Genomic DNA, 104,410 nt, shown 5'->3' with positions numbered 1-104,410 from the left:
TTTCATCCTTTCTCAATCTTTGCAGTTAAAAGTTCTAAACTTAATCTGGTTTGAAAGTCTGGATATTCTTATGGCACCAAGCTCCTCCAAAATGCTTTTGTCAAATGAGTGCCTTGTATATAGAAACTGAATTCACTGGCTACCTTCTAAGAAGCTGTTGTGGTCAAATCTCTATTCTAAAAAAGTCTTTTAGGATGAGGAAAATGCTGCTCTCTTTATGTCCATCTCTTTTTGTTGTCAAAGAAGCCTTGCTAAAATGCCAAGGATTGTGTTAACATGGTAGTCAGAGCTTGTAACACTCTCCCCATCCTTTAAATGCATGAAGCTGAGCTGTTCTGAGAAATCAGGAATCTTGGTCTAAGATTCAGAATCTCCAAAGTGACTGACTCAGGGAAATGTGTATTGTTTTATTGTGCACTGTGTGCACAAACCCACTGCAGGGAATTTATTACAAACTCCTAGGTACTGCACTAAGTACCAAAAGTGTCAAATTGAACTATGTTCTTAAAAAGGCATTTGTGGGACCCTGAAAAACTAGTGAAGCCACCTCTGTGAACACTATGAATGAATAATTATTGAGGCAGCAGGAATGCCCCCTGCAGTAGCACAATTCAGCCTTTACTGTGTTACTATCAAATGGACTTGACAAGTTTGTAAACTTGGTTATCCTTTCTATAGGTACCTAAATGGGGACTTGGCTTCCCTAAATTATCTTTATGTGTTAGAATATTGTGCCCTAAGTGACTTTATTGCTGAATTGCTGTCCAGGGACTGTGTGGAACAAAACACTTGTCAGTGCTTACAGGTCCTGAACTGCACCTGATGAATCCTATCTTGGAGAAATGCTATTTGGTTTGGTGTCAGTGCTTCTCCTTCTGCAGGAGCAGCTGAAAATTGCATTTGGAGCACAGAATTTTGGGAACTGGGAGCTAATTTCTACTGCCTAGGAGCTAAAATGTGCTATTTGAATGCAACACACTGGGAGTATCAGGATACACAAGTTTGTCCTTGTTTCATGGGGGAATCTAAGCCATCACCCTCTTGTTCCTCATACTGGCTGAGAAGAGACTCCTGACACCATCTGTGTGCAGCAGGGAGCCCACACTGGGAGCAGATGGCAGACACAGACTGCAGAGGACACACATCATGCAGAGAGTGTCAGCAGAATTGTTTTCAATTCTGCTCTATCCAAAACGTTCTTGATACATCAGCTCAGTTTAAAAAATTGCAGAGTAACAAAAATCAGTCTTTTCTAAAAAGTAAAATGACAATAAAACAAAACCAGTCTAATGCCTGCCCTAATAATGTGTGGGTTACCCCCCTTCCCCACACACAGTGCCTGATGTTTCAGTTCAGGTCTGATATTTTAGGCAGCTGTTCATGAGAAGGGTTTCCTACCTCCTGGCCATCTCTGCAATCTGGAACTACTTGCATGTACCTGCAGGAAAACTGGAATTTCCTTGAAAGCATATTTCAATTATTTTCTTTTCAAACTGAAGAACAACTCCAACACAACTACTTAATTTTTCATGGAAAAGGTCAGTCTTTATTATATTGCTTTCACATCTGTACATAGGAACGTGAGCTTAAACAATCTGCAAAGTATCCTGTGTTAAATAATGAATCCACCTGACTTATATAAAATTCACTCTCTGATCTATTTCAAAACTCTCTTTTTAAATAAAATATCTTACTAGCACAGTTTTTGCCATTATACTCCCTGAACAGAACCTCCTTCAGTCACTCCTGCATATTTTCCCCTGAGAAAGCATTGCTTTTGAACTACTGGCTGGTAGAATTTTCAACATGTGATTGTAAAACTGGCTTAAGCTATATGTAGAGTGTGTCCATTTGGGTGACATGGTATTCATTCAAAAGTTTATCAAATCTGGGTAACATCTTGATTTTCTGTTACAATGGAACATAGTTTATCTTATTTTTTCATACAGTCCATCCCAAAATTACCCATGGAAGCCCAGTATGGTGCATGAATCACTGCACTAAGTGCACACACAAGAGGCAAAGACCATGAAGAGAAGTCACAATTGACAAGGTCTGATGACAACTCCTCTTCTGGTTCTCTTGTCCTTATTTTCATCTTTACATTTCAGAGTACAGTTTCTTTCCAGGACTTGATCCATTGGCCTGGCCATAATCCATTTCAGGTGTTTAATGAATCTGTTTAAAAGAAAACACATAAATACAGAGTAACCCTCCATACCTAAAATGAACAGAAAAGTTACTGAGTATGTGACATACAGCACCATGTTGTTGACTTATTAGAAAAAAAATTAAAAGTCAAACCCTTTTGTGACTCTAGGTAATAATTCTTTGAGAAGTAAAGACCTGCACAACCTTTCAGAAAAATCAATGTCACAGTTTCTGTTCATGTCAGAGCCCACCAGGCCTTAGGAATTTTAACAGAGCCATGAAGATACCAGTGTGAGGGGTGTAAGAACCACAGTGCATCACATCAATTACTAGGGGAAGTTCTTAAGAGTAAAAACAGCTGTGACACACAGTGGGGTAACCTATTTTATCCAGATTTGATATCATTAGCCCTACTAATTAAAACAGATGTTTGAACTGGCTACATTATCTTGACTAGGTACTGTTCATTAGAGTGTTTTTATTGTTTGGATCATCATGTTAATTAAGTATTGCCTACATTTGATGTAGTCTCTGATTTTGGTCACTTTCTCTTCTACTTCAGAGTTGCATTGTTCCAACTATTTTGGATCCACTGGTAAGTAGTTACAGAGCTCAAGAACATTTTGGTGTTACTTCTTGGTCTTATTGCCAAGAATAAATTAGTGTTATATTGCTTTATCCCAGTTTATCTAATTTGCCTTGACTGACTCAAATATCCCACTGCTATTAGGAGGTGATTGTTTACAATCATCAGGGGTAAATACAAAGCTGAGAAGATTCCTTTAAGTAGAATCAGAGCTGTGGATTACAAAGGTGCTGGGCACTAGTGACAGCATTCATCTGGTCTTGTGATTTACAGAAAGCTAATTAGTGTAGTGCAGAATGGTGCAGCTCTGAGAGGGGGCTGGCATGAGTGTGTGCTGAGGAGGAGCTGAGGTACAGACCATGAGCAGGTCCCCTGGCTGCCTGCAGCTCAGGACGTCCCCGTGTTGTGTGCAGCAATCTCTGAATGGACAGCTCCTCCCTCCCTCCCTCCCTCCTCTTTCTGGGCCTGAATGAAGAATGGAATCAGATGTCACAGATCTGCATGGGCTTGGACAGACACAGCAACAGTGTCATTAACACAGGCGTTACAGGAGGCCAAAAGCAAACAGGTTGATACAGGACTGGGGAAAAAGTTCTTTTATGGATTGAAAGAAGATTAAAAGATTGGAAGCAAAGAATACAACTTGGTAGGAAAGAACTCAGTAGCAGAGTATACCAGGGGCCAATTTTTATTCATCACCATTACTGACTCAAAGAAGAGGATGAATAGAGAAATCTTCCAGACGGCAGAAAATAAGCTCTTTCAAGTATTCAGATCATGTACTGATGGGAAGGAAATCCAGAGGGATTTCATAACACAGAGTGGGCAATGGGTGATGGGTTTGGAAAACATTTGCTAAAGGGCTGGGCAGCAATGCGCCATCCAACATCCTGCATTCTGCCTTGGAAAGAACAGAGCAGCCTGCAGATTTTGGTCAGGGACAGGAGCTCTCCCAGAGGTGGAACACAGGGCTGTGAGATCGTGGTCTGACTCATCACAACACTTCCATGCTCCTGTGTGCCACTTACTGCAGATACTGGGTCAAAATAAGAGGCACTTTTGTGTCCAGTGAGGCATTTCTGTCAAATGTCTGTCAGCAGAACACACTGCTCAAAATCCTTTCTCTCAAAATGAGGACATGAAAAGGGGGAACAGCAGCTCTACCAGGTTACTCATTTCGTGTTTATCTGATTGCTTTCCAAGTGGAACTAAAAACTGATCTAGAGCAGACAGTTCAGTGTGGTTGTTAGTATTCTGCACTGTAGATCGGATTCTAGGCTGACTTAAAAACAGCACAGCAAAATGTACTGGGCTCCAAAGCAAAGGGTAAAGCTGTCCAATGGTAGTTCCAAACACTGCTGTAGGGCTGCTACTCCAAGACTGTAATTTGTTGTGGCAGATATTAAATGGGGTGTAAATTATACAATTGGCCAGGATATTCAATCCTGCCTTTCTTATTTTCAGATTAGAAATCTGTTCCTCAAATTTCATGAGAACCTATTTTTTAACAGAAAACGTCAAAAATTTCAGAAAACTGGAAAATGAAGAGATAGAAAATATTTTAAAATATTTTTTACATCTCAGAACTAGAACTTTGAACAGCCTAGAACATACCTGCAAGCCCTGAACAGTATGGCTGTAGGATGACTGTAGCATTAACAGCTCAGTCATGGTATCTTTGTTAATTCTGCCTTTGAAGTTACTGTTCCTCACAATGCAGGCTGGAGCTAAGGGCACATGGTGTGACTGTTTCACACCCTGACACTGTCTGCGTTGTTTCCTCACTTTCTGCAGTAGTGTTTCAGCTCTTGTGGCCTATTTAGGCTCCACTGCCTGAGCAATCCTTGGGTCTTTCTTTCTGGCCCTACAGTTGTGAACTTACCTGGAGGTTCCCCAGCAATCCCTCACTCAGGGCACATCATCATTTTCCATTATACCATTATTTCCCATACATGGCTTCTATTTGTCTTTGCCCTTTTCATCACATATATTAGACACATGCTTGTGTCTTCAGAGAGCATCATTCAAACTATTCAGCTATTTTTTCTTTCCTAATCTGTAGCCAAAGTAATAAAATTCAACTCTGAAAAGAAAGACAGTAAGACAGTTTCCCTGAGCAACTGGAAAGATTTAGCAACTTGTGCATATTTGATCCTTTGGGATAGCTGTACTCCTTATAAGCTAGGATCATTATGAGGGGCAAATGCAATGAGTTAGAGACTAAATGTCTCTAAACAAATTATTCTTTTCTTCTATTTTAGGATTTATAGTTATTAGCTGAACTATAGTGTCACTTTGTCTCTCCTCCAGAGAAAACAAACATGAAGAATTAAATTGGATTTGTTTCTTAATTCCTTTGACAGCTTAAAAGTAGTAATTGGCTATTGCCACCTATTGAAGCAAGTTTATTACAGAAAGCTTGACTTTTATAGGAAAGAACCACAGACTGTTAAAAAATTATTCTTTAAAGTTACTTGTGGCCGAGGCTCTTAACACATTTAATACTCAGGCCCAAACTATGTCTATCAAAAATTGAACATATCTCTAATTTCTGTGCCTCATTTTAATTCACATTATTTACAGCACCATTTGGAAACAAAAAATCTGCTTACTCTCTTGACATTATATAAATAAATGCATTTGGTAGAAAACTGTCCATGGCTGTGGTTATTGAGTCTGCATGGACAGCTGAACAATTAACCTTGATTTTGTCTTCCTTCCATCTAGAATGGAACTCCTGTTGAGTACACATTTCTTTAAAGCAGAACTGTCAGGTGAGTTTGAACACTGGACTTCTTTTAATTTTAGTAACAGCTAAAAATTCAAAACATGGTTCTAAAAATCAGAGCAATTGTTCTTAATCCTGTTGCTACTGTAACTCATAAAACAGCCAACTGAGCTGTATCATGGAGTCAACAAATCACCTTGGTGATCTCTACCAAAAGAGGAAAAATTGTGAAAAATGGCAAGGTAAAATAAGTAACAAACCACTCTGTTCAGTATTTTTAATATTTAAAGTTTGAAAAGACAGAAGTCAGGAAGTAGATTCTGATACATTTAAATGTATCCTGACAGTGTTAGTGACATCATTCTTCTGATCTGTCCTTTGCAGGACATCTCTGCTTCAGAGCACAGGCACAGGGGGAGGCTGTCCCACAGACACTGAGCTGCAGTTCTAATTGGCACTATATTGATGAGCTGGAGAGTTAAGCTATGTTGGGGTTTTTTGATTCAGAATTTAGATACTGGCATTCATTGGAAGTGCTGAGTCACAGGTTTTGAGAGCTGGATTCTGCTCACTGAAGATATTCATCATAATTCATCTTATGAAAAAATACAGGTAAAGCATGTACTGCAAGATTAGATCAATTCAGTCTTCTTATTCAGTTCTCATTATTGATTACTTTTGCCCATTTTCTTTCTGATAGGAGTACTTTGTGATGAGTCACATCTGATTTTATGAAAGTATGAGAATATGACCTTATTCCAGGGGTCTTCAAATATATCGTAAATAACCTGAATCACTCACACAAAAACAGCAGATGACACAAACAAGCTCAATTCTGTTCAGGTTACACAGATTTAATTTCTTCATTTGAATAAGCCAGGAAACATTTTTCAGCTGCTTACTTATCTGTCTGCCTTCAATCTCTGCCACCAGTTTTGCTCAGGAACTTGAACATCATTTTGCTTCTACTGAGTTTATTCAAGTGAGGGGTTTGCTGCCAGAGAGCACAGGGCTGTTCTGATCCATGAGTTCTTTTATTTTTACATCTAAATCAGCCTTTCCTCACACTGCAGAAGGGCCTCCTGGGATTTGCCCCCTCTGTTTTCCCGTCACACGTCACTCACGCAGGGTGCGAGGCACAGAGGACGCTGCAAGGTTTCAGCTCAGGATAATCACAGCTCTCTGCCTGCTCTCAGAAATCACTGGTGAGTCACATGAAGAACCCTGCTCTTTAATGCAAAGAGTAGGCCTGCATATTCTTCATCACTGCTGGCAAAACAGACCCATTCTTCCTGCAGTGTCTTGTGAATCCTCAGCACTTCTGGGTGCAAGGGAAACCTCCCCAGGCCAGGAGGGCAGGGGTTAACACTCACACAGCACTGGGTCACTGCAGGCAAGGCACCACAAGAATCTAAATCTTCCCTTCCAGGGCCTTAGTGCTGCTCCCAAAGCAGAAAGCACAGCTCCAAATTAGGGCCCTCTTCTGCCTGCTTTGCTGCTACAGAACTGCTGAGGAGGAATGGCACAGAACAGTGAAGAAACCTGTAAGAGGATATGAACTCAAATCCCTCATCATGGTGGTAACACTGTGGCTTTGCCTGGTAGCTAAATAATTATGCCATTTGTAGCCTGGTTGCTATGTCTGTAAGTATAATTAAATATATAAATAGACAAAACACAATGATTTTTTTGCTGCCTAAGAATTGATCAAACTTTTGGGATTTGTAATTTGATTCTCAATGGAAACCACCATCTACCTTGACAGCTTCCAAAAGATGAAAGGTCAAGGGTGGAGCTGGTACCTGTGCAGAGCTCCATGAGCTCTTGGTGGGTAAAAATGGAGCCTTACTTCTGAGCTTTGAGAAAACCTCTGCATTTTGGTTTCTGCGTATGGAGGGGTTTATAGTTGGAATATCAAGAAGTTTCCAGAGCTGCTTATCTTATTAATAAGAAAGAAAATTTTAAGAAGCCAAATAATCTACATGGAACTGAATGTGCTCATAACAAATGATATTTGTATAGTAGGAAATTTTTTTTTCCCACTGAGGAAAATTGTGTCTGATGCTCTCCTTAGGTCTTCCTGAAAACTAGACACAACTCATCAAAACAAATTCTAGACAGAAAAAAAAAGTTATTTAAAAAAAGTATTTTTAATCCCTCTACTAAATAGCATTGGAGCAGTAAGATTTGGAGTTTAGGGAAAGGTATTTTGAGGAAGAAAATGGATGCAGTTTTTAGCACCAAAGATTTTACTTGAATTACCATCAATTTTTAGGAAATTCTTTCCTGGAATGCAGATCATGTGTATGTTATTTGTCCAGCTGAAGAAGGAGACAACCACAAAAGTAGTCAATGGTGTTTTGTAGGGAGGATTGTGCTGCTCCACACCTTCTATTCTAGCAGAAGGGACTCTCATCCAGTTGCTTGGGATGGACCACCAGATGTAGGCATAGACACTTCCATTTGCAGTGACTATATGCAGTGAGATTTCTTCAGTAGCAACAAAATCTGTTCACTCCCTTGTTAGGCTCCCACATGCCTTGGGCCAAGCCTTGTTCAGCTGTGTTTGTGCAATCAATGTTACTCCAACACCAAAAATGTCCAATTTTTCCTTCTAAATTACTGACCAAAATCAGCTAATTCTCTAAAAATAATCTGACTAGAAATATTCAGGAGATAATTTTAACCTATATGAAGGACAGAACTACAGGAAAGGTTTGTTTGGGTTTGTTAAATTAGAAGACTGGTTAAAATAGTTTGATATTACTGGTATTTGTGTAGTGTGGTCACTGAATTCATACTTGTAACCCTATAACTGAATTTCCTATTTCCATCATTTCAAACAGAAAAATAAAGATATCCTGAACTGGTTTTCAGATTTACAGACAATATTTTGCTAAAAAAATCTGCTGGCAGATTTGCTAACACATTTTAATTTAAACTGTGAATGTTTTCATTAACATACATTTGGCACAGAAAGTCCTAGCTAGAAATAGTGATTTTTCTTCCCAAATGCATTTCAGTGTTTTAAAATGCTAAATCCTTACATTTCCAGACTTTTAGAATCACTCAAAGCTACCAAAAAAAAACCTGATCAAGCAAAACCCTCGTGCTACAATTAAAATGGTGAGCTGGGTAGTTTGTCACTATCCAAGAGAGTGGTTTTAAAGGGCAGCAAATTAACATGTACTTCTGGCTCGAGGAAGGTCTCCGAATTGTAATAAATGTTAACCGGGATGCTCGTTTCGATTCAGGGCTGCTCTCAGGACCGGATCAGCAAAGTTGCTGCCCGGCAGCCCCCCATGCAGAGCTGCAGTGGCTCGGGGATCAGTCCCGGAGGACTGATCAGGGTCGCTGTCCCCGCTGTCCCCGGGCGCTGCGGGGCAGGGAAAGCGGCGGGGGCGGCCCCGGCCCTTTGCCCGCAGCGCTCGCCCGTGCCGGAGCTGCGGCGGAGCGTGTCCCGGCGCCGTGCCCGCTGTGCCCGGCCGGACACTGAGGAATTACTTACTTCACTGGCGAGCCCTCTGCCTCTCCGCGGGCCTGCCCGGCGGCAGCGGGTCCCGGCCGCCCCTCCGGCCCCTGCACCGGCGGGGCGGGTGCCATTTGGAAGGGAAGATGTTGCGCAGAAGGAGCCGCGACGGGGTCGCGCAGCGGAGCCGCGGCGGTCCCCGAGCTGCGGCCATGCGGGCACGCCGGGCCCCTGCCCCGGGCCAGGCGGCGGCGGAGCTCAGTCGCTTTGGAGCGCCCTGGGGCGTCACTCCAAGTACCCGTCAAACACATCCAGCTCGCTGTCCGTCTCGTAGAGCACGGAGCCAGGGTCGGAAAGCATCCCCAGATCCACCAGAGCCTGGTCCATATCCTCGGGCAGGAAAACGATGCCCACATTGAGGACGATGTACTCCATCAGGAAGGCATAGTACAGGATCAGCACATTGACAAAGAACAAGCCCACGTAAAACATATAGGGCAGCACCAGCAGCGCATGGAAGGCCCAGGACTCCACCGAATCCAGACGTGCGGAGACCGCGGCGGTCATGCAGCCGTGGGGGCTGCGGGGGCAGCGGGCACCGACCCGCCCGGCCGGCGCGGGGGGGCGGACGGCAGCGGCGGAGCTGGGAGCGGGGCAGGACTGTACGCCGCAGCCCCGGTGGTAGCAAAGGGCAGAATCTCTGAGGAGCCGGATCCGGACTCCGGGAAGAGGCGAGCCCCGCAGGGGCGCGGAGCGGCCGGCTCGGTCCCTTCAGTCCCCGGAGGAAGAGGCGCCCGGCGGACGGGCGAGCGGCCAGCGCGGGTTCAGCGGCGCTGCCGCAGCCCCGCTGCTGGCAGGAGGGTGCTGAGCGGCATGTCCGGCCCGGCTACTGCAGTCCCGCCGCGGCTCCCTCCTCCTCCTCCTCCTGCCGCCCGCAAACTTTGCGGAAGGAGCCCGCAGGCGCGTTGGGAGGTGGGCTCGGAGCACCTGCCAGCGAGCCCGGCCTGCGTGGCAGGACCGTGCTGCCCGCCCGCCCCTCGCTCCCCGCCCCGCGCCTGCCCTGCCGCACGCCGCCGTTGTTTACCAGCGCCGCGCTGCTGCTGGCGCGGGGCGGCCGTGACGGGCGCCGTGGCCTCCGCCGCGTTGGCGGCACTGGGGTCCCGCTGAGGCTGCACGGGGGCTGCAGGAGACAGGGGCCGCTTGCGCGACCCTCGGCTGCGCGCTCCTGCCTGCCGAGCTCTGCCGCAGCCCGCAGCCTGCGGACCGGGGCAGCGCGGGCAGATTGGGGCTGTGCCTTCGCCCCTGGAAGTTGTTTCACGACCTCTGCTGTGACCGAGGCCCTCCTGAAGCGGCACTGCGGGCCCGACCCGTCTCGGCTGCGGTGCAGGTGCTTCTTTACCTATACCAAAATATAACCGAAGGCGGGATTTTAAACTCGGTCCATTTTTGACACTGCCTGACAAACTCTTCAGCTTTTACATAGATTTAGTTTATTTCTCTGGCTAAAGCAAAAAAAAAATTAAAAAAAATTTCAAAACTAGGTCAAGACAGTCAAGAGTCCTCTTCTCTTTGTTCTTCCTCAATATTTAGGCCGATTTAAAATCCTTACTGGAAGAACCTCAGCAAGGGAAATTCCAGCAGCTGAATTTCTGACGCTGCGTCTTGCAGCACAGGAGTGACCCCACAGACCAGCTTCGTTTGGGCTATGGAAGCCGAACAAGGAATGTCAGGCAGGGGCCAAATTTTACCTCAAATTACAACACATTTAGGACCTACTCGTAAGACGCTTAATGTGTTTTGGGTTTTTTTCTGGTTCGGGTGCCTTTTACTCTCTTATGTCGTTCTAAGCAAGCCGGCCCCAGAGCGCGCCCGTCTCAGGCCCCGCCCCGCCCCGCCCGTGTGAGGGCTTGGCCCCGCCCCCCGCGGTGCTCCCTGGGACTCGCAGTCCGCGGGCCGGGGGCGGGGCCGAGCCGGCGATTTCCGGCGTGCCCTGGCCGCGCATGCGCTTTGCGCGCCGGTTCCGCCGCCGAGGCTCCGGGCCGGTCCCCGCCCGCCGGTCGCCCGCTCGCCCCGCGGGGCTATGAGGCCGTAGGGCCCGCGGGCCGGAGCAGCCTTCCACCGCCAGCATGTTCGGCCGCTCCCGCAGCTGGGTGGGCGGCGGGCACGGGAAGGCCTCCCGCAGCATCCACTCCTTGGACCACCTCAAGTGAGCGAGGGGCGGCCGCGGGCTCGGGGCGGCGGTGGGGGCGGAGGGTGGCGGGGCCGGGAGGGGGCTCGGAGGGGGGCGGTTGTGGCCGGGCTCCGTCCGCAGAGCTGCTCGGGGCAGGTTTCCCTCGGAGCCGGCTGCGGGGCCGGGAGAGGAGAGGGCGGCTCGGCGGACGGCGCTCCCCCGGTGCTCGCTGCCCTCGCCGGGGCGTTTTGCCGCAGCTCTCCTGAGGGGAACGCGCCCGGAGCAGTCCCCTGTGGCGGAGGCTCTGAGGTCTGGTGTCCGCCTCACGGAAACCGGCCTCTCCGTCCCAGAAAGTCCTCAGGGCAGACGTAGTTCGTCATGTAATGTCACACTCCGGCTGCCATACGTGTTTGTTTTGTTTTTAGCAGTGCCACAGAGTCTGCGGGGGGGTAGAGTGCAAGGCTTGATAAATACAAGAAATACCGCATTCCTCGTGAGGGAGAACTTTGTTTGTTTCCTGCTGGCGGCTGAGGCGAGGGGCTGGAGCCGGGGTGTGGGCAGTGCGGCTCCGGTGTGAGGGGAGGTCCGTGGCAGCCGTGAGTCACGGCGGGCCGGGGTGTGCCCTGCGCTGCGGGACGCGGCAGCTGCTGCAGAAGGAAAGCGCTGAGCTTGAGAGCTGTAATGTGTTCTGCAGCCCCACAGCCGCGTGTTACTGCTGCCCGCTGAAGGTGGAATAGTTTTTTCCCAGCTCTGCCGCTGGAGAGTTGGAAGGGTGGCAAGGGATAAAAAATTTAATTTCTCTGTTCCATTTTAAGTGTTCCGCTCTTGCAAGAAAAATGAGAACCACCTTGATAGCTTCTCTTTGTACTGAACGAGAAAAGGAGGTCATTGAGATATGAAGCATTTTCTAAATGAAATCACTGTGACTATGTAGCTCATTGAGAAAAAGTGCTTTGTAGTTTTCAGTCATCTTGCAAGGAGGACATGAATGGGTTCTGACAGTAACGAGCAGGATGCCCTGTACGGGATTTGGATCTTGCAGTTGTTTTATCAAGATGATTTATGGATTCTGGTCCTTGTCTCTAAACCGGAGAAATGTTCAAAATGAGCAAGACTATCTGAAATGCAATGTTTTTTACCAAAGACACGGAACTCAAGCCCATGAATACAAAACTAATGAGGCAATGGCATTGCAGAAATAATTTTGAAAGTATTGTAGGTCAGACTAGCATGCCAGTGTAGTCTGGTTTTACAGGGAAAAGGGGGAAAAGTCGTGGTCAGATGTAAACATAGGAATGTTCTGCTGAACATCCAAGGAGTAGTTTTTGTGTACTGCTCAGCATTAGTGGAGCTTTAGCTCTTCCTGACTTTGATGTTTGATGTGAAGATAGAGCAAGAATGCTGGTGCGTGATGAAATTTGAAAAAACTGAATTTAAGTTTAGGAAAAAAAGAGCGAGACTTGAGACTTAGTTTCACATGTCAGAAAAATGTGTCCATATGATCTGTTGGGGCCACAGAGAATAGAAAAATAGCACCCTACCTCATTTGTAGCAATGGGGAATTGGGCTGTAAGTGTTGTGGCTTGTTATCAGAGAGTTGGAGTATGTATTTATCTACTGAAGTACAAGCTTTGGTCTGTTTGCTTTTTTGCATGTGATTTCTATAATTATGAATCTGAAATGGTCATATGTGAAGGACAGATAATACTTTGATCTGTTTATACTATGTATATTTTAAGTGTTTGTTTATCCAAGCTGTGTGAATTTCAGCTTCTAGCTGGATGCCAACAGGAAAGGTGAAATTGAAGTCTTTTCCAAGTGTTGAAGTGGGTAAAGTAACAGAAGGAAAAAGGTGAGAGAGCCTTTGCTTTGGGGTCAAGAAAGAAAGACAGTCTCAGCAAGCACACTTGATAAGCTGTTTATCTTCTCATCTTTTCAACTCGTCAAAGCCCCATTTTGTGTTCCATATGAAGGAGCTGAGTACAACACACCTGCCTTGCCATTGCAGGTTAGCTCAGCCTGCAAAAGGTACATTGTGCTGTGTTACAGGGGTGAAATCAGTCTGGGCTAGCCTTGTGGGAACATTTTTCATTTTTAACATGCATAAGGCAGAGTTTAGTCTAAATTGTAAACAATCCACGTGCTTAGTGATACCAGCAGCATTATTGCTTTTGGTCACTGAGTGCTGGATCTTTCCCATCAGCTTTAATGCAGTTTGTTTGAGGTTTGCTTTTGAAATTTTTCTATTCAGTCTTCCTGCAAACACACCAGAGAGTGGATTGGCTGAAGGAAAATTGTGACACACTTTGCATTGGGTGTTTTTATACAGTCTCTTGATCTAGGGAAAACAGTTAAAATTTAATCTAACTTCTGAAATGCCATCTAGAGGAGGATGGCACAGTGCTACTCACTGCCTGGGTACTTCTCAGAGAACTTGATCTGTTTGTGTGTCTTTGTTTCTAAGTCAGACTTTCCCCCTACTTTTCTGTGGTATTTTACACAGCCCTGTTGCTGCTGTCAAGTGCATTTCCCATGGCTGCTTCTGCACTTGGTATTTTAATTGCATTGTGACTGCACAAAGGTTCCATGCTACTAAAATTGGGTGCTGAGCATTTCCCATGCCTTGGTCAGATGCAGTGTCCATAAAGGTGTGCTTGAAGTCCTTTTCCATGGGTGATTCATTTCCTGAGGCACTGTCTGTGCCATGCATCAGGTGTCCTGTGTGAGAACAGTGTGCAATTACCTGGTCACAGGCAGTGAAGGAGCAAGCCTGCTATGGGCAGGTCTGGGCTTTTAAAATTTGAGTGCTTGACTTCTTAAACTCTTACCTGTTCTAGTGTATTTTGTAAGTATTGAGTAGGAAAGTCATTAATATGCACTTACAATATTCACAAGTTACTATGTTGCCCCTTTGAGCATGAGTTCTAACCAGAAAAATGTTCAGAATTTTATTGGGTTTGTTGAGTTGCTGGCAACTTCTCCCACTGATTCTGGTGGTATTGAGTGCTTTGGCACTTCCTGCATGATGTATTTTTGTTTAAACCCAGTCTTCAGATACAGAGAAGACAAAAGTCTCCTCTTTAAAAGTTTTGTGTTTTGAAGCACAAACCTGATCCCTCTGTAATCAGCATTTAGAGACAGCCTTTAAAGACTTACCTAAATACAAAGATACTGGGTTTGTGTGATGCTTCATGTTCTCATAATATGGTATTTCATATGTCTGTAAAGAGAAGCAAGTATGTGTATGTTTCCTTGTACATTTTCAAGCAAACAGGATAAATAAAAAATGAAATAAAAAGGAATAGCTTGAAGGTGAAGCCCAAGTTTCCTCTAAGTGCATCAGTACCTTAGCAGAATAAGGAATTTGCAGTAATGCTTCTACTAAATAAATAAATTTTGAGGTAATGTATTCCTGATTATTAAATGCTTCTTGCTTTTTGTGTTTGTAATGCTTTATATTCCATAGGCTCCCAATGAGCCTATGGAATAAATGGAGTATAAAATGAAATCATAGCTTGTCATTCTTCCCACTGCATCCCATACCCAAAATCCTACTGCTGGAGTAAACTTTAATCCCAAATTTGTATAATATAACTTGTTAATGAGAAATACATGTTCACAGATGCAGTGATTTCTATGTGACTTCAAATTAATAGTCTAAAATACGTGAAGTAATATAGTATTAATTACTAACTGTTTCAGGAAGTTGTTAAAATGATTGTGGAATGAAGTGATCTAATTGCCATCTATTCTCTGTTCCATTAACTGCTGCATCCTCAGAGCAGGGACTGAATTTGTGCGTTGTCTTTTGATTCACTGTCCTGATGATGCACCAAGTGCCCTAATGGGAAGCTTTTCCAGGCCTTGTGTGCTTTGTGCTGATTTAGAAACCCCAGGAATTCTCACATCTTCACTGTGAGCCGTCCCACTGTCAGTGTGCACAGAAGGAATCTTGAGCTGTGATCTCAGATTAGTGGAAGAGGATTTCCAGGTGCTCTCTTTGCTGTTTAATGACTATTCTGGTACAGCATGTGACCAGGCAGTTGTGACTGTAGGACACAGCTGAGAATCAACTTTTCCTAGAGTGGTTTCAATGTGCTCAGTGATTGTTTTGAGTTTGAAAATGAGTGTTGATTTAGGAGGGGGGAAAGAAAACACTATGAAGAGGGAGAGAATTTTTTTTTTACTGAAGAGAAAGATAAAGTAAAGACAATTCCCCCTCCACCTCTCCCCCCTCTGCCACTTATTCCCTTTTTCCTCCTTTTTGCTGGCTGGTGATATATATAATGTGGTAATGGCTTTGGGAGTGTAGTGCAGGCTTTGCTGATTAGGGGAGTGAGGGAGGGCAGCATGTGTTTTCAGGTTTGTGAAAGCTGTGGACTCCTGAGGGCTGTTTACCTCCTGTGTCCTTGTGCAGTACTCAACACAGCAGAACTGTTGGTTGAGGGTGAAGTAATAAAAAGAGCAGTGAGCACACAGTGTTTTACCCTCAGCTTCTCTGAAACAGCACCTGTTCCCTGCATGGCTTGTGAGGACAGACTTCCTTGCTGCAAGTCCTGTGAAACTCTGCCCAACTTTGGCAGCTCAGTGGTTGAAGAAGGCTCCCAAAACCAAATTTGACAGATTTTGAATAAATTGTAAATATGATCAAAGTTCTTCTGTGTTTGTGAGAGATTTCTTGAGTTCAAGCAAAAGGTTCTGAAACTGGGTAATATCTTGTCTTGTCTTTGGAAGTCTGATAAATATTTGGAGCAGCCTCACATGAGTATTCAGTTAAATGGCAGTTTAGTCTCTGGCTGCGTGCTTGCCCAGTGCAATGATTCAGTTTTTTAGTGTTGATAAAATTGATGGGAATCTTGGTTTTTGGAACATAATTTCAAGTCTGTTTTTTGATCTAAACATCTTACTTTAAGCCATAAACCAGATACCCCAACATTTATTTTTAGAAATGCACTGTGTTTTTTGGAACATTACAAAAGCTTGGCAAAATTCTACTAATGAGATTCCTAAAATTTTAGTCTGAATCACTGAACAAACTCTCATGGAATCCAGAACAATAATGAAGGCTGCCCCAGGGTCAGGACACAGGCTATTTTCACAGAACTAGATCCTGGAAGTTTGATTAACTCCATATTCATGGCAAGATTAATAATATGGGAAATCTGTCATCCTTTCCAAACACTTGTGAGTATTTGCACAGAAATGCTGAGGTGTTACTCCTGGTTTTCAGTACAATCATAACATAATAATATAGGAACTGTGTTTAGGAATCCAAACTTGTGCAGTTCAAAAATGACATGAAATTTCCCTCATGTTTTTTAATTTATTTTCAAAACTGTGCACCTTTCTTATATTTACCCTTTTTTTAATCACTATATAAAAGAAAAAAAGGGGGGAGAAAAGCAGTGGTGATTTTTGTGCTTTTATTAGAATTTGATGTAACAACTTACTTGGGCAAAAAAAGTGCTTCCTTGAAGAGTAACATTCTGAGACTTAAATTGTCCATAGCTTCCTGTCACCTGTGGTATAGACATACCATTTTTTAAGCTTCACTAGACAGTCTTAAACTCTTGCCTTTTGAAATTATAAAGCTGGACTTTACCCCCTTTCCAATCAGTGTTTCTGGGCAATACTGATTTCTGGGAGTGCTCAGAGGACCAGAGACCTGATGAAGTTTTGCCACGGTGAATGAATTGTCTCTGAGGGTCCTGATACTGAACATCAGAATAGACATGAGTCAGTGAGGGGCTCTGCAGGCAGGAGAAGGGATTGAACTCATGTGGCACTCAAGAGAAGGGTTAGACCTCACTGCCACTTTTCCATAGCAGCTACTGCGTGCTTACCTGCTTCTTCTATTTCTATTTCTGTTGTTCATCACTCCATTGACTTCAACATATTCCAAAGAAATTCACAGAAGAAGCACCTTGGGACCAGTTGCACAGTTTCTAGTTCTGTGTTAACATCTACATAAGCACCCATAACTCATATGGCTGGGGGATATTTGTTCCCTTTGTCACTCTGTTTAACAATTACTTTTCTCTCTGCATCAGTATTAGAAGGAAATTTTAGGGGTTTAAAATTGTCCAACTGTTAGACTTGGTGTGTGCATATGTGTGTGTCTGTGTTGGTGCAGTGGTGAAAGACAAATCTGGTGCATGTGGGAGTGGCAGGATAGCTCATCACTTGTTCTTCTTTTCCCTTTTAGGTACATGTATCACATTCTGAGTAAAAACACAATCGTGACAGATCACAACCGCAACCTGCTGGTGGAGACCATTCGTTCCATAACGGAGATCCTGATCTGGGGGGATCAGAATGACAGCTCAGTGTTTGAGTGAGTATCCCCAGCCACTTCTCTCTGGGACTCTGCTTTTGTGCTTGAAGAATGCTTGGAGTTGTACAGTTCTGTTTACTCCCCCAAGGAGTTCTGTTCCTGTTACTGTGAACTCCTCCAAGACTGCATTTCATGACTATATGTAAAAAGATGTGTCCTGTAGTAGGTGCGTGAGCAGGTTCATATTCATGTCATGCAGGAATTTGCTGCTTCTAAAAAGTGTTTGGATTGCAGAGCCCCTTTCAAGTCCTGCTTTTGTTTGACTCTCCATTCTTTTGATATAAATATGAACTCTAACATATTTTAGGGCCCAGATTTACTCAGTACATCCAATATCGCATTGCTTCAATTTACCTAAGATATCACAAATTCTAGCTGTGGTATTTAGAGCTGCCTGATAAACTGAATGTACTAAAAATACAGTAAGAAAGGCCCTGAATACTTGATACCTTTTTTTCTGCATAATTTCAAGCCCTCTTGTTTAGTATTTAAGGTTTTTGAAAGATATTCTTTTGTTATGCACATGCAACTTTGCAAAGTAATTCTTCATAAAAGCAAAACATGCTGTTTGTCAAAGTTGCCTTGAATTATCCCTGCTCCTAGCCAAATTATGTTCCTGTTACTCACAACATGTGACTTAATGACATCTTTGTTTTCTTTCAGCTTTTTCTTGGAGAAGAATATGTTTGAGTTCTTCCTGAACATCCTGCGTCAGAAGTCAGGTCGTTATGTGTGTGTGCAGCTGCTGCAGACTCTGAACATCCTTTTTGAGAACATCAGCCATGAAACATCCCTGTGTAAGGACACACTTCCAAACTGCTTAGGATGAAGTGATCTAGATTTGATTGGATTCCCTTTCAGTCAATGAAATTTAGTCCTAGTACCCCTGCACAGAACTATGAATTACTGACAGTCTTTTAAATTGAACACTACCAAAAATGTGGTGTAAACTGATTCCACAATACCTTTGAATGTAAATTTTCCGTGGTGCAAAAGTAGTTTTTTGGTACAACAAGCATTTAGCACATTTCAAGGGATTCCTTAAGTCAAATTAGTTGTGATCTGAAATGTTCACTTGCTGCCACAGGTCATGTGGTGAGACTCTGGTGTGTAATTTGTACTGTAACTGTTCTGACATCATTGGTGCTGGCAGTCAGCCACAGGAGGTTCCTTCAAAGTTTTTGGCAAAATACATAGAGGATAGAAAATTAATAATTTGAAGTATTCCACCACTGTTATGAAAGTCATCATCAAGCCTTTGCCAGTTGGGACTTGGGGAGGAAAAGAGTTAAGTGTCATTAGCTGCAGAGCTTACCTGAATTGAGGAAGATGAAGTATATTCTCAGTTGTCTTGTTCTTGGGAGCAAAGACCTTTGTGGGGAGCAGATCCTTTATATTAATGGTCAAAGGCATCACTTGTTTGGCTCAAAATTGTGATCTTCAAGCATCAGGTTGTTACTTTCTAGCTGGCACTTTAAATACAGCCTGTTACCTCAGTCATTTTTTTTTTGTTAACCTGTGTAAATACTTTTTTTTTCAGACTACCTGCTCTCTAATAACCATGTGAATTCTATTATTGTCCACAAATTTGACTTTTCTGATGAAGAGATCATGGCATATTACATATCATTTTTGAAAACTCTTTCCCTGAAACTCAATAATCATACTGTACATTTCTTTTATAATGAGGTAAGTAAAGAAAGTTGCAGTATAATGATAAGAGGACTTGAATTAGAAATTGATAGGAGTGTGGCACATACTCTGTTTAGTCTCTTGTCTCATAATGTCTTGCATTTATTTTTTAAATGGCCATGACAGTGGTTGTGAATTTGTTTGTGAGAATCTCTGCACAAGCATGGCTTTGTCCTCTTACAACTATAATAAACTAAAAATCTGGAAGTTAGTGTTATATTGGCTCATTTCAGTAGTTTTGAAGTCTGCTTCCTTGAGAATTCAACTTGCTTATGCTTTCTTTTCTTGTGCTTTCATAAACAGGATCTTTTCTATTGCATCACTTGGTTCTAAGAGGTTTAGTCAAAGTCCAAAAAGCTGATTCAAAGGGCAAAGTTGAGCTGGGTTTTTCCTCTCTGCACTCTGCTTTCTGCCAGAAGAGGGCATGAAAGCACTGGCAATGTGTGCTGTGTGCAGTTATTCTGGGAAGCTCTGGTGCTTAGAGCAGCTCGTTTTAATGCCGAGCTACACGTGCAGCTGAATGTGCATTGTAAAATCATTTTGATTACTTAAGTAGAAGGTAAAGATACCAAGTTAATATAGGGAAAACATAATTTATACAGAATCCCAAGCCATATTCTGTACATATTTAATGAATAAATATTTTCTTTCCTCTTGTTGCAGCACACTAATGACTTTGCTTTGTACACCGAAGCTATTAAATTTTTTAACCACCCCGAAAGCATGGTCAGGATTGCTGTTAGGACTATAACCTTAAATGTCTACAAAGGTATGCTTTTTATACATTAAAAAAGGTATGTGTGCAAATCTGCTTTCATTGTAGTTTAATTTTCACTTATTTGTGAAGGTTTTCTGTCTGTTTTGTGAGACTGAAAAGCTTAGCATGTTGACAAGTTTCAGATACACATTTTTTACTTTTGTGACAACTATCCCAAACCTGCAGTATGTACTTGTAAATAGTATTATTTTCTCACCAATGAAACTGGTTTAAAAAAAAAACCCAAAAGTGTCAGGCATACACAAGGAACTTTAGCTTCCTTTCCAAGAGAGGTCAGAATGTGACCATATTTAAAAAGTAAACAAACAAAGCCCCAAAACCAGTATGTTTTAAGAATACAAATTATCTTTTACTCATGAAATTGAGCTTTCTGGTGTATGAAGCAGTAACCCCCTTCACTCCCTTTTGGACTGGAAGTGCATTAAAATGACTGTAGAACTGGTAGGTGCTGCAGTCACTCCAGTCTCAAGAGGAGCTGGACCATTCCCAGAGGTGCTCAGTGAAGGCCAGGAGGCTACAGCCTCAAACTCCTCTGCTGGGCATTCCAGTAGGATGTGAGGAAAAAACCTAAAGCTTCACTGTGAGAGTAGTTGGGCCCTGCAATGATTTTTCCAGAGAAACTGAGGCATCTCTATTGTTGGAGGTCTTCAAAACTCAGCAGGAACATCAGAAACCTGGCTGAACTTTGAAGTTAGCATTGCTTTGAGAATGTGTTCTCTAAAACCCAATGTCCAAAAGTCACTTCCCCCTAAATTTTTCTTGGGATATTTAAGATTTTTAATGAACTGTTCACAGTGTTCTCTTTAAAAAAATTGTTTATTCTGAACTTCTACCTCTGAAATCAGCATGCTATAAGGTAATATGTATTATGCAATATGTTCATGCAGGATTTCTTGTTCTTTAGTCCATTTTAAGTTAAATTACATGTTGAATTTACAAAACTTTCTGGCAGTTAAGAGAAGAAGTGATTTGACAGTCTTCACAGAGGCATATGAGGTCTTTTGTAAAACAATGAGCTGTTTGCTTTGCAAATGACTGGATAGCCTGCATAGCAAATAGGATCTTTACAGTGTTGGCTGCAACACTTTTTCTTGTATAGGAAATGAGCACTTGGTACTTCTACTTGAAGGAACTGTTTAAGGGTAAATATGAGCTCAAAAAAAAAAGAGTAGATTATAGGCTTCATATCCTATTTGTGATATATTTTTGCGACTAAGTATTTTTATTTTAAAAATTACTTTTCTAGAATTTTCATTGAATGTTGTAGTGATATAATGGTTAGAGTTTACAGGCAGAGCTCAGATGTTCAGGTTTGATAATTTTCTGACTACCTGTTTGCATATATTCTGCTCTAACTGCTACCCCATATGTTTTAGTTTAGATGCTTTGTGCTTTAGCATTTTAAACCCTTTTAGAGGATGTCACTATCCCAGTTCCTAATCCTGTTAACTGTTGTCTGTTTCTTTTGCCCTTCCTTCACTGATGATTCCTGTGTTCCTTAATGCAGTGTCATGTAAGTCTAACTAGCTTGACTCTCAGCATTACTGCTTTATTCTTGCGCTTCTCTCTTCTTTTTAATAAACAATATGCTAAAAGAACCTTTCTGAATTCCACTAGATTTGTTTCTTTTCAGACATCTGTAAATATATCAACATTAGGCTCATTCAAGCCAGATAAGAATTGATGTGGCATTTTTGTAGATTTCCATTTCATGCCTAAGATTGTGTCAGGTGTATACTCATATGGAAAACTAGCATGTAATCAAATTCAAAAGATATTTTATTATATTTCTTAAAAAGCAATAAAAAATATTGGCAACTGATTTTTCTTTGTAATGATTTCTCTTCAGTGGACAACCAGCCTATGCTGCATTACATTCGGGATAAAACTGCAGTTCCTTATTTCTCCAACCTCGTCTGGTTTATTGGCAGCCACGTGATAGAGCTGGATAACTGTGTGCAGACTGATGAAGAGTAAGCTTTTACAATGCTGCTTCTTGAAAGCAAATGCTTTTCCCAGATGTCAATGGTGTGCTCATTTTGTCTATAGTAGTCCAGTTAAGTTAGTTTCTAGATATCTTCCCATGTAGGCAGTTCAGACTTTTCACTCTTTAAGGTTTTTAGTGATTCTTCAAGGAAACAGTGCTGTGTGCCTGATCTGTGCTGCTATCCCTACAAGTAAATTAGTGTTTGCACCGAGCCTTTTCTTTGTCTTTGTTTTCTTCTGCTAAAAATAGCAGATATCCAGAAGACACAACAGACATTTTGTGCTTCTCAATCTTATAAACTTTGTCTTTCTAACATCCTTTTTTCTTTGTGTCATCTCATTAGAAGAGCTTTCTGAAAAGATTCTAGGAAAAAGATTTAAACTAGAAATATGAACTTGATTGTGAGCTGTCAGACCTGACATGACAGTGTAATATTCCCCTGTCAGCTACAGAAATACTTTGTTGGTTCAAGTTGTTCTTGGTTTGTCTTGCCATCCCCACCTTAGAGTGGCCATGTGTTTCTTGCTTTCCTAAAGTGAAGAGGTAGGTGTTAAATACAACACCTAATTCTTCTTTCATTTTTGGGAAAGAAATCTTCTCATTTTTGTAGTTGGCTTATGAAAACACTGGCAATGGAAGCAAAGCTTTGTAAAAACGAAGTTTTCTTGTGAAAAGTTGGGGCAAAAACTTGATGTGTGCATCCTAAAGAAAATACAGGCAGCTGTTTAACAGCTGCATTAGTTGGCTTCACTGAAACATCTTCTTTGGGCAGTCTACCTGAGCCAGCTGATCTGTGGCAGGGATGTGTGTTATTTTTTCCTATCACAATTGATCATGTGTAATTTTTTATTTCTGCTCTCTTTTCAGGCACAGAAATAGGGGCAAACTGAGTGACCTGGTAGCAGAACATCTTGATCATTTGCATTACCTTAATGATATCCTTATCATTAACTGTGAATTTTTAAATGATGTGCTGACAGACCACCTACTTAATAGGCTCTTTCTTCCCCTCTACGTGTATTCCTTAGTAAATCAAGACAAGGTAAGCTAATACCTGCAAACAGTGAATTCCCAAAGGTGCTGCTTGCTTTCAGTGTGCAGAGTGATTTGGGCAGTTGGGTATATGATGTGTGGTTTACATGAAATAGCTTAAAGAGGGTGGCTGTAGAGGAAATAGCCTGAAATGCAATTCAAGAGCACACCAAAGAAATGCTGCTTTGGGTGACATGGTGGTTAAAAGCTCACAGTGTTGGAGACCAAGAAGAACTGCAAATTTGGAACAGGGTTTGAATTTCTGTGACACTGGGAGATGTGTGATTTCCTTTTCTGATAAGCTAACTTGTCTTCTGGCAAAAACAGAAAAAGCAAATTTGCCATGGTCTAAAAATCTATCCATGTAGAAAATACAGACTCCTGGGTTTGATACTCATTTCTTCTATTTGTAGAGAAGCTGTGTTTTAGTGTGATGAAGCTGAATTTATGTTTAAAGCATAGCCTTTAAATTAAGTGGTGGTTTCACTAAAACTGGGTTTTGTGAAATAGAAAGTATTTTTTAAACCTGCACAGGTTCCTGCATTCATTTGTCTGTTGTGGGTAATATTTCATGCTATCTGAATAGCTAATTAGCAGTCTTTAATGAATGTTAACTGAAAAGTTTTTGAACTGGTAGCATAGTGAAAACCAGTGTACTTCTCAGATGCTCACCTGTTTAAATTACTGAAGTGACCACGAGAGACAGTAATTAATTGCAATTTTTTAATCAAGGAAGAGTGAGAGGTATGATTATTCAGAGAGTCTCCATTTCAAATAGTTTACAAGTAGTGAATGTTAAAGAACTTGATGCTTTCTGAATATTTTGTAGCAGGATGTGGAACAACACAAGTTTGATTTTAAATAAAACATTAAGCCATATAAATTCTTTGTACAAATAAGCACTTTCATAACTTTTTCTGTAGGGTGGAGAGCGTCCAAAAATAAGTCTCCAGGTTTCTCTTTATCTTCTTTCTCAAGTAAGTATTTTAATATTTGTCCTGTTTCAGAACAAATTCTGCAGTACTCTTGTAATTATAAAATAGTGTGTTTTCATCATATTGGCAAAACCATAAAAGAAAATTCATCAAAGCAAATTTCTAACCTTTCAGTTTTCATTAAGAAAAAGAAAGTAAAACATTTTTGGCAGACAATTTGAGTTAATGTCATTTTTCTGTGAATCCCATTCCCCAGGGTAACTTTCAGAGCATTTCAAATTGTGTACACGCCCTGACCAATAAAGTGGAATAGATGTGCAGCATGCTGGGTCAGAGCTTGGTGCCATGGCAGATGAAATTTACCCAGATGCTGTTATTGCATTCTGAATCTGCTTCAGGTGTGGAAAATCTCGGGTTTGAATTTTCCTCTTTGAAAACCCAAACCCCAAAAACCACCACTACCAAAATCTCACTTTCTCACAATTCACAATATGAATGTCGTTATGCCTATAGCTTAAATCTGTAATTAAGTACTTATTTCTTACTCATATCAGTTCCACCTCTTTTTCCTTCTGGAATTAATTTTCAAATTAAGAATTCTACAGTAGATTTTTTTTGTTTTGTAGAGAAAATTCATCTGTTGTCCCTGTAGTCTTCAGTGCATTACTGTGAGATTGATTTACCTATATTACATTGTCTGAAAATAGTTTTGACTTAGGTTCATAGAATTTGTACTACTTTTTCTTTGATCTTAGAATTTTTTTTAGTACTCATTTCATTGTGGTCTGGCCCATAATTTCATCTTTTTGCTAGAAGCATGGGGTTGGAGTTTTTTTCCTAGGAAAATATTTGATGCTCCTTAATTTAAGTCTAAAATATTGTGGTGGTGTGAGGGTTATTTACCACAGATAAAACTGTGGGAGCAGCAGCTGCTTGTAAGCAAAGGGATCTGCATCATGCAGTTGTGATCTCTTTTAAAGTCTTCGTTTTCAGTGGAAGTATGGACAAGGTATCACTTCAGGATTTGTATCTATGTTCTTCATTCTCTTTAAAGAAGAAAATGGAAGTAGTCATAAAGAACAGAGAACAAATTTTGTGTATCAGAATGGGATGTGATATAGAAAATGAAGTTACTGTTGCTGTGACTGGCAGAAAAACATCTTCTCCCACCTCTTTTAACCTGGCGTTTGTCTGGGGTGGGATGAGATCTGCCAGACCCTGCTGACTGTTTCTGTTCCTGACACCTGGCATATGCTCTAGGCACTACTCTTGTATTAGACACAAGTGCTTGAGAGACTGATGCCAGCACCTGGAAATGCACTGCTGGGATTTCTCAGCCACTGGGACAAAGGGATTTTGTGCTGTTCTTGAACCAGAGCAGGCCTGCGGACGGTCAAGCAACACTTGCTGAATTGGCAGAAGCTCGAGTGTTTTGGAGGTTGTTCAAAGCACTTTTGAAATGTGTTGTGACTTTAAAGTTTTATGTAGATCTCCACTACATGCTAATAATCACTTGCCTTTTGGAGGTCTGGAATGCTTCTGACTTTAATCAGAAAACCTGTTGAGAACATTTAGCTAAATATTTTCAAAGCAGTGATTAGGTTTAATGAGTTAGGAATTATTTGGGAATTTTTCAGCTAGAACCACTGATAAGGGATCCAGCCTTGATATTCCTGTGAAGAGAATGGATATAAGCTGACAGAAAGCTATTGCAGCTGAACCTGAGCTGGTTCTGTCCAGGAGCCAGTTGTTGGCTGGCCCAGACTTGTAAGCCTTGGCTCAAAATGGAGTAGTCAGTGTAAACACAGAACTCTGGTAAAGCACCAAAGCTTGTGGTTAAATGCTTCAGTGCTCCAGGGATTATGGTCTTTACTCCTGTGTTCTGCAGCCATTGTGTAGCTGACACTGATTTGCTGCAATTTCAGAGCCAGAAAAGCTTCTTCTGATCCAGCTCAGCCTAGTGCATGGCCTTTAGTCATGAATCACTGCACAGTGATTGTGTGCACAGAACTTTCTGGAGTCTGGCCACTTGTTGGCACACAGGAAGGTCTGGGGATGCTGTGCACCATAATCAGTTTGTTGTTTCTAAAAGAAAAATAAATTTCTGGAATGGTTTTAATGAGCTCCTTGCTGGAATATCACACAACTTCCCTTTCAAAGGTGTTGAAGAGAGAGAATTTACACTTCTCAGAAGGAGGAAAGAATATGAAGCATTAGTAAAACTAGGTAGCTTCAAAGGTAGAGGCAGGTCAGATACCCTTGTCTCCTTTGTTTTAAATTGATTTAATGAACTCTCTGTTACCAGTTGCACTTATGTGTAAACTAAAGACAGCACTTAGCAAGGTCTAAAGTATGTTCAACTAGTGAAATTGTGAAACTGTATTGTATAAATATGTCTGATGTTTTTTCTGCTCTTCTTTCAATAGGTTTTTCTGATTATACATTATGCTCCTTTGGTGAACTCCTTGGCTGAGGTTATACTCAATGGGGACCTCTCAGTGTTTTCTTCTAAGGTTGAGCAAGATATACAGAAAAACTCCGTAAGTGGCCAACTTTGTAATTTTTTTTTTTAAGGCAAAGAAAATTTTTAAAAATCAAAGGCAGGTATCTGGAAACTGGTAAACCAAGGTGTTTATGTTTAGGAGATGAGAGCAGTAGCAGACTTTTTGTTGTTGGACTATCATTTTGATGGGACACTTCTGTAATGCAGTCTTCTGTGTTCAGTTTTTATCTGTGCTTTGGTAGTGAAATAAAAATTATTCACCACACCTTTCCTGTGTAATTTCAATGTGCAACTTGTAGTAGAAATGAGAGACCTAAAAAAATACCAGGTTTAGGATTTTCATCTGAATATTCCCAGTGTTTTAGCAGTAAAACTGATCATCTCTGGAAGCTGTGCATCAGTGAGCATGTGAGAAGGGAGTGTTACTCTGTCATTGGCCTTCTACCTTCACATTTAACCATGGGAGATGTTGCTAGATGCTGATGCTGTTACTGGTTTTCTATGTGTCATGTTTTTAATATTTTCCCTTTTGTTGTGGCTTTCACAGTTTGTGTAATGCTTGTTACCTTTTAGAGGCCTATTTTGGGCATGGTAACGAGTAGGGGGGCATGACCTTACTGTAACAGGCACCTGACTGTAGTTCTGTCCAAAAATTGAATGTGTCCTCTACTAACTGACTGGCCAGCAGTTACTGACTGAATGTTTAATTTACAACAAGCAATAGATTGGTTCTTACTCACCTCCTTCCTAGCACTGGCTGTATCTCTGGGAGTTTCAAGGAGGGAGATATGTTTCAACTCCTCCAAGATACATCAACTTTTCCAGATTTCTTCCCACTGGGCATTGGAAACTGTGTGGAATGATCTTAGCTGGTAGCTTTTGGGTTCTGGTGTTTTGTTCTGTTGATCATGATATTTAGAATCTAACCTTTTTTAGAAAAAACTACGTTAGAATGATAGAGTTGGCTGATTACTTTAAGATAAAGCAATCACTTATGTTAGGAAATGTCTGACATTCTGCTAAGTGCATACTGAGTGTTGTGTGTCACTTGTGCAGAAGAAGCTTTGTTGCTAGGAAATCTGTGGCAAGAGGGTGGAGTACCAGTTGTTACAGAAGTGAGATTTTCTTTTCCTGTCATGGTTACTGTACAGAGTTACCAAATACCTATAGCCTGTCTTTGTGTGCTTGCACTTATGTCAGGAATATTAGGGGTTTCCTATAGAATGCTGTTCATCTCTTAATTTTGTAATGCTACTAAGGTTGCTGCTCCTTACTGGTCTTAAAGATGTGTCCTCTTGACATGTAAACTGGGGGTTCTGTTATACCTGAACAGGTACTGAACAGGAAGGGTGCTGGCCTTCTGGAATAGACCCTTGGAGAAGCTGCCAGAGGTGGAGCTGTGTTCCAGGGAGTGCAGAGCAGTGGGTAAAGGGAAAAACTTCCATGGGAGAAACCTTAATTTGTAGTAACTTCAACCATATTGTTTAGTGAGAACATGGAGAGGAAAGCCCAGACTGCCCACTGGGGGAGTTGGTTATGTGCAGGAGTGGGGTGCAGTGTCCAGCAGAAGAGCTCCATGGCTTCTGTGGCTGCCAGGGAGGGGAGCCATGGGGGGAGCTGCTCTGCAGGGCTGTGTGGGAACTGCTGCTTGGGCTTCCCTGCTGATACAGCTCAGTGCAGGGGGGCTCAGGTCAGCTGTGCAAATGAAGGCACATCAGGATCCTTGCAGGGTTATTGCTGTGGTATTTTCTGTTACAAAGAAATTGCCAACTTCTATTGAATACTGAAAGTTACTTCAGAAGTTAGTTTAGAATTGTTAAATAGAAGTGATGAGCAATTTTTAAAATTTATTTTTAGTCTGAATGTAGAATTTTTTTAATTAAATCAGACCCAGATTTATCATTTACTACTTCCTTTGTGTTCTAATTCATCTTGATAACTGTTCTGATACTGTCCTAAGCTTGTTGTTGTGGGGAATCTGTGCATTGTGGTGAACTGCAGCTTTTTCTAAACCCTCGCTCTGTACCTATCACTGCTCATCTGTTGTAACTGAGATGTCTTGATATGTTTAAGTTGAAATGTAACTGTCAGTTTCTAACTAGCACATAGTTTGTAAACCCAGATGTAGAACCTCATATCTCTGTTCATCTTTCTAATAAGATAAATTAAAGTGGAATGAGATAAGGAGTAAGGACTGAGTTCATTACACACAGAGTCCTCTTGCTGGGACACTGAGTAAAGAACACTTCACAAAAATAAAAGCTGAGAAACATCACAGTTGCTGTGTATAAATGCAAAATACCCTGAGTTATTTAGGGCAAAGAGCAGTGGTAGTTCTCACAAGAGGAACAAGTGATACTGTTTACTGTAAATCAATTTATGGAAAAAATGGCCAGCAGTTGTAACTGGTGATATCTTACAAATTGGCAATAACCTACCCATGGAGATCTGCTGAACATCACTGGGCAGTAGTGATTGCCTAGGCTCCATTAAACAAGTTCTCCACATCATTCCATATTTTTTCCCTGTATTTTTCCCTGGTTTTGGGCATAATCAGAAGAAATACTCTGATGTCACAATGAGAGCTGAATATGTATAGACAGCAGAATGTATTTAAAGTTGTTAGATATCACACTAAGGTTTACCTTACTTCCTGTGAGATCTGTTTTCCTGCATCATTCACGTGTGGGCCACTTCTACCTAGTGCATGTTTCTTCTTTAACCTACTTTCTCCTTCCCGTAAAAGGTGTTACTGCTATTGCCTTATTTTACCATCACACATTGCACAAGATAAACCATTATTGAAAATGTGGTTAAAAGACATTTTAAAGATATAAACCAGCAGTACCTCAACCTGTATGATCAACTTATAAACCAAATGCTATCTAAAATAATTTTAAATCTAATTTTAGAACGTTTTAATGATACAGCCTTGTTGCCTTTAGCAGAACAGAATATTTGTGTAGGGTTTTTTCTACAGCATTCCTTCTTGGAGCAAACTCTGGCTCAATATTTACAAGCACATCACTGTCTGCTGGTGTCTTGTGGTACTTTGCTCTTGAGCACATGAGAAATGCAAGGTTGTTAAGTACATGCTTTCTCCATAAAGAAGTAGCTACAAGATTCTAGGAAGCAATGCAGAAGTAAGAAGTGAATGCAGAAAGGGGAAAATGTGTTATGCAAGTTGCATGCTACTTTTCTGTTTTTCCCCTAAATAATAGGACTTCAGGTGCTCTTCCCTTTTCTTATCACTTTTCTGGCCAGAAGCCATCAATAAAGGTAGCCTGCTCATTTTATAACCTTCCTGTGTTGCAGTTGGATCACACAAAAAATGCATCCAAGAGGTTATCGGGGGATATAAGTGTAGTGAATTTTGTATTTATGGGGATTTTTTGGTATTGTAAAATAGTCTTCCCACTATGTGGTTTGTTTCAGTGCCAAGTGTAAATTCACTTACGCAAGATTTCTATAAAGCATTTGCAAAATGCCAGATTCAGAGAATCATTCTGGCCTTTTAACTTGTAGACAGCTTTTTCCCTGATATTTTCCTAATCTCTTATGCAAAGATGTTCCTCACTAAGTGAAGGGAAGGATTTTTTCAAACTTTTTCCCCAGAGTTTGTTTGATGCAGTCATCTTGAGTGCTTGTTGTACTGAGTCACCTAAGGCAAAGACTGTAATCAGTTTGGTATTTACTCTAGTCTTACTTCTTTCTCTTGCTTGCCCTTAAGTTTTTAACCCTTTAGGCAGTGTGAGCTGCATCTGTTTGAGGTTTTGAGCTCTGGAAGTTAATGGGGTTTCTGTAACTGTCCTGTTTGGGTCAAACCTGGCAGAAAGCTCCAAACCATGTGTTTCACTTCTCAGTAACAGTGAGGTTTGGCTGATTAGTGTTTATTTTGTACTCTGGTGATTAGCTGGCAGGCAGAGGGGAGCTCAAACAGCACAGCTCAGAAACAACCTGCAGAATTGTTAAAAACCAAATTTGTTACTCCTTTTATTTGCAGAGCTTCTTGTAGCATCTTGGTCACTTTCTATAAGAATCCATTGCTCTGTGTTGTTAGGACAAATTATTGGAAATACTTCATTTCATCTGGGAGAAATTTATCTAAATTTATTTACTTGTTCTGAAATTTAATTAATACTTAAGAAAATGAGGTGTTGGTTTGCCATCTTATCCTGTGATAACTTTGTGTAAAACACAAGTAAATTAAGTCTAATAAATGAAGTTGTGTTTTCCAGACTTGATAAGTCATGTCTGGAGGCCCAAAAAAGGTTAATGACTGTCATTTCTTGCTGGTTGATACAGGAATTAGTTTGATATTGAGGGAAGCATGCGACTCCAAAAATGGAACCAACCCAAAAATCTCACAGCATAGAGCATTGGATTTTGTCCTTGCTGCTTTAAAAAAGTCCTTGCACCTTTAAAAGGGGTGTATTTATATTAATAGCTGCTGTCAACATACATGTAGGATTTTGCTGCCTTTATCCTTTTTACAAAAGGTGTCTGAATTTTATGTGTAATATGTCTCACACCTTCAATTTAAAACTTGTGGTGATGAACTAGGTAGTTCTGCATTGTCCTGTCTCAAGAAGGCCTACTTTTTAATGATAGATATTTGGGGTAGTTACTTTGGGGAAAGTTGTGCTACTGATGATTTGGTATTAACTTTCTGTATTTTAAAATGGATTTGAGATTTGTGGATAGTGTGCTGATTTACATTTTATATGAATTGAAGTTTCTTTATCAATTTCAATTAAAAATTCTGTGCTGAAACTCAGTGTACACTGTTCAAATTTACAGGCAAAGTCAAGTATCAGATGTTTCATAAAACCCACAGAAACACTTGAGAGGTCTCTTGAAATTAACAAACAGAAAGGGAAGAAGAGGATGCAGAAAAGACCCAACTATAAAAATGTTGGTGAGGAAGATGAAGAGGAGAGAGGATCTGAAGATAACCAAGATGACCTTGATAAAAGTAGAGGTACAGAAGCAAGTTCAAAGGGTGTAAGGACAAACACTGAAAATGAAGGTGAGTATTCCAGCAAGAAAAGGGTGCTTACAATTTAGGTACTTTTGTTTACTGATGGAGCTGGTTGTGATTAGTTGCATGATTTGTTCTCTTGCTGCACTAGGTGAGCACGGGACTATGACATTTGTTTAAGGCTTTGCTGGATTTTTTCTCATGTTAAGTCAAGCTGTGAGAACATGTACTTCTAATCTCATTAAAGCTGTGGAAGTGTGTTCATATCTGCCTGTAGGCCTTGGCCCTTATCACAATGCATGCCTTGCACCTCAGTGTGCATGGCTTGATAAGCAAGCTTGACAGCTTTGTAACTTGTCCTTTTGTGGTAAGGGAGAGCTGTAGCCACTTCACCTTTGCAAGATAATCAGCAGTATTTTATCTGTGTTTCAATGATAAAATTTAACTGGTGTGCTAGAAGTGACAGTACATGATGGAAGATGATACTAAATAGTTCATAATTGAAAATATCTTTGACTCCTAGATTTTTTTTACTTGGACTTTTTCTGCATTTTTGTTGTAGCCCAAACTTAAGAACTGCTTTTATAGGATGAGTGGTCTTATAGCATATTATAACTGTTTATTTTATGGTTATTAACTTTTAGAAGGGTAGTAAGTCCTAGTACTTACATTAAACGTAAATTGAGAATTAAACATAAAATGAGAAAAATGTGGCAGGATTGCCTGCAAGCAATTGAAAGAAAGGGTGTCATTCTTTGACAGTCCTGTCCAAACGTGACTGAGTTTAGATTTAGGTAAACAGTGTTTTTGAGAAGGCTTTCCTTAAATGGTGCCAAATAACTGATAGTATATTTTCCTCCATGCTTTGAAGAAAATATGAAATAATCTACTATTTAAACTGATGCATTTAGTTGTAATCTTTGTTCAGCTTCCTAAGGGAAGGCTAGATTTGTTTGTTCTGCTGAAGCTCAGTGGGTGAGAAGCACTGGGGACCAGGTGTCCTGTTTGCTGCAGTTGTGGAGGCTGTTGCACCCTCAGTGAAACTTGATGTCCACCCATGCCCCAGCCTCACCAGCCTTTTCACAAATCTTTTTTTTTTTTTTCAGAAAGAGGTTCTATGGCTTTTCTTCCTGTGGTTTGCGTGGGAAGGGAGCTGACTGTGGCTTATTTGCCAAAATGATATGTGTATTTTCTTTACATATTTTATGTATATGTATACATTTTTTATAGTGTTACACTCCTTAAAGAAATGTAAGCCAGATTCTTGGCTTTACTGGGAAGAAAATTTGCCCCACATCTCTCATTCACCTTTCTGAAGTAATAGTTACACCTCTTACCTATAGATGCATGAAATGCTTTTAATACCAAACAGAAAATACAGATGAGCTTGTGATAATCTTGTTGAAAATAGCAAATGTTGGTGGTATGTTCTGGTTTTTTTAGAAATAGAGATGGTAATTATGGAGAGGTGTAAGCTGTCAGAGCTGTCCATCTCTGCTGTGACAGAACAGAATACAACAGATGAAGAAAAGAGTGCAGCTGCTTCTGGGAGTGACATGACAAACTGGAACAGGTATAAAGGAACTGGAAAAGATGTTGCTGAATTGTTTCCTTACCTATCCTCCCCTTAAATCTTTTGCTTTTCTTAAAGGGATGTTTCAAATCTGCTTCAAGTTAAAATTACAGGTTTTTTTCTGGATCACAAGTGAGTGAATCAATACAAAAGTGGAGTGTAGTCTCTCTACTGTTTGGTTTTGGAAGTGATCCTGTTACATTTTAGTTTGTGCTTTCCTTTAGGCAGTTGTGTTGCATTAAGTTGGTAAAGTTAAATTACAGAATATTAACATGACAAAAATAGAATACAAATCTTTGCATTTTGTAATTTTCTAAACCTCTAAATTAAGATGGAAGTTTTATTTATTATATTTATAGTTGCATTTGTCCATTTTTGTCTGCACCTATAAGGAAAAAACAAGGAAATTTCGTCAGTTCAGAGATGAGTTGGGCAGAATTTTAGTAACAGTAGTTATAGGCAAACCCTTGTAACCTTTTACTGTTTCCAGGGTCCATTACTATGTTTTAGGGTTATTGGAAACTTCTACTGGAAATACAGTTTATAAGTGTTTCTGGGAGCAGAAATTGCCCTGACTTCAAAATTTAAGCTTGGATGTAATGAATACCCCTAACACAACTTCTCACTAGGGATTTTGCATTCCTGTTAATAGAATGTTAAGAAACCAAATGTGCCTGACACAAAAATAATTGTAAATGTGTCCACTGGGGAAATGCACGTGTTTGATAGGATTTAAAATTTATTTTTAAACTTGGGAAATGCTGCCTGGTATTCCCAGAATTTCGTTCTGTCTTCATTATAGCTTTGTAGTTTAGATTACATTCATTAATAAAGATAACATTTAATTTCATTGTAAAAGTGAAATTGAACCTTGACTTGAACTGGCTTTAAAACACACTGTTCTATATTATTGATAATTTGACTAAAATATGTGCCAAATGGCTTTTAGAAAGAAATTGGCAGTGAGTGCATGGAATACTAAAGTGACTGGGATGCTCAGGTCTTGAAAAGAGCAGAATTCAAGTGAGCTGCCAGTGCATTTGGCAAATGCCTGCAGTTCAGGCCTCTCTTGATCTGCAGATGTGGTCTCGCAGAATTCTGCATCTTTTCTAAAAATAAGCAACATCAAAGAATGTGCAGAGCTAAAAATCGTTTTAAAATAAGGATATACCTTGTATAGGGCAATTCTGGCATTTGTTTTATATGTAATTTTTTTTTGAAATGTCAGTGGATTAGCTGCTGTAGCTTAAGATGTATTATTATGCCAAGTATAGTATTTGAAGCAGCAGCTAAATTTCTCAAGAGACTTGCCTCAGTATGTGTAGTTTCTGTCCTACACTGGTTGGAATCACTGAGCCTTGTGGATAAGGCACCATGTGGGAGTGGAAAATGCAGGGACCTCTGTGCCATACTGGAACTGAAGCTTCCACACCTGCAGTAGTCATTAATGCCTGTGGTGACAGTGGTTCCTAGTGGGTTGCAGTTTTCAGTTGTGGACATACTCCACAAGAATAAATAATCTGAGGAACACTTGTATGGCATTTGATTTGCTGCTTCTATCAAGCCCTTAGTAGAAGAATTAAAGGAAGCAAAGCCTTACAGAGTTAAGAAATACATTTGAAAATACTTACCATATAGTCTTTACTGTGAAAACTGTTTGGTTCTTTTTAAAACAGTCCAATACTTGTTGAAAAATAAATGGAAAACAGCACAGTTGGCAGTTTAAAATCTGCAGCTGTAAAAGCTAAGTCAAGCTTTTAATTTCCCTTAGCCCTTTTCCTACTGTGAAAAACAAAAGAAAAAGCTTAAGTATTTTAGGTGTTATTTTATTTTGATAGGCCTCACTACTGGAAAGTTTAAGCTTAAAGACATGTTTTAAATTAGCTTCACTTTATGTAATGCTGCACAGCAAAGCTTTTTTCCAAAGCATGTCAAATCCTCATGCTATGTTGTGGCTTCTGTTGCTATTTTCTTAGGCTGAAGTTTTCTGGGTCTGTTGTGTATTTAATCTAAATGAGGAACATTGGTGAGGGGGATTCTTGGAAGCTGTTTCAGCCTCAGATTATTGTGGCTGAGACAGACAATGCTGATAAGATGCTTTGAAGAAGCATCTGGAATGAAAATGGTATCTCTCGCTGCTCTGTAATGATTTTTTTTCAAGTTTCATAATTTCATTAATCTAATTACTATGTGGGGGAAAACAATGAAAAATGCATTAGGCATCAGAGAAGTAATTTAATACTGTGTAATATTGGTGTTAATGCAATAACTACTGATACCTCAGCAGCTTCCACCTGGTAGAACTTTGGTTTTAATGAAATTATATTAAATAGTACTTTTACAGTTTAGGGTTTAGGTTGTTTACTGTTCTTTTAATGTATTTTTTAAATATAATTTAGATAATGTAAGGATATTTTTCCTTTCACTGTTAAAGTATAGTTTAGCAGATAGGAATAAACCCTTTCCACTCGGGCTTCCACACACAGTGTCATCTCCTGATGACTGTGACACTACCCTGACATCATTTGTTTAGCTGGGCCAGTTGTGAAAATATATTTCATTTTTGAATGTGCTCTGAACTTGAACTACTGACTGGATGCAAGCCATCCTAGGACCAGAAGTGAAGCTGCCTTGCCATCAGGCCTGTGCTAATATCAGGTTAATCTCAGCAGCATCTGATCTGCCCAAATGCCTTCTGGATTACACTGACTTTTGTTGTCTTTCCAAGGTACAGGTAAAGAAAAGGTGAACTTGGCACTGTTTGTAACTTTCTGTATATGTGTCATAGGTCATAAGTGTTTAAACTCAGGAAAACAAAACCCATCTACAATCCAAACCTTTTTTTTTCTCTTCAGATATTCCCTTCTAGTTAATATTTCTTTCCTATAACTGTTGGACAGTGAAACTCTTGTTTTAGAAAAACCTGGCTTCCTCCAAACTTCTGGTAAAAATGCTTACTTGTAATAGTAAGAGCTTTTCAATTGTGTTTAGCACATGAGTTTTAAAGGAGTCTGTTTTATACAACAGTGATAGCAGCTCCTTGAGTTTACTTAGGTATGCACTTAAAGCAAACTCTGCAATGATTCTGTGTACTTACTAAACAGGCTACAAACAACCCAGTAACTGTTTGAACAAGCAGTTCTTGGGAAAGTATTATGTAATGAATCTGGTTAAAACTCAGAATTATTGTCAGTATGTAAATATAAAGCACGGCTGTAATCTGAGTACTCTGCAACAGAAACTCTGTAACAGAACTCTTTTGTTATAATGGCTGAAAATGTGCATTACTGTGAATTTGCCTCTTCCATTAGCTACGTGTACAATAAAATGGTTACCCATTTTTCTATAGATTTTTAAAATTGTTTCTAAATTACTCCTTTCCACAGGCCTTTCCTTGATATGGTCTACAATGCACTGGACTGTCCTGAAGATGATTACTACGCCCTCTTTGTTCTCTGTCTTTTATATGCAATGTCACACAACAAAGGTAAATGCAGTTATGTGGAGTTAACTGCAAGGCCAGGATTGGAAGAACATCAGTAGAGTCATCTTCTGCTTTATGGGGTTGTTTATTGCTGTTCTTTAGAATGGGACAGGAAGATCCCCACAATCCATAATTGTTTATTGTTCTAAGAGGTTTCCCAGCAAACCAGCCTTTCCTGAGAAAGAACTTTGATATTTTAGAGGAATATATTAAAGAAAGATGGGATTAGTTTCCTTATATAACAAGTCACTGAAAATTTTATTTGTGTTTGGGAGCATACTAAATAGGACTACTATAAAATAAAATTCCTATTTAGTTTAAACATATATGAACAGATTACTTAACTATGAAAGCAGAATTTAAAATCAGACTTTGATCTTCTCCCCTTTAGCCATTATGCTCTCCAGATGTATGGCTTGACTTTGATTTGATTTAGATGCAAACAAATAATCTGAGAATTTCAGAAACAGCAAAATCATTTGTATTTCACCAACAACTTTGAGATTTGAGTGTTGCCACTCAGTAGGCCCCTTTTAAGGCTGAGAATTTTCAGGGATTCATCAATGTGTTTGGTCTTTGTTGTTCCTCCTTTTCCTTGTCATACAAAGTCAAAACTATCTTGCTTAGTTTCCTATTGCTGATTGTTCTCTTCTGAGAAAACTGCTGTGGTCTATTAAATGCTTGCCTCAGAGCACACTCCTGTTTTCTAATTTGCATTTTTTTCCTTCACTCTCATGAAAGGACTTGACTCAGTCAAGTTGGAGAGAATTCAACTTCCAGCTCAAAATGTTGAAGAGAGAAATTCCTATAATCATGTCCTTGCAGAAGGGCTCATCAGGATAATGAATTATGCTGCACAACCAGGTATTGCTTTTCCAGGGTTTGTTTTTCCTTCCGAGGTGAAATTTTTGAAGATAGAAGCTACTTAGCCTCTTGTCTTTGAGGAGAAAGTGATTGTTCAGCTGCTCTTTGATGAGCAGTATGTAGATATGGTTTGTGAAAGACAACTATTGACTTTTTCTTGGTTGGTGAGGAATCAGAAATTCTGGTTTTGTGCTGAGTAGTTGTTTTTATACTCAGAACTATACAAATCTGTTGTCTAAATTCCTACTTTGTGCACTTCTGAATAAACAAAAATTGAGATTTTGAGGGGTTTTACATTTATTGATTTCATCCTGAAAATATGATCTGTCTCACCTTTGCTTGTAGAAATAATTTCATTTGAGAAATAATCTTGAAAACTATGGTGTGCTTTGCTTATAGCAGTCCTTTATCTGTCATCTCTAGGTGGTAGCAAATTTTCTCCTTTTTTTTTTTGTTTCAGGTTGTATTTTCTGTTCTGCAGAAAATGTTGGGGGTTTTCTTCCCTTTTTTTTTTTGTGAAACGAGGGTTAGTGTTCCATGACCTATTCCATGAAAATGATCTTTGTTCAAGCCACACCTCTCCTCCTTGCCTTTGCCCCCTTAAAACTGTAAATGGGTAGAGTTGGATTTCCCCAGAAACTGACACCCTATCAAATTTTTGAATGTCTGTAGAATAAAAATCTGTTTGTTTGACTTGCAAAACTGCTCTACAGCATGTTAGCTTGTGCTGAAGTGTCAGAGATGAAAAACATGTTTATATATGAAGAGTTTGTACCTGCAGCAGCAGGAAGGAGTGCAAGTGAGGATATGTATTTATTTAAATAAAGGCATGTCTGGGGAGGGAGGTGCTGGAGAAGGATGGAAATGGGGTATGTTTTATTCAACTTGCTGCATGCTGTGTAGAACATCTCCTTTTCTCCCTTCAAGGGAAAGCTGTGCCTTATTAGTGTACTATATACAAAGCTTCCTTTCACCTTGTAACTTCATCCATCCCAAATGTCTGGGATCCTTGTATAATTTTAGAGTAATTCAACCCGTGCTGCAGATTGATAAAGGCAGCAAAACCCAATGTTGGGCTCACTGTTTAATAGTAATAATCTTTCCCTTCTTACTGAATGGCTCTGCTTTAAATTTTCTTCTGCTTTAAAATACTCTTCCAGTTTTTTCTTTATAGCCATCAGCATAGTAAGGCAGCACCAGCACTCAAAGGAGCAAAGTTTGACAATTGCAGGAAGAGTAGAAATATTTAAGGACATGGAATGATCACAAGAGCTGTAACAAAACTGCTACTATTTTGTATGTTGAAATTTTCTTTTCACAGATGGAAAGATTCGTTTGGCAACTTTAGAACTTGGCTGCCTATTGCTGAAGCAGCTTGTGTTTTCCAAAAATGGCAGGATCATAAAAAGTGTACACCTTGATTGTCTGGAGGTGAGTATTTTCTTTCAAATTCTCAGTCACTGCATTACTGGTGTCTCAGTCTTGGAGTGTAGTTGAATCAATTTGTTTCATTTCTGGTTGCAATCAGCCTTGATGTGAAATTTGAGCTTCTAGAACATCTTTGCATTGGTAGCTCTGTGCTGTGAATGTCATAACCTATGCTCTGTTCTCATCTCTGCTATTTTAACTTGTAACTTCTCCAGCAGTTTTGTGTTTCATTGTCTCTCTGAAACTTGTATGTTATCCATCTCTATAATGTAAAGAAAAGTGCTTTTGAAATAATAAATAATAAACTCAAATAAGCTGCATTTTCACAGGTGCAAGAACTGTATTCTATCAAATTCTAGGATTAAGACCATGAATTATTACACAGTCTGTTCTGTATGAGTGTTTGAGTGGGTTTTTTAATGTGACTAATAAGTGAGTGTATTCCCTGAAATGCACTTTCTCTTTCCTAGGGTGCAAGGGAGGAAAGTGTTCATCTCCTTCGCCGTTTCTATAAGGTAAATATGCAGAATGCTGTAAGAAAAAAGTCCTTTACATATGGGGAATGTCTGCAGGCCAGTCTTTACATAGTGACCAAAGAAACACCTTTTTTAAGATGGGACCTCCAAATTTGTGATAGGGAAGGAAGTGTTTTCTTGGAGAATTCCTCTCCTTTCCATCCTTCCCATACCACCCTGACCTATGTCACAAGGGGCTGTTGGAATACTCCCAGGGTTTGTACTGGAGATCAAGTTTATCATTGGCACTAATGTGGAATGTGTTTGATTTTGACAATGCTCTTTGTTTGTGTCATAGCTGAAATGATCATCTAAAGTTTTGTCTAATTTTTTTTCCTTATTGGAAACCTTGGCAGCTTTTTACTTTTACATGTGTTGTAAACAATGAAAGAAATTAAATTTTTTAGCCCCAGGCATTAACTTTTATATAAGGAGCAGTAAATCCGTGACAGATTTCAAGTGGCTGAAATATCTTCCTGTTTTTCTTAGAATTCTCTTGAAGGATGTTTGCTCAATGTGGCTTACAAAAAATAAGTAACTTGTGGTGGGTTGACCTTGGCTGCCTTCTGAAGGTCCACTCAGCTGCTCTCTCACTGCCCTTCCTCAACAGGATGGAGGGAGAATAGAATATCATGTCAAGATAAAGAAAGGGAGGTCACTTGCCAATTACAGTCTTGGGCAAAACAGTCTCATCTTCACAGAAATTAATTTATTACCAAGAAAAATAAATTTAGATCATGAGAAACAAAGACAAATTAAAACTGTCCCCCAGCTCTCCCTTTTCCCAGGCTCAGCTTCATTCCTGGCTCTTCAACCTTCTACTCCTGTGAGTGGTGCAGGGGCAGTGGGAATTATGGATTTGATGTCAGTCCAGAACAGCTTCTGTCTGTTGTTCCTCACACCTTCCCCTGCCCCAGTGTGGCTCCTGCAGACTGCAGCTCCTTCAGAGCACATCTGCCTGCTGCAGGGTTGGTACCTGCTCCACCACGGTCCTGCAGGGGCTGCAGAGCAATCTCTCCCTTTGCTAAGTGTGTTTTCCCAGAGGTGTGAGCAGTGCTGCTGAAGGGCTCAGCAGTGCCCTGCAGCCCTGGCCTCCCTTCAGACACTGTACAGAGCAAACCTAATAGGGCCCCAAACAGCAAGGCTCATGGTATGTCCATGTTCTTTCTTTTGGAAGGGAGAAGAAATCTTTCTGGATATGTTTGAAGATGAATACAGGACTATGACAGTAAGTGAGATCTCTTCTGCCCTGGCAAATCCTCAAACCCAGATACAGCACAGGGATAAGAAAAAGTGCTGATAGCTACTGAGCACACTGGGGTACTTATTACTGGGAGTAGGATAAGAAAAAGTCAGTGGTGTTTTTGTCTCTCAGAAGTTGTGTCTGTACTTACATAAATTATTTATGTGAAACTTCACAGCTCTTTATTTGATAAAATTCCATTACTTATAAAATCGAGTATAAAAAAAATTGCTTCAGCCTACATTCAGTGTCCCTAAATGGGACACTGGACTTATTATTTTTCCCTAAACAATATGAAAATCTTCCTATATCTGTCTGAAGCTCAGCATGTTCTGTCTTCTGAGAAAGTTCTGTTTGGAGAGAAAAAGTTATGAGAAACTTCCTTGTGATTGAAGTAACAACAAATTTAAGTCAAAACTTGAAATCAAACCTGGCAGAATTTGGTTTTTAGTGTTTGCAAATACCTTTTCCGTAATCTTCTGGAGTTTTTCCTGTGTTTTATTTGTATGAAAACTTTGGCAGTGTGTCTGGGAACAATGAGAGGTTGCATGGAGTTAAATGAAAGATTGCATATAAGGCCCTTAAATGAGACACAGTATTAAAAATTCTCAGAATTTTAAAATACACCAATCAGTTATATTTGAAACTAGAGACAAATGCTTTTTGTTCTGTATACTAACCAGTGCTGAAATATTTCTGTAGATGAAACCTATGAATGTAGAATACTTGATGATGGATGCCTCCATCTTGCTGCCCCCAACGGGGACTCCTCTGACCGGGATTGACTTTGTGAAGAGGTTGCCTTGTGGAGATGTAGAAAGAACACGAAGAGTGAGTAAGACTGTTTTCCTTCCATCTGCTTATGACAAAGTGATGCCAAAATCATTGAGCAATTCTAGGAGTACAAATACTTTTCTTAGAAAACTGCTTGATTGGAAGGTTCATCCATAAAATCATAAAACTTGCTGAAGACAGATCTGTGTAGAGCATATATAATAATTGCCTGCCCCAGTGGAGAAGCTTTTTCTCTGATTTCTTGTGTCTCGTCAATGCAACATGTTCTTGCACTGGGGTTTAAATTTTCAGACCATACAGAAAGCTACTTACAAAGGCATTTTGATGACACTCAATATATTGTCAGCTTCTTTTGTGATCTGCTGTCTCAATTATATTCCTGTAGTAAGAATCTCCATGGAAGACTGACTGGCTTAGTATCACTCATATTTCTAGACATGGCAAAAAATTTAATTTTACTTGGGAGCTCATCTTGGCAAGGTAATTTGTGATAGAGATTTGAAAATGAAGAGAGAACCAGCAAAGTATTTTTGTGACTGACACAATCCATAGAGGTGATACTGGCCTGAATGACAACATCCTCATTTTCATTCTTGGTTAATCAGTTCTTGGCCCTTATCTGGCTGTGTCCCAGAAGCCTTGCAGTGTCAGTAAATCTAAGAGATATTTTTTTCCTTCAAGAGTACTTGAATATACGTAGATAATAGAATTATATCAATGCAAAGAAACTTAGAGAACAGCACTTCCCAAATGATGATTTTGTGCAGTAACATATTTCCAGCAATCTTCTGAGAAAGTTCATTTTCATTGCTTATAAGCCACACAGCTTTTGTTATCACAGCAAGTTGTCGGATACAATACAGTGAATTATTTTGAAAAGTATTATTCTTAGAAAGCAGAAATGCTTCCTGAAATTCTGAGGCATTCAACAGAAAGATACTTAGAAATGCACATTAGTGGGAAATGACTGTTCCAGGATTTTCATATGCTAAATAAGGAATAGCTTAACTTCTGTTGGTGGAAATAAAAAAATCAATACAAATACTCCTTTTGATCCTTTGGGATGAAAGGATCTCCATCATGAGCAAGAATTCCCAGAATGATTCCTTGTTGGTGCTCCTTCCCCAGTCACACTGCACTCAGGGTTTGGTATTTCCTCATTTCCTGTGCTGCTGCCTTGCCCTGGCTGACCTGCCATGGCAAAATGCTGGACTCAGGTATCCCTTGTGACATTGCTGCTGCCACTCAACCTGATGAGGTTCTAAGGATGGTTTCAAATGCAAAAAGATTTGATTCTGAACATGCTCTGACATGATTCAAAAAAGTTCTCAAGTTTTACTTCCCTAGCAAGTGAACTTTGATTATATTATGAGTTCTTAACTGTTAGGATCTTACTTCCTTGCTATGGAAAGTCCCTGTAACTGGCAGCTCTTCTCTTTAACAACTTTAGGAGAAGCCCTCAAAAATCTCACTTTGTGAGAAGTTTTTGAATTACTAAGAACACTTTCTTGGGAATGTAATAAGATAGTGGTAGGCTTCCCTGCAAATTGATGTGTCTTTGCACATAGAACTTGTATATAGATGAGGAAATCAGGATCATAGTTGCATAATACTTTAATGTAGATAGAAATCCATATTTATTCCAAGTTAACAAAAAAACTAAAAGTCAGCCAAAAAAATTCTAGGCCACAGAACTTTTCTATTGTTTCGTTGAGATCTGATAAAATACATTAGGCACAGTATATTGATAACCAACTGTGGGCTGTCAGTATTGTAGGAAGCACAGCACAGTTTCCATTTCATCTGATGTTCTTGTTCATTTTATTTTTTTTGCAAAGGCTAAAGTTCTGATTTTATTTTCTACTCCTGTACTTCATTCTGCACTAAATGTGATTGCATGTTTGGAGATGAGTGTCATTCGTTTTCTAGGAAATAAATGTGATACAAATTAAGGCAGTCTAGGAGGAAGAGGTTTAAGGGGGCAGATAAGTGAAAGCTGAGTGATGGTTGCACTCCAAATTAAAAAAAAAATCCAAACAAAATCCTTGTTGGGTTTAACTTTTGGGTTACCAAAAATGGCAAGATTTTCCTCTTCTTGACTGAATTTGGCAAATATTAAACCAAGTACTGTGAATTCTTCTTGAAGGACTTGGTAGGAAAACTGCTTTATAGTAATCCTGTGTAATTTCAGTAAATCCACAATACATTAGAGTGCACTCCCTAAATGGGAGTGATCATCTCAGATTCTGAAGTGACTCTGTTCTCATGAATTAATCATATTTTTGTTAGATACCCTTGGTGTCCTTTGCTTCACATAATGAGATTACCCTGTTAAATTTCAGCTGCATCTCAAAGCCATTGCTTTGGGGTCATTTCATGGAAGAACCTGATGCATGGGTTCCCTCTCTTCATCCCTGTTGTGTCAGAAGTTCCTGGAAGCACTGCCAGTAGAGAGCTCAAACACTCACAGTTCTACTTCACAGGAGCCACTGTTCTGTTGATTTTAAAAATAGAGGAGTGAAGAGTTTTCCCTTAAAGCACTTTAGATTTGTTTTTCCTAGTACTTCCTGCAATCTGGGAGTTTCTGGGCACTGCAGCTGTTCATGAATTCAATGCTGTTACTGTAAAGCAGCAGTTAATTTACAGTACACCACAGAATTACTGTGTAGGAAACTCTTAAAAAGCAGAACACCGAAAGTAATAAAAAATGATTTTTCATTTGCTGTACTGAAAATGCAGTTCTTGTAGGGAAAGAGGATTATAAATGGGGCCTTTCAAAATGTGGCTAATAAAATGATTGTTCTTTGACACTTTGGGTCTTTGCATACCATATGTCATGAATTTGTAAATCAAAACTATCATATTCATTTCACAGAGCAGCTGTTGAAAGTTTCTTACATTCTGAAAGCTGTTAGAGCTTTCAGAATGCTTTGCCCTGATGAAGACCTTCTGAGAATATAAATTAAGTGCTCTGAGAAAGTTACATGTGGCTAGTTGTAGTGAGAACTGCAAATTAAAATGCAGAAATCCCCTCTGTTTCTGTCTTAACTTATAGACATATTAGCTAGACTTGGCCAGAAAAGTTATTACTGTTCTAAGTTCCAAATGTGAGAGTCTCTGAAGGTTGGTTGTGTAGGTGTCTATAGCATAGAAGTATTGCAAATACAATCAGTCTTAAATAATGATTAAATAAAAATATTCCAGGATTGTTTTTGCATAAACAGCTCCTGTAATTGTTTCCCTGTCAGTCACAGTCTGTGTAAGTGTGCCAGTGATACAAAGGCTCTGCTGCTTCTACTTCACTGAAAATAAATGGCAGGTTTCAGCTTCTTTCATGTCTTCTTTTTAACTAAGTTGGAAATTACATTCTACTTTTCCAATGTAAAAGGTATTACAATTTTAATTTCAATTTTAAATGTATTAAAAATATTTACTACAGCAAACTTGGGAATTGTAAAAGCCAGTATTTGTTTGTAAGATTCTGTTAAAATATGTAGTATTGGGTGTAAAAATATTCTGATAATCTTTTCTTTAATTTCTCAAGGCAATCAGAGTTTTCTTTATGCTCCGTTCACTGTCCCTGCACTTGCAAGGTGAGCTGGAAACTCAATTACCACTCACGAGGGAGGGAGATCTGATAAAGGCAGATGATGTTCTGGATTTGAGTAAGTAGCCCCTCAATTTCCTAAATAGTCTGATACAAAAATTACTGACTCTTTTTTCTCCTAAACTGCTTGTTACTGCTGTTCTTACTGAAACTACCTGAATTGAAGTAGCACAGTGTTGAGGTTCCACTGTGTGTTGTAGCATAAAAATGTATTTTGCAGTTGGAGTCTTTGCCCAAACAAGAGAGACAGGAGGATATCAAGGAGAATATCACACAAAGCATGCAGGATGCACAGGATTGCATAGGTGCCATACCTTGGCAGGAGACTGTGCAGTGGGCAAAGCATGACCCAAAAAATTACATTTGTGTGTCTTTTTTAAATACCACTTTGAGGGTGTTGTTGATTTGACAAATTTTCCTCAATCTCTATTAATACAAGGCTTTTAAAATTCTTGGGAACATTAAGATGCCTTCAGTGTTTATGCTTGTTTGTATACAAATCCTTTTAAGAGGGGAGTAGAGGTTAAGATGATCCAGTAATGGTTTCAGCTACTGTTTTGATTTGGAAAAATCCCACAGAACTGTATCAAAATAGCTCTATTTTTTCCTTTTGCCTGAATGTAATGATCATGTTTTATGTGAGCTTGATGAGGGAGATTCAAGTTTCTTGTAAAGAACCATATTTAATATTTTGATGCACATATGTTAAATGTGAACCTTTAGGTGTAGTTACAAGGTTGTCACCAGTATGTATGAACATATATAAATGTATGAACAGAGAGTCAGGTAATTCCACAAAAGGTTCATTCCATACTGCTGGATATGCTGTCATCAGAATTATAGCAACTGTTACTTTGCAGTGTTTTTCTACTGTCAGTAGTTTTGAAGCAATTACATATTTTGTGATAACTGTCTCACGTAGACTGCCTGTGAGGCTGGAGGTGTTTTCAGTCTTGTTTAGCAGCTCACTGTGTGAAGTCACTGGCAGCTCAAATTAACAGCCTCAGTGCTTGGTTTCAGGTGGTAACAGGATTCTGTTTAATGTTTCAAATGCCATGGCCAAGAGGTAAATGAGGATACATTTAAAGCTGTTTTTTCTTTGCTGAAACAGAAAAAAAGTAACATTATAGTTAAGTTTCTGTGCATATTTGGCAGACAGAGTGAGCAGGCTCTAGAAGGCCATCACAGTCAACATTTTTTTAAAAAGACTTCAGAAGAGTTTATGATAGAATAATTGAAGTTGTAAGGAACTTCAGTAGATCATCCAGTCTAACCCCCCTGCTCAAAGTGGGGTCAGCTAAAAAAGGTGTCCAGGATAATTTGTCATATTTGTGGCAAAGAGAGTAACCCAGAATGTGGTGCAGATATAACCAGGGACACCTCCTCTAACATGAACTAAATGTACTTCATGGGAACAAGGTGGATCCATGACTGTTTGATTTCTTGCTTAGTAAAGCTGGATATCATCCCAGATGGGTGCCTGCTGTTGGGAAGAGTTCTTCCTGTGAAGTGGGAGGTGCTGCATTCACTATCTTCAGCCTAATGCTTATCTTGGGCTGCCAGCTGTGCATACAAAGGGCTGAAAGTTTTCTGTAAGAGCTTTTAATGTCTGCAGATAATTTCTGGAATTGGGATGGCTGGAAATTATAAAATCATTAAAGATCAAGCCCCAAGGCAGATCAGGTGCATTTAGACCATATTGAGTAGCTGTTATATTCCTGAACATTTCTTACAATACAGTCTTTTCAGGCAAATATTTTTATAAACACAGACAACTATTTTCCCTGAATTTACATCTTCAGCACTGCAAGCAGCTGAGGTCTATGAACTCTCCTTCCTTGGCTGTATTTCCCAAAACTTGGGTTTTTCTTGGAGAAAGTTCACAGAAATTTTGGATCCAAGTAATGAAGGTGTAGCATCCAGGCTGGTTACAAACCTCGTTTTGCATGAGAAGAAATTAGCCATTGCTGTTAATCTCAGAAGAGGCACTCCAGTTCTCTGCAGCAGTGCCACACCAGGAAGCCATTCAGCCTGTGGTTCACTGTAATCAGACCAAATTTGAATAGTACTGAAGTTTACTGGGCTTGATATTTTCATCTGAATGTGGTTGGGTATCTCTAGCTGTTCCATAGCATAGCTGTAAGTATTCTTATAGCAGTTCACTGAAAATGTGTTTAACCACACTTTCTCTTCTGTTTTTGTCATCAAGGATGACAGTTTGACTCTTCAGCAGCTGTGAACTAGAAACAGTCATGTAAATGAACTACATTCAGTTGTATAGGCTCAAAGGATTCCTGTAACAGTTGCCTAATAAATGAGTAACTTTCCTTTCTGTTTCTTTTAAAGACTTTTACAGTAATGCTTTACTTCAAGATGTTGTCAGGTTTGAAATAAAAACTTTCTGTTCTAGAAGGCATTCTGCCCTTTGAGTTCCTGAAGTAGTGCAGTTTTGTACTTGGGCAGTTGAATTTGTATAGCAAGTATTTTAGCCTGCTTACTGTTGCACTAAAAACTTTGTAAATACTGGTCAAAAACTAGTATTTGAGAACTCCACAACTCTATTTGGTGTTGTGGCCTGTTAGTTGAGAATCTCCCAAAAGAGTCATCAGCCTGACATCTCCTGTTTGAAGGAGTCCCAATCCAAGCACTTTGTCTTGAGAAGAGCAGGAGTGCTCCAGGAATTCAAGTCAACTGAAATAACTGTTGATGGATTCATTTGGTGAAAGAATAAAAGAGGCAAGAAATGAAGCATACCAAAATCAGAAATATCCAGTTCTGCCTGGTGTCTGAGCTCCTTCTTTAAACAGGAATAAATCCTCTACAGGTTCTTACAGTAATACTTGCCAATCCTTTATGGATTTCTTGAGTCTTCCAGGGTTGTGAGAAGGTTAATGCAATCAATTCTCATGTTAACTGAATCATGTCCTGTATGTATTGCATTTATTGATTAAACTTGTTTTCTCAAATTTCAAAAGCTGACGGTAGATTCACACTGGTTAGCATTAATTATCCTCTTAATTGTGTTAGGGTTCTGTATTTCGTGCCTTTCTTTCCTACCACCCAATGAATTTTGAATGGATCCTGCTGGTAAAGGGTAATTGGTAGATTCACAGAAATGTTAGTTGGAAAGGATCTCTCACTTGTATTGTGGGGGTTTTTTGTGGGGAAGAGGAAGTTGGTTTGATTTTTGAAGCCTGAAAACCTTTGGTGATGTAAATTCCACATCATCTCTGGGTAATCAGCTGCACAAAAGAATTTCTTCCACCTCCTGACCATAATTCATGGCTGTTGTCTATGGTTATGTGACCTGCCACTGTGAAGAGCTGTACACATCCACTTGTAGTTTATCCTGCAGATGTTTCTAGTGTGAAAAGTGGTGTTAAATGCTTGTTTAGATGTCTGAATGAGTAAATAAATTCTACTGATTTGTATAGCCTTCACAATATTTTACTTGCTGTAAGTTGTACTAGATGAGAGAGAGGAAAAGACCTGTGTTTATCAAATATATGAATGAAAGTATCAATATGAAGCAAAGGAAAAAGCAGCTCTTAGTAGAGTTAGCAGAGCTCTGCTAGGGGTTGCACTGCAGTTTAAGGGCTGCTTGGTAGATTTCAGCTGATGTGAACAGGGTGATTTAGTCCCTTTTCATTAATAATGGGTTTGAACTGGAACGGGGCAGTGAGGAAATGGTGGAGAATGTATTTTGGGGTTTGTTGGAGGGGTTTCTGGAGTAAGAATCTGTTTGTTCAATATAAGTCAATGAAATATCAAACATTGTCAAAATACTGCTACAATTTATCTGGAGAGTCCAAATAATCTTGAAATTGAAATGAGTCCAAGAGCAAGCATAGGTTTCAGACCTGTAGAAAAGTAGCTTGTGTCAGGAGACAAAGTTTATAACAAGGTAGAAGCCATGGCCTGCAGTGGTGTTGGGTCTGGCTGTGGTTGTTAACAAGTTGAGACTTCACCTAGTGAGAGAAATAAGAATGTTGCAGTTTTACCCCTGAGGTGAAAGGAGCTCTTTTCTGAAAGGCAGTGAAGGTGATAAGAGTAAGCAAGGTGTATATGGTACCCATCTTATATTTATCTTGTATGTCTGAACCACTGTTGTTAAAATCTCTCCTGCCCTTTCTATGTAACTGTGATAGGCAAGTTAAAATATCTATTAAAAATGTGAATAGAAGGTTTAACCATGTATTATCAAGGTTGTTATATTTTTATATGTTAACGTTTTCTGTTATGTAGAATACCCACAGCCCCCCAGAATCCTCAACTTCAGTGTTATGTAACCTTTTTCCTTCCTTCCTTCCTTCCTTTAGATAACAGTGATCTGATTGCTTGTACAGTCGTAACAAAGGATGGGGGCCAAGTTCAAAGATTCCTGGCTGTGGATATTTACCAGATGAGTTTGGTTGAACCAGATGTTGCCAGACTTGGATGGGGAGTAGTTAAGTTTGCAGGCCTTCTGCAGGTAAGGGAAGTTGTAGTTTGGGTGGCCAGCTTTTCTGAGCTGAAAATCTACGTTTTATGTTGGATAAATAGTAATACCAGTATTAGCTTATATATTTAAGCTCTGTAGCATGCTTCCTTGTTTCTTTGGTCTTTTTTCTGCTTCCTGCCTTTTAAAACAATTCTGAATTTCTGAAGAAGTTTACGTAGGTAACCAGAGACACAATTGCAGATGGGGTAACTTCCTTAATATCTGATGGGCTATGCTCATTTGAAGACTGAAGTCACATCTGGTTAGGATTGTGTTCCAAGCACTTTACTCAAGTAGCTAATGAACTCACTTAGAGTTCTGATTTTCCTACACAGGTGGAGAAGGTGACAGGTTGTAATTTTGAAATGATGTGTGCTTATCTAAGGAATTTTTTCTCATTTGTCTCTTTATTGCCTTAACTGTTGCTGTTTGTATTTCCTGAAAATTTGCTGTGCTCAAATACTCAATCTCTATGAATACTAATTTCTGAAGAAGTAAGTCCAAGTTGTACAACTTGCAGAGTCTGGTTTGGTTTTATATTGCTGGGTTTTTTAACATGGAAACTGTCTTAGTAAGAGCTTTAATGAAACATTATCATAATACTTTCTTTCAATGTTAATATTTAATCTGTAGTTTAGAAAAGCTTATTGTAACTCTTTGCCTTCTGCTTCTCTTTAGGATATGCAGGTGACCGGAGTAGAGGATGACAGCAGAGCCCTGAACATCATAATCCACAAGCCTGCCTCCAGCCCTCACTCGAAGCCCTTCCCCATCCTGCAGGCCACGTTCATCTTTGCCGATCACATTCGCTGCATCATCGCCAAGCAGCGCCTGGCCAAGGGCCGCATCCAGGCACGGCGCACCAAAATGCAGAGGATAGCAGGTGGGTGGTGTCCTGCAGTGGCTCTGGGAGACAGCACTGGGCTGTCGTGGCAAATCACTCTGTAATGTCAGGCTGAGGCACACTGAGGAGTGGTGGGCTACAGAAGACTCTAAAACAGGACTGAGTTTCCAAGGAATAGATTTACTTCCATATTTAACTTAGAATTTATAAAGTGGATATGTGACACTTTAATTTTTTTTTGCATGAAGCAAGGCATAAAAGCAAGTTTGAGGATATTATTACTTGATATTAAAAATTTTAGATTGAATGAATGCAAAGGCATTTATTTTCCATCTTAAAGCTGATTGTCTCTTTAAATGGCTTTCTGCAGTGTTCTGTTTTAACTAATGAATTACTTTATTTCTGCAGGGAAAAGCAAAAAGGTTTTTTTTATTGTTAATAACTCCTATGGTTTTTTAGTGAAAGGGACTTCCTGTAATCCTGGGGTTTTTTTCTTTTCCGCTGAAATTTTGAGGTTTCCCTAGTGTGAATGTGGTGTAGACAGCAATGTAGAAAAGGTTGCCAGAAGCACTGACTCTTTAGTTTGTCAGTGCATTTGTAACCATAATTAAGAGGTAAATGAAAGCAAGTTATGTTAAAATCTGGTTTAGTCTTAGGTCCTGAGCAAACTATCAATTTTCTTGTCACCTCTTTTTCCTTTTATGTATTTGAGTAACAAAAACTATCAATTGTGATTAAACATAGCTCTCCTGGATCTTCCTGTTCAGCCTTCAACTGAAGTTATGGGTTTTGGACACAGCTCTGGAGCTGCAGCCCAGCACCTCCCATTTAGATTCTATGACCAGTCCCGGCGTGGGAGCAGTGACCCCACAGTGCAGCGCTCTGTCTTTGCATCTGTTGACAAAGTCCCAGGTAAGATTAGCATTCATTAACAAGCAGGTTTTGCTTTGTGATTTCTGTCTGCAAAAACTGTACTGTAACTTGTACAAGCAGTGAAAAGCTTATTGTGGTGTGTTCCTGAGCATACAACTCCAGGATGAGGCTTACGGCAAAATTTACTCTGAGAGAAACAAATAATACCTGGGTGTGTATTGTGGGTGCGTTGTGAGCAATACTTCCATGGCAGTTTCCCCAGATGTCTTAATACCTTGCCTTCCTTACAAATCAAGTTAGTTTAAATCATGCTTTGCATACTCAGTATTTATGCAACACATCCGGATCTTCCTGTTCAGCCTTCAGCTGAAGTTACAGGTTTTGGACACAGCTCTGGAGCTGCAGCCCAGCACCTCCCATTTAGATTCTATGAGCAGTCCCAGTCAGTTGTGTGTATTTCCTCCTTTAATTCGGTTATGAATGTCTTCATGCTGGATTGTGGAAACAGCTGAAATGTTGTGCACTGCCACATTTCCCTCAGAGTGAGCAAGACAGAAAAGGGCCGCAGCTACATTAGCTTGGAACTGGGATTAAAGGAATGATTCTAAATCAATGAGCTCTTTGCTTTTTTTTCCTCTTTATTGTCTGTTTCACAAATTGACTTCTCTGCAAAAATTCTTTTCCAGATGACTATTTTCCTTTTGGGTTGAGTCATTTTAAAGGGAAATCTCATACTGCTTGAAAGTACTTAATTGTGCTGTATTATACAAAAGATTTCATTACCTCTTACTGTCAGTCATTTCACAGAACTCAGCATTTCTCTTTAAATGTGATTCAGAATTCAAATGCACATAATTCAGATTACTTAGAATGCAGATTTTTTACTGCTTTAGAATTGGAGCTCAGTTACCTGAGTCCTGACTGGGGAACAGAAATTATAAAACCATGGGTATTGTCAGTCAGTGCGTCAAAGACCAGTGTATGATGTGTGAGGGGAGTGTTTTCCTTATTTGACCAGACTTCCATGGAAAAGGTGTGGTTGTAAAGAGTCCAGTGTTACTGTTTCAACTTTCTCTAGGAGTGCTTTTGTGTTCCTAACGAATGACTTCATCTGCTAATTCGAAGGGGAATACTGGGGATGATGCAACATAGTCGTTTGTTCAAGCAATGACATCCTTTATTTGAATCCAGGAAATGTAGAGTTCCACTTGCAGATCCAGAGGGAAAAGTATTTTAAAGCTTTTATTTGATACAAAGCATAAGAAATGAGGCAGGCCACTGGAAGTATATCAAATACAACATCATTGAAATGCATTTTATGACAGGTAGTAATAAAATAAAAATTGATTAATATCCTGTGTTTACATCTGATTACAAAACCAGTATCAAATATGGGTTTGTTATCTTATCTTTGCTGAGGAATGAATAAGCTTTCCTTGTTCTTAGTGATTTTTATAGGAATCTGTGTGCTTATCCCTTAATCAGGCTTGCAATGATTTTTACTTCAAGAGGAGAATTTTGTGGCTTTGAAAAAATTACTGAACAAGTTGCAATTAAATTACTGGCTTCATGTATGCATTTCTTAACTGTTACAGCTCCAGCTGGTGTTTGAGTTCTGCAGAGCTCGCACAGTCAGTTAATTTGGTTGTACTTTTAATACTCAAATTATGCTTTCCCTTGGTGATGTCCTTTGTAGATTTAAAGCAGAGCTGTTTTTATGGCAACACTTTTAGAAGACTAATTACTACTTTTGTTAGGACCATGTTGGCTGTCAGTGCTGTACAATCCAGCATGGTTTTTAAGAAATTAACACTCATATCAATGTTTTCATTCCTCCTGCAAGTTTCACTCTGTGAACTTTGATACAGCTATTCAGTTCCCTAATTCCTATTGTCAATGAATTTAGAATTTTCAAGAACACTAATTGCAGTTGTCTGGTTCAGTTTCTCTCATGGTGCCTACATAAAGCTCTGCATATGTCACTAGAGAGCCTGCAGTTAACTTCTGTGTTCCCTTATTGTTGTCAAACTGGGCTTCATTTTCCTTCATTGTTCCACAGTGCAAAGTTAAAATCTTGGTGTCTGGGGGAAAGAGGGTGAGCATTGTTATAGCTTGAAACTGGATTTTGTGCAGGACAAGTGAAGGGTGATGAGAATGTCACAGACCATGCTTCAGAACATCCCCCTGTGAAAAGTGCAGGGACATGCTGTGATCATCTGCTGGACTGGACAGTTCAGTAGAGAACAACGTAAGCAAAATCCCTCACTTGATCAATTTTGTCACCATGAAGTCATGGCTATGAGTATACTCCAAGGTCTATTTAAAGTTTCTGACCTTTGCTAGAATGTTAGAGCATTTTAGGGATAGTGTAGCTGGCTGGACTCTTCACCATCTCATCTATTAGCTATGTATGAACATATTGTACTTCTGAAGCAATCTATGTAAATAAAGAACACTGTTTTTAAAGAAACCAGCAGATTTGGTAGGGACCCTGTGAACAGATGTCTTCCATTGAAAGTAAATAAATAATGACTTCCTCTTCAAGCAAACTCAAGAATTAGTTTCAAGTATCAGCTCTATTCTGAGATTTATATACCCCGCCTGTCTTAAGGGAAATGTTAACGATTTCCAGCAAAAGGTACATCTAAATATTTTAACAAGTGTGGTTGCTTACCTACTAAGTAAATTTATTTTGAAAAGCAAAAGATTCAAAAATCAATAGATTTCTCTTACTATTTTATCCATTGTTAATATCTTAGTAGATGATAATAAGGTTTTGAGAGGAAAAAAGTAGGAGGAAAGCTTGTTAACATTAGCATGGCAAGCAAGTTATAACCATCTTCATTTTAAAGTCTGAAGGAAAAAAATCATCCATAGGTTTGGAACCCTTTGTGTAATACAAACTAACATTCCTGTCATCATCAGATTAACTTCCTTACTGTTATTTTGCTTCCTGTAGCTAGGATTAATTCTGCTCACATTTTCTTTGCAGGTATTTCCAATAGGAGTTTCCTGATTAGAGGTTTTTTCCTTGGTCAGTAGTTTCCCAGTTACAGTATTTTGAATTATTCAGGCTTACCTTTCCTTCCTATCTAAATTAGCTTCCATTAGCGCATTTAAAATTCTTCCTTTGCAGTTGTTTGGGGAGAGAAAATATGTTGAGGTCATTTTGAAGCAAATGCTCCCATGTAAGGACATGAATCCATGAGTGCTGTTTTGCAGAAGCTTTGGGCTGGCAATCCTGCTAAATCAGACCAGTTTTCCCTATGACAGTCATGGGAGACCTTGTCTACTTATTTCTGCTGTTCTGCTGAGGGTGGAAGGTTTCTTCTCCCTTGAAATGCAAACTTTGTGGCTATAGAATGCTTTATCCACAGGTACAGCCTTTACCAGCCCTGTAAGGGAAGCTAAATATCTTGATGTAAGCTCTTCTGTAGCAGTGGCTTTAGGAACTGTTCTTAATTTCATTCACCTTAACAGTTGGCTTTGCCTCACTTCTGTGGTCACAAGTGGGCTGGTTGGTTATTCCTTGTTACCCCATCCTAACTGATATTTCAAACTATGAACTGTGTATGAAAAATCTAATGTACATTTTCTGTGATTAAAAACTATAGAACTCATGGCCAGTGATACATGTGGAAGTCTTTCACATTTGAGGTGGTTCAGTTTGTGGTTAACTTTTTGCAGACTGTCAGGTGTCACTGTGTAAACTCAGTTTAACTTACCTAAGTGATTGTAGATCAGTCACTTTTGGTTTCTGAAATAAAATGCATGGATTTATTTACATTTGTAGGACAATTAGTTCCTTACCAAATATTTTGTTTTTCACTGAAAGACATCTCTCCTGCCTTGGTAGTGATTTAGTTCTTTCAAGTGGTGTTCATCTTGAACATAATGAATGTAATTTAACTTGGTAAAAATGACATTTAGATACCTATCTAAAGCTATGCTGCAGTGCTACAGAAATTCAGGTGGCATTGTGTTTCTGCAAGTGGTTTTGAGTCTAATTCTTGGGTAAGCGTGGGAGGTAGAATGTAGGAGGTGGGATTACAGATTCAAGTCAGATTATTAACAGGACAGATGTTTGTGAGCTTTCTTCTGTGCTTTCATCACTGTTGTTTTCACTTGTAGCACAGCCTGTCAGTGTGTTGCTGCTAACAGCATTTTCCTGACTTGGTATATCTACATTTCAAAGCTTTCAGAGCTTCTTGTAACATGTCCATTTAAGCTGAGTTTTGAGTGGTTGCATCCTGTATGGCACCAGCACCTTCCCTATATAGGAGATTCTCTGAGTGAATCATCCATTCACTGCCAAGGGAGATTCCCTGTATAAAAGGATAAAGAACTGTGTTGTGTGTTTTCAGTCTTACCTGATTGTCAGATACTTTCCCTTTCAGTGTTGACTGTTCAGTGAAGGTAGCAACTAGAGTATTGTTAGGTGTTTTGTAGTCCACATTGTGGCTACTTTCAGTACTTCACAGGACTGCCAAAAAAACTTCTGCATTAGCACTTTCCCATGAGAGAGAGGGAGGAGAGCTGCAGAAGCAGAAACGTGGTGTGCCTCACCTCACCTTCACCACAGCCCGTGGTGAAGGCACTTCTTTTGCTGTAAGAAGTGCATCAACTTCTGAAAAGCTGCTTGCTAGCAAAACCTGAAGAGGTGGCTATAGGTGTGTACTTATAGAAGGAGAAAGGAATGAATGCAATCTGGTTAGGAAAGAAAAGGATGCTACCCTGCAAAGAGATTGAAGGAGAATTACACTAGAAGCCAGAAAATGACTCATCTAAGAGGTGCTGTCGGACACTGCATAGACCTTTCCAGTCTTTCCTTCCACACTGGAAAAAATTCAGTTTGTGAGAGGCTGGACGAAATTCAGTGCCAGCATTAGATGTGATTGATTAAAATTTTCTGAAGTCGTGTCTAGTAAAAAAATGTAGGTCTTATATCCAAGAGGGTTTTTTGTTCGCTTTTGACTTAATTGTTTTCCTTATCATGTTACGGTCTGTGACCTGTGAATATATTGACTATATCAAAAATCGAAAAGTTTCAATATGTTTTGACTGTCTGTGCAATCTCTAAGTTTTAAAATGCTTTTAATCCCTTAAACTCTTTACTTATTGATCAGCACTTGTAGCCTGTTTTCAGTCAGGTGCATTCAGACTTCTCTGGTTTCCAGGATGAAGGTGGGAAAGGGCACATCCTCTGGGTCACTGCATGAGGTTGGCATCGCCTTCATACAGGATTTGCTTTTACCCTTTCCCAGTTTGTTCAACAGCTTAACTCTTTTAAGATTGCTATTTAACTTGTAAACTTCACTGTCCTGTTTTGCAGGCTTTGCTGTAGCCCAGTGCATAAATCAGCACAATCCATCCCCGCTCTCGTCACCGTCCCCTTCCAGTGGCAGTGGCAGTACAGGGCGCTGTGACTCAGTGACTGCAAGCTCGACATCCACTCCTTCTGCTGCTCAGAGCCCAGCAGGTATTCACTCACCACCTTCAGCCTAGGCACTAAGGGATGCAGAGCAGATCATTGTAAAATTAAGTTGCTTTGTTACTGGATTCAAAGAGTAGGGCTTTATGGTTTTAGATTACTTAATCAACTAAGCCAATTAAAAGTAAATTGTAGTATAAATTGCAGTGATCGCTTCAGCTTTCTGGAACTCTAAATACTTGGCTTCTTTCAGTAGAGACTTTAAGTATTGGTGAAATAATGTCCTGCTTGTCTGACTTCTCTCCTAGCACAAACAGTTTAGAATGTTGAGGATTTTTTTTTTTGTCAATGGTTTGTTTTAACTGAAGTATTGCTTTTTTTTTTTGAACTGGGTGACATTTGCTTTTGTGTGTTTATCTGATCCTCAGGGTAATTTGTAACAATGGGCCAAATATGAAATATTTGAAAATAATTATTTAGGATATTAATATTGCAAAGTTTTCGCAATAACACTCTTGTGGCTGAACACCTCCACGTTTCAGGAGGCTGTTTCATTGGTGCAGAAGAGGCTGCAATATAAATAGACTGACAGTGTAACTTTCACAAATGTAGGTTGCATGTGTTTGCATTGGTCAGTATATTTAGTGGGTATGCTTAAACTGAAACTTCTTTTTGCATTATTCCTCCCTTTCATGTAGTATTTGTAGAGAATCTTGTAGCATTGTCTGTTCTGAGTGCAAATTGTGTGAGGCAAAGCCTGAGGCTGGAGACTAGACAAGGGTGCATCCTGAAATGCTTTCATGCTGGAAGTGACCTACTCTACCTCATTTTGGTTATAAAACAATAGAGGGAACATTCTCAAGACCTTTTCAAGCAAGCCCTCATTTTAGTGGTCACTTACAATGTTGATCATTCCTTGAGAGGGTTGATCAGGCTACCCCTTCTAAGATGTGCCATTTTGCCTTTATTTGGAAGGCCCATCTATATCTAAAATTTGTTGCAGTCCTACAGGAAATGATGCAACTTCTTTAGGTATTGAGTGTTTTTAGGTTTCACTGAAGACCAATATGTTTCAAGTGAGTGTCCCTGAAAGAAATACTGCTGGAAAGGGTAATGAAAGAGTGCTGATGAAGTTAAGGTACAATAAATATTTAAAGCATTCTAGCAGCCAGACTCTAGATTAAAAAGCATCTATTACCTTGAAAGATTAACACATAGTCAAAATAGTCCTGCAATATGTGTAATTTCAGAATATAATTTGGATATTTTTATATACCATATATTCAAAAATTTATTTCCTCTATTGCCAAGTGATTGCTGTTACCCAGTCTCTTCATGGTCCAGGTAATATGTAGTCATTGCACAGAGAAGTGCTGTCATTTGTCAGAATCCTCAGGCTGGATTGGCACTACAAGAAAACATGAATTTGATGACATGTTTCTCCTTAGCAGTGTAAAAAGGCTCATGTACAGTGTCCTCTGCTGTATTTGAATCCTCTATGGTCAGAAAGAGAAATGCAGCTACAGGTTCTTACCAAGAGTATCTAAGAGAAAACTGTGGTAAAGGAAATGAAAATAAAGAATCTATATTATTTCTGTAAGTATAAGCAATTCAAGCTAGTTCACAAAAATATCAAGCAAGACTATGCTTTGCTTCAGACTGAGGTGTTTCAAGCACACATAATCTGATTTCTATGAAAAAATGCATAGATCCAGAACATACAATTACTCATCAAGTATAAAAAGATAGTGAATTATTGAAGTATCATCACAGACTGTAGTTAACAAAATTGCAGTCTGCTTACACAGTATATTGGCATTTGTGTTACATAAAATTGTTTGTTTTTCCTGCATTTTAAAAAGCTTGATGACAGGAAGCTGCTCATTGATTTCCAAAAAAAAAAAGAAAAACAAACAACAATAAACACAAACTATTCCCTACCTTCCTCACCCCTGAAAATAAAGATAAAAATAATGAAAAAAACCCAGACTAAAACCAGAGGAAAAGTATTTTGGAGTGCCTGATTTCAGTATGCACTTTGCCAGTTAGGTTGCATGAACTGCCCACCTTGACCTTCATTGTGACTTAATCGTAAAGTATGTGCAAAATGTCACGTGTCGTGCAGGAAAACTGTCTTTGGGTGTGCTTTGATTATTTTTTTTATGTGATGCTCTAGCAGATGTAGCTGTGAGGGTCCAATTCTGGGTCCTACCACTGGGCCCAGTCCCCTTCAGCCGAGTCAGAGGGAACGAACCTGACAATGTGCGTCAGCTGCTCCAGTCCCAAATCAGAACTTGCACTGATCTGCTGCAGGGATGACTTTTGTTCTCCTCAGAGGGCAGTTACAGAGAGGAAGGCAGTGGCTTTATGTGCATGAGCAGGTATTTTATTGCAGTAGGATAATGCACAGTTGGAACGGAGGTGCATGCATGTGGCTTAGGGGTTTTGCTGGACCATATTTGCTCTGGCCTGTAGGATCAAGAATCCCTGCCATATATGTGGCTGTTCAAAGGACCAGTGGTCAGGTCAGACTGATGTGTTGGCTGTTAGTGTTAGAAGTGTATTTGGTGCATAGCTGCAGCATATCTAATAGTTTAGTTTCTTTCTAGAAGAATGTCATTAATGCACAGAAACTGTTCCTAAAATCAGACTAAAGCAATAAGTGTGCATAATTCTTCAAAGCTGCTGCCCTGGTCTGTACCAAACTGCTTAGTGTAGTTGCAGGCAATAATGAACACAAGTAGTGGTTTAAAACCTGTGGGTGAGTTCTGATGGTGGCTCAATGTCCTTATTAGAGACTAGTGAGAATTCTGAACTCCCTAGGTCTTCTGGAAGGTGTGAATGTAGGAAGGGTTTTCCCCAACCCCCAGAGCCCTTTTGACACTCTTTGCCAGTCTCAGTGTCTGTTCGGTAGTGGCATTCTTGGGATCAGTGCCCCTGCATTAACTGATTGACCAGTTTACTGTAAGTTTGAATATTCTCCCTTTTGTAATACTTACATGGAATTGTGATCTGTAGTGGAAGCTTGCCAGGGCTGTGGCATGAAAGTGGGGCTCTGTTTGGCATGTGCAAGGGGCTGTTCTGTGAACTTGTGCATGAACAGAACTCTGCTGAAGGAGGTGACAGTGCCATGAGCACAGTCTGTGTTAGATCAGGTCATGCTGACCACTCAGCTGGGATGTGGAAACAGCTGTTGGTATTCACCCACTTCTGTGTAAAGCAGTGGTTTTCCCTTAGCTTAACCACTTGAGGACAGTTGAAGCTAAAATGCCTTTCCTCTTCTGCCTCTCAGCAGTGACTTGCATGATGTGAAGTAGCTCCTTTGAGGAGGAAGTAACCAGTCTGTGATGAGCAGCAAGCAGTTACCAAAATCTGTTTTATGTCCCAAGGTAGCCCCTGAATGCTGCTGCCATGTGTCACATTTGACTCTGTCTCATTTCCCATTCCATTTTGAACACACACACAAATGTCTGTGCCCCTCTCTGCCCCTCCTTCCCTGCTCCCCTGTTTGTTCGGGCACCTGCTCAAGCTGTTGAGCATGAAAAGCATCCTGGGTTGCTCAGGAACTTCAGACAAGAAGGCCAGACTAGATAAAGGGGAGATGCCTATCTGGACTTCAAGGAAACTACCTCAACTACCTTCCTTAGGAGCAACATCTTAAACCACACAGCTTTTTATACTGTGAACTTGTGATTATAGTGTCCTAAGTTACAGTCTGTTGACAGATTTAAACTGGTCAGGGTTTAATATATTTTAGATGATACTTGTAAATCTTCACAGAATTGTCTCAGAAAATGAGATTTGGAACATAGACACCAATTTTTACATAAAACAGTGATAGATGAGAACAAAATAGACAAATTGCATGTTAATTAAGAGAAAATGTTACAACATGGAGGATAAATTGATGATTAAACAGCAAAAGCTCCTTCAAAAATGTATCACAGGGAAAAGTTATGTTAGTTCAATGTTTTGTAAAAATAATTTACTTGTTATCACTCATACCTGCATCAAACAGTCCCACAGCATTGCATCAGTTGCTTTGTCATGAGTGAAATAAACTCCTAGGACTCCCAAGTTCATTGGCTATCCTACCTAGTAGTTGTCAAGCTGCTTTATGGCACAGATATTTTAAAGACTGGCAGCTCCCCCATTTGCAGTGTTTGGGGATTAAACTTAGCCCTTTACAAGATTATTGTTCTTTAAAATTGAAAAAGCAGAAATCATCCCTCAAAGAAAGCAGATTGCTTAGCAAGACAGAAAAATCAGTGTCGGGTTCTGCAAGTCCAGCTATCAGGTTGGTTTTTTCTTTGTATTTAGTTTTTTTTTTTTTTAATTATCATGTGCTTTTGAAATGTTATTATGCATAAGGTAGAAATGTTCTCCTTAGACAGATTTCAATAATCAAGTTTCAGAGCTTTGAATACAGTTGTGTCTTGGCTACTCCTGCTGGAACTGTACACTTCTTTAAAGTGCTTATTGTCATATATGCCAAGGATTAGATATAGAAGCTCTCTTACTGTAAGTTAGCAGTCTTCCAGAATTATGAATGTATTAATGTCATCTGTGCTGTATTTTATTACTTTTTAAGCTGTCTTAACTTTTAAAAAGCAATTTGCTTCAGTACTTAAGAAAATGTTTACATTAGAGCAATAGGTAATGAGGACTTCACAAGGCACTGATCTGTGCCACTTAAGCTGTATTTTGTGCTTCTGGCAGGTATTGGTGATAAAAGATCTAAAATAAGTACCAAGAACTGTCCCTTGTTGCAGAGAACATGTTGGATTCCAGTCTGAAATTAAATTTCCATTCCAAGGAGAGGGTGATTAATCAAGCTTAGAAGAGCAGTGCCTGCCTTCCTATTGAAACCATCTCTGTCTCTTCCCTCTATAATCAGTAATGTAAATGTGGTTTGACCTCCTGTTCTGTGAAGCTCTAGTAATTTTCTGACTAGGTGAGGAAGTACTTTTGTTCTTAGAAAGTTTCTTTTCTAGGAACTTTCTATGCACCAAGCATCATCATCTGAACTGCTGTTATCTTTTCAAACGCTGTGTTTGGTTTTATCATAAACCAAATGTAAATGCTACTGTTGGGTTTCAGAATAGTAGGGCTGAGTGATCTGAAGTGTTGTCACGTGCACAGTACTGCACATAATTCATGGCCAGGGGAAAGGAGAATAATTCTGTGTCACCAGAATTTATGGTAAAGAACTTCTCTCAAAGTTTCTAAAGCAGGTGAGTAGATTATAATGCAGATAAATACCTGCCCGCCCTCCTTGATGTTGATATTGCCAGACATAGCCCAAACTTACAAACATTTTCAGATAGGAAGCAAAGCATTAAATTAATATAAACTCATTTATTTCGAAAGAATGAATACTTCCTGCTTCAGAAGTATTTCCCAAAAGTAGAAGGCTCTTGGTGTGGTGTCAAATTGTATTCAAGATACCAGCAGTTACGGGTGTGTCCTTGTCACTTATTCTTGTTGCTGCTCTAACATTTATCCTTTGTCTCCATTCCAGTTTCCCTCCCCTGTGTCATTGTTGAAGGCTCTGTATGATTTCTGGCTGTGTTTCCCTCTAGTAAGGTCTGGCAGGAAAGGACGCCGGCGGGTGTTTAGTCTGTCGGAGGCTGACAGTCACGGTGGACACTGGGTTTAGGCCTTCCAGCAGCAGCTGCAGCAGAAACTCCCGCAATACCCACTCAGGCAGGTTCCTCCATAAGCCTTCACAAGCCCATAATAATCAGTAGAACATATTTGCTTTCCATGCTGACAGCAGTGACAGTGAGGTAGGAAACTGAAGAAAGCGTTATAATATTTGTCTCTGCATTTTGTTTTGGGAGAACTGTAAATCAATAATGAGCTGTTCCTGAAAGCCTTATCTGTGGCTTCTCCCTTGTCTCTGGGCACTCGTGCCAAAGGTGGAAATTGTGCTATCAAGCCTCCAGCTTCAAAGCAGCCATGTCTTCATTTGCACAGGGCAGCCCTGGCTGTAGTGAAATTCAGTAAACACAGGCTCCTGAATGGACAGTAATGCAGGTCCTTGGCCAGCAGCAAGAAATCTCTTTATAGCACAGGTCAAATGGACAGGCATTCAGCATAAGACTGTCCCTGGTCTCTGATGGCACAAGCTTAATATTTCTGTGATCATCAGGTTCTGGCAGATGACTTTATGGACTGTTTGATTGTCCTTACCTGAGGAGGTGAGGAGGAGGAGCAGATGCAAAAAAATATCGAAATACACTCCAGATGACCTTTGTTATATAATCTGTTTGAACTTGTATCTAATTTTCTTTTCTTTTGCTCCTGTCATGGCATGAAGCTACTTTACTCTGCTAGTATTATATAAACACCCTTTTTCATCATTATAAATTTAATTTGCAACTTTTTGCCTAATGTCTTGTAATTTGTATTTTTGTTATCCTTTCATAGTATGTTGCTGTACAGCTTAGGACACTTCACGGTAGATGTCTATTCTTTCCTTTTTCTGTTCTTTTCAAACTTCTTTCACAATAACCCTTCTTAGCATAAGTTAATATAACAAGTTGAATGTTTTAGTTGGTTTTTTTTTTGTTGTAACAATAATCTTTGTAGTATTAAAGAAGTGCTGAAAAACATGTAAGGCTGTTGAAGGCTCTGCATCCAAAGAGAGCTAATAATACTCCAAAACTTGCAAAATTACACCTTGTTTTCAATAAGTACAATAAGTTTGGAGGTATGGAAGACTGTTTGCTAGAGCTCAGTATTAAGATCAAAACCATTTTAAGAAACTGACTTCTCTCTCCCTGGTTTTGCTGCAGATTTGGCATATATTTTGTGCCAAAACACTCTTGCCTAAGTACATTGAGGCTGGGGAAAGATTAATAGAAATGCTGTTTTCTAGTATTAGGTGATAGCCTTTTGATACTTAAGAGCAGAGCATATCTCGGTGACTGGTGGTTTTATCCAGGGAAAAATTACAAATTTTCTTTCTATCCAAAAGTCAAACTGCACCAAAATGTTGGGAGTTTGGATTTTGAAAGCCAGTTAGTATTTTTATATATAGTATAAAGGGAAATTCCAGATAATAAGTAGAGAAATTAATCTGTAGATATGCTGAGTATGTGAAACTCCTTAGAAGCAAGAGCTTGGTACCTGCTTAAGGACAGACATTCTTGTGAGCTCTAGACAGTGTTAAGAACTCTCTCTCCTCCACCCTTTTGTGTGTTGGGATTTGTTTTCTGATCATTTTGACAGTGGTGCCTCCCTGGGTTACAGCAATTGGCCACTGTTCCCTGAAATTCAATGCCACAGTGATGGAAACCAGGCTGGCAGTGACAAAAGACATCCTGAGAAGGAGAGAGACTGGCTTCTAGCAATATCAATAACAGCTGGAGGGAAGCACAGGAGAGCTCTGATCTTGTATTCTCTACAAATGCTGCCACTGAAATACTGGGCAGTGTATTTTGCTCACAGTTTTTGATACTTTTGTCATTCTTTTTAATGTTTTTTTTGAGACTTTTGTGTAGAAAATTTGGACTTGTTAACTCCAGATACTTTTTTTTATGAAGACTTTTTCCAAATATTTTTTGTTTGTGGCGTTAAGAAAGGAGTCACTTTAGCATTAACTTAGAACCTACCTGGAAGGATTTTGGGACCAAAACATCCTGCATAACAAAAGAATTTAATGTCTTTCATAATTTCAGTAAATTCAAGTATTAAGACATTGATATTCTATTGGGAGAGGGGAAGGAATGATTTAAGAACTGAAGTGTGGATTCAGAAGTTAAATAGAAATGTGCTATATGCAACATTCTGAGCAGAATGCCATTAGTTGATAATACTTTACTTACCAGAATGCCTCAGGTTTCTGAATCTGAATTTGGGGGACTATTCATGCTGTAGTATAAATAAGATTTGAAAGTTTCCTTGGCAAAGAGCATTTGATAGCATTTGAAGATTGTATAGGTTGAAAAAGCAGAAACTCACTGTTCTGTACATACTGAAATGTTAGTGTTCAGCTTGGAATTCAGAGAAATGAGCCTGTATTTCATTGTTTGAGTAGTTCATTTTCCATGTGATTCTTGCATCACTTCCTCTGTTATCAGTTGCTACATTCTCAGTAAAGCTTCTTGACAGATGAAGAATCTGTAGGGTTACTTTGAATCTGTCCTTATCATTCAAGAATAACCACTGATACCTCTTTTATTTAATAGTAGACTTTTTTACCATCTAAAAATCTTGTTTTTATCAAAGCAAGAAGCTTTAGCCTCCAATTCAGCAAAAAGTACATGAGTGGTTTCTGGAGCGAGAGTACACCATTGTTTGGGTTATCTTACCAGAAAGGTAGAAAACCCAGTAATTTTAGTGTAATCCATTTATACCTTACTGATACCCATTCCATTCTCTACTTTGCTTTTCCTTTTTTTTTTTTTTCCCTTTGTCTTATGTTCATGCTTTCTGTTCTTTTCCAGGACTAATTGGAATCATAATGAAACAGAAATTTTTTTAAGGTCACTGTGTATTAAAACCATAATTTAATTCTTAGCTTATGTATTCACTACATTGCCTTGTAAGCTTTTCTGCAGAGCAGATTCCTGTACACTTGAACACATGCTGTTTCTTAGAAAAGCTTTAAAACTGGTCTGTCTTGAAGCTGGATACCTTTTACTTTAATGGCATCTATTTTTGTAGTCTGAAAAGAAAAAAAACTGACTTTTCTGGGCATATTTGATCATCTAAGGCTGTATCACCTCATCCTGTCCATTCCCTCTCCATCCTGAGCCAAATGAACAGCTTGCTTGACAGTTCACTAGGATTTTTAGGGGGAGAGGACAGCACAAATAGCTAATAATGTTGGAGGGTTTTTTCATGAAGTAGGAGGTGCAGCAGCATATCAGTTTTCTGTAGCATTTATGCTTATTCTCAATGTGAGTGTTGGATGCTCCTTGCTTAGGAGGAGACCCCCATGTCTCAGAAGGCAGGCCTCTTGCAGCACCTTTCAGTTGCAGCAAGGAAATGATCCTCCTTCCTCTTCTGCCATAATTCTGCTTTCTGTGGTTGAGGTGTCACTTAAATATGAACCTGGAGGATGAATTCCAAATTTTTGTAAGAAACAGGCCACCTTTTGGGAAAGCTGGCTATAGAGTGGTTCTTCAGTTTTTTTCTTTTATTTCTAAAGATATTCCTGGTAAGGGGTAGCGCGTTCATTTTAGTCAATACTGGAGAGGTTTTCTTTCCCTCAGCTTGCTCTCTCTAAGAAAATTTTTAATATTGATACATATTCTAATACTAAATGGTTCCTAATTAGAACATAATCCTACTGACATTTTAGGTTATGCCTTTATAATATTTTGGTTTATTTCTAATTACTAAAATGTGGATGTGTAAGCATAGTGCTTCACAGAACTGTATTTTCTACCCAGTTATTCTTGAATAATGGTGTATTGTTAGGTTAATGTGCATACTGCCTTGAGTATTGATTGTTCTTGGTGTTTTCTTTTCTCAGATGATGCTTCAGCTCCAGAGCAGCCTCTGACGGCCAGTTCCGGTCAGACGATGTTGACTGATGAAACTCTTGCAGCTGTTTCCAAGTCCAGCAGAAATGCTGTAAAACCCAGTGACACAGAAACAGCCAACCTGTCTCCCAGCCTGATTCCTGCCCAGCAGCCCACCATATCCTTACTCACAGATGACAGCACGGACACGTTGAGCGTGGAGTCGCTCACACTGGTGCCACCAGTGGATCCGCACAGCATCCGAACATTCAGCTGCATCCCTCAGGCCTCTTTGCAGCCTGAAGTTGAGGTTGACAAGGTGAAAGAGGTAGAGGCGGAAAGTTCTGACTAAAGCCACCATGCAGACCGTAATAAACAGTGAAGGAAGTGCAACCAAATTGTGATTATTTTTTTTTCCCTCTGGGAGTGCAGATACTTCTGGAGGCCTGAGAGGCCTCAGGCCCACATGAAGGGACCAAGTGGTGACAGAGAATGTCAGCAGTTTTCAGAGCCAACATCGCATACTCAGCATATCTGAACTGGGGAAGAGAGAAAAGCCCAGACTTGTGAATCTGGATTGGTTCTTTCCTACCAGTTTATGTTATACAAGAACATGAACATGTTTCAGAGAACCTACTGTCTTTCTAATAGGAACTAATTTATTGTAAAAGGTCTACAGTATTATGGCAAAGTGAAGAGACTTTTGGATACCCAGCTTCATGGTACTGCATTGTTACGTCTCTGAAATGGGAGATGTGCCATAGACCAGAAAAAAATTATATATTATAGGACAGAGGTAAAATTTCCATTTGAGTCAGGGTGTGTTTTTTCAGTTTGGTGTTTGGTTCGAGGTTTTATTTGTGGAACAGGGGTTTTGGGGTTTTATTTGGTTTTTTTTGGTTGGTTGGTTGTTTTTTTTTTAATCCTAAGCTTGTTCATCTTTTGGAGGTCTGCACAATACCAGCAGGCTTGGCCACATTCAGTATTGTCTTTGTAGGACTCCAGACTTAAATACTATGTTTTCCATATTTATTTATTTCAAGGTTTGATTCAAAGTTAAAACACAATGCTTGTTCAAATTAACACAAGGGATTTTTGAGACTACTTTAGTCTTTGCTTAGATGCCTAGAGAGGAATGTAAAATATTTTACAAGATTGCTATAGCTTGTTTGTTCACTTCTGACAGTCAAATTGCTACACATCTGAGGAATGGTGATATCCCTGCAACTGAAAGACAACTTCAAGAAGCAGACAGAAGCAGTTTTACTCTAAAGAGGTTTTTCAGATTTTTCACAGTCATGTAGGAAGAAGGTCACCATATCTAAGTGATAATTCCATTGCAAGTCTGATCTCGAAAGGTATTGTTTATTTTTTTTCCTGTCTGGGATGGTATCTCAGTTAAACAACATTAAACATACATAAAAGTGACTCTGAGTTCACATTACTTCCTAGATCCTGACACCAAGCTGACAGGAAAGGGAAAGATGTTTCTTAAAGCTTGGAATGTTCTTTGCTGATTTGATACATAATTTAACATGAAAGGAATTTCAGATTTTTCATCAATTTCCAAGTAAGTTAATTTAAGTTAATAGTAAATGGAGTAGCTTGTCGTTGCTGGTCTGTTCTCAACCCTGAGTTGGCAGTTCCTCAGAGGAGGGCTGCTGTTTACTTGGTATTGATTTCAGTCACCACTGCACTCTACTGGCATTGAGTTCTTACCAAATGGGTGAATCTGCAACGTTTTTACCCTTTTCCCAGTTGCTTATTGTACCTCTTCCTGGCTGTCATATATATGTGTGTGTAGATATATGTGTGTATATACATATAGGTGTATATATAGATATATATTCATATATATATACACATATGAGATTGACTAATTCACAGGTACCACTTTTCTCACTTTTTCTGTCTTCTCCTTCACATAATAATCGAATCTTTGCCAGCTGGGTATGTGAGGTGTCTGCCACTTGAATGCCAGTAATTTTTTCCCCCTATTTACTTTTTCATGCAGTTTTGATTTCTAATTTTCTGTGACTTCTACTTTGTCTCAAATTGAATTAACTGATACTCTGACCATTCCAGAGTGGCCCAAACTCTAAATGAATTCAGAGTTTAGGTGTCCTCAGCACTGCAGTGGATTTTGTGTGAAAATCTGGCATTACTAGAGTAAGAGCCTGCTTTTTTGGGTTTTTTGTCTCATGCTTAAAATGAATTTGCATTCATGCAGTCACTGTTGCAGCTAATGTGCATGTACCTGAACAGGCCTAGACACATCAGTAGCAATCTGGGCACAAGAACCACATGAATTTTTATTAGCTGAACTGATTGAAGTCTAGACTCTCTCTAAAATGGTGCAGCATTACACTGTAGTCTTAGTAATATTCTGGAGACCATTATAAAAAATGCCTCACTTAATTAGAAATCATTTTATGTTGGTTATTAACCTTAGATTCTTGACCTAGATTACAGAAAATATCACTGTGCAGGCTGAGTTCCCTTAAACAGAAGTAATTTTAGACTGGAAAACCTTGATCTTAATTTATCTCATTTCAAATTCAGTTCTAGTAAGATTACACCCATGCACAAGGAGTCTCTTCAATGCATATGAATAATCTCACCCCTGAGCTGTACTGCACAAGAAATGGGGCAAAGGGAAAGAGAGGTGACTTTGTACTTTTTATTACCTTTGAGTGGCTTTTCAATCTCATGATCACTTGTCTAGTGAGAGCTTCACAGGAAATGATTTACATACTGTTATTAGGAAAATAGAAGAATAGGTCTACTGTTAATTTGTGATTACTTCAAGCAATCCAGGAATTCAGTAATTGCCCTGGTATTGTCATTTCACTAGCAGGAAAATAAGCTTTATGCTTGAAGATGTAGGTAAGCTATCAGACAAGCAGGTGAAACTGTGTGTGTAAGGATGAAGCCACTTCCTAAAAGTAAACACTTCAGTGCTGTGCTGCTGTCAGTCACTCTGGGGTGCTGCTGTCAGTCACTCTTGGGGTGCTGTCAGTCACTCTGGGGTGCTGCTGTCAGTCACTCTTGGGGTGCTGTCAGTCACTCTTGGGGGGGTGCTGTCAGTCACTCTGGGGTGCTGCTGTCAGTCACTCTGGGGTGCTGCTGTCAGTCACTCTGGGGTGCTGCTGTCAGTCACTCTTGGGGTGCTGCTGTCAGTCACTCTTGGGGTGCTGCTGTCAGTCACTCTTGGGGTGCTGTCAGTCACTCTGGGGTGCTGCTGTCAGTCACTCTGGGGTGCTGCTGTCAGTCACTCTTGGGATGCTGTCAGTCACTCTGGGGTGCTGCTGTCAGTCACTCTGGGGTGCTGCTGTCAGTCACTCTGGGGTGCTGCTGTCAGTCACTCTTGGGGTGCTGCTGTCACTCCTGCAGGAGACAGGGAGCTCCAGAACAGCCTTAGGAGCAGGGGCACTGACCAGCAGGGAGTAGTGGTCAGAAAACCCACACCAAAGTAAACATTCTGCCCTTGTCTCCACTAACCAGCTGAAGTGAAACTTGCTTTTAAAAGAGCATTGCCCAGGCAAGCAGCTGCTGCCTGGGAAAAGAAATGGTTTAGTCCTGTAGTTGGATCAGAGATCTGCAGAGACATAGCTGGGGGAGATCAAGGCCTTCTGCTTCCAAGGTAATTGGTCTCTTTCTTTCAGACAGCCTAATGTAGCCACCTAAATACATGTTGAAAAGTCTCTTCTTAACTGCTACTGTCCTTCTTGAAAGAGTTTTTTGGTGTGTCCCTGGTTCACCACACTGACCTACCTTAAGATACCACTCACCTGGGCACTGCTCTTCTATTATCTAGCAATCTTTGGAGAAGTTCTCCTGTGCTTGCCTGCTGTGTTTCTCTTGACCTTCCCCAGCATTTGCAGCATGAATTAGAAACAAATAGAATAACTCTTGCCATCTCCTATTGGATTCTGAAAAGCAGAGGGTGATCCAAGCAGGGCTTGCTAGGGTGGGATGTTTTTAGGGGTTGGGAGGGGAGTAGTTCTTGGGGGTTTTTCTGCTGCTCAATACTTGAGTAGCAACAAAGACATAGGAGATGCAGTTCTTGACTGAGTCTCAAACAGAGGGTTCTTTCATATGGAAACATATTTTTATATTACATTTGTACAGAATTTTCCCTATTTTGATCTCCCAGCATTTTTAGATTTGCACGTTGCTCAGTTTTGCTTTCTTTTGCAAGGTGTTATAAAATATATATTTTGTGTTTGTTAATGTATCATAAATGTAAAGCTAAATTTTGGTTGTCTAATAAATGTGCACTGTGGTGGTATCTGGTTTATTGTTTTGTTAACTTGAATTGATTGGTTCTTAATATGAAAAGGAAAAACTTGTCATTGTTGGGGCTGTCTTGTTAGCATAAATAAATGTGTGGAGTGCATTTATTTTAAAAGTAACCAAAAATGGCTTAAGCAGGTAATGACTAAGAATACTTGATAACAAAAGTTAAGGTCCAGACTAGTTCACAGGATTCTTTTAAGATCATCATCTGAGGATTCTTGAAATTTTTTTTATCTTGTTTCCCATTACTTTTAGTTATGGATACTCATACTAAAGTGAGTTTAAGACACACAGTAATTGCAGTCTTATAGTCTGTATGAGATCTGAGGGTTAGTGTTTGGCTGTATTTAAGGACTAACTGAGGCAAAAGTACTTACAATGAACATGAAGATAATTTTTTTAAAGATTGAGAATAGATTCAAGTGTGAAATTTATAGACTATTATGTCTAGGAGCTTTGTTTTGCCCAGGGACAGCACTAACTATACATTGTCACAACTTCAGGAAACATTCTGGAAGCATTACAAACTTTAGAAGATCATTTTAGGCATCTCCACTTGTAAATAGCTGTGTTGATATTTTTGTTGCAAATTTTTTCCTTCATTTCTAGCTGCTTTGTAAGTTTGATTGTTTTCAGTGCAAAGAGGTAGAAATGTATTTTTCTAGAAGAATGAATGTACCTGGGATTTAAGCACTACAAAAAGCATTTTATGAACATGGACCGTCCTCCTATGAAATATATTTCAGTAAAGTTGTCTGAAATGTAGTTCATTTGAGGAAAAAGAAGTCCTGAACCTGCACTTACATTTACATGGAAAAAAGCCCAAACATGGTGTGAATTTAATTCTGAAATGTCTTTCTACAGGCAATAAGTATTAATTATTTAATGTAGGTTATGTTAGACACTTGGAGTAAATGTGATATCTTATGTTAATTTAAAGAACAATGTAACTAAGCATCTGGGAAGGGAGTGGAATTAGAAAATATTGGTGTATGTTTCTGAAATCCAGACTTCTGAGTCTGTATTTGCTGGCATTGAGAATTTGTCATGGCTATTGAAAACCTGAACAAGAACAAGGAAGAGACCTTTCTTTGTAAATGGAACTTGGCAATAAAAATGGTTTTACTAAGAGAACTTCTTCCCTTTCATGTGCTGCTGCATGCATTTGATGCACAAGGACATCCATGAGCAATGAAAGACAACATTTACAGAACCTTGCTTTTATTTAGAAGAATGTTGTGCATATGTGACTGTTAGGCATTTTCATCTTTAAGTCAGGATAATTTGCCCTGAGTATGCAGGAAAGACATAGCAGGAGGGGGAGCAGAAACAGGCCTGGAAGGGTGATGGAAAGCAGATGAGCCCGAGGGTTAAGAGAGCCTAGGCAACATTTGAAATATCTGTGAACCACTTTGAAAGTGCCTGTCATGTGTGATTTCTTCCCCAAAGACATGCTTTCGCCCTCTGCCTCCTTCTCTGGTGCATGTTGCCAGTTCAGTATATGGATTAAATCCAACCAAGTTATTAGTTGGGTTCTTGCTAATTAGCCTCTACATCTATAGGAATTCATCACAGTCAATATACATTCCTTGGGAAATGTTATTTCTCAAAATAGTCATTGCTCCAAAAGCTTTCTTTGGAAGAAATTCAATTACATTGTACATCAGATAAGCAAGCTAGGTATCAGAGATAGAGTAAATCACAGTGTTGTCTCCTAAGATGCAGATATTAAATCATGGTGTGGAAAATGACCTAGAATCTGCTCCTGGCAGCCAAACCTCCTGAATTTTGCCAGTAACACTGCTTTAAGGATGCCAATTTGTGGCCAGGAAGGTCCCTTCCTTCATGTTTGAAACTGCTTTGTGATTCTGTATCCTGATGCTTCAGAACTCTTGCAGCCTTTTGTCATTTTTCTTGTGTCTCTGCTAAGCCTTTCTAGACTCTAAACCTCTCTAGAGTCAGATTGAGCCTCTTGACCTGAATTAACAATGATCAGAGAGGGAATGAAAGCACAGCCTCCAAACCTCTTCTCAAGCTGACTGGGTTGAAAATTACCTGGACAGAAATGCACTGCTGCATTAGTCCACTCTTTTCCCCAGAAACATCTAAGAATAGCAACTTGAACAGTCCTATAGTGGGTAAATCCACATCTTTATCAGCAAGATCATTTCAGCATAGTTATAAAAATAAGTGAAACTCTGTCAATACGTATGTCTTTGTCAAAGTAACTCTTGGCTAAATAAAGATACAGCATTTGGAGATCATTTCTTTGTTCTTTGACACTTAACCTTTATTTCCATGTCAAGGAGGGAGTTCTTTGTGACTTCGTGGATGCAGCTGTTGGGGCAGAAGAAACAGCATTTCTATTCTGCTGTCTTAGAGTTTATATGAAGAAAAAAGCTGTCTTGGTACTTTCTGATGATCTTGAATATGTGCTGCATACAACTGGCAATGAGAGATGGCTGTTTATGAGAGTGTGTTCCCTGAAAATTCAATTGAATTTTAAACTCATACATTTAGTCTCTCAAATAAGGAGAAGCAGAGGGAGTTGCAGCACCTGGAGTTGCAAATTTCCAGTAGAAAAATTGGAAGAAAGGTTTCAGACAAATGTTCCCACACAGTTAAGGTAGTTGAGCTCATGGGGGAGTAAGGCAGTCTGGTTGGGTGGTGCTCAGCTGTGTGTCTGTGTAGGGGGATAGAATAGAAGAAACTAAAGATAGAGTAGAAAGGAATCTCACCCCTAAGGAGTTGCAGCTGGGCCAATTAGCAAAGATCAGGAACAGGCCTGACTTTACCAGGCCACAGCTGTAAGCAATGAGAAGCAGAGTGCTGTAAAAGAGTGGGGTGGCTGGGTGAGAAGGGAACTGGAGTCAGTGGCTGCTTTGGGAAGGAGAAAGAGTCAGTGCTGTGAGGAGCTGGCCATGAGAAAACGCTCAGAAGGTATGGAACTTTTGTGATAAGGAGACAGCAGTATGGGACCCCTGGAATAAGATGACAACGTGTCTGCTTTTAGCTGAAGGATTTTGCCGTCATCTTATCTGCAAATGTCTTAAAATTATTACTGATTTTTGATGTCATTAGAGAATACATTTTATAAGGTGAAGTGTTTGATTAAGTGCCTTATTATGCAGACTGGGGATTTTCTGAAATAAGTTGAAAGTTGCATGTCCTCAGACACTCAACTCTACAAAGTTGAGAAATGTTGTGCTTGTTGAGTGGAAAATACTGATCTCAGCATTCATTCTCACTGTCTTGTTCCCAAATGAAGGTTTATATTTCACATAGGCCACAGTTTAATATTGTTTTTTGCCTGTTTGGATGACAGCTAAGGACAGATGAATTCTTGGTCTGTTTCTTAGTTCCACAACATTTTTCTCAGCTTTAGTATGGAATAAACATCGTGACACCGGATGGGAAAACAAGCTGTTACTTTATTACAGAAACAAATTTTGTCTTTTGGTTAATTGACTGAAGACATCTTTGTGTAAATTTGTCCTCATTTAGGGGTCATTTATTTGAAGCAGTTTTAGGCAGCTGCTTGAAACTGCATTGTTGATGGAGCAGTGCATTGAGAAGGAAGAGAGCCAGACTGGCTTACCACTACAGTGGTGCTCAGAGCTGTTTCTGCCTCAGCAGCCAGAGCTACCAGAGATAGAAAAAGGAGTTTCTGAAGGAGGAGAGAGGCACGTAACCATAATGTCTTAGGAAAAAGAATTTCTAGTCTGCAGAGAGAGATGGGGTCTGCAAAGGAGGAAAGTAGTCTCGCTCTTTCTAATAGCTAATTTGAGGGACAAGAGAGAAGAAACATCATTTTATAGTATTTTATATGAGATCATGACCTCTGTTCAGGATGTCAGTTGCTTAACTGATACTACAAAAAGCTCATCACCTGTAGGAATATCAAATACAACTGTCCATATCCAGACCTGTGTTTAACTCTTACTCTTTCTCCACCACCATATTATCCTATGCAAACCCAGTTGCTGATGTGAGAGGGGTGTAGCTAATTCCAGAGTTCTTGGGAACAAGATGTGAGCAGCTTTGCTTTGCTACTTCTCCACCGTGCAGTTCACTTGAATTTGCTTATCACAGTTTATCAGCTTCAAGGCTTTCCTGCGAAAGTGGTGTTGGTAACCGCTGTCTGTTAGATAATTGTCGTTCTTACAGCTGCCAAAGTGCTTTGGAGTGAGATAGGCTCACTCAGCACACTAGGTTTTGGTGAAAACAGGTCTTGCAAGCCTCTTAGAGAGTTTCTGAACAGATCTTCAGATGAGACGTTTTGGGAGGGAGGGAGGGATGTTTCTCAAATTTTGTCAAACCACAGATCTCTTTGAAGGACAATCTTGGAGCTAAGCTTCCTCTTGTTTTGTCTGAACGTGCAGAGAAAACCAGACCTGTTAGGGGAAATCAGAGGTGCCTTTTCCCTTGCTGTGTTCAGGTCAGCTCACACTGCACGCTGTGTCTCAGGCTGGTATCAGCAGCTTCACCTGGGCTTCAGCTTAACAGGACGTTGGACAGGTCCTTCCTGTTCCTGAGTTCACCCTTTTTAAACAGATTAGTGTTAGTGGTGTACTTGGGAAGCCTAATTCATGTTGGTAAAGGGCTTTGAGGTTGATGTTAAGCATTAATCTTTTTATCACCTTGTCATGAAGAAATGTCATTAAAGGCATCATTCCAGTCTTACTCCTTGTTCCAGTTAACATAGTTCCTGCTGAATACCTGTGACTTTCAAAGCAAATATTTTTAGTTTTTTGTTTGCACTGTATCTCTGTGTCATCTGAACAACTTTAAAACTATAAGAAAATAAGTATTTCTCCTAGCTTCTGGGAATGTTTGATTTAGGATTTGGTCATAATTTGGTCATAATTTGTAATTGTTCACTATTGTCCAGAATGATCACAGGAATGGGTTTGTCTGAAAAGAAGCCTGGTTTCCTTTAAATTTAGGAAAAAAAAAAAAAAAAAAAAACAAAGGGGGAAAATTCAGTATATTTAAAACCTTTTCCATCTTTTATGCTTCATAGCAATGATAGTAAGGAAGTTACTAACTCTCTTAGAAATCAAATTGAATGTGTGAGTCAGTCTTAGAATGTTGAAACTGTTTTAAGCATTTATTTACACATAGGCTAAAAGAAATGCAAGACTTAAGAAATAGAAAGAAATTGCTAAGAAAAGCAAGAAAGTGAAGAGTTTTCCTTCAATTTAACCATAGCAATATGATGTACAGACCACCTGTGTAAAAGTCTCAGGTATTAGTAGCACAATTATTTGGGGAAAAAATGGAAGATTGGCATCATTTAAGATGTGACAGTAAAATGCCAAGTGATTAAAAAGGAACACTTTTCATCTGCTTCAGTGACAGCCTGGTGTCTTCTCTGAAACTGATAGGAAGTGTAATCTGAAATAATGTGGAGGGATTAGTGTAGGTGAGAAGTTCCCTTTTGCCATCTCTGAGCTGGGACATGACAAACTTTTCTCCTTTGCTCTGTTAGAGGGAAGTGTTACGTGTTAGTAGTCATGAAGAAATCCTTAACTGCTTGAGTTACCAGTTACACCACTGCAAACAAGGTACCTGTGAGCCTAAGAACCTCTAACAAAGGTCAAACACAATGTAGAACCATTTGTCAGAATAATTCAACAATCCCCGTTGGTCTGTCTCTTGTACAGAGAATCTGTCAAAGACCATAGGAAGCTTGGTTTTGGTACAATTTTTCATGTGGAGCATGTTTGTTAGAAAAAGATTTATCGGGAACTAGCTGAGAACAACTGGAATGGGAATAGAAAGTCTGTATGCAGAAAGAAACAGATAATTCCCTCTGAAGCTTTTTTAGGTATCCCAAAATGAAGAACCACAAGTGGCCAGTAGTGTGGGTCCTATAAGGCACTGCAACAATGAGACCTAACCAAGACTCATTAAGTATTTCTTATAACAGTAAATTAAATATTACCTGAGTGAATTAGGGAATGAAACTGTTGATTTCTCAGTATTTTCAAGAAAATAAACACAGAAGTCACTGCATCCTGGTGCTAGAATGTTCCCTTGGTAGGATTTCCTCAGCTCCCTCGTTGACAATGTACCATTCATTCTGGAAACTGAAATTTCTGAGTAGTCCTGTGACTAACCTTGCTAATGTGAAACACTGAATGATTTTTTTTTTAATTACTTACTGACTCTGAGTTGGGTAACCAGAAGTTGATTCAGGAACTCCTCATTCCCCACCATGGTATGTCACAGATATCCCTGCTCACTCTGAAAATGCAACCAAGAGCCAGATGTGAATTGAGTCAAACCCTGTTACAATGAGTTTACAGTGTGTAGGGATGACTTGAGTGTAGGGCAGGTGTGTGACTTGTGCAAGGCAGTGGCACTGTTTCTCTGTTAGAGATAAGAAAAGCATATCACACTCTGATGGCTCAGAATGTACGTGGAGTCTGTGGATGACTCAAGAACTGAACACAAAGCCTTTACTGATGACTGGTTTGAATTTCCAGTGGCAAGAGAGAATATCTGATCTTAAAATGCATCTTCTAGACAAGATCTTTTTACTAGTATGTATGAGGAGACTTTTCCATGTAATGCTAGTCCTCACAATAATGTGATGACTAAAGAGATGTTTTAAGAAAAGTAATAGGACAAACCCAGAATGATTGTTCAGCCAGTCTGGATGAGAATCATCTGGAATATTGCCTCAGCTGTCAACAAGAGCTGATAAAAGAGCAGTTTTGCATGGTTTTGTTACGTGTGAACTATCAAAACCAACAAATTTTTGGGGACATTAAGTGAAAAAACTCTGATTTCAAACTTATTCATAAGAGAAAATGGGAATGAAAAAAATTATATTTCAGATTTTTTTAATGGGAATATTTAATTCAAAAGAGCATTAACAAATCTCCATGCAAGCCTTCGTTAGCCAGAATTCCTAGAAATCTTGCAAGAAGTTATCTCTTCTGCCCAAGCAAGCACAGACACAAGGTGTCTTTCAGAGTTCAGTAGGATGGCTTTTCCTCTGAAGAGCTAGTTCAGGGCAAAGGCCACAGACTTACAGATCTAGTGCTGACTGGGGATTTGTCACTGTTAGCTCTTACTATTCTGCTTTACCCAAGAAGCTGTGATGTTTCTGAATTGCTTCTAGATTAAGGAAACAATAGGAAAGAAACTCACAGTATTTCTCAACTCCCAGAAATGAAGTTCCTCAAATGGGCAATATTCAGATGTTGCAGTGCAAATACTCTGCCTTTGTCTGAGACGTGCCTTGAACTGGAGTTCTGGGGCAGTTACTAATTTACCATTGTCATGGTTTTTGTTGTTTTGGTTTGGATTGTTTATTCTCATTGTAAGAAAGAGAACTTAAAAACATCATCTATCTCACCTGAAAGCAGAAAGCTGTGACTGACTTTGACAAGTATGAGCTGGTCCTTGCAAAGCCACTCCTGTGCTCTGGAGTTTGGATGTGCAGCTGTATCCAGCTTCAGTCTGCCAGGAAAAGGAAACTTGCACCTCTTCACTTGGACACTCCTTTGTCAGAGCGAGCCCATGGTGTGGAGCGTTCATTCTGGAGCAATTCCCAATCTGTGCACAGTAACATTTCCTTGTAAGATGTTTTATTTTTAGGTGTTAGATCCAATACACCTCTGTGTGGTGAACCCAGAGGATCTCTATGAAGTCTACCTGACAGGCAAATGGGAGCACCTGCTCCTTGTTTTCTTAGCTTTCCTCCTCCATTCCAGGAGGCTTGGGAGGATGGATTCTCAGCTCAGTGTGCAATGTGAAATACTATTCTTTATATTAAAACAGGCAGCGAAGAAAGATAATAAAGTGAAAATGTAATTGAACCTGGTTGAGCCAAGACAGCAAACCAAAGCCTGGATGTGCAAGGCGTAAAATAAGTGAGGGGCCGTCAATGAACTCTGCAATCTTGGAGCAAAGCAAACAGCTTGTTGCTCCCTGCTGCTTCCAGAGTCAGTCTGGAACACGTGGCAGGGGGAGGCTGGTTGGGAGCTCTGTTGTCTGAACAGTGTGCAGTGGCTGGTTTGTAAAATAAGAGGAAATCTCTCCCTGTGCAAGAGTTACCACAGTGCTGAGCAACATTGCAGCAAGGAAGAGGCATCCTGAATTGTACTACCTACTCTGCCAGGGAACTCCTGGACTTTTCTGCTGCCTTTTTGGCTTTGGTTCTGCAGTTTCCAAGCTCTGTGGCTGACAGATAATCTTGTTTATAGCTCCACTGATTACAGTACCTAAGTTAGTATTTTGCACTTTTGCTCACAGTAGCTAAGTATGTAAAAAAGCACTTTGCTGTCTCTTTTCCTTCACTGAAGATTTGTTGCCTGCCACAGAGCAGCATATTTGGAGTGATCCGGCCATACTGGAACTGCAGAACCACATTCCTGCTTCCATGGTTTGGTTGCTGGCCTCCAGAGTGAGATCCAGGTGTAAGATTTTTGTGGGAACATTAATTTTGAGAGTTTTATTAATAGAGATCATTTATTTGTGTCTATATTAGTGCACTAACTTGAATAGCACTTATATTTTTGCCTAGGGGTTGTATATCATTTGGTGCTTGCAGGAAAATCTGCACAGCTGCTGCCAGTAAAAATAGTGGGTTTTTTTAACAATTAGTTTAATTAGGATGAGCATCAGTACATGTATGCATATGGACTCAGGAATGCTCACTTTGCGTCTCTGACTCCATGTTAATTCAACAAGAGCTAAAGTAGAAAGCCAAGAGAGGAAGTGGAGCATTACCTGGTGCAGGTGTTTGGTACAGAACACCAGTGGCCTGGTTCTGGTTCTCACTGCAGAATGGAGACCTGTGGGACTGATCTGGGAGCCTGTTCTGCCTGCACAGCCACTCTGGAGTCTCCTGGGTTTCCCTTGAGCAGTTGCAGCTCCTCTAGGATGTGGTTAATTCTCCAGTGTTGCAGTGCGGCTGCAGGGCAATTACTGTTTGTGTGAAACTGGAGAGAAATGGGTGGTTAAGTCTGCCTCAGATGTAATTAGGTCTGAAATGTCTCAGTGGTCGCATTAGAAACACTAATTTTAAACTCTCTTATTGGTTTAGACCATAGCCATTTGTTATACAAAGAGGCAAAGGATTTTTTTTTTTGTCCTTCAAATGATTTTTGTGGGAACATGAAAAAAACAGAGTTCTTCAAAGCATCAAGACAGTAATACCCACTACAGACTCCTTGGCCTGCCAAAATAAATTAGTTAAGAAACCTCAAACCATTTTTTTCAATGGAAAAAATATCTGGAAAAATATCCTTTTTAGTCCACTGGTGAAACAAGCCATGCCTGCAAACTCATCCTATGGGTGACTGTTTCACTATCTGTGGTCCAGAGTCGGAATTTTAATGTCAAGTTAGTCATGCAAAAGCTTAAATTGCTTGCTCTCAGGGACTGTATCATTCAAATATATTTTTCCACGCAGGAAATGGTCGCAGAAGTCATTTGCTTCTGTCTTTATCCTGTAAATTTCTATGTCCTTGTTTATATTGATACAATTCATTTTGGTTTGCATGTGTTGCAACCCGTTTTGAATAAATGAGATGGATTTGAAAGTACAAAAACATAAAATACACTAGATGGAGGAGAAAAAAGGTAGAAGTAGCTAATATGAAATTGTTGATAGGAGTATTTTTGCCATATTTGGTCCACTAGTCAGAACAAATTAAACAGAAACAAATTTAGGTTAAATAGGTGAAACTGTGTCCAGAACTAAAATACCATAATTTCTGTGTTTTGAAGGAGGACCAGAGCAGGGGAAAGTCTGACTTAAGTATTCCTGGTCTTTGGACACAGTGCATATGTGTCAGGAATGTGGTGGCTCCTCAGAATGTTTGAGGATTCCTGGGGGGGGGGAGGTAATAAGTCCTTGACAAGACTGCAGGAGACCTACGGGTAAAGAGAGCATTTCTGGGAAACAGAAACTGAGCTCCTCCCTTCCACCGGCAGAACCAAAAGTGAAACTACCACTATCCCTTCAGGGATTTCAACATGGTGTAGAGCAGCAGTTTGGGGTGTTACCCGAGTTGGAACTCAGCTCTGGCTCAGCTTTCACAGCTGGTTATTTAATTCTTCCACCTCTGGCTCCCTGCTAATGCACCAGGTGAGGACCCTGACCACAGGAATCAACAGGTGGTAAAAACCTGTCTGCAGACTGGACTCTTGCATGCCCACCACTGAAATAGGTGAGGCTTTTCAAAGTTAGCTCAGTTCAAAGTTGGGGCTTTTCTTAAACCACCTATGATAAGGAATTAAAATATATATTCATTTTTTAAGTGGTGTTGAATTTCCTACCAGCTAGACAGAGGCCTTTTAACCTGGAGGGGGTCAGGCTGATGCAATTAAGCAGTCTAATTTCCCCTCCTTTGCAGCCTTTGCATAAGTTGCTTTCACTTTTATAGTACTCAGTATCCTGATGTGGTGATACCAAAATATCCATTTAACATATGTTACGGAAGTAAACAGAGCTTACTGTTAAAATATACAGAGTTGAGTAACTAACAGTCCAGCTAAAAGAAGGACAGCCCTGCAAGGTACCTGTTAAGCCCAGGTCTGTAATGTTGCAAATATCTTCAAGAGATTAATTACTCAGGTGGCTGCAGCTTCTGTTTCTCTTCTTTGTCAAAATGGAATAAACTACTGAATATATTTCTAAGACAGCGCTACCAAAAGAGTGAGACAGCAAGTAAAATAAATGATAAATAAGTGGAAAGGTGTAAGGGCACAATCAATACAGCAAAAGTCAGGAACTGTCTACAAAGCTGTCCCTGGAGTTACTAATTTCCAGAGTGTTCTGCACACTTGTGCCATTGCTTTTCCTGTACTTCTCCTGTGGATCCCAACCACAGTTCCTAAAACTTCTGAAAGTTTGGGTGACAGGACAGGTGGTGGGTCTGGCTTTGTTTTCCCCTCACCCTGTATTCACAGGGTTCACTCCCTGAATTTGGCACAGTAGAAGCAAAGACTTCATGGAAGATAGTTAAAGGAATGAGTGATTTTAATTGGAAACCAGATTGATTGATTGCAAGGAAAATTCTTATTTGGGGTTGTTTTTCTGGATATTTTCCTACAAATGCCTGCCATCAGATGACTGAATGAGCATTCACTCAGCTGACAAGTCAAATTAAAGACATGTCTTCAATGTAACCTCCAGAAGCTGAGAAGAGCATTTTTAGCTATTGAGAGGGTTTAGATAATAAATATCTGAGAAATCTAGAAAACAGATATATTAATACTTGCTCAGTATTGTCCCCCTTTCCACCAGCACTAAGCTTTTTTGGAAAGTGAAATAGCCAAGTTAAGGAAGCCAACTAAAGTCTGAAGCCAGAAGAACAACTGTTGAAACTTTTTGGAAAACAGCCCTTTGATATCTCTCACATCCTTGAGTTGTCCTCTGCAGCTTTTCTCACTGATCACCATCTTATTTTAGCTGCTTGGTCTTGTGTGCTCTCACTTCCCCACTCTGTTAGCTAATGCATTGACATGGTTTCACAGAAAGGATTTAATCCTAAAACCAAAACGTCCTTGGAGCACGTGGGCACTGTCACATGGACACTGCTTGTCTTGTGCCCCTTCCCCAGCCCGAGGCTGTTCTGCCTGCTGGGCTGGGACACTGCTGGTACTGCAGCTGCTCTGGCCTGTGATGGTTTGGGGCCTTGGTCCTGCTCCAAGAAACAGGGCTCTGAGTGATCAGGGAAGAGAGGGTAGCATGGAATGGAGAAGAATGGAACTTTCATTTCTCTTTGGTTTTTTGCAGGTTTGTGGATGTGAATTGACAATGGTCTGGAGTGGTAATGCAGGAAAGGGAGAGGACAGATTGAGGGAATTGTAGACTACAGGGCAAACAAGGGAAGAAGCAGAACATCAGGATTTAAAAAGACAATGTCTTATTGTTATATGCCAGCCAGGATGTGCAGATTAGTGTTGGAAGCATCCTCCTGTATGATCAGTGTGCCCAGGAAAGAGAGGAATGCCTATTTATGCATGCCCAGCACACACTCTGAGTCAACTCTCTCCATTTGTTTTCTAGTCACAGCATTCTTGGGAGAGTAGCATGCATGACATGTACAACTTTCATCACTGAAGGGAAAGGCTTAATAGCAGTGGGAATAGTTAAACATATTAAATTCCCTTCTAGGAGTAGAGTTCATTCAGCTTCTTATCCAGGAAAAGTTCATTTATGCTGTTTGCTCAGGCAGGCACCCCCTGAGTGCATAGTTTCAGTTGACCTGTGTAACCAATTACGTGCCATTCTCTGACAGCATTTGTTCTTTATCAGCCCATTAAGTGTGGGCTTTCAGCCAGTGAAAACATTGGATATTTGGCAAAGCATTTATAATTAGTAAATGTTGTGGCAGAATAATGGAATCTGAGGTCTCAGAAATGATCAAGTGTGTCTGTTTCCAGCCAATAATCCCATGGAGACAGCAAAATGGAAAGTGAGGAATACCAGATTGAAGGAGGTAGTATGCAGTGCTTGGATTTACTGCAGACTACCCAAACTCTTTCCAGAGTTTCATAGTGCCTGAAGACCTTGCAGAGAAGCATGTTCTCTCCCCCTCCCTTGCCTATTTAACAGACATTGCCAAGCCACCTTGCCTGTACCATTTGTTCCTTCCCAGTGCAGAACACTTTTGTGTTTTGACAGGAGGTCACTTAAGGAACACTTTCATAAGCTTGAAATGGTTTGATATTGAGGACACAGTCACACTGCTGGGAAAAGCGGCTGACAGAGGCTTGAAGTACACTTTCTCTAGGTGTGGCTGAGTAGATTTCTACTCAGCCTCACCATTTATAAAGTGGGAATCTCCTTCATTTATTTTGGCTGATGATCTAGGATGTTTATAGCCATCAACCACTTTCCGCTCTCAGGCAGAAGCATCAAGACATGATTGCTTTCTGTCAACTATGTTTTTGTTTTCCTCTCTCTTGACATGCGTTTGACAAGCATAATTTAGCATCTTCCATGTCTTACAGCTTGTTTCCTAAGAACTGGCTTCCAAGCTTTTGACATTTTCTGGCTAGATCTTCCCATAGCAGAAATTCTTCTCCCCTCACGTCAGTGTCCATTTAGTACTGAGAGCCAACCTGTACAACTCAGATGAAAAGCTTTTCTGCACTCAAACTGGTGAGTCTAAAGATAAAATGTTCCAGTGTTCAGTTTATTACTGCCAAGTGGGTTGGCAGTGTTTGAGATTTTTTTTTATACTTTTCTAGAAGGTTGCAAAGGACTGAGGTGAGGAGTTTGTTTGAGTGAACTTGTTTACTAGCAAATAGTGCTCATGTGACTGTGGTGAGGGAAGTAATCTGTCTGAACCCTAACTGGAAGAAATAAAGTTCCAAAATACTTAATTTCATCTTTCTTTGCCAGACATTTTTGTTACAGAGCCACATGAGCTTTACTGCTGGCACAAGTTAGAGCTGGAGAGGGAGGGACAGAGACAGGACCACAGCATCCAGTCTGAAATTCACTTAAACCTCCATGAAATCTTACTCAAAGCTCTCAGCATGTCCCAGGTCAAGTGCCAGGCACGTGCTTTCTCTGAGCTACAGCCTTTGCTGCTACTGCTCTCTGCTACCTTCTTATCTCCATGATAAAGCCAGTCATTCACCTTGTGACTCCTTCATTTGTGTCCAGTTCAAAAGAAACCCTTCAGAAATATGATTTAGCCCTTGTCAGGACTTGATATGTGCAGCAGTACTATGGACTGTAGTTTCCTTTTGGTTTTATCTATTATACAAATATTTGTATAGAAGGGAACAGGTAATCCTGTTCTCTTCTTAGTCTGAAGTGCTGAGTGAAAGGTGCTGAGCAGATCTGTTGGATTTGCACTGGGGGATCAACACTGTATTTGCAAGTAGTCCTTAATGCCATGATCACAGGATCCTTTCCATTTAAAATGAGGGCTCAGAACATATGAAATAAATTTCTTCTAAATGCCTAGAAGGGGGACTGAGAAAAGCAAAACATCTTATTTTTGAATCACTGTATCCAGCATGAGAGCCAGCAGGGTCTATATTCTTCTGCTCTTTCTGGTTTGTTTCCTTCTTTGGAGCATGAGGGATGCTCTGGGGAGGGAAGACAGTGGCTCAGTACATGCAGGGTTTGTGGTCCAAGGGCTCAGTTCCAAGTGCAAAAATCATCTGTTCTCCAATGCTCATTTCTGCATCAACATAAGAGATGTGACTGGGCTGTGCAGCTCCATTCAGGCTTTTCCCTCTGTAGTCTGAGCAGTGTCCCAGGGTGTGTTGGCCACAGAGTACAGGCCCAGGGCATGAAGTGTGCTGGGTTACAGAGCACCCCTATGCCATGCTGCCTGTACATGGGCACTGGAGGTGTCTGGCAGGTCATGACAAGTATTTTGCAAAACTAAATGCAGGAGTGGCAATATGGGCACATCAGTAATGATGTGCTACTGATTAGAGGCCAGGCTTTTACCACTGTGCCTATAAATCACACTTAGTCCTCTTTTTGTTCCAAATGGGGTGAAGCTCTTCCCGTAGTGAGTACTTGACCCCATCCCAGGTGTTGTGATCTGCAGTGCTGTTTTATTTCCAGGACTCCTGGCAGACTAGCATTGGCACACACAGTGGGAAGGCAGTGTTGGACAAGAAGGAATTGCAGGATTTTTTAGCAGAGTAGTTTCAGTACTGGCCCTTGGGCAGCCTCAGTACAAACCATATCCATGGAAATTTGCCAGACTGATTTTGCAGCAGCTGAACTGATCTCAGAATTGGAGGCTTTTCTGTCCAACCCTCTTTTCTCCCTCAGCACCAAGCAAGGCTGCTTCTATGCAGAAGTTTTTCCCACAACTGAGGGGAGAATTGTTTTTCCAAGTGTTTTCTTCCTTACCCACTGATCAATTTAAGGTGTACCTTCGTGTCACCACTGAAGTGTTGTACAGCAGCTTTGGGACAAGAAGCCATGTGAGCTCCTTTGCAGCTGTTCAGAGCTGTGACAGTGTTCTAGAAAATGCCCCAGGTTTTGTTGGACATTGAGATAAGATAGCTCAGTGGAGTCAGGTGATATTTTATGAGACTGTTTCACTTTCAGGTTTATGGATTTACTGCTTTTCCCCGATGCAGTGAATGCATCTGGGAAATTGAAATATAGCTTTTATTCTCCAGTTTTGAAACAGAAGTAGTCATCCTAAATTATTCAGTTTAGTTTAAATAAATAAAAATTTGCTTTTATGAAAGATAAAGATGGACCTCTTCTGAGTTCAGCATGCACATTGTGTTTTTTTTTTTCTTTTAAAGTTCAGAAATATCTGTTGCTGTGGTGTTTTCCAACTGACTCAGAATTTAAACAAACTTTTGTAGCCTTTTTTTTCCCAATAGGAAATTTCTGAATAAACCTTGCTTTGGCTGAGGCCCATCTCCCACTCTTCCATTCCCTCCTTCAATCTCCTTGAGGGAATGGATGGAAATACTGATATCTTCATAGCTGTGGGAGAAAGCAGGTGGAGAACACAGAGACAACTTCATCAAGAGAAGGCAGTAGATAACCTTTGACATAAACAAATTACACACAAATTACTGATAGGATATGGGGCAAAGACTTGCTTGAATAGGGACAACCTTGTGGAAAATGGCTGATGTAGGATGGATCACAGGAGATCAAGTGCTCCAGAGAAATAAATCCACTGGTGCCTAACTATAAACACTCTCCCCCTGCTAGACTGACAGCACTAGCAATAATTCAGAACTCTTTATAATCCCACCCCTTAGAACCACATCCAAAGCCAGCATGCTGTCTGGAGAGCATTTAAGTCTTTGGCAATAAGCCCAAAAGTGATCTCTGGAGTTAAGAGAATCTCCAGAGCCCCAAAACTGCTCAGCAGAATTGCATATTTGTGAGCACAGTTTTAAATTTAGGAACTCAGAATCTGCCATAATCTTCTTTCATAAACCTATATCTCTTATCCAGCTTGCTGGGGGGAGGGTATTTAAATGTCTTATGAAAATTAAAACCTCATCCTGTGGAAGAAAAACATGTACATAAATTTTGTAAGAATTCTGATTTTTCAAGCATAAGACAGGAAAGACCAATTATGTGAATTTTATTCTGAGACAAAGTAAGATGATATTACTACCCATCTCCATGCTTTTTTTCCTTCTCAGTTTTAACATATTTTGAGACAAGGTTAAATTAATATCTGTATAACATGTAGCTGCAGGACAGTAGTGAAGTAGCTGGAGAACTTAACCTTATTCTGTAATGGACTATCAACAGCAAACAGGAAAGGTAATTGTGAATTTTCTGTGTATTCAGGTATTTTTTCCTCTCCATTAATTTTTTGTTACTCTGGTAAAGTGAGGAACTACAAAATGAGGCAGTCTTTTAAAAGTGTACAATTCTTCTGACAGTGATGCATTGGTATTTATGTAGGAACTATTTTACCAGAAATACATATGATGGGGAGGGAGGGATACAGGCTATATTATTCCCTCACAGAAAAAAAAAAATCAATTCTCATAAATAATATACAAAATTCTCAGGCAGATCTAAATTGAATACACTTAAGATGTCACCAGGGTTCTAAGCCTCACTGGCCCAAGAGCTGGCTGGGGAAGAGCTTTTATTCAGTTCAATTACTAGCAAAATCTGGGTGGACCTGATCACCCTCACTGTCCATCACAGCCTCTGGAGAGAGGACAGCTCTTTTGCCTGGCTAACTGAACAATCAGTGCAATTTGCTGCAGAAAACATTTGCAGGGGGCAGGAGGGTGCTCCTACCTCCAGGAGGTTAAGCAGCACAGCCAGGGGCATGGACTCTAGTTGCACATTTTCTACCTTCAACTGAAACAATGTCAGCCTTGTGTAAATGCAGGAATTGCCTGGTTTAATTCAAGAGTTGACATTGTTGTAATTTACTTAACCCTAAAAGAAGTTTAATGTGCCAAGAGCTTTAGTGTTCAAAGTAAAAATGGTATCAAATCTTGTTTACTGGGATTTGGAGCTTTTGCTTTGCAAATCCAATGTTAATTCCCTTTTTCCCTCCCCCCTAATATCTCATCCCTAATTTCCCTCCCTTTCCCATTTTCCTCTGTATTTGCAGAGCAAAATAACTGAGCTACAGATTGTTATGAAAAGGCCATATACAATGACTATATTTAGTTGTTTTAGACTTGAGTACATTGAGATGACAAAATGTTGACATTTTGTTTTCCTGGATTTCAATGCCCTTATCAGAAATTTCACTGATTGCTCCATAGCCTTGTTTCTGATGTTTGCTTTTAGCTTGCCTTCTAATGTTGTAAAAACCTAGGAGTTTAAATCCAGCACTAGAGAGGAAGTCAGTACATCACTTGGAAGGCTTTCCATCACTTGTAGTTAGTTTAATTTCCTTTACTAATGGCCTGTGATGGCAAACTGGGAGCACGTGGGCTCCCTGTAGTCTGTGAGTTCAGGTGTTCCTGACACATCCTCCTTTTAGCACTGTCCTGTTTGATGGTTTGGTCTTCCATGATTGCTGAACTAAGATTTTTGCTGTTGGTGCTGGTCCCTGAGTGGTTAATCTGTTGTTTGTGGGCAGAAGTTGTAACACAGCCAAGGTGATGGGTCATTAACTTTTCAGGGCTAATTAAGAAGGAGACTGGCCCTCTGCCTTTTGAGTGATGAGTGCAGTGGGAGAGCAGCTCAGCTATTAACAGCAGACCTTACACAATTGCATATTTCTGTGACTTTGTCCTGCATTTCTGAGCTACTCCTTAGGTCATGTATAAATTCCTACACAGATGTATTTTTAACTCCCTTCCTGTCAGTACATAGTGGCCAAGCCTCCACCTTCTTGTATTTCACCTGCTGACAGGGCAGGGAGCAGCACATCCTGTCTTGCCTCCCAGGTAGGAGATGGGTCATCCCAGACAATTCTAACAGTGGAGCTGTTTGTACTTTTTCCTCTGAGATTAGATGAACAGAGAAAATGAAAGTAGTTTCTCCTCTCTTCTCAACTGTGCATATGCAGAGGGCTGGAGAGAGTGGGTAACTCTGGTGTTTCAAGGTTTGTAGCAAACTGGATTAGAATCAACCAATCCATTGAAGCCTTCATGGCGGGAATAGGAGGCAGAAGAGGCACATGAACATGAACTATATTTTCTCAAAAAATCAAGACAAAACCCAGGGTGCTTTGAGAGAATTCTGCTATGTGTGTCAGCAGCCGCTGGATTTAAAGCAAGGGAGCTGTTCCACTGAAATTTCCTGGCTGTCCCTGGAACCACAATTCTGCCTCCACTGTATTCTACTCCAGCTGCTTTTCTATCCTAGGCATTCTTTCTAAAGTAAGCTAACACTTCCTTCCTCAGTCCCCTCCCAAAAACACCAAAAGTAAACAAATCCTCCATCATTTTCTAGAAGCAAGTACACTGCAGGTCGTCTAAATTCTAAGTGTCCTTCTATTTAGAAATTAAAGCCTTTTCCTTATCTCTGGGCTGACAGGACTTTGACTAACGGATCTTTTTTCCTATAATAAAAAGTTTTAAAAATTATTCAAAAAGACTTTGGCAACTATTTCTCTGTCAGGCAGTAATTGAATAAAGTCTCAAGATGCTTGATGCTGCCCCTCCCTTTTCTCCTGATGTTTTGTATGCATTGCTTGTTGCCTATAAATAACACAGAGATATCTGAAAAGGGAAACCTCTTTTGAGAGGAGATATTGTCATCTGGCTGCTACCCAGTAAGGGCCTATTGGCTGTAAGTCAGTGCTGAGCTTCCCTAGGAACATGTCTAATGTTAGTTTAGGCAACAAACCAAACCAACAACAAAAAAACCAAACACATTCAAAACCTCACTGTATTGTGTTTGCTGTTTAAAGGGAAAGGAACAGAGACTTGTTTATCTTCCTGTATAAGCAGGCATGGACAGGCTTTAATGCTGCAGCCATAAACACTTCTCAATCCCTTTTATCCACTGTAAAGCTGAGGATGGTCCTTTCTGGCAGTACCTGAGAGCCAAGCAACAGCAGCCAGAGCACAGAGAGCAGTGCCAGGTTTTTGTGTGTGCAGGGAGCTCCAGGTGCTGGGACTCAGAACTTCTCATCTGCAGAGCCTAAGCCTGCCTCTTCCTTGGCTCAGTGCTTCATCTGCACCACCACACTTAGAATGAGGAGCCCAGTAGGCCAGAGAGTTTTGTGATGTTCACCTATGGAATATGTCTGTCATGCCATTGTAACTGTGCACAAAAATAATCCAGCAGAAAACTCGTGTGCCTGTGTGCAAAGCACAGATTGTTGATGAGTGTGTGTTGATGTCATGGTTGAAAACATAGCTGGTCAGCTCACTGCCACTAGTTATCTTTACTTGCCCATGCCTAGGAACTGAAATTGTGCAGAAGTCTGTTCTGGCCAGCTGGGCATCCAAAAAACAATGCCTACTTCCCACATCTTGTCCTGTTGATTTCTTAGTTGCACTCATGCTATTTTTCTAAAACAGCCTGATCTGGTTAGTATTACTTCATCACAGATTAGGATGTGGTATTACGGTCATAAAAATAGTCTTTTTAAAGGCTCTTGAGTTCCAAAACTCCAAATTAGACTGAAATAGTCACAATAACTTCATGTAAATGGCCTTCTTACACCTTTAAAAGGTGAAGTACCAAAGTTAATTACATCTTTGTCAGATGGGTTTTTTTCCTCTTCTCTATCTAAATATAATTCAATGGTACTAACACTTAAACAGCCATAGTTTATATGTAAGTTATTGAGTTTGACACCTCTGACCTCTCCTTGTTTACATGGAAGCTTATCTTGGATTTTCAGTTACATATCACCATAGATATTCAAAGCTGGTTTTCTGTTGTTACTTCAAAAAATGTGCAAGGAGCAAATAGTTCAAACCTATTCTCCAGTTTAGTCAGGATTCCAGCCTGAAAAAAACTTTGTAGTTTGGATATAGCCAAAAGTTCCTTGTAAACTTAGATAATTATTTCTGTGCTTCTGGAAACAAAAGGAAACAACCTTGAAATGAAACGCTAAACATTAGGTTGATAGTTAGGCTTTAATCAGATTTGAGCATAGTCAAACAGCAGTCCTTGTTAGAACTAGAACCCCTTTTCTCTGCCCCATAGTAAACTTCAGAAATCTGAAGCACATATGACATGAAGCATGCATGTGAAAATCAGCTCAGTACATGCATATGATGATTTATGGCCCAGTACTTTCAAAACCTTCATGAGCTCTGTAAAGCTGATTTCCAGATGCCCCCTCCTGTTGCTATCCAGAGCTGTATGAGCTGCCACCTCCTTTCTCCCAGCTTTGATCAGCTTTGGACTGCACCAAAGCCACTCATACTTTGCCTATATCTTGAACACAGCAGGAAGATGTACTCCAGGCTCTCTTACAATGTATTTTCCCACTTCTGGTTTGCATCAGGAGCAGGGGAGAAGGTTCAGCAATCAGGTGACCTGGAAGAAGGAAACAATAGACTGTGATGAGAAGTGTGTGGAGAAAGGCAGGCTCATCCTCATACCCAGAAAGTAAATCTATTTTAGGAGATGGTTTGATTGTCACTTGGTGAGACTTCAGCGTAAAAATCCAGAGGTTTTCATTATTTCAAAATTGAATCATTGCTGCTGCTTCCTCTTTTCTGGTTAATATCACCAAAATTTCCTAGGAAATGTTTCACAAAGAAGGGCTATCTGGTTTCTGTTTCTGCTCATTGTTTTCCTTCAATGAAATAAGCAGTTAATTAGTTGCTTAACTGAAGCAGTTGGAACCATGAAAGTAATATCTGATTCACCAGAAGGTGAAATTTGCTTTTCTTAATTGCTGTTATGCAATAAAATGTGACTGTTAAAGTCTTTGTAAGCAAATCCCATTCCAGGATAATCAAATGGGGGAAGGCCAGGGAATTGTTGGAGGTTTAGGCTGTCTTTTCCTGGAATGATAAGGAAATGGTTTTCTTGTTAAAGCTGGTACAGCTCAGGGGTTTGTAATGGTTCATGACATGGTCAGGACAGTGCTGAGACAGAACCACGGAACGGGTCAGGCTGGTCGGGAGCACCGTGCTCATCTGGCGCCACTTCCCTGCTCAGGCAGCACAGGATTGTGTCCAGATGGGTCTGGAATATCTGCAGCGAGGGAGACTCCCCAGCCTCTCTGGACAATCTGTCCCAGGGCTCGGGCACTCTCAGGGAAGAAGTTCTTCCTGGTGCTCAGGTGGAACTGCCCGGGCATCAGCTCCTGCCCGTTCCTGCTGTGCCATTGCTGGGCCAGGGAGCAGAGCCCGGTCCCTGCTCTGAGCCCTCCCCGCTCACACTGACAGGCGCTGCTGAGGGCTCCTCTGAGCCATCTCCTCTGGAGGCCGAGCAGCCCCAGCTCCTTCAGCCTTTCCTCACAAGAGAGAGGCTCCGGTCCCCTCATTCTCTTTGTCACCCTCTGCTCCCGCAGCTCCGTGTCCCTTTTGTCCTGAGGTGCCCAGAACTGGACCCAGCACTCCACTGAGCAGAGGGACAGGGTCACCTCCCTGACCTGCTGGCAATGCTCTTCCTGATGCACTCCCAGATACCAAAGCTGAGCTCAGTGTAAGCATTGTGAATAAGGGAGGAAAAGAGTTCCAGTTCTTCACAAAACAAATGAAAGTGCTCTGCGCATGTTACGGTTCCCTTCAGGATCCTCCTGGCTCCAATAATCTTCTGTGTTTGCTGTGGGGTGATCTTCCTCCCACTGTGTGAGCATTCCTTGGGCTCCCACAGCCCTTTAGTGGCCTCACAAATGCTCATGAGCTGTAATTGCACTTCCAGAGAAAAGAAAGAATGAATTTTGAAACATGGACCAGTTTTCTTCTGATTTTTTTTTCCTGCCTGCTTATTTTGGATTTTGGAAGTAAGCCAGCAGAAATCACAGAGAATAATGTAAACGATGTTTCTCAAATTGTTTGTAGGGGAGAAGCTGTGCCAGAAAGACTGCTGGAGAGTAGAGCATGTAACACTGGCCTACATGAATAGGAGATCTGCATATGTGCACATTTCTCTCTTTTCAGCAAAGCATTTTAGCAAAAGCAATGATCAGGAGAACCCCATAAAGTTACTGAGAAATTATTTGACTTTCATCAAGGATAGTTTTTCCTTAACCTTCTTTCCTTAGTAGATTAATTGAAAAAAAATCAACCTACTTCTAACATTCTCTTGAGTAGAAAGTGGTGGATATAAACTACTGAGCAAAGTCAGTGGGCAGCTTGTTGCAGCCTGTTATCTTGTAAACTTGATATTCCATATTGTGTTGAATTGTTTATCAGGAAGGAGCCTTGAACTTGGCAGCAGTGGTCAAGCTGCTTCTGTTAAAGTTCACAGAAAATTTCCCACCTAGCTTTCCTTTCGGTTATGCTGAGCACTGTTAAGTGTCTGAAGGAAGTTAATTAATTCCTGTGAATTCAACAGGAGTTACTTCCCATAAGTGGGAGCTCTGGTATCTTGATAAAGAAATCAGTGCAAACTGTGCAATTCACACTAAGCCAAGATATCTGGGAAGTTCTTTGTGCTGGCCATGGGACTTCCCCACCCACCTGAGAGCCCGTGCATGTGTTCAGCACCCTGCTTGGTAAATTAGTGCTGTTTGGTACCACCCAGCACCTTGATGATCCTCAGACTGTTATCTCTTATGTACAACTCATCTATTAACTTGCCCCAAAACCATTCAGTCTGCAGCCATCCTCCAGCAGTTAGTCCTGTATTAAGTCATTGCCTAAAAACCAGGAGAGTGTCCAGACAATTCCAAAGTGCCATTGTGCCATTGTTAATAGAGTGCTGATCGTGCAGCACTTCAGTCAGAAATTGTGCCAAGGACAAATGGATGCTGCTGCCTCACACCTTCCTGCTGCCTCACAGCAGCTGAAGGGATCCCTGCAGTCCCAATGACCTACTTTTGTTGCAGAGGCGTTTCCCTGGTAAGGAAATTAGCAGATGGATGAAATTCCCCTAGAAACTAGTAAAGCCTGTTATTAAACATTCATGGATGGATATCTGTAATATTCTCTATGTACAATTTTTTGAGTTCTCAGCCTTGGCAATACCCATAAGTATTTTAACTTAAATTCATTCTAAAGGTAATTGCATTATTTGTCTCTTAGCTTTTGTTGAGGGTACAGCAGTTTTCTGAGAAGCTTGATAGAATCTTTGGCACCACCATACATAACATCAGGATGTAAAACACTTTGTGGTGTGATATTTGGTGTATGTTAACACTGCCATGCATCTGCTCTGCTGGAATTGTGTCTGTAGGCATTACCATCCTGTTTCAATATTCCCCAGATCAGGCTGCATCTGCTCTGCTGGAATTGTGTCTGTAGACATTACCATCCTGTTTCAATATCCCAGATCAGGCTGCTTACAGGTGCTTTCTTTTGGAATTAGCAGGGTTATGTCATATTTACTCTGGTGAGCTGCAGAGGAGGATACACTCCCAGAACAGAATGGAGAAACAGACTGGGTGCGATTGCAGATCTTGGGATCCAAAGCTAAAATTCCATGCCAAGCCAAATCAGGGAGACTAAAAGGCTGTGGGGCAGGTTAAAAAAAAAAAAGGTAGTGGGGTGGGAAATGTCATAAGACAGACAAACTGTTGCTTAAAATGACTGTGTGGAACCACCCCCAGGATGCAGGGTGCCAGAAATACCACATTGAAAGTGGCACATGATTCAGAGTTACCAAAACAAGTCCAAAACTTTATCGACTAATAACTGTATCCTACAAAAATATTTGGAATCTGTCACTGCTGGAAGCAGTTGTTGCATGACAGTTGTCTGGGAAATCAAACCAGTCCATGATTAATTGGTTCCTTATATTATCTCTGTCTGTCTCTGATAAGAGAGAACTATCTAGAGCAAGTCTGGAGGTGTGTAACACCCTCAGTACTTTCCATCATATCCACCTTTTCTCAGAGGAACTTTTTCTCAGGCAATCTCTTTTCATTCTTAGCATCTTTCTTACTTCTTTACAGTTTATCATATCACTGAAAGGAGTCTTCATCCCCTGGGAAGAAGAAATTTCACTGCATTTCAGACATCTTCATGACATAATAGTATATAGCAGATTGAGAGGTGTCATGTCCTACCACCCCAAGAGACTGTATATTTTGTGTTACAGATTGCACTAAAAGTGTGACTCACCAGGTGTGTTTATGTCTCCTGAGTGCCTGCTGGATACTGCTGTCCTGTTAAATCCTGTTGCCTTCATCTTTTTAATTCTGCCTTCATCCACTTCATGATAGAAGTCACACAACACAGTGCCAAAAAGTGTTGTGGTTTCTAAAAAGGGAAACAAAAGGGATTTTTATGCCTTTATCTTCAAATCTAGGAAACTAATACTCAAATCGTTTAGAAACCTTTGGAAATCACAGAAACCTGACTGGCTTTCTTGCAGAAGGCAGCACTTTTCCCAATGCTGCAACAGGAGACAGATTTTGTGTCCTTGGCTTTTCTGCATTAGCAATCAATGCTGCCCTTTGCCTGCCACCTGCATGGCCACATTACCCTCCTTCACCCTGGTGTCCTCATGTTCACTTTTCCCACTGCTTACTCATGGCATCTGAGAGCATCTGCCTCAGTCAAATGTTAGTAAGATGGCCACATTTCTGTTAAAATTCTTGTAGGTTTTTAAGAAGAGTTTGAAGGGACCATAGAAAATTCTGATTGCTCTTTGAAATTAGACTGAATTATAAAAAAGCTTTTCATTTACTGGTGTGGGGCAGCATCAGTGCAGCCACCATAGCCATGCAGGGCTGTAAGGACAGAGCATTGCACAGCCATGGCAAAACCTCCTTGTGTTGAGTGGCACCACGGAAAACAAGTATTTTATAAGGCTTCTTGCCATGGTTTGCTTTATAGCAGCTCAAATGTGAAACCTGGAACATTTCATTTGTGAAAGAAACTTTCTGAAGGAGAGGTTTAGAACTCAATGGAGAACATCTTACACCCAAAATCTGGTAAATTCTCTGCACCTCAACAAAGGTGTAAAGGTGTCTAGAGGAGTTTGAGATTACTAGAGAATTGGTACTAAAGAGTTTACTACAATGCTGAAAAGAGGTACATTAGGTCAAAAGCTAAAATACTTACTTAGATTTTTTGGGTATTTTATGGCATCTTCTCAGTACATGTAGTTATATCTCAGTGACAAGTAGTTTATTGTGGCATGTGATATCTGTGTGTTGGTGTCAGAAGTTGCTGATAGCCAATGACTGAGCCTTCTGCCTCCAGAAACAAGGGATATGTGACAGCTTAATTGAGAAATTAAACAGGGTGGTAGAAGGGACATCCCGGCCTCTGAACAAAAAGGCTGAACCAAGGACAAATTTGGGGCTTTAACTGTGTTTTCCTACTGATTAGTACAGTAAATGTTCCTGGGGAACAAAAGTCTGATGATTCATTCAATTGCTGACTGGCCTGCAGCATCTGTGGTCTGCAGTGTACCAGTAAGAGGGGATGTAGTGAGAAGCAGTGCATTAATCCCTCCTTGCAGCAGGAAGAAGCCAGCAATGTCAGTCGTGTTGAGACCCTGCAGAGCACAGGTTAAAGAAAGACTGCACAGCAAGTCCTTTGATATTTGTGCTGCATCTCTCAAAACGTAGCTGGAGAGCAAGGTCAGAGTCAAAAGCAGCTTCATCTGAAGAGAGCAGCTGTGTGAGAGCTGCAGCCCCCTCCCGTTGTGTGGCAGGGCCAACACTGACTCAGCCCCTCCCCTGGGAGCTGGGAATGTTTCCAAGGAGAAGTGTGTGGAGCCAGTGCTTAGCTTAGCTGCTCGCACCTGGGAACCTCATGCAAACACAAATGTTGGAGCTAGATTGGTTTTCCAGGCCAGCAAGTTAGATTTACCCCTGCTCTGGTCTGCTTCAGTTGACTGGAGTCATTCAAGGACAAGTCTGACAGCAGCATACCTGGCAGAGCTGAGCAGCAGGTTTGAGGATGGGGAAATACAGAGGTGTGGGAAGAAGGGAAGGTTGGGATGGAGCCTTTTCCCTTCACATTGTGAGGCTGAAAGTGACCCCCTCCTCAGAAACAGTGAATCAAGGGTTTCCAGGATTACTGAGGCTTCACTTCCTCCACATTTGACAAGTTAAAGTTTTCATGTTGAGGAGTATACAAATAATGCTATGAATCATTTTTCTTCATCTTACTGTTGTGCTCTTATGGATGTCCCACACTAACAACATGCTTTTCTCACTGGCTCAAGGCTTTGAGCCCTGTTGACACCTCTGAGCAAGGAAAGCACTGGCCTTGGCTGCCTGTCACAATTCCTGCCCAAGTGCAGTGTCTGGGGCAGGGCACAGGATGGTCCTGGTTTCCCTGTGCTTTGGCTGCAGTCTGCAAGGAATGGTTCCTTTGTGGCAGATGCAAAAAAGACCAAAAACTCCCTTCTCCTATTTCAAATTAAAAATCTGGCTCCATATTTTATTTTTTAAATGGATCCAAGCCCAACAAATGAAGATTCTAAACAAGAGGCTGATAATAGTGACCACAAATAAGAGTAGAAACAATACATCATTAGTATTCCTCTGTGATACTCAGTCCCAAAAGACTGTGGCTTCTTTTTTACTTTTAACAAGCATATTTATGTGCTCCAGACCTCTATCCACAAGAATGAAAACAGCATCAGCTTCAATTCAGGTGGTGTGAGCATGAATGACTTCATGTTAAAAAAACCAAGAAAACTGTTTAGGTTTCAAAGCATGTTCTACCAGTTGGCTAAAGAAATCTCTCTTGCAGGGGAGAGAGAGGAGGCTTCATCATTCGCCACCCCCAACACTGGCACAGATCTCCTGTCATGTGAATGAAACAGGCTTGATGCCCTGATGATAGAGATCCCAGCTTTTTCAGGATTTCAGAGCAGCTATGTTTTCACAAGGATATGTTATGTCATGAGCAGGGAGAAGAACTCTGTGTTTGTCCAGCATAACAATGACTTGGCGTGGTCTCAGTTCTGCTCAGCAGCTTCTAGTCTGGGGCAAGCCTATAAACTCAGGAGCAAAACATCTAATCAGCTGGTCCAACTGCTGTAGGGTGGCTTCTTTTCTAAAACTGCCTTCATGTTAGAACATGTGATTTGTCTTCTAATGAAATAACATCCCCACCCTTAATTTGTGATTTAAGGACACAGAGACTGTGATGAGCCTTTTATAAATAGCATTCACAAAATCATTTACATGTGTCATAACTGTGCTGGATGTTGCCAAGACTTTGCTCTCCTCTGGAAAGAAAAGGCATGAGATAGGGTTAGAGTGTGTTGGTGTGTTGTCACACTATAAGAATGTTGATTTGTGGTACATTTTTTTCATCCCAATCACCTGAACAACTGTTGGAACAACTACAAAGCTCCATCAGATGAGTTCGTGCACAGCAATTTCAAGGGCTGTCTGTGCAGCATTCTTCTTTTTTCACTTATTTCCTTTCTCAATTAAACTTTTTAAAAAGGAGGAATTAAGAGATAACTGACATCGTAAACACTAAATGAGCACTATTTTGAAAGCAGGAGTGCATAGGAAACAAGCTTGGAAAGGAGCAGGAGGTTTTCAACATCCCCTGTCTTGCTTAAGCGTGCCTGTGCACAGGATCAGCGACGGTGATGTGTGAGTGAGCAGACACCCACAGCTCTGTGCTACAGGCCAGGGGTTAAAGTGCTTCCAGCTAATTATTGCAGCAGCATCCTCTGGCAGTGCCAGCAGCAGGAGGCCCCTCAGTCACTCGTGCCTCGTTCTGCTGGCGCTGTTCCAGCAGCATGCAGGGAAGATTTCCTTGCAGAGCTCAAGAGCCTCAGTCAGGCATCTTCCCTCTCAGGATGGCCCATTTCCAGCCCTGCTCCTGGAGCCCAGTGCCCTTGGAACTGATGGGCCACGGACACCTCGAGTTTCAGGAAACGAGAAATTCATTTGGCATTCCAGGCATCAGTTTTAGTCCTTGTAGAAACAAAATATTGTTCCCACCTTCCCAAAATGCAGCGATTAGAGGCTGAGGATCAGTCGGGTTATCATTAAGCCGGGAGCTGATCACGCTGCCTGGAGGGTTGTTGCTGTGTGCCAGCTGTACCTGTTAATGGCTTTCCAAGGAACACAAGGGATCGTCAGTGTCCGGAGGGGCCACCTAAGGAGGGGATCATTGACACATCTTTGCCAGGAGCTCGGAAAACTTTTTAGAAGTGAGAGCGGTGTTAGCAATAGCAGTTTCCCTGGAAAGGAAATATAAATTCCTGTTAATCACGTGTTCTAACACAAAAACTTAAGCACACCACATACCTCTCCTACCCATGTTTTTCTTCTTCACCTCAGTGCATTGTTTTTCAGAGGCCAAGTTTTCCTAAGGCTACTTTTTCTTTGCTTTTTTCTTCAATTGGATTGATTCTTTGTTTTCTTCTTGGAAATTGCATCACTGTTCCTAATCCCATTTATTTTTTTACCCTCTTTCTCTTTTCCTTCTCAAAAAGTGCAGCTTTTTGAGCTGTGAGAGTGCAGTGTCCCATCCCTGGCACACAGCATGGATGTGTGTACCCTAAGTTCTCTTTGGAGTCAGTGGAGAGAAATGAGCATTTTGAGGGCAGAGATGCCCTGAAGAGTGTTAGCTTTAGGTTGAGATGAAACACACCTAGATGCTTTAGTGTCCAGATCAATCAGGGGCATGACTTCATATAACTAAATTTATGTTTAACCCCACTTTTTGAGTCAGCTAGTGACATGGTGAATGACTTGGGCAAGTCACCAAGCTGTAAATGAAATATGATTGTGATTTTACTGAAGGCTGTAACTTGGTTAAGTTTTATTTTGGCTACAGAAGGATTTGGCTTTGTGCCGTGCTGTTATCCTATATTACTTACCCTTCTTTTTTAACCTTTGGACTCTTATGCAATAGGAAGTTGTGTCATTTATTTAATTGGCAAGGGCTGGTTCAACATCTGCAGGCTCAGAGATCAGAGCTGGAGTTTAAGACCCTCTCTTAAAGGCCAGAGAGCAGTTTTGTCCAGAGAGCAGCTCACCCCTCTCTCTCCAGAGGGGTGCTGCTGTTTTGGGGAGCAGAGCAGCAGAGGATGTTGATTGCTGTCCTGTTAAGGAGCAGTTTCTTTTCCTGGCTGCATGATGGCACTGGAAAGGTTCCCTGCACCAAAACAGCCCCTCCAGCCTGTGACTGGTGGAGGCAGTAAAGGCCAGGGTCTGCCCTCTGTCCTTGTCTCCTTGAGGGAAAGTGGGGATAGAGCAGCTGGAAGCATCAGAGTGTCACAGAGCACCTGAACTCAAACAAAGCACAAGGCATGGGTGAAGGGCTCAGCAGAAAATGTGCCTGGTGCAGTGGCTTTAGCAGCACTACCAGCTCTCTCAGTTTCATTATGGATCCATAATATTTAGTGATATAAGATTCTCAGTCTGTTTTCAAAAGCGAAATAACAAATTGCCCAAACAGAACTCAGCTTTTGTCAAGGACAAATAACTGGCAAGTATAAAACATAAAATTCAAACCTCCACACCAAAAAAAACTTGTTCACCAGCAGGACTCAAAGTTAATTATGAAGTTGCACGATTTTATGCAATCCTATCAATTTATAGAGTCCAATTCACAGATTATGAGCACCCTCAAGCTTACTCTATTTTCTGTAATATTGAGACACATCAAGGTCACCTCATGGTATTTTCTGTCTCACTCCCTGATTTATCCCATTTTTGATTGCATCTCAAATCTGAGATCACCAGATGCAACTGTGCTTGCTTTTGCACAATTATTGAACTGCACATCAGCATAACTGAAACTCTCCTGCTATTTTCATCTGTGCTTTTTACCCAACAACATTAATATTCTTCCTTTTTATGTCCCACAGCTTTACCTAATTATTTTGCCATGCAGTTCTCTGCTAGGTTTGCTTCTACCATACATTATTTCCTCACAGGAACATCTTGACTTATAAAGGGAAGGACAATTCATCCTTCATCCTTTGCAGGTTGGGTTCACAGGCTCTGTAGGTTAGAGGTGCTAGTTGTGTCCTTGAAAAAAACCCCTGCATGTTCAGTTCCATGCATGACAGATGAAAGAACAGGATATCCGGTTATTAGTTTTCTTAAACACTTCTGGCTTTTGGTATACAGGATGTACCCAAGGGAACAACCTTGCTCAGTCATCATTATGGTGACAGCTTCCTCCACCTGCCCTCTGCAGGTGGAGGCATCTGCAGGGGCTCCCTATTGTTTGACTTCTCCCCAAAAGGCAAGAGAGATGTTCAGTTTGATGCCCACAGTCAGGTGCTGTGCTGTGTTAGCAAGGTGCTATCTAGCTCTTGTATGATGGAGCACAAGCATGAAAGTGGCCTTCACCTGTCAGAGCATCAGATTTAAATAAGACAGGATGGCTCTGGGGTTTTGCAGTACTGTGGGATAGCACTTCTCAGCTTGCCAGTTGGATATGCAGAGTCTTTGACCCTTGTTGCCCTCAAGATTTACAACTTTCTAAGGGTGCTGCTGGAAAAATCTAATGCTGTGATGGTGTGAAAAAAAATTGCATGAGAAAGAACAGCTTCTCAATGCAAACCCCTTTGGTTACATCTTCTCTCCTTTCACTTCCTCCTCACCAGCTGAGCAAAAGCAAGCAAGAACAGCAAGGACCACAAAAGCAATTGTAGCACAGAGAAGCCACCCATGGTTCTGTTGTTGGCAGCTGAGCCCCACACAGTCCCTCGCTCACTCTCTCACAGTGGGAGGGAGTTAGAAGAGTAAAAGTGAGAAAACCCTGTGGGTTGAGATAAAGACAGTTTAATAGGAAATGCAGAAGCCCCATGCAGAAACAAAGGGATTAATTCACCACTTGCCATGGGCAGGTGGGTGTTCAGCCATCCCAGGAAAGCAGGGCTCTATCAAGCCAGTCACTTGGGAAGAAAATGCTGTCATTCTGAACATCCCCCCTTTTTTCTTCTCTAGATTTATGTGCTGAGTATAACACCCATATGGTCTGGGATATCCCGTGGGTCAGCTGGGGTCAGCTGCCCTGGCTGTGCCCCCACCAAGTTCCTGCACACCCACAGCCTCCTGGCTGCTTGGGTGGGGTGAGGAGCAGAAAAGGCCTTGGCTCTGTGTAAGCACTGCTTGGCAATAACAAAAACATCCCTGAATTATGGACACTTTTTTCAGCACAAATTGAAAACACACACCAGCTAACTAGTCAAAACCAACACAATTTCTAGCTCACTTGACTAGCAGTTCTTTGTATCAGAGCTAAAGGAAAAGCTGATGAAAAAGGTGTTTTCTATATCCTCAGATTTTTGACAGTTACAAGAACTAAAAATACATATGAAAGAAGAGGACAGTCTGAAACCAGCCTAAATTTGAGGTAGCAAAGTGACTGAGTTTCCCATGTATCATTTGGGAGTGGGCATCAGGACAGGCTGTGTCTGTTTGTCCTTTCTCCAGTTATATTTGAGCTTGTGAGTCCAATTTTAAATCAGTAGTTAGTCCTGCTTGTGTAATTTACTCTGCTCATACTGATAGATGCCTTTCCTCTTTCCCATTTATGTGAAAACATACTAACTATGAATATAAGTTAAATTATATAACTCAGCACTACTTGAAAAGCTGCAGCTGGTATATGGAGGCAGCCTTGAAATCTTCTGTCCTGAATCAACAGCTGTTTTTCCCAGGAAACATTCCTGGAATAGAATACATCAACATTTTCCTGCAAGACATTTGGCTAAATGATTTAGCACACACTGCATATGGTATCTTTTACCTTATCTGTTCAGAGTGCTCTAATATCTAGTGAGCTGCTGTTGCCTGCACAGAATGTACTCATTTGGTTGAAATTCATGTTAACATCAGCTGAGCTCTGTGTAACTTGGGAACAATCTGTGTTTCCTGTAGTCAGACCCTGCTTCATGTGCCTCAAAGGCACTTATGCCCTGCAAGATCTATCCCACTAGGACAGCTGGTGGCAACCCTGTGCTTTTTTTGTTCCTGGATCTCTTTGAAAGAGGATGTATGGAATGCTGTTGTAAATGTGAAAATAGCTTTGAATTGATACCATAAATCATTAACAGAAAGATCTGTGATGCAGATACACAGCCCTGCAGGCAGTGAAGAAAATGTTCTTTGAATGACAGTCCCTGACACATTTAGGAGGGGAACACAGGAGTAAGAAGCATTAAGAAAAATTTGGGGTTCAGGTAAGCAGTTAAAGCAAAGTATTCTCCCAGAGTGATTGAGTCTGAAGTACATAGAAAGGCCATTAATAACATGCAAAGGATCTTGCAGCTGCCCAGGATGTGGGAAAATAAATGTGGGGTTTTTTTCTAAAGATTGTATCTGTCTTTAATTCTGCAAGTATAAAGCCCTTGCTTTGTAGTTTAAAAATATTGGTACCAAAAGTTAAAAGGAAAAAGCTGCTCTCGGGCATAAGCATACTTGAATAAGAGGAGGTATTTACAAGAAGTATGAAGCTATAACTCCTTTTGGTTTCTACCTCTTGTACTAGAATAGAGACCATTATCTCTCTAAAGGCAGAAGTCCTTGTTCATGATTGTAGGGTTACAATGGAGTCCAGCAGCATCAGATGATTAGAAATTAACTGAGTTGGAGGTGCCTTAAGGTAATTAAGGTAATTCCTACTGGAATGGAAGCGAACTTCTAATTGGGGCATATTCTGGTACAACTATTTGACCAGGTAATGTTAGCAGTGTAAAACTAGGCTTGATTAGACCAAAAGTTAGTGTGGAAATTCATTAGCAGTGGCAGGCATTTTAGCACAGTTTGTGCTTTGACTCTTGGTTCCTGCACAATTGTCACCGCATAAAGTTCATAAGGCTCAAATTCAAAGACTTAGAAGACAAGAACTTAATGTATTTTTAATGTAGACAGACATTTTATATACTTTTATCTTTGAGGCAATTCAGATGGTTTCTTTGCTATTTTCACCCCCAAGGCACAGAGGGGATTGTGGTCTGTTGCTGTGTAGGGACTGGAATAAGCCTAACACAGGTAAGAGATTCAAAGCTGTTAAGAGACAAAGCTGAGAGCAGGAAGATGAAGAGAAAAAAGTGTCCCACATGAATGACAAGTTTGTGCTAAAGTCTTTCTCTTTTCACCCACAACCAGATCTCTGACCTGCTCTTTGGCAGTTGACAGTCTTGTTATTAAAGGAGCGGTTTGGCTTGAGGGTAAGACTTAAGATCCTGGGATATGTGAATCCTTTCAAAACAACTTTGATCTTCACTGTGGGAGGTCTAAAGCCTGCTTTCCATACCTAATATCAACAAAAGAGTATAAGCTTTATAAACAGTGGGTTGTTTGCTGGTGTCATTAGTTTTAGCCTAAAACACTGGTCCTTAGCACCTTGCCTCTGGAGATCTGGCACTGCTGTCACACACAGGATTCCCCTCACCAGGCAACACTGCTGCCTCTGTTTATTGCTGCTGCTCCTGGTGGCAGCTGAAGGCTGCAGGCCGTGGTGCAGTCCCTGCAGCCCAAGCAGGAGACTCCTTGAAGCAGGGGGCACTGCAGCAAAGCCACAGCTGCTGTGGGAGCCATTCATGCTCTTGCTCACAAGCTCTGCTGTGTTCTGCTCTCCCTAGCAGCAGTTTAGGAACTGGACTTGGAGCCATGTTTCACCTCTAGCATGTGATCAAACTTGTGTCAAAATGTGTTTTATGCTCAGAGCTGGAGCTCAGAACCCTCTGTCCATACTCAATTTTGAAGGTGGGTTCTTGAAAAGAGAAATGTCTAAAAGGAGAAGAAAATGTTTTGCAGCTCTATGATTCTTGGCAGTGTCTTGCTTAATTGGACAACATGTTCAGCAGATGCCACTGAGCCAACCTCACTCAGCAGGCTGCTGGGTGAAATAGTGCTTTAAAATCCTGCTAACAGGTATACACATTTCTTCTAATAGAGTTCACAGCAACCCAATATACCATTCCATAAATTCCATTTAACTACACTCTGATATATTTTCTCCACCAAAATCTTTTATATGTCACTTACCTAATACCAAGCTGAAGTTTAAGGCAGTTCAAGTGCCTGTGCCCTTTTAAGTTTGGGCCTCAGTGACAGAATTGTTTTGTTAATTCTCTTCCAGGACTCTGCAGTACATTTTTCTTTTATACTAAAACAAATAAAGCACATTTTTAGAATAATAAAATAATAACATGTTTATGCTAAAATATATGTAGAAAGGGAATCCCTGCATGGTTCATAGATGGGACAT

The 104,410-nt window shown here is 40.4% G+C and overlaps 2 protein-coding genes and 2 long non-coding RNA genes across 8 annotated transcripts; 2 read left to right on the top strand and 2 right to left on the bottom strand.

Annotated features, from left to right (window-relative positions):
• Positions 1–1,519: 1,519 nt before the first annotated feature.
• DEXI (Dexi homolog) lies at positions 1,520–9,961 on the bottom strand. The gene is made up of 2 exons (XM_058035463.1): positions 8,974–9,961; positions 1,520–2,178 (listed from the first exon to the last, which is right to left on the bottom strand). The coding sequence occupies exon 1, from the start codon at positions 9,499–9,501 to the stop codon at positions 9,220–9,222; it is 282 nt and encodes a 93-aa protein (XP_057891446.1). The 5' UTR covers positions 9,502–9,961; the 3' UTR covers positions 1,520–2,178; positions 8,974–9,219.
• A 1,011-nt stretch (positions 9,962–10,972) lies between these two features.
• On the top strand, positions 10,973–69,017 carry CLEC16A (C-type lectin domain containing 16A). Of its 5 annotated transcripts, none has more exons than XM_058035308.1 (24): positions 10,973–11,140; positions 17,310–17,438; positions 18,102–18,235; positions 18,979–19,127; positions 19,794–19,899; positions 21,758–21,881; positions 22,763–22,937; positions 23,851–23,904; positions 26,289–26,402; positions 31,166–31,394; positions 32,790–32,919; positions 36,306–36,406; positions 37,145–37,267; positions 38,589–38,698; positions 39,166–39,210; positions 40,388–40,438; positions 41,156–41,284; positions 44,793–44,913; positions 49,175–49,326; positions 50,014–50,218; positions 50,924–51,091; positions 56,385–56,531; positions 62,070–62,189; positions 65,971–69,017. In XM_058035308.1, the coding sequence occupies exons 1-24, from the start codon at positions 11,061–11,063 to the stop codon at positions 66,309–66,311; spliced, it is 3,237 nt and encodes a 1,078-aa protein (XP_057891291.1). In that variant the 5' UTR covers positions 10,973–11,060; the 3' UTR covers positions 66,312–69,017. The 5 variants fall into 5 exon arrangements, with proteins under 5 accessions (XP_057891291.1, XP_057891288.1, XP_057891287.1 ...); XM_058035305.1 differs by having other exon boundaries at positions 62,066–62,189; positions 65,971–66,056; XM_058035304.1 differs by lacking the exon at positions 62,070–62,189 and having other exon boundaries at positions 65,971–69,016.
• On the bottom strand, positions 68,869–69,374 carry LOC131090150 (uncharacterized). The gene is made up of 3 exons (XR_009115297.1): positions 69,302–69,374; positions 69,051–69,189; positions 68,869–68,939 (listed from the first exon to the last, which is right to left on the bottom strand). It is a non-coding gene; the product is annotated as an uncharacterized LOC131090150 (long non-coding RNA).
• Positions 69,113–71,392, top strand: LOC131090151 (uncharacterized). Its single transcript, XR_009115298.1, has 2 exons — positions 69,113–69,158; positions 69,321–71,392. It is a non-coding gene; the product is annotated as an uncharacterized LOC131090151 (long non-coding RNA).
• Positions 71,393–104,410: the final 33,018 nt, after the last annotated feature.

The sequence above is a fragment of the Melospiza georgiana genome, chromosome 16 (genome assembly GCF_028018845.1).
Source record: "Melospiza georgiana isolate bMelGeo1 chromosome 16, bMelGeo1.pri, whole genome shotgun sequence".
Classification (NCBI taxonomy): domain Eukaryota; kingdom Metazoa; phylum Chordata; class Aves; order Passeriformes; family Passerellidae; genus Melospiza; species Melospiza georgiana.
Note: the sequence above shows the minus strand (reverse complement) of the source record. Positions and strands in the feature narration are given on the sequence as shown.

Coding starts and splice junctions, on each gene's coding strand:
- DEXI (XM_058035463.1), bottom strand. CDS start 9,501: ATGACCGCCGCGGTCTCCGCACGTCTGGATTCGGTGGAGTCCTGGGCC.
- CLEC16A (XM_058035308.1), top strand. CDS start 11,061: ATGTTCGGCCGCTCCCGCAGCTGGGTGGGCGGCGGGCACGGGAAGGCC. Junction 18,236..18,978: donor CAGCCATGAAACATCCCTGT/GTAAGGACACAC, acceptor TTTTTTTTTCAG/ACTACCTGCTCTCTAATAAC. Junction 21,882..22,762: donor TGTGTGCAGACTGATGAAGA/GTAAGCTTTTAC, acceptor CTCTCTTTTCAG/GCACAGAAATAGGGGCAAAC.